Source organism: Centropristis striata, chromosome 24 (genome assembly GCF_030273125.1).
Source record: "Centropristis striata isolate RG_2023a ecotype Rhode Island chromosome 24, C.striata_1.0, whole genome shotgun sequence".
Taxonomy (NCBI): Eukaryota; Metazoa; Chordata; class Actinopteri; order Perciformes; family Serranidae; genus Centropristis; species Centropristis striata.
In genome coordinates, this window is record NC_081540.1 from 5,932,816 (window position 1) to 6,068,141 (window position 135,326).

At 38.5% G+C, this 135,326-nt stretch overlaps 6 protein-coding genes across 6 annotated transcripts; 3 read left to right on the plus strand and 3 right to left on the minus strand.

Moving 5' to 3' along the window:
• Positions 1 to 518: 518 nt before the first annotated feature.
• Positions 519 to 12,463, minus strand: stradb (STE20 related adaptor beta). Its single transcript, XM_059327870.1, has 12 exons — positions 11,872 to 12,463; positions 10,908 to 11,125; positions 9,732 to 9,812; positions 7,712 to 7,814; positions 7,482 to 7,603; positions 6,772 to 6,880; positions 6,541 to 6,664; positions 5,190 to 5,361; positions 4,997 to 5,101; positions 3,780 to 4,036; positions 3,650 to 3,692; positions 519 to 2,405 (listed from the first exon to the last, which is right to left on the minus strand). Exons 2-12 carry the CDS (start codon positions 10,917 to 10,919, stop codon positions 2,244 to 2,246), a joined length of 1,290 nt encoding a protein of 429 aa, XP_059183853.1. The 5' UTR covers positions 10,920 to 11,125; positions 11,872 to 12,463; the 3' UTR covers positions 519 to 2,243.
• trak2 (trafficking protein, kinesin binding 2) lies at positions 12,137 to 32,871 on the plus strand. Its single transcript, XM_059327869.1, is given in 18 exon segments — positions 12,137 to 12,252; positions 16,296 to 16,483; positions 17,779 to 17,964; positions 22,023 to 22,082; positions 22,987 to 23,063; positions 23,158 to 23,274; positions 24,101 to 24,319; positions 24,435 to 24,513; positions 24,602 to 24,732; positions 26,097 to 26,171; positions 26,639 to 26,776; positions 27,670 to 27,749; positions 28,437 to 28,577; positions 28,654 to 28,952; positions 30,038 to 30,547; positions 30,658 to 30,757; positions 31,593 to 31,701; positions 31,703 to 32,871. Coding segments are annotated over 17 exon segments (3,039 nt in total). The 5' UTR covers positions 12,137 to 12,252; positions 16,296 to 16,428; the 3' UTR covers positions 32,366 to 32,871.
• A 2,535-nt stretch (positions 32,872 to 35,406) lies between these two features.
• Positions 35,407 to 44,380, minus strand: trim25l (tripartite motif containing 25, like). Its single transcript, XM_059328151.1, has 16 exons — positions 43,744 to 44,380; positions 42,019 to 42,114; positions 41,696 to 41,929; positions 40,873 to 41,032; positions 40,754 to 40,786; positions 40,631 to 40,669; positions 40,508 to 40,552; positions 40,365 to 40,418; positions 40,243 to 40,290; positions 40,094 to 40,159; positions 39,008 to 39,223; positions 38,092 to 38,199; positions 37,858 to 37,893; positions 37,693 to 37,761; positions 37,481 to 37,546; positions 35,407 to 36,555 (listed from the first exon to the last, which is right to left on the minus strand). Exons 1-16 carry the CDS (start codon positions 44,371 to 44,373, stop codon positions 35,981 to 35,983), a joined length of 2,475 nt encoding a protein of 824 aa, XP_059184134.1. The 5' UTR covers positions 44,374 to 44,380; the 3' UTR covers positions 35,407 to 35,980.
• Positions 44,381 to 46,517: 2,137 nt separating this feature from the next.
• On the plus strand, positions 46,518 to 48,782 carry nudt15 (nudix (nucleoside diphosphate linked moiety X)-type motif 15). The gene is made up of 3 exons (XM_059328128.1): positions 46,518 to 46,740; positions 48,145 to 48,341; positions 48,421 to 48,782. The coding sequence occupies exons 1-3, from the start codon at positions 46,592 to 46,594 to the stop codon at positions 48,537 to 48,539; spliced, it is 465 nt and encodes a 154-aa protein (XP_059184111.1). The 5' UTR covers positions 46,518 to 46,591; the 3' UTR covers positions 48,540 to 48,782.
• Positions 48,783 to 49,532: 750 nt separating this feature from the next.
• LOC131962830 (carboxypeptidase O-like) lies at positions 49,533 to 59,457 on the minus strand. The gene is made up of 9 exons (XM_059327919.1): positions 58,185 to 59,457; positions 58,006 to 58,045; positions 57,809 to 57,910; positions 55,281 to 55,385; positions 55,018 to 55,128; positions 54,593 to 54,683; positions 52,065 to 52,267; positions 50,233 to 50,317; positions 49,533 to 50,143 (listed from the first exon to the last, which is right to left on the minus strand). Exons 1-9 carry the CDS (start codon positions 58,454 to 58,456, stop codon positions 49,881 to 49,883), a joined length of 1,272 nt encoding a protein of 423 aa, XP_059183902.1. The 5' UTR covers positions 58,457 to 59,457; the 3' UTR covers positions 49,533 to 49,880.
• An 8,623-nt stretch (positions 59,458 to 68,080) lies between these two features.
• On the plus strand, positions 68,081 to 103,121 carry cckbra (cholecystokinin B receptor a). Its single transcript, XM_059327918.1, has 6 exons — positions 68,081 to 68,468; positions 80,411 to 80,659; positions 91,681 to 91,942; positions 97,408 to 97,535; positions 98,548 to 98,610; positions 99,583 to 103,121. The coding sequence occupies exons 1-6, from the start codon at positions 68,324 to 68,326 to the stop codon at positions 100,152 to 100,154; spliced, it is 1,419 nt and encodes a 472-aa protein (XP_059183901.1). The 5' UTR covers positions 68,081 to 68,323; the 3' UTR covers positions 100,155 to 103,121.
• Positions 103,122 to 135,326: the final 32,205 nt, after the last annotated feature.

The window sequence follows — 135,326 nt, forward strand, 5'->3', positions numbered from 1 at the left end:
TGTTTTCCTGATAATTTTTCTCATAATTCAGACATGATTATCTAATTTTATAACCATGAAAATTCAGAAATAATCTTGTTAAAATAAATACATATATATTCCTTTAAAAATTATATATATATATATATATATATATATATATATATATATATATATATATATTCTGCGATAAGTATCTTGTCAATCCAGAAAAACTCAAAAAACTTAAAAAATACATATTCCCCCCAAAAAATGTATAATAATAAGTCAGACATAATGATCTCATTAATTCAGAAATAGTAGATCATAGTTTTTTTCCCCATGAAACCAGAAAAAATAGAGATAATTATATATCATCAATTACAAAAATATACTTCAGACATTCATAATAATAATAATCTTGGTAATACAGAAAAAAATAAGACATTTCTTTAAAAGATATCTTAATATGGAGAAAATAAAAAATATAAAATAAATTTTGATAAATATATTTCTACAAATTCTGAGATGATTCAGAAAAAAACAGGGCACATACTTTATAAAACTTCTATAACTTCTCAAGTTTTGCATTATACTTAAAAATCATTCTGAATTGATCATAATAAGCAAATTGTTCACACAACACATCCATAAAGAAATCAGTCACAGCTGAGAGGAGGTTTATAAATCAAATGTTGTATATTCATATATCATTTATAATATGTGTATACAGTTTATATATATAAGGCTCATACAGCTACCATGTCTGATATGTACTGTAGATCACAGTTCTCACACGCAGTACATTTAATCACAGTTACACACAGATCAACATGTTGAGAAAATCAGAACAAAGGTTGAGAAGTGGTCACAGAGCACAGGAGAAATATTCATCTGGTGAATCACTGACGGTTAGATTAGAGCAGGAGAGCTTTTTATCTACTGAACGAGATATAATCCCAAATCTGCACCTTACAGCCCTGAACAGTCACGGTCCAAACAGTTTAATTTCTAGAGATAAAATGATCCTGATATCTCGGAGAAAGAACATTGTGATAATGAGATTATTAACTTGTGATCTAGAGATTCAAATGTTTGGACCGTGACTGTTTCGAGTGTGAGAAGATGTTTTTTAATGACTGTACATATGGTGAACACTATGTGCATATATGTTCAAACATACAGCAGAAATGTATTTACATTGGTCAGTTTTTAGACAAAATCTAATAAAAATTGAGTTCTCAGAAAGGCCTGAAGACAATAAAGGAGTAAAATGTGCAAGTTTATCAAATAAACAAGATATATTTTGATTAGTTTGACTTATTTATGGCTCATTTTGCAAATTAAACACAGTCCAAGCTCATTTTTTATTTCAACTTTTGCTGCAAACTGATCCGAATCAACTGAATGTGAGTCAATAGGAAATAGGCTATTATAGTAATAGGCTTTATATTTTCTAGCCTATATTTTTTCTTGTTTGTGCAAATTGTCACTATAAAAAGTATGTAGAATTCACTAATAGCACTTCAAGTTTGCACCTTATTAGTGGTTGTACAGACGACTATCACTGGATTATTGTTATAATGACGAAAAGGTAAAATTGTGAATATTGTAAATATTCTATATTAAGTTCTGCAGCTAGGACGGTCTCAAGTGAATTTGTGACGGACATCAGAGAAAATGTTTGTGTTTTAAGTCTGAAAACCTCTGATATAGATGAATATATATGCACATGTGTTGTAAATGTCTTTTTTATGTACTTCAGTATTCCTAATAACACCATAAAAGGAAAAACTACCTTCACATAGTCACTTACACTTCTAGGGGTTTTATAAGTACCTATTTGAATTTAACTTTTTATCTATTTACTTGTATTTTGTAAAAAATGGCCATTATCCATTAGAATATGAAAATGCACCATACAAGCAGAATACTGTTTAGCCAAGTTGTTTTACAGAGTATTTCAAAGTGGATTTTTTTCCTTAATCTCAGAGGAAGTACGTGATTATCTCATTAGTGTTTTGACTCTTTTACAGTCCATTATTATTAATAGTGTTATTATTATTATCATGGATCAGAGCAGCGTCTTTGATCTTTCACAGTCTCAACCCAACTCCACATATGCATCAGACAAACACGTAAAAAAAACTAGAAAACTACGTAAAAAAGGCTCAGAGAGTCGGGTTAATAATACAAAATAAAAGCACAGTAGGATTTGGCCTCATTGCTTTGTTTTGATTGTCTTGTGTTTGGCTTTGCTAGTCAGGATTCAGGAGGATTCGGGGTTAGGAGAAGTCCCACACGGCCTCGAAGGAGTCGCTGGAGGCCGAGGTCGGGGCGTGGCAGGACGGGGCCGGGGGGCAGGACACCGGAGGGTCCTCGGGGCTGGTGAGGGGCACTGCTGGGTACATGAGGCTGAGGAAGGTGTCTCGAGTGTGCCTCTTCACCTGTCAGGGAGAAGAAGAACTCTGTTAAAACAATGCAACTACATTTATTTTAACACATCTCTTAATTAACCTCTAGAGAGACATGTTTGTCTCTTTTTAAGGGCAACAGAGGCTCTTTAAGGGGAGATAAAAGCTGAAAACTAGGCGCCACTCAGAAGTGTGTATGTATATATATATATATACTACCGGTCAAAAGTTTTAGAACACCCCAATTTTTCCATTTTTTATTGAAATTCAAGCAGTTCAAGTCAAATGAACAGCTTGAAAGGGTACAAAGGTAAGTGGTGAACTGCCAGAGGTAAATAAAAAAAGGTAAGCTTAACCAAAACTGAAAAATAATTTACATTTCAGAATTATACAAGTAGGCCTTTTTCAGGGAACAAGAAATGGGTTAACAACTTAACTCTATGGAGTCTTGGGCTATTTTAATTCTTTGTAATTTTCTAAGCCTTTGTAAGTCATTTTGTGTATTTTTGTGTATTTTTTTTTGTCATTTTGTGTCTTTAGGTGTCTTTTTTGTCATTTTGTGTCTTTTTTGGTCATTTTGTGTCTTTTTTTAGTCCTTTAGTTCAACATAAAATGTGATTTTGAATCTTTTTTTTATTTTCAAAACACTATCATGCTCAATAAAGAATTTTAAATGTTGCAAATGTGCGTTAATTTCAGAGTAGACTGAGACATTAAACTGCATCATTTTCAATTAAATTCTGGAAAAGTTGGTGTGTTCTAAAACTTTTGACCAGTGGTGTATATATATACATGGTATAGTATGCATAGTTTGCAGAAATTTTATAATAACAGATTTCTTTGCATCTGCAGAAATAACACGTATACTGCATGCAAAAACCTGCATTTTTCTGCCCCAAACTTCATGGAAATATCATGAATTGAACCCATTAAGATATGTTAAAGTTAAAAAGTCAAGGGACCCCTTTAAAAAATGTCCATGTCAATTTTTCCTTATTCAGAATGAAGCCAAACTTTGCAGAGTTACTCAGACTCAAGATATCATGATAAAGGTCTTAGGTCGTCTAGTTTCATATGATTTCTTCACTAGCTTTAAAACTGAGCCCTCTGCAGCCTTTTAAAGACATTAATGAGGGCTGAGATCACAGGCTGTCTGGCAGGTCTATGAGGGTTTTATCCAGGAGGATAAAAAAGCCTTGTGGAAGTTCACAAAGAAATGATTTTAGATCAAAACAGAGCTCCAGTGTGAGGAGGAGGCATCACGACTGATAACCCACCTGTTTGAAGAAGGCGTGGGTCAACAGTGTGGATGCTGACGGTCTGAGAAAGACAGAAACAAGACACTCATGATTCATTTATATCAGATTATTAGTGGAATAAAGCAGCCTGGTGCTTTAAGGTAGCGACCTGCGCTCAGGCTGCTGCTGCAGACACAGCTGGACCAGGTTGTGCAGAGTGGCCGAGTGGTTTTTGGGGGCGGGGCTCTGAGGTCGGTCTGTAGGAGGGGCGGTGGCGCTGTGCGTCAGGCTCCCGGTGGCCACGCTCTCCCCGATGCCCGAGTCCACGCCCGATCGGGACACCTTCAGGCCGCCCAGCTCGCCCAGCGGGAACGGAGCCACGTCCAGCAGGCAGCAGTGGGAGCCGCGCAGCTTCTGAAGCAGCATCTGAACACAAACGGCACTTTAAAGCTAAATGTGCATACAAACGGTACGTTTTACTGCAGCAGAAACACTGCATCGGTTCTGCAGCAAACAGCTTCTGATAAAGTGCATAAAGTGGGCATGTCACATCCAAAAAAAGCAAAAATATTTCATTAAGGATCATATGAAAGAGAGAAAAGCAGCCAGAGTTCCTGCACAGATTTTAGTCTTGGTGTCTCTCCCGATTTATGCAACTCAGACCGTTTAGGGACCCCAGGATGCACAAATGTACAAATCGTTAGCCTCATAGCATAATTGCCTAAGTCATATTTTGGCCAAATTGTGATATCTGCCTAACTTTACTCTCCTACCACTGCTGCATCTTTCTGCCTTATTGCCTATGTTCTCCCTATCAGAACACTTGTTAGAGTCCAAAATCACTTTCTGCCTTAGTCATCTCTTTGACTTAGGCATTTTTGCCGCTACATACAAACCAAACTACATTATTTATATGTAAGAGAAAAATTGCCTTAGTCAGGGCATATTCTGCCTAAGTGACTTTTATCTGTTATGAAATCAATGCGTTTAATTTTTTATGCAAACTTACTGTTACACCATCAATTAAAAATACCAATGGGCTTACTAAAAATTGTGTTTTTTCTTGTTTTCCGAAAACGTTCAAATATGACTTAGGCAAATATGCTATGAGGCTAATGATATACAGCAGGCGGAAATAACAGAAACATTTATACTGCACGCAAAATCTGCATTTTTCTGCCCCAAACGTCATGGAAATATCAGTAATTGAACCCATTACGATATGTTAAAGTTAAATAAATAAATGTAAATAAACCGAGGAAAGCTGCACATCCTCTGAATGCTCTCGGTCTCTAGTTTGTGGCTGTAAAGCTTCATGTGGCTGTGATTATCCCAGAGGTCACAAACGGCCTTTTTAAGGTGTTTAAATGGATGTTTGGGTGTTACCTGAGTGGGGGCCATGTCCTGGAAAGGCACCCTGCCGCTGACCAGCTCACAGGCCACAATACCCAAACTGTAGATATCAGACTTCACTCCATAACCGTGCAGGTCCTACTAGAGCAGAGACAGCATCCATTAGAACAAAGCTAAAGGCTGTAGTACTGCAGCTGTTAGAATCATTTAATCTGGGAGTCCCGACCTGTCGCAGGAGCTCGGGGCTGAGCCAGGGCAGCAGGGCGGGGCTGTGGTGGGGCATGTCGAACACCACCCGCATCCTCTTCCCCTCACGCATCATACTGTAAACACTGTGCAGCCCTGAGAGGTAGACACGGCCCTCCTCCGACAGCAGGATATGACTGGCCTTCACCCCGCTGACAGGAGACACACAGACGGTCATTTCTCAAGAATATTATGCATGTTATCATGTTGCTACATACATGAAACTAGACGCCACACATCATCTGAAAGCTGGGAACATGATGATTAAGCTTTGATTCAATGTAATGATTGTGTTTTTATATTTCAGACGGCTCAAAAATTGATCAAAATTGACAAAAAATCCCTCTAAAATATCACATTTAGAAACATAAACCTTGAGGAACACCACAGAAATATCCATTTTTTCTGGAAACCACTGAGAAACCCTCTTATTGTGAATAAACCCAGGAAAGCTGCACATCCTCTGAATGTCTCTAGTTTACAGAAAATAATTAATGTTTTTGTCTTTCTAATAGAAAAACAACAGTGGCAATACAAAAAGGGTTAAAATTCTGGAAATGAATGAATATTTGGTAGTTTAGTTAAGGACAGTAGTTGGTTAAAACACTTAATAATACATGTTTGTCCTTTAAGGTAACAAGTGGGAGTTTTTCTTTTAATTTGATGCTGCACAAAAAATAAAAATGCATGAAAATCCATGTTATTGTTAATTAATGGTATCATCTAGGCTGTGGAACAATTAAAAATGAGGTATTTTAGTAATGCACAAGGTTTAAGGAGCAGAAAAGCATGACACATTTATTTTTTTATCAGTATTAGTACCAGGCTCACTTTAGTGTCATAGAAGTGCAATACATCCTCTGAATGCTCCAGGTCTCTAGTTTTGTGGTTGTAAAGTTCCATGAGGCTGTGATTATCCTAGAGGTCACAGCAGATCATTTTATACACTGAGCTCAAGATTCACTCACTAACATCATAACACATGAAGGACATTGGGCTCATTGAATCCACAAGAGTCTCAGCTTCTAAGTCCAGTATGCAGAAATTTTAAAATAACATATTTCTTTGCATCTGCAGAAATTACACATATAATGCATGCGAAAACCTGCATTTTCTGTCCCAAACTTCATTGAAATATCATGAATTGAACCCATTAAGATATATTAAAGTCAGAAGTCAAGGGAACCCTTTCAAAAAATCAATTCTGACAGACAGCTGGATCATTTCTCAAGGTTATTATGCATGTTATAGTGTTGCAACATACATAAAAATACACTATTTTCCCCCTGTAATACAGACATTTCTTCTAACATCTCGTGTCCTCCACTGACCGGTGAACGTAGCCCATCCGGTGCAGGTACTCCAACGCTTTCAGCACGCCGTACAGCAGGTACGCTATCAGGGATTCACTCATTCCATCTGGGAAATATGTTCTGAGTAAGGTGTCTGCAGAGCCTGCAGGCAAGAAGAGGAGCAGGTCAGTGGGATGTGAAATCAGCAGCGATTTATCTCAACATCCACTTCTTTTCTACAGTGTGTGTGTGTGTGCAGCTGCGGCTGACCGTAAGCCATGAGCGGAGTGAGGACCCAGAGCTGGCAGCAGGAGCTGAACACCAGGCGAGAGGTCAGCAGGTTGGGGTGACGGAACAGCCTGGACAGCAGGACCTCGTTCTGGGGTTTGAGACAATCAATCAGTCAATCAATCAGACTTTATTTGTATAGCAAATATGCAAAGCAGTTTTTTCCAAGCATTCTGTATATCTCCTCTAAATGTCCCTTTTTATTTTATTTATTTATTTAGTATTATTATTATTTGTTTGGTTTTATGTGTATGTGTATGTATGTATGTATGTATGTATGTATATTGTGATTTTTCGTTTTTTATTATTGTTTATTTGGCTACTGTTCACCCCTCCTGTTTTTCTTTGAGGGGGAGAGAGTTGTATTTTCTCATTATCATTACTATTTATTGTTTTTTGCTTATTTTATGTGAATGTAACTCTCTGGTTCGGGGGGCGGGGGGTTGTTCTAAAAGGGGGGGAAATGGGTGAATTGTACCTTTTCTGATTGAATATGTATTATGTCCTGACAACCCAATAAAGATATATATGAGAAAAAAAAATATGCAAAGCAGAAAGTTGCATCTGTAAAGGATGCAGAGCGGCACATATGTTGAAAATGTCAAGCAATTTTATGAAAGTTGACCTATATTAATGGTGTGATGAAAATGATTTGGGGTAAAATAAATGTCAGTTTCTGCACAGCAGCTCACCATCAGCTGCAGCAGCTCCTCCTCGGTGCACTCGTCCAGGTTGGTTTGTTTGACGGCGACCAGCTGGCCGGTCGGGATGTGGCGTCCCATGTTCACCTGGCTCAGGTTATTGAAGCCCCTCCCTGTGACACACAGACACCATTTAAAGTGTGTTTTCAGTTGTTTTATTATTTAAAAAATGGGTATAAATGAGTTCTTAATGACTCTAGTGTGTGCTGTGGCGTTCTCACCCAGCTCAGAGAGGAGCTGGTAGTGGGCCGGCTCAGCTGACAGCCCTGTGATGTCATCGCCACCTGCTGGGCCTTGCAGAGTGTATTCAGAACCGTCACAGCTCTGTGCGCACACACACACACACACACACACACACACACACACACACACACACACACAGACACACAGACACAAACACACACACACACACACACACACACACACACACACACACACACACCTTTATAAACAGTCTCAAGACTCAGTGGATCATACTAGTAACTCTCAATTTAAATGTGGTTTACGTTTTCTATGCCCTTCATTAACTAATGACCAGTAAAAACTGAATCCATATAAACTGGTGCACGTCTCCTTCCTTTACAACATAATAATGAATGGAAAAATATCTAAAAGAGGGGAAAAAAACTGAAAACTTAAGTACAGTCATGGAAAAAAATATTAGACTACCCTTGTTTTCTTCAATTTCTTGTTTATTTTAATGCCTGGTACAACTAAAGGTACATTTGTTTGGACAAATATAATGATAACAACAAAAATAGCTGATAAGAGTTTAATTTAAGAGCTGATATCTAGACATTTTTCATGGTTTTCTTGATAAAAACCAATTATTTTTTCCATGACTGTAGTTACAGGTGAAGAACTACCGTGCAAAGACTTTTTCAATTACATTCTAATACTTTTGTGCTAAGATCCAGTGATAAAGTTCACGTACTGCCTCTTTATTATTCTGACATAACGGTACTGTGGTGGTGAGGTAATGTGTGAAGAGTCGATGTCCACCAGCGGGTGGCGCTGTGACTCTGAGCAGAACAAAGGGGTTGGAGGGGGGTGGGGGGAGTTGGTGATGCTTGCAGTTTTAGTGATGCAGGCAGATTTTGGGGCATCAGACAGTTGCAGGAGTTTCTGATGCAGCTTTGTTTAAAACACACCAGCTGAGTGTGTTTTATACATTCAGACCCAGCGTTTAGTCTGTACCATCAGGAGGGAAATGTGACAAGCAGTACTTTTTAAATAGTTAGTAGTAATTACTAAATATTGAGTACTGCGTTATGAATTATTGTAGTAGAAGAATATTATTATTCTGGTGAAAATCTAATCAATAATGACGATTATCTGACAGTTACAATGATATTTTACTTGTAAACCAGCTGTACAGTCATGGAAAAAATGATTAGACCACCTTGTTTTCCTTAATTCCTTGTTAATTTTAATGCCTGGTACAACTAAATATGCATTTGTTTGGACAAATATAATGATGACAACAAAAATAGCTGATAAGAGTTGAATTTCAGAGCTCATATCAAGCCATATTCCATGGTTTTCTTCATACTGATTTTGGTTGTTATCAAGAAAACCATGGAAAATGTCGAGATATCAGCTCTTAAATTAAACTCTTATCAGCTATTTTTGTTGTTATCATTATATTTGTCCAAACAAATGTACCTTTAGTTGTATCAGGCATTAAAATGAACAAGAAACTGAAGAAAAGGGGTGGTCTAATGATTTTTTCCATGACTATATCATGGCTCTGTTTCACTAAAATACTATTCATAATAATAAAAGTATTAGTATGTAGTGGATTCCATGCCAGGAACTTTATTTTGGTATGATAAAGTAAACATTATGTAAATTTTGTGATTGTAATAAATTCTAGGATGGATACTAGATAAAGTAGCAATCCATCCAGCCACAAAGGCTCTGAAGAAGAATATAAATACTGAGTTGCATTATGGGAATTGTAGTATCCACTGATTATGAAGCTTGAAATGAGGATATTTCAGCCTCTATTGCACCAATTTTGACTGCTCATGTTTAGTATTTCTTGTGAGTCGTGCTACAAAATTGATGGAGTGTCCTTTTAAGTGTTTCCAGCAGCTTTACTGGCTGCAGTGTTATTCAAATAGTTGCTTCCTTTCAGGGCTGAGCAGCTCCAGATACATGACAAATGAACAGTGATGATACAATGAAGAGCATCAGTGTGACGCCTGTCTCCATGCTGACAGCGTCTTGGCTACTGACCAGGAACTGGTGGCTGATGTCCTCATAGGGCTCCTCTATGTCCAAGGGCTGGACCTGAGTGTGGGAGATGCAGGAACAGTCCTAGTGAAGGGAGGGGGGAGGGGGGAGGGGGAGCACAGGTGAGACATGCCCTGCAGGACAAGGAGGAGGAGTGGAGAGGAGACATGGAGCCTGGGAGTGGAAGGTGATACACTGGGAGGGTCAGAGATGAGGCAGAGAAGCAAGCATCTGGGAATACGGGCTGTGAGGGCACTTACAGGGCATTTTATCGGAAGAGGTGAGTGGAAGAGAGAATTAGAGTGACGATAACAGGCAGCAAAGAGGCAGCTGAGTGAATGAAGTGTCCCAACAGAGCAAGATAAGAGCTGCATACATAATTAGACGCCCATTAGATGTGAGCAGATAAATATGAGGTTTTCTAATCTATATTAGCCCATCATAAATATAAACAATCATGGGGAAAATAATTAGACCATTGTTTTCTTCAATTTATTGTTCATTTTAATGCTTGGTACAACTAAACGTACATTTGTTTGGACAAATACAATGATAACAAAAAAAAATAGCTGATAAGAGTGTAATTTTAGAGCTCATATCAAGCCATATTCCATGGTTTTCTTCATACTGATTTTGGTTATTATCAAGAAAACCATATAAAATGTCTCGATTTTTCATGGTTTTCTTGATAATAACCAAAATCATTATCAAAAAAAACATGGAAAACAGCTAGATATCAGCTTTTAAATTAAACTCTTATGAGCTATTTTTGTATTTATCATTATATTTGTAAAAAATAAATGTACCTTTAGTTGCACCAGGCATTAAAATGAACAAGAAACTGAAGAAAAGGGGTGGTCTAATGATTTTTTCCCATGAAGAAAACAAGGGTGGACTAATATTTTTTTTCCATGACAGTCTATATGCAGATGCAATTAGGTTTTCAAGCAAGCTATCCAAAAGTAGATTTAAAAAGCTCATATATATGTATATATATATAGCTCATAAAAATGCAAATTTGATAATCTGACAAACAGATTGGTGCATCGCCCTCCGGAAGCTCCTGAGTGAGAGAGTTGCCATATCCCACCAGCAGCAGACTCGTGACTATAAGTCTACCAGGTCACAACTCGGCAAAAAAATAAAAAAAAATAAATCCATGCAGCGTGAAATTCTTACCAAGAAAGACATGGAGTCCTTTTGGCGACGGTAAAATCACAGACTCTGGCATTCATCCGCTCACAGGCCGAAGGAGACCGACCGCGGTGGAGGAGGGAGACAGGAGGAGGATGGAGAGCAGCGGAGTAACTGGAGACGAGCGTTGAATCCCCCGATAGACTAGAGAGCAGCCAGCATCCAACCAGCCATTCATCCATCCGTCTGCAGCTTCTCCAGATCTGAGATATGAGACAACCGCGTCCAGTCGAGGCGTAAGAAAAATTATGAATGAACCTACACCTCCCCGATGGGAAGATAATATTCTCACTTAGTTATTTTTATTCATGATGTGCTGTGAAGACGTAACGCGAGGCTGCAGTCGTTGGTTGCACTTTAAAAAAAAATGTTTGTGATCATTTTTTTATTGGTTTTTCCATTTAGTTTTAAACAAACAAACAAGCAGATGTGGGAAGCAATAATAGCAACAAAGAAGATAAAATGGCAGTGTAGCATAACAGACAAACAATAAATAAATAAATAACAATGGCAATACTACCAACCAAACATATCAACAATATTGAGCGTTGAAAAATAAGAAAAAGGAAGAAAAAAAGTATTTAGATTTAATAAAATCTCAATGGGATTCAATTACACTTCAAGGTTAAGATTAACTGCAGCCATTTTAGCTTAACCAAACACAACTATTATTACTCAAACACACGATTTAATATCATTAGTTAGTAGCATATATAAGTAGGTAGTAGTAGTAGCATTTTGGGTGATATTGGATTTTTTTTTAAAGTCGAAAATATGACATAAACAACAAAAACATGACACATAATACGCACATTTTGTTCTCCGGTGGCTAGCTTACTAAAGTAGCCATGGTTATAAGTCTTTTAACTTATTTCAGCTCAGTTAAAAACCTAATCTTATACTTATTGTGTTTATTTGAAGTGGGTTGAAATAAAAATAAGCTGTTTACCTTCTTTTCTTGGCAGCAACTCGAAGTAAAAAAACAAGTTAAAAATACAAAGGAAAGCTTGATGTTCTAAGCGCCGTTTTTGTTTATAAAGTTCATTCTCTTCCACCCGAGTCAAAATTACTTTTCTTTGTGCTCAAAAACTATCATTTTATTGCTGTTAAAGTCGAGCCGCACGACGCGAAAATCTCGTTTTTTTTGTTGTTGACAGGACTTTTAATTTGACACAGATAATTGACGCGGGGTAAAAACGTCACAGTCGCACGCTGGTGACGTACAGCTCCCTCCCTTCCGCCCCATTGTTTCAGGTTTTGGTCAAAAGATCGACAACACGCCACATGTAACACTCGGATTACACATGCTGCGGAATAACACTGACATAGGGTGAGTTTTATAACAATCAAACATATTTATTTAATGTATTTATTTCTGTAATGGAGCTCCTCGGGTGAAGGATGCTGCCTGTTGGAGCTCAAGCTGTCATCATCGCCCAGCATAGAAAAACATTTAAATCGCTGCGTTGGCTAATATTTAACACTTTATAAATAATACGCGTAGATTATAATCAATTAAATATTCATAAATGACTTAAAACTACCAGCTGGTTTATCGGATTAGCTCTTGTTTCATTAAATGTTAGCATCTGTTTGTCTTCAGGTATTACGGTAACTGTGATAGCTTCATGTCATACAAATAAACTTGTACCGTAATACATGGAATATATGTGCGTTAAAAGTTGTACATGAAGAGGGATTTAACGAAAATATGGAAATAAGACACCCAAATCAATAATTTTGAAAAGTGAGCAAAATATATTGCATACAGTGGGATCTTTTTGGTTAGTTCGGCATGTAAACAACCCACATCATTTTTATAAATATAGCCTCAATTTCTTGTTTTTCCACATCCCAGCAAGACAGATGACACCAAAAACATTCTGTAAATATAGGCTACATATTATCCATATAAATATGTATATGTATATTTAAATCACGCCGTGTTGGAGAGTAGCTATTGAGTATTAATTACACATGTATATGTTTATCCAAACTACTATCTATATGTATAAAATATGTTTAAAAGCTCATATCTCATAAAAATGAGAATTTGATGATGTCAATGTTAGCAATAGAATATAAGGTCATTGTAAATTGTACATGAAGCTTACTCCGTCTATTTAAAGAGGGATTAAACGAGAATATATATAAATAAAAAACCTAAATCATTAATTTTGACAAGTAACCACAATATATTATAAACATTGAGATCTTTTGGTTAATTTCGCTTGTAAATAACCCACAAAACTTGATAAGTACAGCCTCAATTTCTATTTTTTTCCACATCCCAGCAAGGCAAATAACACTGAAAAACATTCTGTAAATGTACATATTTCTCCAAATAACTATTTATATGTATATTTAAATCACGCCATATTGGAGAGTAGCTGTTGAGTATTAATTACATGGGTGTCAATTGTGTTTTACTCTATTTACTTATATATGTTTACTAACTAGCATTGCATCTTTAAAATGTAGCATTTTTAAATGGAGTTTTGTCTGATCAGTTTCTCCACAGTTAAGGGTGGCACACATACAGTTATTGACATTATCATAGAGTTCTACGTATGCATTGTTTTCTTCTTTGGTTAGGGATGTCAGCTGATGTTTTAGTCAGAGGTTTTTGGATATGCAGTTATATTTTCCCATGCACTCACATGCTGCTTCCATTTGTCCTATTTCTTTCAAAGGGAGCCCTCAGGCCATGTCCAGTTCATAAGATGTAAGATAGGTAGATGCTGGGAAACGACACAAGTGAAGCTGAAAACAAATAGAAGCCAAGAAGGACATTATATTTCCACAACAGGTTAGAGTGTCTGGTGTGGAAGTATGATTGTATTATTCATTGTGACCTCAGCTCAGACCGGAGTATGATAGTCAGATAGTGACATTCCTGCTGCTGCACTCGCTGTAGGTCACTGTGGATAAGAGCATAAGCTGAATAAAAAGATTAGACATGAAGGGAAATATAAAAGCTGATGTGAGCAGACAGCTGTGACAGACCAGTGTTGTGCATAATGCTGCAGAGTTACTGCTATCTTGCAGCTGGGCTAACATTTTACACATTTAACAGTGTGCAAATGATCTGTTAGCACCATTAAGTGGCGGTTTCTCCAGCAAAAGGAAAATCCCACATCTCCATTTACCTCTATTAGCTATTCATAATGGACAACAAAACAGTTTTTTGTTTAACCTTGTCAGTAGATGCATCTTTTTGTTATTTAATCTGCAGACGAGTCCAGGCTGTATCACAAACACGAAGCTGTCTGGCTGTGACACCGTTACTCGTGGGATGACTCAGAGGCACTTGGTCAGGATCAGCAGTGGCATTTTAAATGAGGACAAAGACAAATCTTGATTTAAAAGATGTTCCTGTGGTGAATATGAATATAACTGGTGCAGACTTTCTTTGTCCAGCTCATCTTGATGTCTGTAGCGACTGAAAATGATGTTGTTTTTTTGCACGTATTGGAGAGAGACATTTATAATTCCAATAGCAGTGTCATTAATGGGTCAGTACAGTATATCTGCCAGGCCTCTGCAGCCAAACAGCACTCTCTATAAGGCTGTAGCATTATGTGCATCACATTAATCTTCTCTATGGAACAAACAGCTTCAGCCTCAGTGTTATGTAAGCAGAGGGTGAATGTTGCCCAAGGACTCAGTCTTTCCACAGGCATGCCTACTGATACACACACACACACTCGCACACAGATACAAGCAGAGAGGTCAGTGGTGCAGATGGTACTGGGGCTGTAATGGATGGTTGGATGTCTGAACCTGCACAGTGTCCTTTTAGTGTTTAATCATAACTGTTTCTTTAACTCACTGTGAGTCAAACCACAGACAACACCCTTAACAAGCTATTTAAATGTGAAGTGTTCCATGAATATGTTTTGTTCCACCTCTATCCTGATTAACAAGTCACAGTGGTAGCCACACCCTAAGCAAGATCTGCTTAACTCTAAATGTGACCATCATTTACTAAATGAATATCATGCTGTGGTCATTTTACATTATTTTTGGGTATTTTTGTGTCTCTTTTGGCCATTTTACATCTTTTTTTGGTCATTTTGCATCTATTTTTTTGGTCATTTTTTGCCATTAAAAAATGTTTTGGTCATTTTTTTTTTTTTAACACCCTTAAAAAGCTATTTTATAAGTGTGCCATGAATATACCTTGTTCCACCTCTATCCTGATTAACAAGTTAACACACATGGGACCATCATTTTCTAAATGAACATCATGGTGTATTGAAGAAGACTTGAAACCATCATCTGAGATCATAAACTCATGAGGAAAGTCTTTAGTGAGGTGATAAATCCAAGTGAGAGTAGGGTCAGTGAATCGAACTAATGACGTGTCCACAGCTGGTTTCTCATTTTCCTAATTCTCTGCTGGGATCCCTTTAAGAGGAGCATCCTGTCTCACTCCTCCAGTCATCCCTTTAAGTCCTGGAGCAGAGAGTCAACAGGATGTGGGAGGACTCTGTCTCACCCCTCAGCCCTCCCTTAAAACTCCATGTGGCACAAAGAGGGAAAGTGAAAGAAAATAGCTGGTCTGTACATGTCCGACATCGAATTCTTAATAATTAAAAAAAATAAATCCATCTCAGTAAAAGTAAAAGTCTTGTAGCTCAAATATTATTATTATTATTTTTTAAATTTAAATAATCTCTTTTGTGGGTTTTTTTTGGTAATTTTGTGTAATTTTTTGGTAATTTTGTGTCTTGTTTGGTCATTTTCCTTTTTTGTCATTTTGTGTCTTTTTTGGGGGGGTCATTTAATTAGAGTTTTTCTCACACTCTCTTTTTATACTTAAATTAACTCTTATTATAAATATTATTATTTCTCATTTTGCTGCCATTTCCTTGATTCGTCCTTTATTCATCCACATTTTTAAAAAAAATCTCTTTCTCTCCATACACCATATAACTGGCCTGTATTATTGTTCCTGTCCTTTTCCTGTTTGTTATTGTTTGTCTTTTTATACAATAATAAAAAAAATGGCAAGTTAATAAACCACAAAATGTTGCATTATGTTAGACCCAGAGCCAGATCAATCCAATAAACTGGAACCAAAGAAGAAAAAAAAGCCTTGTAGCTTATTGAACTCTTAAGGCATGACTGATGTAATCTAAATCGTTAAATCAATCCAACAAAGCCTAAATGAAACATAAAAAGTCCTGCAGCGAGCACTGTGGGAGGAATGGTTTTATCATCAGCAGCCGAGTGGGACGAGTCGAATGAATGTTGTCAGCAGCCTGGAGTCAGATCTGCTCTATAAACTCACAGATCGACCAGCACACTGAACATCTTTCACCACTTCACTGGTTTTAATTCCTCTCCTCTAAACTCCTCTCTCCTCAGGTAAAGGTGTGTGTGGGCACCACCCTCAGTGCTGCAGCAGGATGGGGATGTCACAGCAGTAGCAGTAGCGTTTTCTGTCCAGCTGTGTGTGTGTGAGCGGGGACCCTCCCCCCTCCTGCTCCAAGGACAGGACATGTTTGAAGTGAAACCCCGGGCGGTGGAGAAGAAAGAGTCCAGCACTGAGACAGGTACGGTGTTATCTGTAGAATGGGTAGGTTAGTGTCATTATGTGTCTTTTTCGTTCATATTACACAATTTTTGTTCATATTACACAATTTTTGTTCATCTTGTGTATTTTTTTAGTCATTTTATGTATTTTTTTTGGTCATTTTGTGTCTTTTTTTGGTGGGGTATTTTTGGTAATTGTATGTTTTTTGGTTATTTCACATTTGTTTGGTCATTTTGTGTCTTTTTTTGGTAATTTTGTGTCATTTTACATTGTTTTTTTTGGGTATTTTTGTGCCTTTTTTGGTCATTTCACATATTTTCTATGATCATTATGTGTCTTTTTTGGTCATTTCACATATTTCTTTGGTCATTTTGTGTCTTTTTTTGGTCATTTCACATATTTTTTTGGTCATTTTCTGGTCTTTTTACATCTTATTTGATCATTTTGTGTCTTTTTTTAAATGCTACCCTGCCATTGTCCTGCTGCCCTGCAGTACAGTATGCTTGGTGCTATAGTTAGCCCCTTCTGTCCCAGTAAACCACATACTTGCTCAAGTGGAAGGACATTGGCTCTAACTGTTCCTGAGCCAAGAACACACACACACACACAATCACACATATTGAAATGCTTCATCAGCCCACACTCTCCCTCAAAACACATTCACTGCAGTCTGATTTCATCTTTTTACAAAATAAAAGCATCTCTGATCATTAACTGATATTATCATTGATGCATGATAAATCCTTGATTTGTTTTCAATGCAATGCATCGACAGTATTACAATATAACAGCTGGTAGTGTCCTCCAACAACAGAATATAAAAAAATGCACTCCCTTAAATCTGTTGATATAATATTATTATTATTTATTATTATTTTAAAAAATAATGATCATTTAGTCGTTATAATCAGGACTGAAGTTGGTTCAAAGACGTCATTAATATTAATATATGTTTTATTGCGGTTGATGCAAAGGGAGATTTCTGTCATCTTAAGTCTTCAGAGCAAGTTTATAAAATGATTAATTAATTAAACATGCACAAAAAATGTCTTTTTTGGCTATTTTGTATCTTATTTGGTCATTTTGTGTAATTTTCTGTCATTTTACGGCTTTTTTGGTCATTTTGTGTAATTTTTTGGTCATATTACTTAATTTTTTGGGCACTTTGTGTCTTTTTTTGGTCATTTTATGTCATTTTTTGGGTCATTTTATGTCTATTTTATGGGAGATTTCTGTCCTCTCAGGTCATCAGAGCAAGTTTATAAAAGGATTAATCTTAAACACACACAAAAAACTTGATGTTCTGACCCACAGATGAGGGTCTGGGCAGCAGCGGGAAGCGTTTCGGCTCGCTGGGCTCGGGTTCGGCCGACTCCGGCTCCGTCTACCTGTCGGACAGCCAGGACTGGGTGGTGTCCCCCAGCTGCTCGCCGGATGAAGGCCCCGGCCAGCACAGCGCCATCTCCCCCCTGCTGGCCGAGGAGACTTTCCGCTACATGAGTAAGTTTGATTTCAGGCCAAAACTTATTAGTTATTAGTTGTAGTTTCTGTTGATCGGTGGAGCCTCAGAGAGCAGATGGTGTGTTTGTTATCAGACACGTGAGGGAGCACATCCTCTTCAATCACAATCACAGGGATTTAGAGTGGATATTGTTTTGTGCAGGGTTGTCATGTGTCAGTTTCTCTTTGCCCAGACAGCTCTGACTGACTGACTGTGTGTGTGTGTGTGTGTGTGTGTGTGAGGGAGGGGGAGAGGAATCCAGTGATCATGCCAGAGTTAAGTGTAGTTCAAAGCCAGAGTCAGAGTCACGGGACAGACAGTGATGAGACGGGAGGAGGGAGGAGGGATTTAGAGAGGATGAAGACAGGACGCTAGAGAGACGGCTCGGACCATGCCGGTTCTAAACGTCCACAATGAGGAGGTTTATGACAGCTTCGCTATGGAAGGTGAGTGTGTGTGCAGGCATGATTATGGAGCTCAGTGTGTGTGTGTGTGAGACAGAATGAGAGAGAGACATGTGAGCCGGTGTGTCTGCAGAAACGGCACCAGTAGTGTCTGCAAGGTCAGGCAGAACGTGACACGCTAGAGGGGAAAGTGTGTGTGTGTGTGTGTGTGTGTGTGTGTGTGTGTGTGTGTGTGTGTGTGTGTGTGTGTGTGTGTGTGTGTGTGTGTGTGTGTGTGTGTGTGTGTGTGTGTGTGTGTGTGTGTGTGTGTGTGTGTGTGTGTGTGTGTGTGTGTGTGTGTGTTCCTTGACAGACAGGAAGAGGGTAAATCTGATGCTTGTGTGTTTACATTCAAACAAGTTGTGGTATGCAGTTAGATAGACGCGACTTCCTGTCTCTGTTTTTCTCACGCATGAACGATCTGCAACACAAACTGTACTTGCTATCTGTGTTTGAGTCATTTTGTGGCACATTTAAAGTATTATTTAATATGATTTGGTTACTGTTCAGTAGGCAAATTAGGCAGCAGTTAATAATACAAAAGCATATTCAGAATTTAACTGATACACTTATTTGGTCATTTTACTTTTGTCTTTTTTGTTATTTTTGGGTCTTTTGGGTCATTTTACATCTTTTTTTTGTTATTCTTGTGTCTTTTTTTTATGATTTTGTGCCCTTTTTTTGGTCATTTCACACACACTCAACTTTACTTTCACATTTGATTGAGCAAAACTGATCCTGGTTGTTTAAATAAGCATTTTTATCAAGTTAAATTCCTACTTATTTGTGTTTGTAAATATTATTTTGGTTATTTTTGTGTCTTTATTGGTGATTTGACATCTTTTTTGGGCCTTTTACGTCATAATAGGGTGGTTAGGTGATGCATGCATGAAGCTACTGTCCTACAGAAGAGCAGAGCAGAGAGGAATTCAAGTATAACATGTGAGATTGTTATCGGTTTTGTGTTTATGAGCTGCACGTGAGAGCGAGGGGGTACAGTAAGGGAGTCTCGGTTTCATGTTTCAACACTTGCCCCACTTCTGCCTTTTAAAATCAAACACGTCCTATTCATAGAGCCTGATGCACTCCAACAGGCAGAGCATGATAATGTTCAAGTTCCTCCGGGTCGTCGGGGGGAAGTGAAGCAGTGTGTGTGTGTGTTTGTGTGGTTTTGATGTATTTAGACTCTTGCTGATAATGGGATAAATATTTCATTATTCCTATATGATGATACAAGCATCTCAAGGATCAAGTGGCCTGATTTTGTGTCGTGTTGTGAAATTAGAAGCTTTCTGACTTGGCAAAATGCTGTTTGAGCTGCAGAAACTTTACACAATTACTCTATTTTAATGCAAAGTGATGAGTCAGAGTGGTGACACATGGACCGAATTTATCCCCAGGATAAGACTCCCTGTGATACACTTTTGTGGTCATTTTACTTCTTTTTTGGGTAATTTTTTTGTCTTTTTGGTCATTTTACTTCTTTATTTGGTCTTTTCACTTCTTTTTGGGGGTCATTTTGTGTCATTTTTGGTCATTTTTCATATATTTTTGGTATTTTGTGTCTTTTTTTGGTCATTTTAGTCCCTTTTTTTTGCCATTTTACATCTTTTTTTGGTCATTTTACTTCTTTTTTTGGTCTTTTTTTTTGTATTTTTGTGTCTTTTTTGGTCATCAACTTTACTTTCACATTTTATTGACCAAAACTGATCCTGGTTGTTTAAATAAGCATTTACCAAGTAAAATTCATACTTGTTTGTGTTTGTAAGTATTTTTTCTTACACTACACTTTTAAATCTGGTGTTAAAGTTGTTAAAAATTGTTTCTGCAGCTGGTGTAGCTGGCGTTTGTTAGTGCCAAAGGTCCAACCGAGCATAAATAAAAATTTCCAGAGTGTTTCTTAACAAGTCATCTATTGACCGTTGCCCTGTGTGCCAGCAGTCCAAGAATCAATATGAAAATAAAAGCAGCAATTATGTTACACATTGGACTCAGTTATGTATTTTACAGTGACCAGAGTTCAGTCACTTCAGTCTTCACTATGTGTCTGCAGTGTGTGACTACATTTAGAGTTAAATCTGTAGTTTTAATACAGTTTTTGGTAGATTATAATCAAACCGGACTCTGGATGTAGTTTCTGCAGTGACAGCAGGTAAAAGGATCTGTGTGTGTGTGTGTGTGTATGTACAGTAACATGAGAGATAATGTGCATTGTGTGTGTACAGTGTGTGTCTTTCTGCGTGAAACAAAGATAGCTCTGTAATGCAGAGGTTATTTTTAACCGGAGCAGAGAGCAGCGTCCCGGTCCAGAGGTCACCGTGGGCCTCAGATTACTGGACCACAGCTCTCAGCCATGTCAGCAGCTGCTGCACTCCAGGCTTTCTAGCACGGCTTGTTGCATTTAATTCCTGATTGTTTTAATAACAGCGAGGAGAGACATTGAGCTGCAAAGTGCTGAAATCAAATACAGGGTCGCAAAGTTTATCTTTTACTGCAAATCTGACGAAAGTGTAGTCTCTGTCTGTATGTCTGTCCTTCAATTTTCCCGACAAATGTTCAGATGATTGACTCATTTTGTGTTTTGTTTTGGTCATTTTACGTATTTTTGGGGTAATTTTGTGTCTTTTTTTGGCTATTTTACGTCTTTTTCTGGTATTTTTGTGTCTTTTTTGGTATTTTTTTGGTAATTTTACGTCTTTTTTTGTAATTTTACATATTTTTAGGTATTTTTGTGTCTTTTTTTGGTCATTTTACGTCTTTTTGGTCATTTTACGTCTTTTTTTGGTCATTTTGTGACCTTTTTTTGGTCATTTCACACACACTCATCATCAACTTTACTTTCACATTTGATTGAGCAAAACTGATCCTGGTTGTTAAATGGGCATTTTTATCAAGTTAAATATAGTAAATATAGTTAAATTTTTATCAAGTTTAGTTAGTTAACTGCTGCACTCCTCATGCAGGTCCTGCAAAAATAAGTGATATAAGGGGTACTGAATTGACTGTATGTCAGACCATAAACGAGACAAGAACTGACTTGCACAGCAGACAGGGCAGCAGTTAAGTTAAACGTGCTACAGGCTATTTTCTGCTACTTTCCAGCTTGCAGTAGTTGTCATATTTTTTGTCATGGGAACGCAGCAGTTAAGGATTTGTGTGGGCTTGTTTTTAATCTACAGAAGGTAGGAAAACTGATAGACGAATGGGCACTAATATAACAAAAAAGCAAATAAAATGTAAAAACTATAGTTTTGTCCGTCCAGTGGAGCTACATTAAGGTCCAGAGTCTGTCTGTTTTTAGTAAAAGGCAATGTTTCAATGATTAGAGTTGCCACTTTTCTTTGAACAGGTGGAAGGGCGAGCGGCTCAGCGCTGGTGAAACACACTCAGGTGCTAAAAGTGGACGGGAACTAATTGATGTGTAGATTCTCAACAAACTAATGTCCTAAATGAAGTTGATTTATTGAAACTTCAGCTTTTACTCTCAGCTTCTTCCTTCCTTTCCTCCCTTTTCATTCCTGTCTTTTTGTCCCGTTCATCTTAAAACAAGCCGGTTTCTGCTTGTTCACCTTTTTGAACTTTCCCTTCTTCTTCTCTCTCCTGTCTCTCTCTAGCGTATCTTGCTTTGGAGCCCTCTTCTTATTCCCACCCCGGCTCTCAGAGCCTCTCCAAAGGTATCTTTCTCTTACTATCTGCCTGTTCTGCTCTGCGACTTCTTCGTGTAGTGGCAGTGTGAGAGAGGGGCTTCAGTCCACACACCTGGAGCCCCTCTCTGCTTTCTGCATGTACAGTCATGGAAAAAATGATTGGACCACCCTTGTTTTCTTTAATTTCTTGTTAATTTAAAGCCTGGTACAACTAAATGTACAGTTGTTTGGACAAATATAATGATAACAACAAAAATAGCTGATAAGAGTTTAATTTAAGAGCTGATATCTAGACATTTTCCATGGATTTATTGATAATAACCAAATTCATGATCAAGAAAATCATGGAAAATGTCTAGATATCAGCTCTTAAATTAAACTCTTATCAGCTATTTTTGTTGTTATTATTATATTTGTTCAAACAAATGTACCTTTAGTTGTACCAGGCATTAAAATGAACAAAAAATTGAAGAAAACAACGGTGGTCTAATCATTTTTTCCATGACTGTAGATGACAGCAGACAAGAAAATTGCCTAGTATGAATCTGCTGTCTGCAACAGTAGACTGCTTTTAGTAGTGTTGCACTGTATTGTGTGTGTGTGTGTAGAGTACTATTGTGGCTTCTTGACAGTCAGACCACCAGCAACCACATTACCATTTAATCAAACAGCCTCAGTAGAGTTTCAGCAATATGCATGACATATATTACAGCCACATTAGTTCCTGATCGGCTGCAGAGGAAGTGGCTGCTCTCGTTGCTTGTGGTCTAAACATTTTATTAGCTAGAAATTAAACACGGCATGCTGCAGAAGTGTGTCCATTAGTTTGGAGTGATATGGTGGTTTTATTGACTGTACAGTGTGGCATGTGCATGCTGACTGAATGTGTTTGTTTGTGCGGCTACTGAAGTAAAATGCTCTCTCTGGTCAGTCCTCAGCGGGGATCGTGTGGAGCAGATGGCCAAGACGTACAATGACATCGAAGTGGTCTCACACCTTTTGGCCGAGGTAGGTGTCCCAGCACTTCTCACAGTTTGTTTCATATTAAAAAGCAGCGTCTAATTGGTTTAATTGTCTTTGTGCATGTGCTTCTGTTGGACAGCGGGACAGGGATTTGGAGCTGGCAGCTCGGATTGGTCAGTCTCTCCTGCAGAGGAACCACCTGCTGCAGGAACGCAACGAGGCGATAGAGGAGCAGCTCGCTCAGGCCCTGGACCAGGTAGCTCTTCTTTCATTTAAAACTAAGGTTTTTTATTCTGATTTCTGGAGCATAATCATGCTGTACACTTGGCAAAGAGTGAGTTCATGGTGAAATTGGAAGACGGAGCTGTCTGACTTGGCAAAATGCTGCAGAAACTTTATACAATTACCCTATTTTAATGAAAAAGTGATGAGTCACTATATCTTTTTTGGTAATTTCACATATTTTTTTGGTAATTTTGTGTCTTTTTGTCTTTTTTTGCTCATTTCACATCTCTTTTTGTGGTAATTTTATGTCTTTTGTGTCTTTTTGGTCATTTTGGTCATTTTACATCTTATGGTCATTTTGTGTCTTTTTTTTGGTCATTTTACATATTTTTTGGTAATTTCACATAATTTTTTGGTCATTTCTGTGTCAATTTTTGATCACTTTACATATTTTTTTGGTCATTTTATGTCGTTTTTGGATATTTTATGTCTTTTTTTGTCATTTTATGTCTTTTTTGGTCATTTCACATATTTTTCGTTATTTTGTGTCTTTTTGGTCATTTTACGTCTTATTTTGGACATTTTGTGTCTTTTTTTGGTCATTTTACGTCTTTTTTGTGTATTTTTGTGTCTTCTAGTGAGGGGCGAAAGTGTATCGCTGTTAAAGGAAAGGTGTATCTTGATTATATAGTTTATTATAGTAATTTGAAACAACATCGTATTCACTCCAAATTTAGTGAGCTGTTCCTTGACTCATGCTAGACCTTTTCAACAGGTTTCATGAAAATGGGGCCCATATTTTTCCCATTATCCTTCTTTCCAGTAATAACTCACCTCACGACCTCTCTGTCGTCCAGGTTCACCAGCTGCAGCATGAGCTCGGTAAGAAGGACGAGCTGCTGCGGATGGTGGCGAGCGCCTCGGAGGAGAGCGAGACCGACTCCAGCGTGTCCACGCCGCAGCGGCACCCTCAGCCGCTGGGGGGGACCACCGCCGCCGCAGCACTCAGCCAGCTGGAGTCTCTGCAGAGCAAGCTGCAGGATCTGGAGGAGGAGAACCTGGCGCTGAGGTCTGAGGTACGAGACAGTAAGAGGAAGGGGAAGCTTTGAGTTATCACATTTTGAGAAGTTAGTAACAGCCAATTATTGTAAATATGATGAGGAAGTTCTTACCTCTTCCTCTCGGCTCCAGGCCTGCCAGCTGAAGACCGACACCATCACCTACGAGGAGAAGGAGCAGCAGCTCGTGAGCGACTGTGTGAAGGAGCTCCGTGAGTGAGACGCACAAACATTCACACCGGAGAGACGATGGCTGGAAGGTTAGAACCTTTCTAACTTGTGTGCTTGTTCTGGTTTCAGGTGAGTCCAACAGCCAGATGGTGTCTCTGACGGACGAACTGTCGCAGAAGAACGAGGAGCTGCTCCGACACCAGGAGGAGATCGCTCAGCTGCTCTCACAGATCGTTGAGCTGCAGCACAGAGTGAAGGAGGTGAGAACACGATATTTATTTAAGACTTGAACGACAGGCAGAGTTTAGGAGCTGGACTTGCCCTGGGTTGACTTGTCTTGGGACTTGATATTGGAGGTTGGGGGACTTGATTGTGACTTGACATTGGAGCTTGGTGGTCTTGACTTGGGTATTGGAGAAATTGTCTTTGGACTTGATGGGGGACTTGGTGGTCTTGATTGGGACCTGACGTTAGAGCTTGGGGGTCTTGACTTTGAACTTTGATCTTGACTTAGAACTGGATGGGGGACTTGGTGGTCGGGACTTTGGTCTTGACGGGGGATTTAGTGGTCTTGATGTTGGACTTGATGGGGGACTTGATGTTCTTGACTTGGGACTTGGTTTTGCTGTGTAACTTGGTGATCTTGACTTGTTATTTGGAGGTCTTGACTTTGGACTAACTTGGTGTGGGCTTTAGTGGCCTTGATTGGGACCTGTCATAGGACTTGGTGGTCTTGATTGAGACTTTATGTTAGAGCTTGGTGGTCTTGACTTTAGACTTTGTGATCTTGACTTAGAACTGGATGGGGGACTTGGTGGTCGTGACTTGGGTCTTGACAGGGGACTTGGTAGTCGTGACTTGGATTTTGATGGGGGATTTAGTGGTCTTGATGGGAGACTTGATGTTCTTGACTTGGGACTTGGTTTTGGTGTGTAACTTGGTGAACTTGACTTGTGATTTGGCGGTCTTGACTTTGAACATAGTGGTATTGATTGGGACTTGATGGGGGGGCTTGGTAGTCATGACTTGGGTCTCACAGGGGATTTAACTTGGTGGTCTTGATGGGGGACTTCACTTGGTGGTCTTGACTTGGGACTGGATGTAGGACTTGATGCCGATGATTCAAGACAATACATTGGAAGGAAGTCTTGGCTACAGTGCTTTTTCACTGATTCCAAGACTTGTGTATTGGAGGACTTGACTTTGACTTGATGGGGGACTTAGTGGCCTTGATTGGGACCTGAAGTTAGAGCTTGGTGGTCTTGACTTTGGACTTTGTGATCTTGACTTAGAACTCGATGGGGGACTTGGTGGTTGTGACTTGGGACTTGGTCTTGCTGTGTAACTTGGTGATCTTGACTTGTGAATTGGAGGACTTGACTTTGGACTTCGTGGTCTTGATGGGGGACTTGACTTGGTAGTCTTAACTTGGGACTGGACGTGGGACTTGGTGCTGTTGATTTGAGACTATATATCCGGAGAAAGTCTGGCTGCAGTGCTGTTTCAGTGATTCCAAGACTTGGTGGTCTTGACTTGGGACTTGACACCTGACCTGCAGAACAATGACTTTCTTGCTGTGTGTTTAAACTTGTGTGTATGTGTGTGTGTGTGTGTGTGTGTGTAGCTGGCTCTGGAGAAGGAGGAGCTGAGGATCCACCTGCAGGCGTCTAAAGAGGCTCAGAGGCAGCTCACTGCAGAGGTAAAACCTCAGATCATCAACACGTCTCGCTTCATGTCTGAGAGTTTATTTAATCTAAACTTGTCCAGAATCACATTAAACTGATGTTTATGTTTGAAGCTTTAACATAAAGTGGCAACTCACACTTTGCAGGAGCAACAGTGAATTAATTAAACAAGTAATTTAATTCAATTTTTATAATTTAAGTGCCTCATTTAAATAGTGGTTAAAATGATGTATTAAATTAATCTTTTAATTACTAATTATGTTAATTTTGTGAATCTGTTAATAAGTTTAGCAATTTAAAACACTCTGGTTGACAAATTAAATAAAAACATTTACAGCCTGAATGCCTGATTCAAATATCTATTAATGACTTTCCTTTGCTTAATCGATTCCTGCGTACAGAAACAAATTAATTGAAATAACTGCTGCTCCTTTGTGTGTGTGTTTTTGTGCATTTCTGTGTGTGTGTGTTTGTGTTGCAGCTGGATGAGTTGGCCGACAGGAATGCGGAGTGTGTGGAGATGCTCCATGAATCTCAGGAGGAGATCAGAGAGCTGCGCAGTAAAAACACTCCCTCTGCTGGGATGAGGAGGCACCTCTCCTACGGCCTCTACCCCATGGTGAGACACACTCAGCTTTTACAGCAGCACAAGAAGGAAATACACCAAGTCACAATTTTGTATAAGGTTAAATTTCATATGTTATCCCTCAGGGTGCCAGCACATTTCATTCTTCATGTGTTAATAGTTTTGGCTGTGTTCATGCATTTGGCATGAATTTTGTCCAGATTGTGTATTTTTATTTGCTCTTGATATTTCCAGTTCAGCTCCTGCAGTAAGGCTGAAATACACTGAGGACAAACAATAGTTTGTTTTCAGGTTGATACACTGAAACACATTCAAAATGCTGTTTTTGATCTCACTAATGTGAAAGCATAATACATGCATTTTATTAAATCTGGGTGTCAATCTGGGCTTTGGCCTTGGAATTGATCATTTTTACTACTTTCCACCAGATTACATCATTTTGACCATATTCAGTATAGAGAAAAAACATGTGATTTATACACACAATCCATGCACACAAGCATGAACTGCTTCAAATAAATAAAACATGGGACATCTAGAATCACATCAACGATGAGACATGACACACTCGGAACAAAAAAAGAACAGGTCTATAAAAATGGAGGCGTCATGACATAAACCTGGCATATAAAGGGTTAAAATATTCAAAAATTAATCAGTGTTTCATATAAATAATTAGGTCAGATGTAGGGGAAAAATCAGTCCAATGAAAGTAGAATATCATAATGTAGAATATTTTTTATAGCTTGCTTTTATAGAGTGCATTTTATGCACTAAGCAGTACAAGTGTTTGTATTTGACAATGCAGAAAAAATTATAATGCAACAAAATCAGTGTTGCTACTAATCATTGACAAGGTCTAGGCTTTGCATAAAATTGAAACCGGCCCTGAGCCTTTAAAACTGTGTGTGTGTGTGTGTGTTCAGGACTCTCTGGCAGCGGAGATCGAGGGCACCATGAGGAGAGAGCTGAGTGTCGAGGAGGAGACCGCCGTCCAGGACCAAAGGTCAGAAACTCAAACTTAACAACCAAAAATAAAAAGGATTGAATTGATTTATACACATTTAAGTGTGGAATTTCATTCATGTACGTGGAGATTTACATGTCTAATTACAACAAGAAAGGAACTTTGATGGGAGAAAGCATTAAGAACACTCAGACGCCTCACTATCAGCCTTAAAAAAAGTATTTTTTGTATTTTCACTGTACTGTATTTTATTGTGAAGGACGGAAGTAAAAATCCAATTTAAATAATGAGTTTGGTTGTTATCAAGAAAACCATGGAAAATGTCTAGATATCAGCTCTTAAATTAAACTTTCATCAGCTATTTTTGTTGTTATCATTATATTTGTGCAAACAAATGTACCTTTAGTTGAACCAGGCATTAAAATGAACAAGAAATTGCAGAAAACAATGGTCTAATAATTTTTTCCATGACTATATATCCATTATCTCTTTGTCGGATTCTAATTATCTGCATGAACATTACTAAAGTTTGATTGATTGATAAATTTGATTAATTAACTGGAAACATAACATGAAAATTTATATTAGTAGTTAATGTGATACAATGACGTTCGGTCCTATAATCCACATGTATTAATGTTACCTGTCTCTTTGTCTGATTCTAATTATCTTCATAAACATAACTACAGTATGATGTCTTTGATCTCTGACCGTTCGTCCCTGCAGAGTTTCCCAGAAGCGAGTTTTCCAAACAGTCCGCTCCATCAACTCGTCGTCGCCGCGGCCGGCCTCAGCCATCCCTCCCATCCCCGGCTCAGGCCAGAGCTCTCTGGTGATGACCGCTCAGCCCTTCCAGTCCACTCAGGGGTACGTTTAAAATGCTCCCGTGTTGGATTTGAACCTGAAGAAGACGTCTGAGCTCATTAAACGTGTGTTTCTGCAGGGAGGAGGTGCGGATCGGCCAGCCCGGCTGTCCAGGAGGAAACGACCTGACCAAAGCGCTCCACCGGCTGTCGCTGCGCCGGCAGAACTTCCTGTGCGAGCGACAGTTCTTCCAGGCGGAGCGGGAGAAGAAGCTGCAGGCGCTGTCGGGGGCGGAGGGAGACGGGGAGGGCAGCGGCTGCAGCACGCCGATGGGCAGCGTGCTCTCCTCCTACTCCAACCTGTCAGAGCTCTCCTTCGGCTCCAGCGTCTTCAAGACCTTCCTGCCCGAGAAGCTGCAGATCGTCAAACCCATGGAAGGTAGAGAAAACCAGCAAATACTCACAGTTTACAAACTGAACAGATTTTATTCTGACAGTTATTTTTTCTTACTATTGTACCCTCAGGGCAGGTTGCATTTTACCAGCTTTTCATTCTTCATCTGTTAAAAGTTAGTAGTTTATAGTAGTTAACAGTTAATAGTTGTTGCTCTTGTTATTTCCAGTCCAGCTCCTGCAGTAAGGCTTAAATAAACTGTGGACAAACAATAGTTACTCTTCAGGTTGAGCCATTGAAACACGTTCAAACTGATATTTTTGGTCTCACTTAAAGCATAATACGTGCATTTTATTTAATCTTGGAGTCAATCTGGGCTTTGGCCTTGGAATTGATAAGTTTTACTACTTTCCACCAGATTGCCTCATTTTGACCATATTCAGCATAAAGAGAAAATAAACATGTGATTTATATGCATAAACAAGCATGTACTGCTTCAAATAAATCAAAACATGGTGTTTTAACATTAGTGTTTGATATAAAAAATATGTAGGTGAAAAAAAAGTAGGTTATCATAAATAATGTATAATTTTTTTTATAGTTTGCTTTTTAGGAGTGCATTTTATTTGCTAAGCAGTAGAAATGTGAGTATTTGACACTGCACAAAAAATAATAAAAATCAGTGTTGCTGCTAATCATTGACAAGTTCCAGGCTGCAAAAATTTTACTTTTTTTTTTTTACTTTGCATGTAGTATATTGAAAATAATTCATATTTTCTGTTTTTTTTCCCCAACTAAAAACATGGTGGTATTATGACAAAAGCATGGCATTTAAAGGGTTAAAATGTTTTTAAATCAATTAGCGTTTAATATCAATAATTAGGTCAGATGTAGGGGAAAGAAAATCAGTCCAATGAAAGTAGAATATAATAATGTATACTTTTTTATAGCATATTTTATGTGCTAAGCAGTATAGGTGTTCATAAAATTTGAACCAGCCCTGAGGGTTAAGTTATCTTAGGTACTTGGAATTTATTCTTTTTTTTCCCCTATTTCCTTATTTTTAATTCATTTTAGTTAATTTTTTTATAATTGCACTGCATTAAAACATTGTGAAATGTCTCTGTCAGGCTCGCTGACGCTGCATCACTGGCAGCAGCTGGCCAAACCTCACCTGGCCACCATCCTGGACCCCCACCCCGGGGTGGTGACCAAAGGTTTCCGCTCCCTGCCCCAGGACGCCATCGACCAGGACGCCACGTACCGCCTGTCTGACATGGAGGAGGACGAGGAGGACGAAGAGCACAGAGGAGTGCAGGAGAAAGGAGCGGCGGAGCGAGGAAAGGAAGAGGAGGACGAGGAAGAGGAGGAAGGAGGTATCACCTTCAAGGTTCGCTACTCGTCTACACCGGAGGAGAGGAGAGACAGGAAGCATTCGGTGTCCCCTCTCCCGGTCCCGCCCCTCTCTCCCGCCCTGTCGGCATCACCAGCAACCCCCGCCACCTCCTCCTCCGTCAGATCAGACCCCCGACTCCTCCCTGAGAAATCCATCCTCACATCTCAGCCCATTCCAGGAGCGTCAACAACTGTCGTCCAAACGAGTCAGATGTGCATCTCCACATCAACGACATCATCGTCTGGTAAATCCTCCTTCAACTGCTGCACTACAGATCTCTATCATAGCTTTAAGATGTGCATCTTACTGCTCCTTGTTGAGTTTTTCTCATTACCTGATTTGTTTTGTGTTCAGTCCAAAATCCAGGGAAGTGTCAGAGCTCCACCTTCTCCACCTACACCTTCACCACCTGCTGCATCCTGCACCCCAGTGACATCACACAGGTCACCCCCAGGTCAGTCCTGTTCACAGGAGAACGACAACATTTATCATTTTGTCACAAAAATAGGAATAGGACAAGGGCACTTAAAAAAAAAATGAGATAAATAAGGTGATAATGATACTGATGATATGATGGTAGTGTTATTGTTACTGAATAGTGTAAACAGTATATTATGATAATAATAATAATAATAGTAATAATGTGTGTGTGTGTGTGTGTGTGTGTGTATGTATATGTATATATATACACACACACACACACACACACACACACGCACTCACACACACTATTACTATTATTACATTATTACTATTATAAATGATATCAACATTATCAATCATTATCATTATTAATAAATTAGTAATAATAATATACACATAGGTGTACTTACATACATAACTGCAATATATAATATGTACCGTACACACAAGATATGATATATAGTATTGGTATAATATGCATATAAAAAAATGTAAATTCTTGACTGTACAACATATACATACAATAGATAATATACTATGAGTATAAGAATAGAATAGAATAGAATGTGCAAAAAGACAGAATATTGTATAAATTTGATGTATAATATCAATACGGTTAATATTGGCACATATGATATGAAGTAAGTAGCTGTTCCAGTATTTGGAGCGGAGTGTTGTAAAGGTACACAGTGCAAAGGTGATAAAAGTATCAAATTATAAGATTAAAAAAAACAACAAACATAATAAAAAGACAGAATCCTACAGTAAGACGCGTATCTGCTCCAACAGGCCACTGTTAGTACATGAAAGCTGAAAGAATAAAATAATAATATGTCTCACTCACCCTGTGTGTTCCTGTTCTTCAGTTCTCAGTCGTCCCTCATGGCCAACACTCCCAGCTCCATGAGGACCGGTCCCAGCACCCCCGTGACTCCCTGCAGACTGAGTCTGGGGGACTCCTTCCCCCCTCGCCGCCCCCCCCGTGCACGCCAGCGGCCTGGCCAAGCTGGTCCTGGAGAGGGGCATCTCTGCACAAGTCTCCACCGACACGCCTCCTCCGTCCCCGAAGCCCACTCCCCGCCAGCCCCTCTTCTGCCTCCTCCCCAGCACCCCCCCTAACTCCCCCTCCCACTCCCCCTCCCCGTCCCCGATCCCCGTGGAGTCCCGCCACCACCCTGCTGACAATTTCCTAGCCTCGCGCCCGGCAGAGCTTTTTCTCCAGGACGTTTACGGGTTGAATCTGGGCCGCGCCCCTCATCCCGACCTCCCCAGCCCCTCGCAGGGGACCCCCAACCGCGTCCCGTCCCCTAAGCTGGGCCGAGCCAGGCCCGACCTGGGCCTGCTGGAGCGGCTCCGGCGGCTGGGCTTCACCAAGGTGCTGCAGGGGGCGGAGTCGGAGGCGCCAGCGCCGCGCCAGGATTCTGCTACGTTTGTGTCAACAGGTGGAGGGAGCCTGCTGGACGGCCTGAGGAGGAACCAGAGCCTCCCGGCCATGATCGGAGCCCGGGCGGGGAAGTCAGCACCTCCTCCTCACCCCACCACCCTGGCCCTCCCCCCTACTCCCTGGGGAAACCCCAAAGAGCGGCGCCGGCAGCTCGCCTCTGTCTCCCATTTCCCGTCGAGTTCAACCAAACGTTGAGGTGGAACAATTCTCCGTCACACCTCCATCCTCCTCTTCCTCCTGGGGGAGAGGAGTCAGGGCAGAACTATCCCTCCTTTCTATGACTTAATTTTAAAGCACAATTTACCTAAACTGACTGTTTTTAGCTATACCGCAGTGTCTATGTGTAGATGTTTGCCATGATGCTAGTAACGAGGCCTCCGACTGAGATCTCCGCTCGCTTTCTCAGTCATTAATTAGGCTCCGTAGTTTGACTGGATGTTCGGGTTAGAAAAGGTAACAAGAAAGTGGTCGAAGGTTTGTGGAAGTGGATGAGAAAAGAGAGTTAAGACGAAGGTAGAAAAAGAAGGAGAATATGGTTTTTAGTTATGTTGGAAGGGAAAGAAAGTGAAAAAGGAGCATCCAGTGTTGCTACTCCAAGGGCTTGTTTTGTCGTGGGTTGGAAAAGCTTTAGTCTCTAGTAAACCATGCTACAGTGAATAGTTTAAGGTCATCTCCAAATAATCATGAAGGGATTTTATTACTTGAGGACTTTAAAGTGCTTGCTGGCCTAATAGCATACTGCCAGGCAGACCACGCCATTAACATGCCAGTATTAGTATTATTCTGATTTTAGTCCATTGTTGCTCTTATTCCCGCCTCTCGCAAGCGTCTGCATGACTCATATACTTTGGTTGAGGTCCCAGCATGCACCGGTGGGCTAAAGGAGGTCAGAAATCAGATGCCATGCAAAAAAAAAAAGAGGATAAAATGTTTTAAAAGTCTGCCTTTTCCCTTCAGGTCCTTGTGTTGTGTGTGTTTTTACGGTATGAGGCCTTAAGTAGAAGCCAGAACTGTTTCATGCTCCTGTTAAGCCATGTTTGTATATATTAGTTGCACTCTGATCACTGATTGGTTGAAAACATTTCACCACGGCCTTGATTGGGTCTCTAAAAACATTTCCAGCCACCAACCTGATCTCAGGCCTGTGAAAATGTTACTTTATATCACAGCGAGGTTTATCATTATTATTTTTATTATTATGAGATGTGGTGGATTTCTGTTTAAAACACGTGTGGTTCACAAACTGGCCAGCAGGTGGGAGTATAACCACAGGAAAGTTCAGTCATGGAAAAAATGATTAGACCAGTCTTATTTTCTTCTATTTCTTGTTCATTTTAATGCCTGGTACAACTAAAGGTACATTTGTTTGGACAAATATAATGATAAGAACAAAAATAGCTGATAAGAGTTTAATTTAAATTGTTAAATTACACCCTTTTTCTTCAATTTCTTGTTCATTCGTTTTCCTCATTTTGTATCTTTTCTGGTCATTTTGTGTCATCTTTGATCTTTTTTGGTCATTTGGTCATATGTATAACATTTACAATATGTGGAGACACAATTTTTTCCCCAATATTTGTGACACTTGATACACTAAATTATATTTTATTCCAACTTGGGTTTTTTTTTTCTTTTTTTCTGATTATGTAACCATTTTCCATGGTTTTATTGATAATGATTTTGGTTATTACCAAGAAAACCATGGAAAATGTCTAGATATCAGCTCTTAAATTAAACTCTTATCAGCTATTTTTGTTGTTATCATTATATTTGTCCAAACAAATGTATCTTTAGTTGTAACAGGCATTAAAACAAACAAGAAATTGAAGAAAACAAGGGTGGTCTAATATTTTTTTTCCCTGACTGTAATGGAAGTTCATCCTTATTAATACTTTATATTCTATAATATCTATAACATGTCAGTCCAACTTGTCCCTCCACTCAGAAACTGCACTTTTATTTCTTTATTTAACCTGTTTTACTGACGCCACTATCTGAAGTATAGATTCTAACATTTAGTATAATTTGTGCCTGTTGTAGCGATGTTGGCTAACATTTTGAAGATTTTAATATATGTAACAGTTTGGTTTTTTGCCCACAGAAGGGAATCCAAAAGTGATGCTTTCATGTACTGTATTTGATGCATTATAACATATTTAACAAAGGAAGCTTCTGTTTAATGTTCTGAGTGTTTGTAGGAGTGGAGCGAGGGGGGAAGAAGGGACACGCAGACTGTTCATATCTTTAGGTTTGTTCTCATATTCACAGTGAAGCTGGAGGTTCAGGTTTTTCTGGCTGAAATAAAATAAAAAGTCACTTGTTGAAGCCTCCCCTCTGAGATCATGATCCTCTATAAACTACTCATAGCTGTTATTCAGTTGCCTCTTTTTCTTTTTTTAAAATAAAGTGATGAAAACAAGGCAGACTGGTTCATTATTACTCATGATAACATTTTGATTATCTAGCTAATAATTGTTAAGATGTTACTGCACTCTAAAGGCCAATTACTTATTATTTGTGTAGTATTTTACTGAGATAACACCAGAGGAAAACAGTTTGTTTTTCAAACTTTCCTTCTCTCAACATTTAGCTGCTGATAAATGCAGATCAGTACACTGAAATGCTTCTTTATTTCTTTCTTTTACAGTTTGTTGATTATCTGTAGATATTAATTTAGTTGATATATTTTTTAAATAACTAATAATAATAATAAATAAGAGTGAACATCTACTCAATCAAACAGGGACACAGTAGACAATAATAGTGTTTAAGTTCAGTGATTTTGTCTCATTTTTGATGTATTTTATTTGATGCAAAAAACAAAAACAAACATGATATTTTGTTTTATATATCTTTTGTACTTTGCACATTCCTGAGAAGTCTGCAGGTTCTGAGGGCTGTCCAAATCTTCAATTCATCCAAATCTACTTTCTGCAGACTTTTAGAGAGTTAACAAGAGTTTAATTTCCCCAATTTATTGAAATATGGATGTGACGTTGTAGTTGTTTTAAAGCATTACTTGATTCATGTAGGCCAGAAATAAAAATCACATCTTGATACAGAAAAATATAGGAGTAAAGGTGTATCTCAACAAATTAGAATATCCTAGGGAAAGTTTCTTTATGTTGGTAATTCAATTAAAAAAGTGGAAATAACACATTGTATAGATCCATTTCACACAGAATGAAACATTTCATGTCTTAATTTATTCTAATTATGATGATTGTGGCTTACATTTAATGAAGACCTAAAATTCAGTGTCTCAAAAAATGTGAATATCACAAAAGACCAATTTTAAAAAGTATGTTTAATATGGAAATGTTGGCCTCTGAAAAGTATGTCCATCTATATGACTCAATACTTGGTTGGGGCTGTTTGACTTGAACTACTGGAAATTTACTTTTACATCATATTCTAATGTATTGAGATGCACCTGTATAAACAACTTTTTTGCAGTGTTGTGCCAAATATAGGCTAAGAAAAGGTCTGTTATACCCAATTTATTTAGTCAATGTCATGTCCTCATTTAGAATAATTTCTGTGTTGGACTGGGTGAAAAGAAATGTATGAATATAATTTGTTCACTCACATAAAAGCCTATAAATGTAGTTATCTTTTGAGATGAACAGACGAATGAAACAGACTCGAGGCCTGTCTTTACGGCTGAAATTTCAGCTCCTAAGTCCAGAGGCTGGACATTTATATTCAGCCATCCAACTTCCACTAAGTGCACTTTAAATAAGAAAAAGGTTTCAGGTGCAACCAGAACCCTTTCAGTCAGTTTGTACTTTGAGTGTTCTGGGTGCAGCCTCACATGGGACAGATCTTGATGCTGTCAGAGCTGGAGCTGAACTGTCCCAGAGCGAAGTCCAGCCCGACCCCGACCCCGCTGCCCACCCCGAAGGCGGCGTACAGCGGCTGGGTGAAGTTGGTGCGGAAGGTGTGCAGGTGGGTCATGGTCTCGGCCACGCTGTAGAAGGCCAGCGAGCCCACCGACAGGTCCAGGTAGAGGCCCAGCCGGGGCGAGTAGGTGACCGGGATGTCCTTCTTCTCGTTGTCGTGCATGGCGGAGCAGCAGGTGTCCGACAGCTCCAGGCTCCAGGACCGGGCGTTGTAGCCGAGCCCCGCCCGGGCGTCCGAGCCCTTCCTGCTCAGCGCCCCGTAGACCACGCCCATCGAGGAGCCCCGCCCCCTCCACTCCACCTCCCAGTAGCAGCGCTGGCCGTACAGCGGGGCGGTGCACATCACCTGGGTCCAGCCATCGAAGCGCTGGGGGGAGTCGGGGTAGGGCTGGGCCGCCCCCTGCAGGGTGGCCTTAGTGTTGCCCTCAGAGAGAGCCAGCCGCCGGTGGGCCGTGTTCGGGTCAAGAGTCAAGATCACAGCGTCTGGAGGGATCAATGGACAATTATTCACATATTCTAAAAAAGTCTTTAATAATAAATCAAATTTAAACTCGCTGTTTTATAATTCTGGGAAATGGAAATACTCAAGTAAAGTATTTTTTACTTTTTATTATTTTATTTCCTTTCTTAACTCTAAATCTGTTTTTAAATTGTGTTTTTATTACTATTTTATTGTTTTAGTATTATTTTAGTGTTTTTATTATTATTTTTGTAGTTTTTTTTATTTATTACTATATTTGTGTATGATTTTATTGTATTTTAATAACTGTGCAGCACTTTGATCAACTGAGGTTGTTTTTAAATGTGCTCTATAAATAAACTTAGTTACATTCCACCTATGGTTATTATATTTTATTATTATATATATATATTATTTTATTAAAACGTCTCTTTTTCATCTATTTTTATGATTTATATCTCTTTTTAGTTGTTTTATCTCACTGAATAGACATTTTGCATATGTTTGTGTGTGAGTTTGTTTGTTTGTCTGTTTGTCATCAAGATTATGTAAAAACTACCAGCACGATTTTCATGAAACTTAGAGGAAATATGGAGCATATTTGGGGGCCTTTTTACTTTTATTTTGATAGTAGGACCACTGGAGATAAACAAAAAGGAGGAGGGGTGGAACATTCACCACAGGGCTGCTCAGGACTCAGCCATTGAGGTTTAAAGCTGTATTCAAGTGTTGTTGGAATAATAATTAGAAAAATCTGTTCCTGACTGTGAAAACTGAGTCATTTAACCCAGGGCTAGTGGAAGTGTAAAGGAGTAAACATGAACAGAAAAATGCCCCGTGGCTGCCTGTTTTTATCAATCATGAGTGTCAAAGTGTCAGTGAGTGCCTCAGTACTGGTGTAAAATAATAATAATAACATGTCAAATGTAATAAAATATTGAGACTCACACTGTAGGAACTCCTCTCTGGTCCTCGGCTCGGGCGCCTGGATGCTGTCGAGGTTGATTTCTCTCACTGGAAAACAAAAAACAATAAATCAGCTCATGCACAAAGAGGCACATTGTGCAAATAATAAGAATGCACAAGTTCTTATTTGCACTTTTAATTTATGTTTCTTTCCCAAAATAAAGATGCAATGAAGATAAGCTGCATGAACTCACATGCAGGGAAAGCAGGAGCGTGATTCATGGTGGTCGGAGTGGGCAGGTCCAAGAAGAGACCGGGGTTAACTGTGCAGGGAGGAAATAATGTAAGACACATTATTACTAACAAAGATAAAATGATTCAACTGATTAATTTGACATATATAAATGCTGTAGTCTTACTTTCTGTGGGTGTTTCAGGCACCGCATTCATCCCCCCTGTTAGTGAACACAAATAACACTCAAAATTTTAAAATATAGACACAATTCTACTTCATTTACTGGCATTAAAGCTGAGTTAAGATATAATATAAAGCTTCATTAGACGCCTAAACAGAAAGTCTGAAGAAACTCCTAAATGTCTTTAATGACAGATAATTGGAGAGGGGGATTATGGGAGTTGGAGTCCGGTCTTACATGGGTTTCCTGTAGGAGCAGCAGGAGTAGCCGGGGTGGTGCCACGCCGATGGGAGCGGAAGATGCTGCTGATGCTGCCGATGGACGCCATCCGACTGAACCCTGAACCTGAACCAGCAGAGAGATGGAAAATAAAATGTGTTATACCCTGGCTAGATTAGATTAGGTAAGATTCAACTATATTGTTATTGCACAGTAGTACTTAGGAGTACTTAGACAATCAAATGCAGTTTAGCATCTAACCAGAAGTGCAAATAGGCAGTAAAGTGCATGTGTACAGTAATATATATATAAATGTAATATAAATAAATACAATAGGTTTTAGCAGCAGATAGACAAAAATGTCTGCATCAAAAAATTGAATTTTAATAAATCATATATATATTTTTAATTTATACACATTATAATTTAATTTAAATTTTGATAATTTAATTTCAATATAATTTTTATTCAATTACATTTTTAATTTAATTGTATTTAATTTTGTATAATTTAATTTAATATTTTAAATGATCATTTAAAATAATTAAATTATATATATGGGTTTATAGTTATATTTTAATATAATTTTTATTCAAATACATTTTTAATATGTTTGTATTTAATTTTGTATAATTTAATTAAATAATATAAATATAATAATAAATATACATATGAGTGTATTAGAATAAAAATATAAATATTAGCATCTAACCAGAAGTGCAAAAAGGCAGTAAAGTGCATGTGTACTGTAATATATATAAATGTAATAAAAATAAATACAATAGCAGCAGATAGCAGCAGGTAGTGCAAATAAATTAGTATAAATAAAGTGCAGTTGACAGTAAATTAATATGCTATAAGGGATTAATACAGTGACGCTAAACAGAAGTAAGATGTAGATGTAAAAGCTGAAGATTTCTTTTGTTTGTTGTACCTCCACTTGATGCAGGAGCAGGAGCTGGAGCAGGAGCAGGAGCCGGGGCTGGAGCAGGAGCTGGAGCAGGAGCTGGAGCAGGAGCTGGGCTGACGGGGACCGGGGACGGGGCTGCAGCAGCCTGGCTCTGACTGGACCGGCTCCACAGAGACTGGGACTCTCTGCGGCTGGGAGTGGGGCTGGGTCTGGGGCTGGGTCTGTGGGTGCTCTCCCTCACTGTTTGAGGGACAAGTTAGATGTAAAATCAACATGAACACCATAAATATTTTCCCCTGATGCTCTGAATAAGTATAAAGAATAATAATTCTGACAGCTCGTCTAAAGAGATAAGATAAGACGAGATGTTCCTTCATTGATCCCCCATGGGGGAAATTCAGGTGTCGGAGCAGCACAAGTACAGAGTAAAACAGATTAGGTAATAAAAATAGAATAATAAAATTGATTAGAATAAAGATTTAAAAAAATAAAATAACAATACAAAACTACAAAATTATAAAATGAAAATATTTTACCAATTTATATATATATATATATATATATATATATATATACACATAATATTTTTTATAAAATATATTATAACATATGAAGACACATTTTCTATGTGTTTGATACTTTCACAGTAATTATAGAGCACCTACACATATTAGGGGACATATTATACTTATTATATGTATTTAGGGTCTCTACTTGAACTCTAACATGTTTACATGCTTCAGTGTTCAAAAAACACATTGTTTTTCTCAGACTGACTGAATATCTCAGCTTCTCTGCACCATCATGGTTACTTTAACATCACTGTAGTGGCACTTTTTTACCTTTCCTGACCTTTTAGAAGTCCTGACAGCTCGATTAAATTCACAGTTTATCAAAACATACCATGCATTCTTCTGTAAATTGGGAGTTTTGATGCTTTGCACAGTATTTATATAGCAAAACAGACATGGATATCTCCCTTTTTACAATATGGGATCTTTAAGAAACAGCATTTTCTAAAATATGAGGAATTAACATTCAAGCGGAAACAATTTTTTGCAGAAAGCAACAGCCACATTCTCATCAGGAAGTCTTGAAGAATAAATCTACCTGTCTCTCTGTCCTCTCTCCGGTTTCTGTCCCGCAGTCTGGGTGAGCTCGTGTTTCCTCGATCTGCTACGAGGAAGAAGAATATTTTAAAACATGCACACACACATTTTACTGCTCACACTGCAGGATTTCCACACATGAAGCCTCACCTCTTGGTGTGTCTCTGCTCCTCACGTCTTGACTTTTAAGGCCTATACCTGAAGAATAAAATGTGATGATTAAATTGTGAATTTTGAAGTGAATTACTGTTATTATTATCAGTTTATATTACCAATCCCTCGTCTGTCTGTGCTGCGTGATCCCACTGAGATGCTGGGTGTGGGAGCTGTGAGACAAGATAGAAATGCATGAATTATAATCATTTATTTAAAAGATGATGAGGATAAAATGTAGACTTTTAAACACTGGACACACCTGGTGAACGGCTGTTTGTGCTGCGAGAACCCAGACCAGAAAACACTGTAAAAAATCAGACATTAGTTTTTTGATATAAAGACTTTTAGGAGTTTTATATTATATTCTGATAAAAAAACTCACATTTAAAAATCCCTCCTTTCTGTCCCGAGTTCCGGTTAGCTAGACAAGATAAGAGGAAATCACAAGACTTAACACAACTGCAGCTTTTTTCATGTTAAAAAGAAAAACATGTTTGGAACTTACCGTCTCCCAGAGTGAACAGAGTCGTGTCGCTGACTGGAAGAGAACAGACGATAAGATGAAGATAAGACATGAGAAGAGAAGAAGGCAGGACAAGACAAGATAAGAGTCTTGTGACTGACCTTGTTTATTGATCTTGCTCAGCTCTTGGTTGCACAGGTCCTCCACTTTGTCCCTGAGGTCCAGGACGGCGTCTCGTACCGGTTCGAAGGAAGCTTCTGCATTCACCGTCACAGCCGGCAGGTCTCCGGACTCCAGAGGGCTGCTAAGGGACTCATACGTCTAAAGGGGACAGATTATACTTATTTTATACCTTATAAAAGTCATGACAGCTCCATTAAATACACAGTTTATAAATACATAATGTGCATTCCTCTGTAAACTGTTGAGTTTTGATACTTTCACAGTATTTATGAAGCACTTAGACCTGCTTCATCATCAAAAAAACTTACGTATTACACAATATAATTTTATCATATATATGGGCTTTATAATTATACTTTTTAATTAAATTACATTTTTGATATAATTGTATTTAATTTCAGTAGTCATTTTGGTTTCACCTTTAATTTGTATAATGTTAATTAAAATAATTTATGTTATAATTAAATAATAAATAAAATAATGTATATGATTAATAAATAATATAAATATAATAATTACTATACATATTAGTCTATTAGAATAAAAATATAAATATTATCAGACTTTTAACTCTTTAAATTCCAGTTTGTTTACAAAATACCACAGTTGTTACAAACTTACCTTATAAAAGTCCTGACAGCTCCATTAAATACACAGTTTATGAATACATAATGTGCATTCCTCTGTAAACTGAGAGTTATGATACTTTCACAGTATTTATGAAGCACTTAGACCGGCTTTATCATCAAAAAAAACTTGGAAATCTCCCTTTTTACACTATGAAAACTGATTCCAGCCTACCTCCAGGTAGTGGATGTGGTCCTCACAGCGAGCCAGGTCCTTCATCTCCGTCTCCCTCTTCTTCAGCTCCCTGATCTCGGCCTCCAGGCTGTCGACCACCTCCTGAGCCTGGCCCATCTTCTCCTGGCTGGCCTGGTCCAGCGCCTCCTCCAGCAGCTCCTGCAGACGCTCCACGGAGCGCTGCAGCTCCGACAGCACCTGCTCCATGTCGTCGTGCACCCTGTCTGAAGAGCGCTGGCAGAGGAGAGGAGATAATGTCTCAAAGTCTGAAATAACTGACCTTATTGCAGTGTTTATGGGGGAAAAAGGTCCAAGCAACCAACCTTCACCACCTCCATCATCTTCTTCATGTCCTTCAGCTCCTGCTCTCTGTCCTTCAGCCTCTGAGTGTTCTCTGTATGCAGCTCCCCCATCACTTTCTGTAACAGGACACATGAAAATGGCAGGATTAAGAGATATTTAGGCAAACTATCCATCTTAGAGAGAATTTAGCTGAAATAATGGAATTATTTGTTATTTCTGTACTCCTGTGAGTGTTGGAGATCCTGCAGGAACAAAGTTGCAAATCACTTTCATATATTTTGAATGGGAGATTATTGCATGATTGTATTTTAATGTTAATAAAGTATTGTTGTATGTGAGCACATGAATATGTTTAGATGTTCATATGTGTGCTAGCATATTCAGGTATGTGTGTTGGAAAAATTATGTGTTGAAGTGTTTATAAATGTTTTTCACCGGGACTTGAAAGATCCATATAACAATTAAGACATGACATCAACATAAGCCCCATCTGTCTGTCTCACACAGACACGAGGAAGCAGCTGAGTGTTTGTGTGTGTGTGTGTGTGTGTGTGTGTGTGTGTGTGTGTGTGCCACTGAAGACAGCATGGAGAGGGTGGAGCGTTATGAACAGTCAGGAATGTAGTTAGGAATGTCCTCAACCGGGATGAAGCCGCAGCCAGAGACAAAAGGAGAGAGGACGACTCCCTCTACTCACTCACACACACATAGAAACTCATCACACAGAACAATTGACAGTTAGCAGGCTGGACAATAGACACACACAGTATTGATTGTTACCTATTTTAACTCTTGGGCCTCATTTAAAAAAAAAGTTGGTCTGATATCCTGAGAGGTCATGTATATATATATATATATATATATATATATATATATATATATATATATATATATATATATATATTTACTTAATTCATATCATTTTGTATAATGTAATTGAATATTTTAAATGATATTTTGATATAATTTTATGATATATATGGGGTTTATAATTATATTCTAATATCATTTTTTATTGAATTTGATGTATAATATAATTGTATGCAATTTTGTATAATTTTATTTCATTTTTTAAATGATATTTTAATTATTAATTAATTAATAATTAATTATTATTTTAATTATAAGTATTAATTCAATGATATATATCGGGTTTGTAAATATATTTTTTTATTAAATTACATCTTTAATATAATTGTATTTAATTTGTATTTAGGATACTCTAGTATAATTTTGGTTTCACCTTTAATTTGAATGATGTTCATAATTTATATTATTACTAAATAATATAAATATAATAATATACATGAGTGTATTAGAATAAATAATATAGTAAATAAATAATAAATATCAGAACTTTAATTCTATAAATTCCAGTTTGTTTCTATAATACCACTGTTGTTACAAAAACTGAATGATTGTATTATCATTATTATTATTATGTATTGGATATATTCATATAAGATAAGATAGAATTTAGTAATCCAAGTTACAAAAACAATCACAATATAGGATAATATAAGAAAGGCGATGAACAAAATATGAAACAATAACAATATATGATATAAATATGACTATAAATATAACATTAGATAAAAAATAAAGTGTCAGAGGAGTAAAGTGGGTAAACTAATGACCAGCCATAACATTGACTGACACCTTGCCTATCACACATGAATGTTATCAGAGCATACAGTGCTGCCCTCCTCTCTGCAGCCTCTCCTCTCCTCTCCTCTGGGTCTCACCTGTTTCTCGAGGCGCTCGGCCTTGGTGGACACACACTCGTGGCCTTTGTGCATGTCGCTGCTGGTGCACAGCCAGCAGACGAACACCTTACAGTGGCGACAGTAGAACTCCTGCAGGTACTTGTGCTGGGTGCAGATCTTCTCGGCCAGGTTGCTGGTGGGTGCGATGAGCTCGTGCTGCTTCAGGGCCTTCTTGGTCTGGTGGGGCTTCAGGTGGGCTTCACAGTACGAGCTCATGCACACCAGGCAGCTCTTCACCGCCGCCCGCTGCTCTCCTTTGCACATGTCGCAGGGCACAGCAGAGGAGGAGAGCCTCCCTTTGGATTTGGACGAGGGGGCTCCTCCACGGGCGATCCGCATGGACTCACGTACTGCGGCTTTGCTGGCCCCTTTGCGGAGCTGCTCCACGGCCTCGGCCAGCATGGTGTTCCTGGATAAGATGGGCTTGGGGCAGAAGGTCTGGCGGCATTGGGGGCAGCTGTAGATCCCCTTGGGGTCGTCCTTGCTCCAGTAGTCCTTGATGCAGGACATGCAGTAGCTGTGGCCACAGGGGATGGTGACGGGGTCATTGGGGAGATCCAGACACACGGGGCAGTTAAACTGCTCCTCCGTCCACAGCTTCGCACTCATGATGGAAAGAAGAGAGGAAAGAGCAGTGGGAGAGAAAGATGTGGAGGTGATAGACAGAGGAAGGTTCTGCCAGGACTGACAGGAGGAAAAGTCTCAGGTGAGAGCAGGGAGAGGTGAGGAGGGCGGGGCCGGAGCCGCCAGGCAGGTCGAGCGGGGAGAACGGGTGTCGGTGGAAAACTGCTAAATGCCAGCAGAGGAAAGGTGTGAATGGATCACTTCATCAAGAACACTTTATCCATTACAAGTTAAAGTCCAGAATTTAAAATCAATCTTTAAGTTTACTCTATTTTATTGTATTGGTGTTGTGCTGCTACTGGAAGTGCAATTTACTGAGGGAACCTTCAAAAAGAATTAATAAAGTACATCTATCTATCTATCTATCTATCTATCTATCTATCTATCTATCTATCTATCTATCTAACAGACTTCCACACAGGAGGAAAACATGATTAAAATTACCAAAAAAAGACATAAAATGACCAAAAAAAGGTGTAAAATTACCATAAAAATACATAAAATGACCAAAAAAGATGTAAAATGACCAAAAAAAGACTATTTCTCTATCTCTCTATCTATCTGTCTATATATCTACTAACAGACTAACAGACTTTGACACACTGATCCATCTATCAGCAAAATGTGCTTAAAAAGTCCTTCATGTGACATTATTAGATTGTTGTTGCAGTTAGTTCTGACTACTTTATATTCAGTTAATATAAACAAACAGTGGTTCCCACTCTGCAGATTTATCTTGTAAAACTGTAAGGGGTGGTGAGATTAATTAACAGAATATAAAATATAATTTGTGCAACACAAATTTGAATTCATTTCTGATAATGTCAGTCAGTCATAATCTCTCTGCCCTGTGAGGAGGAACAGTGTCAGCAGATTTCGCTCTCCGCTTTCTTTCTCTTTAGATAGATGACAGAATTGCTTATTTAAATGTGTTTAATTGAACTTGTGTCCCCAATGATTCAAGTCTGGTTTATCTCCAACACTTCATTGTGAAATTAGTTTTATTTTAAAGATTATTTATAATGAGGAAATCTCTATCAAAGGCCTATAATATATCTCAAAGTAGTTACAGTGGTGGAATGTAACAAAGACATTTGCTCAAGTACTTCAGTTCAAATTTGAGATACTTGTTCTTTAATTATTTTAATTACATATGTGTACAATATTCTAAAATATTGTACTTTTTACTCCAATTCATGAGTCTGACAGCTTTAGTTACTTTTCAGGTCGAGATTTAACATGAAAAACATGCCATCAGTTTAAACAGATTATGTATTCTGATCAAAATGAGCCCCACCTTAACATTAAAATACTACTAAAATAATTACATATATAATTATACTCAAAAATATAAAGAGAATATAAAAAACACTCCAAGTTTGATGCTGGTACTTTTGTATTTTTACTTAAGTAAGGTTGTAAAATACTGAATAAATAAATGAATGAATGAATGAATGAATGAATGAATGAATGAATGGACTTTATTTCAAACCTAAAAAAAACATATTAAAACAAACAAAACAAGAAGTTTAAGTATAATTTATATTTCCCTACACCTTTCTTACACATAGAATGAAACATTGCATATCTTCATTTATTTAGTTTATTCTAATTATAATGCTTATGGCTTACATTTAATGAAGACCTAAAATTCAGTGTCTCAAAAAATGTGAAAAAAAGACCAATTTTAAAAAGTATGTTTAATATGGAAAACTATGTCCATCTATATGCACTCTGTACTTGGTTGGGGCTATTTGACTTGAACTACTGGAAATTGACTTTTCTGTGATATTAATAATATACCGTAATTTATTGAAATGCACCTCAATATAGTGTAACCAGAACATATACTGAGCTCAGCTGGTCACTAGGTGGCAGTGTTACACCTTTGTTTAAGTGTAACCCAGAGTATATATATATTTATTTCAATATAAGCGGCTAAAAAGAACAACTATGGCGATATTATATGAGCTATGTATTAGTTATAAATATTGCCTGAGTATTTGGCAGAACCAAACACCAAGTTATTGTGCTGTAATAGTAATCACAAAGTAAATAAATAGAGAGGAACTAGTTGTTTTAAAACGGAAGTGCACACACGGGAGTCCTCTTGTACCTCCTGAATAGCTTCTCTTCAGTGTGGAGTTAGCTCTGTTTAGCTACTTTTGCTTCATTAAAGCGCGTTTTTTCTAAGTTTGGCCAGATGTCTGATAAAGCCGTGAAGCGGCCAGGAGTGGGGGTCGGAGTGCTGGTGACGGACCCAGCCCACCCCGGCTGTGTGCTCCTGGGGAGGCGGAGGAGCGCGGTGGGCAGAGGGAAGTACCAGCTGCCCGGGGGGCACCTGGAGTTCGGGTAGGGAACTTATTGAGATACAGTCTATGGTAGGGAACCGATCCATTCATAAATCTGACGCTGCTGCATAGGGACGTAAATCTGTGACGCAAGGCTGTTTATAAATAACCAGCACCGACGTTCATTCATATAACTGAGCAAACATTTTCCTGTTGTAATAAAAACAAACTGCATTTCATCAAAGTGTTCAGTCAACACTAGACATGATAATAATTTGCATTGTTACACAAAACAGTGCACAAATAATAATTGGCTGTTTTTTTTAATGCAATTTGGTGCAGCGATGGAAGAATTATTCAGAAAAGTACTGCATTGAAAACCGTACTTAAGGAAAAGTACAAAAGTATCAAAATGTAGTTTAAGTATCAAAAGTAAAAGTACTCGTTATGCAGAATGGTCCCACTCAGATCTATATTATAAGCTTATTACTCCATTATTATTATTGTTGATTAAATTATGTTTGCAGCATTTTATGGCTATATAGGGTTGATTTTAACTACTTAAAGCTACCTGTTATTATGCCGAATTCTTCCAAAGTATTCAGTTAACATTAAGATATGATAATAATTTACATTGTTACAGGTGTGAGACGAAAGCAGCGTGCACAAATAGTAATTGGCTGTTTTTTTAATGCAATTTGGTGCAGCGGTGGAAGAATTATTCAGAAAAGTACAAACGTATCAAAATGTAGTTTAATTATCAAAAGTAAAAGTACTCGTTATGCAGAATGGTCCCACTCAGATCTGTATTTCAAATATGTTATTGCATTATTATTGATTAAATTATGTTTGCAGCATTTTATGGCTATATGGTGTTGATTTTAACTACTTAAAGCTACCTATTATTATGCCGAATTCTTCCAAAGTATTCAGTTAACATTAGGACGTGATAATAATTTGCATTGTTACAGGTGTGAGACAAAAACAACGTGCACAAATAATAACTGCTGTTTTTTTAATGCAATTTGGTGCTGTGCTGTAACAAGTCTTCAGATCCCTTACTGCAGTAAAGTACTAATACCACATTGTGAAGTTACTCCATTAAGCTAAAATCCTGCGTTCAATACTTAAGTACCAAATATATTATTGGATCATTATTATTATTGATGAATTTATATAAGCATCATTTAACAGTTAGGTAGGGTTCATTTTAACTACGGTATATACTGTGATGTGGTTGAATTTATAAAAATGTGCATTTTATTCCCATTTTGATCACGTTTTTTGTGTTAAATCTTGACCTGAAGAGTAACTCAAAGTGGCAGAGAAAACACAGTGTAAAAGTATAAAGTTACATAAATGGAAATACTCAAGTAAAGTTCAAAACTGTGCTTAAGTACAGTTGACTAAATGTGTTCCTTAATGTATATAAGAGATGCATATTCTTCTTCTGTGTCCCCGACAGAGAGACGTGGGAGGAGTGTGCTCACAGAGAAGTGTCGGAGGAGGCAGGTGTGTGTTTGGTGAACGTGTGCTTTGCGTCAGTGGTGAACTCCATCCGACTGGAGGAGCAGTACCACTACGTCACCATCATCATGCGAGGAGAGCTGGACAGGACGCAGTCAGCAGAGCCGCAGAACCTGGAGCCGGACAAGAACGAGGGTATGTGTCGCAGGAAATAATAAAAGGGAAAAGATTCCTGCCTACCTGAGCAGCTGATGTTTGATTCTCTCCCTCCCAGGCTGGACGTGGACGCCCTGGGACCAGTTTCCTCCAGAGGAGCAGCTCTTCTTGCCACTGGCCGGTCTGAGAAAACAAGACTTCCAGCCGTTCAGAAACACAGAAACAAGCAGAATATGAAGCTGCATGTTACACTGGGAAACTTTTATCCTTCCCCAAAGAGAAGAAACAGACGTACCTCTTTAAAACTCATGTTTACATCTGCCTTTTTCTGTTTTACTGCCATGTATTTACTAATTAAAAATTCTCACTACATACATGCATTAATTCACATTTTAAGCAAATGATACACAAATAAAATGCAAGTAAATAAAAACACAGACATCAACACGAGAAAAAGAGACATGTCAAGATTTTATTGTTTTTATATATATATATATAAATTACTCTTTAGCGCCAGATAATAAAAAACATAGCTACTACCTGCAATAGATTAACAAATATAAACATTTCAGATCATTCAAATACACTTTAAAACAGTTTTATGATAGGTTGAACCACAGTTGCATTATTATTTATCAACAGATACATTTCCATACCAAAAACCATAATTCATCAACAAAAAAATCAGCTTAAAATGCAGACAGAAAAACAGGAACAGTTTCTGGAACTCACTTAAACCCTGAAGTACTTATTAGTGACATGTATATATACACAGGTGCATCTCAATACATTAGAATGATGAAAAAGTCCATTTCCAGTAGTTCAAATAGTAGTAAATACTTAAATAGTAAGTCAAATATTACCAAGTATTGAGTGCATATACAGTCATGGGAAAAAATATTAGACCACCCTTTTTCTTCACTTTATTTTTTATTTTGATGCCTGGTACAACTAAAAGGTACATTTGTTTGGACAAATATGATAACAACAAAGCTAGCTGATAATAGCCGATACGAGTTTAATTTAAGAGCTGATATCTAGACATTTTCATGGTTTTCTTGATAATAACCAAAATCATCTTCAAGAGAACCATGAAAATGTCTAGATATCAGCTCTTAAATTAAACTCTTATTGGCTATTTTTTGTTGTTGTCATTATATTTGTCCAAACAAATGTACCTTTAGTTGTACCAGGCATTAAAATGAACAAGAAATTGAAGAAAACAAGGGTGGTCTAATCATTTTTTCCATGACTGTAGATGGACATACTTTTAAGAGGCCAACATTTCCATATTAAGCATACTTTTTAAAATTAATATTTGTAATATTCAAATTTTTGAATTCACTGAATTTTCAATAAATGTAAGCCATAATCATTATAATTAAAATAAATTAAGACATGAAATGTTTCATTCTGTGTCTAATGGATCTATATAATGTGTTATTTCCACTTTTTGAATTGAAGTAGACATAAATAAACTTTTCTATGATATTCTAATTTATTGAGATGCAGCTGTATATTTACATACAGGATGATTGTAAGTGAAAGCGGGGCAGCTCAGGTGCAGTTTTCTCCTCCTCACATGACGCTGCTGCCGGTGACACACACCGCCAACAGCACGGTCAGCAGGGTGGCCGAGGCGGCCGCGGCGCCGTTGAAGGTCTTGTCGTGGGCGTAGCTGATGATGTGCAGGGCGCCGCTGTAGGCCTCCTCACAGGTCGGCTGGATCTGATCCTCAGGGAGCTTAAAGCCATACGTCCCATTGTCTCTCAGCTCAAAGGTGTAGGTCAGGGGGATCCCCAACATGTGGGCCCAGTCTCTGGAGGAGCCGGAGTTGGCGTCTGTAGAGAGAGGGTGCATGTCTAGCTGTTTGATTCTTTGAGCACGACGAACAATGAAGCTGGGACTAGCAGGGATGAATCTGACTTACACAACACGTCCGGCGAGGTTCCTACGGTGTAGTGCTTCCCGTGGACTTTCTTAATGGCGTCTGATGCAGCCCGACCCACATCCATCTGAGGAACCAGACATTATGTCATGCAGTCATTTATTATATGCGATTTAATGAAATTATAGACAGTTTACAGAAGAGCTGTTTATGAGCAGAAATCAAAAATATTTCTTTAGGAGTCATACAAAGTCAAAAGTTATGACCTCTTACCATTCAAAGACCTTTTTTTTTTTTTTTTTTTTTTTTAGAATTGGTGGTTGTTGGCAGTGGATGTTTAGGGGGAGATAGCAGGTCAACAATAAATGCCACATAGAAGTGGTGACATCATCTGAAAGCTGAGAACCTGAAGATTAATTAATTTGAGATGCAGCTTAAGTTGTTCTGGTCAAAAAAATCTTTAAAAAATGACTTAATGAACTAATTATTTAGTTGTTATTGTAACCTATTATGGTGTATAAAGGGTCATAACATTAGGGTACGCTTTCTGAAGTCCATTTCCATGTATAACTAAAATAAGTTGTTGCAGAATTTTTTTTTAGACTTAGTAGGCTGTTTTATTCTCATTCTAAAGCTAAAAAATAAGGTTTGAGGCTCCATTACAACTGTTTTTCTCTTATTTTGGTCGACAGTGGCTGTTTTGTTAGTAAAGGTTGCCAACCCCTGCTCTAGTGGTACGTAAAGGAATGTCTATTTTAAAGTAAATTAAATAGATATAATGCTATCAAAATGATTTAAAAAATTAATGAAATACTCAATTAAAATACTTAAACTATGATAGCCCATAAATGCACTTTCCTGTAATATGATTTCACGCTAATGAATGAACACGCACATACGTCCATGACTAATTAGGAGTTCAAACAGTAAAAATAGTGGCAACAAATGAGAACTATTAGGAAAAGAAGTATATTTCGAGCAGCCCTGTTGAAACTGAACGTGACGACACTTTTAACGAAGAACCACTGAGGCTCCTGGAAGCAGATTTCCAAGGCAGGAGATTTTATTTTCAGCAGTATTAATGACAGGAGTTCACACATGACTGTGTGCTTTGGCCTGTAAAATGAGCAGAGATTTCTGCTCAGCTTTCACAGACATGTGAAAGTGACGTTATCTCTGAAAAGCAGCACCAGCACGGCGTTGGGGGAGTGTGAGTCAGAACGGTGGAATATGTCGAGAGAACAAGTGCAATTTACAGTTTCTTTCCAGGATTACCACCATGAGGATTTCACCGTTTAATGTGTTTTTTTGTCCTTGAAATGTAATCACTCAGAAGGTGCATTTTGTTTTTGCCAAATGACTAAAATTCAATTTATTCCCTTTTATTCTTTATTCAATTTTAGGCTACAACAACTCTACACACAGAGTAGGAAAGCACATTGTTTGGCTCTGTGGCTAAATCTTATTTGAGTGTCCAAAGCGTTTGAACCAAGGTGCAACCACTGGAAGTGTGTTTTTTGCAAATCTTGCAGGCACCAGTCAATCGTGCTTCAGTCACACTGAAGCCGGAGAGACGAGTGGACATAATCCTGTTTTGCATAATTCTCTGTGGATTGTGGCTCCGGTGGGTTATTACCTGCACCAGCCTCCCTCCTATCAGCATCCAGCCGTCCGTCTCTCACTCTCAATGCTGCACAGTGTCCTCAGTTAATGACATGTCATGTGTGTGGTTTGTATATACTGTGTGAAGTCCTAATGCATTCAAATGCAATGTAATAACAACACATGCACTGATAATCAGGCTATAAATGTACACATACACTTTTTTTTATGTGTTTGCATGCTCATACTCATAAGTGTGTAGGTGTACAGACCAGCTCTTTGTAGTTGCTGGCGGTGAAGTTGGGGTGTCCATAGGGAACCAGGAGCAGCTGGCCGTAGGAGTGGATGGTGAGGAAACACAGGAACTCGTCCTTCCTGCTTCCCACGAAATAAGTTACGGCTTGGGCCTCAGGCTCGGACACAGGTTGGGCTCCCGGGTAGATTTGGGAGCTGCAGTTGTTTGACACCCCGAGCGCTGAGGAAGCAGCAAAGAAATGGAATAACTTTAATCAAATGTAGTCGACAGCTTCACATAACAAGAGTTCACCATTTTACATGTTCAAAGCTTCGAAATAGGGGCTTTTTTTCAACATATTAGCTCAGAAACAACTTGTGCAGGCTACTTTCTAAAGTGTTTTGGACTACAGTGATGTTGTCTACTTGCATGCCTTTCTGCCTCTGGTCATGCCTTTCTTGTGATTTTATTGTATTACACGGATCACAAGTTGGCCGAAATAACTACATCATGATGTAGAAATGCTTGTTTTTCTGAATGCAAAAAGAGCAGATCTTGCATTACAGCATAGTATCGATATATTTTGCGTGGTAATATTATATCGATTCATGACCGGCAAGTATTGATATTTAGCGTTCCGTCAGTATTTTTTCCAGAGCCCGTAGCGGTATCACTGTTATGAATATGCTGGAGATCATGTGACTAGGGTTGCAAAATTCCCGGAATTTTCAAAGATGGAAACTTTCCATGGGAATTTAAGGGAATTAACGGGAATTAATGGGAATTAACGGGAATTAATGGGAATTAACGGGAATAAACTGGGAATTTTCAAAATTGAAGGTTGGCTCTTCTTAGGGAACTTAAATATAGTTGAGGAAAGTATATTTTAGCATAATCTTGACTAAAACAAACAGATGCCATTCAAATACACTTGAATATCCATGCTATTCCTCAATCACATGCACAGAGCACACTGCTTACTGCATGGCTATTGAGACCACACACCCTACTGGCACTGTGCATGCCTCCATCACATGTACAGAAGACATATCTGCAGCCACGTGGTGGAAGGGACTATGTGAATCTGAGGCCCTTGCACCTGTAGCCTCCATCATCCTCCAAATCCCACCATCATCAGCTGCCTCCGAGCGCAACTGGTCACTGTTTGGCAACACCCACACAAAGGTTTGCAACAGGCTCACAAATGTGAGAGTGGAAAAGCTGGTTGGCATTCGCGCAAACCTAAGGCTCTTTGAGCCTGACACAGAGCCATCCTCAACAAGGCTGGAAAGTGACACTGAAGAGGAAGACTCAGAGTTGGATGTTGAGGAAGGGGACATGTTGTTGGATGTTGATGAGGAGCAGGAAGAGTCTATTGACTGAGCAAAAATGCAGAGGATTGCTTGAAGGAAGATTTGCATGTTTAATGGAACGTTTTGGAGGAAGAGTGGCATTTTTCATTTAACATTTTGAATGGGACTTTGTGGAGATTTTTGGATGGGGGGGGGGGGTGCATTTTTGAATGAGTGGGGTTAGGGGATGGGTGATATTGAACCCAACACTCCTGTTTTTGTTCATCCATGAAACAAGTAATTAGAACGTGTTCTACTCTACTTACAAATAAATCTGTTGAAATATCTGTTGAAAACATTTTGTATGGGTGTTTTCTTATGACTTCTGCTTATATTTATGCTTGTATATAATATATTCCCAATTAGTTCTCCTAAATTCCCATTAATTCCCATTATTCCCATGGAAAGCTTCCAATATGGAATATTTCCAAAATTCCCAAGCTTAACTTCCCATGGAAATTTACCGGAAATTTACCGGAAATTTTCCGCCCCTTTGCAACCCTACATGTGACCATGTGCGTCAAGATATCGTGTAGGGAAGTTGTCAATACTTCTGAAATAATGCCGCAAAAGTCAAAATTATCTTTAAAAAAACGAAAAATTACAAAAAAAGTCTAAACTATCAGAAAAAAGTCAAAATTACAAGAAAAAAAGTCAAAATTACCAGAAAAAAGTCAAAATCACAAGAGAAAATGTCAAAATTACAAGAAAAAAGTGAAAGTAACAAGAAAAGTCAAAATAACAAGAAAAAAAGTCAAAATTAAAAGAAATAAAGCCAACATTACAAGAAAAAAAAGGAAAAAAACAAGATAAAATGTAGAAATTGTGCGTCACGATATCGTGTCGGGAAGTTGTTGAAATAACACTGCAAACTTTCAAAGGTCTGGACAAGAATTAACCAATAAAACCATTAATTTAAAGATCACCAAGGGACACTGAGTCCAGCAAAATCAAAGATGTGTTCAAATTCAACACAACAGATTGATTGGGTGTCATTCGTGTGTTTTCTGTGGCTCTGGACGACTTTTATCAATCTAAGAAATCACTTTGACATCATCAGGATTAATCTCGACTTCAAATATATCACAGAAAACCTGTGTTACAAACTGGGGGTCTAATGACGGATGGTACGGTCATCGTGGGAATTGTAGGATGGCCATCAAAGCTACAGGCTGTGTTAATAAGGAGATGGAGAACCATAAACAAGACTCACTGCCCCAGTTGGCGTCAAAGTTGCGGTTGAGGTCGGTGCCGTAGCAGCCGGCTGAAGGACCCGGTGACCTGTTCTTCCTCCACAGTCGATCCTACAGGACAAAATGTTCAGTCACAGTTTAATCAGCTTTTTGTTCCAATAATAAAACGGGCACTTGTACATACTTCAACGCAGCCTTGGATTGCTCTTTAATGTCAATGTTCCACTCATTGTCTTGGAAATGAGATAATTTTGTACTTGGGTCATATTGAGCACCAGGATTCAATTTATTCACTGATTGAATTGGAGGTCATCCTAACCCAACCATCATCGCTTTAATGGATGCATTCTCTCATACGCTACTCATCTGTGGCCCGAGAGGCTCAGACAGGCAGAAACCCTAGAGATGTAATAAAAAATAAAATCTATCAAACATCAGCACTGACGTCGCTCCAGGAGAAGAGGTAGCCATCCACGTTGAGCACAGGCGTGACGTAGAAGTCCATGTTTTTCATCATTTGTTGCATCTTCGGGTCTGTTTTGTAGGCTTGCAGAATCTGAATTGACAAAACATTGATATAATGGAAGATATGGGGGACATGTGGTCCACTTCAGACATGATTCAATCACCAAAGCTAAATAAAAAAGGTTTGGAAACTCAATAAAATAAAACAATCTTTGTTAGTTTGTTGTTTTAAATGACTCTTACTTCTTTGACAAAGTACTGGCAGAAGGCCGGGGCGATCCACTCCCTGGCGTGGATCCCACAGTCCATCCAGATCGCCTTCTTCTTCGCTCCAGTATTCACACCAATCTGGAAGACAAAATCACATAGATTGTTATCACAAAAACACACTAAACATCAAAATACTCAAATACAAAAATACACATTTTCTGTCTTACCTGTAGGTCTGTAGCAATAAAACATTTTTTAGGACGATATATTTTCCCAGAAACTATCACGATAAACGATAGTATCGTTGTATCAATGTTTTAGTTTTATAACAATATTAGAGCATAATAAATTCATCCTTTTCTACAGCAATGGATTTTTAAATCTCTAGAATATTAAACATTGGAATTGAAATGTGGAAAAGAAATATTAAAATATCCTAGATAAATAAAACATAAATAAATACATTACAACCAAAACAACTTAAATAGACTTTCAGGCTCTGTTAACAAAACATTGCAATGAGATAAACCTTATTTATTATATTATTTTATTATTAAAATAACATAAACAGCTGGAATGATAAGCTTGGGAAATATAGTTTTTTTTGCCAATTAGTGCTGCCTGTCAAACATTTGCAGCATTACTTTAAACACAACACAAAAAAGCACAAAAAGTCAATATATTGAGTCCAGAAAAAACTATTGTGTCCATTTTTATATATCAAACGATAAGTCGATATAGTTATTATCGTGACAGGCATACTTACCTGTAGTGTTATTTATTACATATTATCTAACTGGACGGTATTCCGCTTTTGCTGATTGACGAGCCATAAAAAACAGATTTTAAACTCAACAGCAATGTCTCTTTCCAGAAATCATTAACCGGTTTATCAAGATAATCACCACTCCTTGTTGAAGGCAGTTTCATGTACGAATTATTAACATCGTTTATATTTCATGATTAACTCCATTACTAACCATTTCAATCAATATTTTGTGCAACTGTGTTCTTCACCTCAGATCAGGTTCAATGAGGAGAATTCTCTCGTTTTTCATAATAAATGCACATCAAAACTTTTTTTAAAAGTACATTGGAAAGACCTACATATAATATATCATAGTTTTACATCACATTGAGTTATTGAAAAAAATATTTTACTTTTTTAATTTTTTTCTTATGTTGAGTAAGTTTATAAATTAACACAAGTCACCTCTTCAGTATCTATGTAATATAAACATAACACATAAATATGTGAAATGAACAATTTTCATTTTATATGATGATTACACTTATTAAGCCAAGGGGAAGAAGTTTCATCCTGAAAAAATATTTTAAACTATTTTTTTCGGATTTTTGAATCTCTGAAAATGGGTCAATGTGACCAAGCAAGTTACAAAAACACATGTTTAATACACAGAATTACATAAACTTTATCAATGTAAGTTACTCTATTATAGAGACATACTGGTGCATTTCAATAAATTAGAATATCCTAGAAAAGTTTATATATGTCAGTAATTCCATTCAAAAAGTGGAAATAACACATTATACAGATCCATTACACACAGAATGAAACATTTCATGTCTTAATTTATTTAATTTCTTCTAATTATAATTAGTATGGCTTACATTTAATGAAGATCTAAAAGTCAGTGTCTCAAAATAAATTAAGTATTACAAAGACCATTTTTTAAAAAGTATGTTTAATATGGAAATGTTGGCCTCTGAAAAGTTTGTCCATCTATATGACTCAATACTTGGTTTGGGTTAATTGACTTGAACTACTGGAAATGGACTTTTCATCATAATCTAATTTATTGAGATGCTACTGTATATTTCTTATCGTTTTAATCACAGTGTTATTTGATTTAATTACATAAATGGCACTTTTTTGGTTTATGTTAGAATTACTACATTTTGTAAGTAATTGAAATGGGTAAACCTGACAAAATAAACCATCATTTTCTTTTATCTTATTTCTATTAATGCCGTTAATGTTTAACTATTGTACTGTCACAACAGAAAATAGTGCCGACATGAAACTGCTCATCACAAATTCTCTGGATTATCTTAAGTAAGCGGGTCATAATAACTGGAAAGAGACACCTCTGTTTAGTTTTTCACAGATATTTTTTGGGGCGTTGAGCAAACAAGCGGAGTACCATCTATTTCTATTTTATCACAAAGACAGATGATCACAGATGATCTTCAGAGAGAAAATACAGTCAAGGAAAAAATTATTAGACCCTTGTTTTCTTCAATTCTTGTTCATTTTAATGCCTGGTAATCTAGACATTTTCCATGGTTTTCTTGATCGTGATTTTGGTTTTTATCAAGAAAAAACATGGAAAATGTCCAGATGTCAGCTCTTAAATTAAACTCTTCTGAGCTTTAATTGTTGTTATTATTATATTTATCCAAACAAATGTACCTTTAGTTGTACCAGGCATTAAAATGAACAAGATGTTGAAGAAAACAAGGGTTGTCTGATCATTTTTTCCATGACTGTATGTATTTTGGATTCTGGACGTGAACTCTCCCTGCAAAAATCAGATTACCTTGAGCAAGCTAATAACCCTCTTCTCATAGGTCTGTCCGTATTCCACGATAGTCACAATATCAGGGTATTCTTTCTCCATCTGAGCCATCCAGCCGCTGATCTGCAGGTTGTAAAACAAACATTATGCATCACAGTGTCTGTGTGCACTGATCCGTTAAAGTAAAACGTGTGAGATCAGTATGAGGGCCTTCTCACCTCCTCCATCTGATGGTATTTGTTGTAGTCATACCCCACTCTGTTGCACACATCAAAACACATGAGACACATGAGCTTATATATACAATAAAAATGCTGATCAATCATTCTGTTTCTTCACAACATTCCCAGCCTTGTTTTTTCCTTCTGTCAGTTGTAATTTTATGAATGAAACCCACCTCTCCTTTGCAGCAGCTACCGTGGCTGACAGCAGCACCACAAAGCTCAGTCCCACAGAGAAAAGCATTGTCACTTTGCAGAAAATAAACTCCTCGCTTGCAACTGTTTTCCACTCTGTTCTAAGGATGCTACAAGTATTTATAGCAGCCATCCGTGTGATAAAGACACACCTTTGCCTCAGACAGAACACCGACAGCTGGTTAATGATTAATCCAAGAGTTTTTTTTATATCCTTTAAATTATATTCACATATTGGTAAAAACATAGCCATAAAAACATACCGGAGTCACTCTGAGTTCAGCTAAATTGCTGTGTCAGCGTCTTTATTAGCTGCTGTTATCTGCCTTTTTCAGTTCCTCTTCAGTGTGACCTTTTGTGTTTCTCAACTTTAAAGCCAGCCAATGTGTGCAGGGTGTGAGTGCTGCGTCAGATCATGAGCATAAATCAAACAGGAAGTTGTGACAATTGCAGAAAAGATGCAAATATTGCATGCAAAACACTGCACAAACAAAGCTTGTTCCAGTAAGGACCGAGGTCGGATGGCGAGCACTTCTCTGGTTGTTAAACTGGGGGGGAGAGAAGTTAAATGTAGTGTTCACTAACCGCATCAGAGAAATTCTACTTATTGTAGAATATGCCTTTAACTTTTTTCTCCCAGGTGTAGATTCAACGTATTACCCAGTTCAAACCTTACCTCAGAAACACAAAATAAACTCACATAGTTTTGTGTATTTCAAAACTATTCATCATTGCTGCAGTGGTTTCCTCCTACAGTCAGCGCTATTTACCCCAGTTCTCAAATTTTGTGCGTAACCTTTCTGTTCCTTTTTCTCCAGCTGCACCGGAGAATATGTTTTGATAATATGAATATGAGAGGGAGAAGATTAGATAAGGAACATCACGTCAAAGACATGAAAGGTAAAAATATAACAAGATTAGACTAATGAAGGAGAACAAAGGTTCAAACATTCTGGGTCATAAATGCAGGTGCTGCACGTGTTATTCTGCGTAACAAAAGGCACATGAGTTTAGAGTCTCTGTCAATAAAAGGCTGATATGTAAAGTTAAATAAAGTTTAAATTAAAGGGGTGAATCATCAGAGGCTCCCCATACGATTTTATCCCAATACTTGAGTCACAAAACGGTATTATTGTGATTTTAAGCATTTTGTGATGTGGTGAGTATTGCGATACAATATATTGTGATTTAAATGTTGAAATGCATATTGTGTCCAAAAAATTCAATTCAGTCAAGAATTGTTTTGTCAAATAAGATAATAATTTTATAATTTATTATTTTATAATTTAAAAAAAAAATCGTAATTTAGACTTTTTCTTATAATTTAGACTTTTTTCTGGTAATTTTGGCTTTTTTTCTTGTAATTTTGGCTTTTTTTTTCAGGTAATTTTTACTTTTTTTTTAGGTAATTTGGACATTTTTTCTTGTAATTTTGATTTTTTTTCTTGTATTTTTTTTTCTGGTAATTTAGACTTTTTTTCTGGTAATTTAGACTTTTTTTCCTGATAATTTAGACTCTTTTTCTTGTAATATATTCCCAAAAGTGAGAAGTGGAACACTAAATATCGATACTTGGCAGCCATGGATTGATATATAATTTCCATGCAAAAAAAAAAAATATATCGATACTATGCTGTATCGATTTTATCCCCAACCTCTAGTTTAAACTAACCCTGGATTCATTTTTCAAACTACTCCAGTGCAGAAAGTACTTTGCTGGGTGTGTCTTGTGTGCTAAAGATAATTTAATTTGAATTTCATGACTTGACTTTGGAGGGGAAAAAAATGTTTATAGCTTCTGGTCACATCAAATCTATTTATCTAGTTAAATATTTATTCCCTGAATTCTCTGTTTGTTCCATTACATCACTGATAAATAATAAATCATATGGCACAGCTGATATAAGAGATTGTTATCTGGAAATTATACAATCTCACTGTTCATAGTGCCCTCATAATCAGTTGGCAAGCTTTGATATATCAGTAATACAATGAACAGTGTTTTATTTATTGCTGGAGCAGCTCCTCGTCTGTACTCAGGTGGACTGCATGACATTACAGACTCAGTCAAATTTAGCTTTTCATTTTTAGAATAACAAGCCCTAATGGCATCCCTGCAATGCCATGTCAAAAAGTCCTCATTGTGGGTTTTCAGTTCCTGCTTTTGGGTTATTTTGGTCCTAAATTGCTGTAATGTCTCTGCATCTGTGACGCAGTCTTTCTTATTTGGCTTTGATGCTCTTTTAATGGTTTTTCCAGCTGTGGTTGCTGTTGTTGTTCAGGTAGACTCTCTGCTGGTTGTAGAAAAGCTTTTGTGGCTGATTATAAAATCTTTAAAAAACACATTTTACCCAGGAAACACATCTGTGAATGTAAAAGCTGTCAACAATTGAAGTAAAAACCACTTTTGTGAGAAGAGATCAATGATGCAAGACTTGCAAACTTTCCTTAAGATATTACATTATTGCTGCGTTCACAGCAGAGGTTTAATTTTTAAAACTCTACAGCAAAATGTCCTAATTATGTCCTCAAAATATCACACACAATATATCAAATTAGCTGCAGTAATACATCACACAGTAAGTTTATTAGAGCATCACAGCGAGTAAGTAAGTTCTCAGCAGCAGTCATTTCTGCAAGATTATAGGATGAGAAATAATGCAATTTACATAGAAATCCATATTTGAAATGATGAAGCTAAAGAAAGAATTACTTTTGTGAATTTTGTTATTGCACGCTGTGTTGCTGTAGATAAAATGTGCTCTAGACTGTGACTTCACACTACAGTAATTCCTACATTCATAAAAGTCACAATGATGATGATAATGTTTTTTCTGCTCTGTTTGTTTTTATTTAAAACCGTACATATTTAAATCACTTTCTTATGCTGCAATAGAACTGCAATGCTGCGGAGAATACAACATTAAATCTCAACCAGCCCTGCTGTAACACAATGGAACATTTCAAGAGTAATCAGAAAAATATATTTATAGGATTTTTTTGCTGCAGTGCAGTATAAGTTTAGTAATAAGCCTTGAAACTTGTGCTGAGGTAGCAATATTCTGCACTCTTAGCTTGTGATTTATTCTTTTGCATTATTGTTTTCCACATTGAAATTCTGTGGGGAAAATTGAACCGTCGTTCTGAAATAAGTGACATTGTTCTCGGTGACATCTTTGCTTTAGTGGGAGCGCTTCTTTTTTACTTTTGTAAAGCAAAGTCTGCTTTTATGTACAGGTGTAACATCTGACCAGCAGATGTCAGTGTAGTGCTGAGTTTTAATCAAATCTGAAGCACACAGAGAGAAAGTGTTTGCAAACACCTGTACACTTATTGAAGAGGAAAACAATGACAGTTTTGCTCTAAAGTGGAAGTAAATCATCATTTAGAAGTGGACAATGTCTCGATAAAAAGCATGTGTATGTTGTCACCTACTAATTTATGTTACCTGTTAATCTTAGGAAGTCTTAACAACGTCCGCAATGAGCTTTTAAATCCACGTTTGAACCCCTGTGAGATTAATTAGTGCAGGAGCGCAGTCTTTTCTTCATTCAGAGCTCTATCTGTCTCAGTCTGGCTGCTCTGTGGTTATACCCTGACAGTAAAAAACGCTTGCATGTTAACTATGCCTCAGCAGCTCAAGCCTTTGTTCCCACTCCTTTGCTGACATGTGCATCATGTCTTTTCATAAGCAGCTCATAAGATACAGAGACAAGACCTGTCTCAGTTTTGGCTCTGTGTGCACAAACCGGGGCTGTGCGCGTCCTGAGCAGAGAATCAAAGCGCACATCGCGGTCTGTTTCTTCATAATGATGGATGAAAGCACTAATGCCTTTGGATGAGAGAGGCAGCCCGCTCTGTTGCACTCAGACACAAGCTTACAACATGCCTGTCTGTACGTATGTGTGGCTGTGCTGTCATTGTGTTACCTAAACCCTGCAGAGATTTGATAAGTTAGGTGTAGGGAACAAGCAGCGCTCAGATAATACATTATTCCTGGGGATTAGAGCTGAATTTAGTTATCTGTTGCTACTTTATGTGCTCAAACATTCTCTTTTTTGTCTAGTTTGGGACTCATTTAACCAAACATTGCATCACCTCACAGTTTTCATCCAACATTTTATGATCACTTCAGCAGTTTATTTCAGCTCTGGACTCGTTATTTTATGAGGTGCAGTTAACTTGGAGAGTGCATGTGGTGAGGAAAAGCTGTGTCAACATCTGGACAGGCTACAAAGCTCGGGGTTACTAGCAACTTTTTGGTGCAGACATTCCTGAGGGGCCTGAGGGTTCCTGTGGGTCGTTGGGTTTTCAGTCAAGTGTCTGCTGGTTCTGCATTGAAATGTGAGCGATTATGTGCTTATAATTAAATGTGTTTTAGCTTCACAGCTTCATTACACTGGAACTGTGCCGGATATTAGTATTATAATTGTCTGATGTCAAATTTACTTTTGAGAGAACAGTACAAGACAGGTTCAGTAGGTTATAATTAATTGTTTGACATTTTCGTCAATATCATCAAAGTGGGGATGTAAAGAATAAACAAAACAAAAGCATTTGTTGAAGATTTCTGCATTAAATTCTGAGAAATCAAATTAGTGTATTTCCCCAAATGTACAACTTTTCCTTTAAATGTAAAGGTACTGCCAGGAGGCAGAGAGGAAAACAGTCTGACTCCTGGGAAAAACACAGAAATGTAAAGATGACATTTTGAGTTCATTAATGAGCTTTAGAGGTTCAGGTATGCAATTATATTCAACCTTTGGACAGACTCCGGGCAGCTTTTTTCACATCACAGGATTAGCAGAATATCCTTGGGTGAACAAAGAAGTTGTCAAACATTTTCACGTCAAAGACAAACACACACACCTAAGGCCAAGGGACTCCTATTAAGGTCTATTTTCTCTCTTCTGGGAGAATTCCCCTTGTTCATTTACGAGTCAACTACCTGTCTGTCTGCTCCGAACACCAGGAGATAATAATCATAGCAAGACAAGTGTTGACAGTGGTCATTATAGCGCCCACATAACCTGGGACAGCTTTAAATAATCATCTAGTTAAATTACCGGAACAATGAGTTAGAGTTGTCAACATTCAACATCAGCTCCTCCTTCCCGTTTCAGAGACATCTAATTAGCCAGCGAGTTTACAGATCTTCAGTCCTGCTAGCTACAACTGAATAGTTTTGTGTCCAGACAGGAGATTTCAGCAGACAACTCCGATCACATCATCAGCCAGGCAAAATACATAATGCATAGTCTCTGCAGATACAGACACTGCAACACACTTCTAGTGGGTCGTAAGTGATGATTGAGATGGATTTTTCAAGGAAAATCCTCATAATTGTGCCTTGAAATGGATCCCTACTTTGCCGGGGAACCTGAAACCCTTTAAGTATACTGGAACGTTCTCTTACTAATAATTTAAAAACAGAATATATTTTTAAAAAGCCCCGTAGGTTGATGGTATAGGCAGCAAAATACGACCCATATTTACGTTTGAGACCGTCCTCCACTGCCCTCTAGTGGGTGTAATAACTGAGTGACAGCGAGGCGGGGAATAAAACAAAGGAGTTTCACTGAGACAGGACAGTCAGGAAGACAGGAAGAGTAAGGGTCCTAGGATTGATCCCTGTGGAACCTCTATAGTGTGCCCACTATTGAATCTTAAAAGGTACCTTTAATATCTAGATATGAGTTAATCCAACCCAGTAATGGGTGGATATGGTGGTTTTATGTTCTTTTGGGACTGTAAATAGTGAGTGAACCATCATTTGACACATATTGTGCCTCCTAAGTACAATTCAGCTCATATTAAAAGTCCATGCATGTTATTGCTGTGTTTTACCCTTTGTAAATGCAGTAAGCAAAACCTTCAAGTCAAGTTTCGGTTCTCATGTTTCTAGCTTTAGGAAAGATTCTTGTCTGAGTATTGACTTGAGTGTTCCTGAGGCTGTTTTTCAGCAAATTGTTAGTGTTTCACCTGAGCTGCCTTTGCTTAAGTAGACTTTCACATTAGGAATTTCAGTTTTAGTAAAGCAGTAAAAGTGAAATACCTGCAGAATGCCTTTGCTGCAGCAGGATGTTCTGACACTCTGGAGTATTGGGGGGTGAAAAGTTCCTCATCTCATCAGACAGTCCGGTCATGACCTGTGTGAAGACACAGTGAAAATCAATGTGGAGCTGCTGCCAAATTTGCCAAACAACATCCGAGGTTTGAGAGCAAGCAGAAGGAGCGACTTTTGGCAGCCCTTTAATAAGCTTTTATCTTAAAAAATGTGGAAGAAACACCACATGTTGGCCAAGCTGGAGCATCACACATACATGCACACACACACACACACACACACACCTCCCACACAAGCGCAGCATAAAAGCAGCAACAACAGCGGCAGCAGCACTTGTTAAACCATCAGCAGGACTGACAGAAACCATCAAACAATTTCACCAACACAAATAGAGAAGCCCTCCTCCCCCACAGTGCAAACCAACTCCCCCTCCTCCCCCGCAGCCTCTAGACATTTTTCAAAGCATCCGAATCATTTCTCAAGCGGTAACATAGGAACTCAGCCCTGCGGAGATCGTTTCCCATAAACAAAGCCATCACGCTGCACATCAGGGGTCCCAGAACCTCTCACCTTACTCCTGCAAGTCGGCCAAATGGCCAAACGGAAAGTTTTACTGTTGTTCCACAGGCTACAGTGAATATCCAACACATACTCCAGGTTAAAACAAATCACTTGAACAGCTAAAGTATAACAAGACAGCTGCATTCACAAACACAGTGCAAAACTCTCATCAAAAACAGGATTTTGGGAAATCTAATAATGTGCCAAAAAACAATTTGCAGCCATGGCACCGAAGTGACCTTTAAATCACTAGACCATTTACGAAAAAGCTGTCTGCTACTCTCCTCTAAACTGTGCACAATTGCAGCTCTTTGTCCGGCTGATGAGCACCCTCAGCAGACATCCTGCAAGACCCGAGAGTTGTTCACTAGAGCAGAGAAATCAACAGCATCCATTCTGAGAGAAAGAGATTGTTCCGCTATTGATCCACCGAAATGGTACGTGAAATTAAAACAATTTATTGGAAGAGGAGTTCTGACAACACAGCTGTAATTAACCAACCTGGAGAACTGGTCTAACTTGTCTTTTATACGTCCTCGGCTGAGATTTTTGCTTTGGGAGCTCCTCGTTTCCATATTGAGAGCTTGGCTTTTAGATTTTTGGGTATAACAATCACACATTAGCATTCCAAGTGTCTCTGGCTCAGGCTCAGCTTCTCTCTCTTGTGCTAAAATGCTGTTTTTTGTCTTTCATCTTCACACTCTGAACCATCCATCAATGGTAATATGTGTCACCAAAATACAGATGTTTTTTTGGTTGATGTTTTTTTATTTTCGTCTGGCTCTTTGGAGTCTTAAGTGGTTTGAATTTGCATCTACATCCCTATCCATCTAAGCCCAAACACCCACCTTTGACAAATGTATTTCCACTCACTTACTCTTAATTTAAACCTCAGCAGCACAATCAATAAATCTATGAAAAGAGGAGCAAGAAAACCTCTGCAGGCGGTTTTTAGGGCCTTTAAGGATTGGACACTGATGGTTATCTCAAAAATTAAACAGCCTGGGTGCAGTGGAGGAAGGGACATGTTTATTCAAGCACTGTTCCTAGTTAGTTAGGAATAGTTTGGATGTGTTAAGGTGTGTATGTGTCAGGTACAGTGCTGCCAGCAGCAGAATGAATTTACATAATCCAAAATAAATAAATAGATAACAGTTTAAGTGTACGTTAGTAAATGTTCTCTGCTTTACCTTGTTGTCAGTCAGCCCTGTTTAACTGAAGCCGTAATCTATGCCCTTGTTAACTAAAAGACTCCATTGACAAAACAACCATTTTAGCATAAATAACTGTTTCAGTTCCCCCTTGTTCACCTAAACATGGTTAAGTATAAGGTGCACTTAAACACTTAATCTAGAATATTTTCACTGTTTTCCTTTCTTTTAGAGTTTCCAATCTGTTCTGTGCATATACAGTCATGGGAAAAAAAATTTTAGACCATGTTTTGACCCTTGTTTTCTCTATTTATTTTTCATGTTAATGCCTGGTACAACTAAAGGTACATTTTCTTTGGACAAATATAAAATAGCTGATAAGAGTTTAACTGAAGAGCTGATATCTAGTCATTTTCCATGGTTTTCCTGATAATGATTTTGGTTATTATCAAGAAAACCATGGAAAATGTATAGATATCAGCTCTTAAATTAAACTCCTATCATTTTTGTTGTTATCATTTTTGTTGTTATCATTATATTTGTCCAAACAAATGTACCTTTAGTTGTACCAGTCATAAAAATGAACAAAAAAATAAAAAAACAAGGGTGGCAAGGCAAAAGCAGTAAATATTTTCTAAGTATACTTAAACTGATATTGCCGCTATGTTTAGAATATTTTCTCTGCTTTCCTTTTCTTCGACAGATCTACAGATATATGTGTCCACTGCATAAGACGCCCAATCCCCCTTGGTTGTTTTAGCTCAGCCTGTGAAGCTTTTACACCCAGCATGTCAATGATTTCAATATTTTAAACTTATTTTAAACGTTTAGTTATAAACTGCTGTAGTATCAGAAACGATTAGCCATGTGCAACATGTGATGAGTTCAGGCTTGTGATTACACGGGCACTGGCTCCCCCTTAGTACCGTCAGTACCGCTCCCTGCTGCTTTCACGCCTCCTTTAGGCTTCCATCAGACCTGCAGGTTCAATATGCACGTCGTTTATCAGCTTTTTTAGCAGCGTCAGGCCATTAAGCTCCCATCTAAATGCTAAAATGCCTCCTGTGCCTGGTTATGGTTGCAGGATTGGACGGTCGTCGATTTAAGAAAAGGGGCTTAGCGATGAGTCAAAAGTGTTGATCTGGTGATGATTAGATTCTGCCTGATATTATATTTTTGAGACCGATGCCGCTACTGAGTTTAGAAGGGAAAATTCATCAATAACTGATATGCTGGCTGATATAGAAAGTTTTTGAGCTGGAATGAAAATAAACCTTTTTTTGTGTGGATTGTGCAGCGATGTTTTAATACCACTCTGCAAATGAACCCAGAGAGCTACTTTCTCAAGCATAAAACTTTATTAAATAACATTTAACATCAATATGCAAGATATATTCCATGGTCGGCTAATTCTATATAACGATAGTTATAAAGATAACTAAGAGTGAACAGCTAAATAAACAACATTGCTGTTCAGTTTAAGTCAAGTGCTGACTAATTAAAAATGAAAATAGAATACATAATAGTAACACCATTTCTAAATCACACCAAGCAACAATTTCGGCAATATATATTGTGCAAAAATAATCAAATATCACCATTATCCCTTTGATAGGCCGATATTGACAATATCTGTCAACTGATTTATCTGTCGGGCTCTAGAGATGGTTTGTTGTTGGATTTATAGGAGAAGTTGGATGTATATATTGTGACGTATGCCTACACTACTTGGGAATAAATGCTAAAAATATAAAAGATGTAGGTTTGTCACTCATAGCAACACTTGTTCCACCATTGCTTCCAACATAGATACTGTTGTTGTTTTTTTACCTCCATGTGTGAAAAATTGCAGTTTAAAGTAATTTTGTGCAGAAGATCCTGAAGTCACCGGGTCACCCCGCCTTGCTCTCTTGCAGGCCCACGGCTTTGACTGAAGCGTACAGTGACAGTCGTGAGCTGAATGGAGAGAGGGAGAAAGAGAGGGAGGGAGTGTGTGTGAAAGAGAGATAGGAGAGAAAGAGAGCTCCTCAGTTGCCTTAGCAGCGCAGCTTCATTCCTCCACATTCCGGTGCTGGGAGCTGCGCTGCTCTTCACGGGGGCTTCCCTCACGACCGCACGTTAATTAACCTCTCACGCTCCGGTTTTTATCCCGTTATTTCCACGGTGTTCAATTTTTTAAAAATCAGAAAAGTCCCGTTTGGGGGGTTTCTCCAAGTTTTCACAACGCCCCCTCACCGGCTGTTATGAAGAAAAACGCGACGGTGGCAAGTTGATTCCAGCGCGGCTCCAGTTTGAAACAGGTGTACTAACACTGTGATACTCGTCCCTGTGGCCGGACAGGATGGCTCTGCAGGCGGTCAATCTGAGCGTGGCGGAGGTGTCCGCGGGCTGTGCGGAGCAGGGGAACCTCAGCATGGAAGTTAGCGACTATAATATCAGCTGCAAGAACGGCTCCGTCCTCCCGAGACCGGCCAGAGGAGTCAAAGGTACATTTATCTTCTTCTTGTCTTGTTCTGCACACCACGCTGCCTCTCATGAATCACCCAGTCTGAGGTGTTGAAACTGTATTTATGCTTCAGATGGTTGCATGAGGCAAAAGACAACATCTGGTATCAAACAGACCCAAACAAACAAGGCGTTACACCTTATTGTTTTTGGATGATCATGATTGGGAATGCCTGCATCCTTTCATTCTTGTTTTCATTAAAACAAGTTCATACCTGACTGATTATTTCCAACTAAATAAAAGACAACCTCTTGGTAATAAAGATGCATGTTTCTGATGGATAATGTTGTTGGCTTCCAATTACAGACTGCCACCTATGACTGATTACCTGCTTAAAAATGTAATCAGTAGAACCTAATGCAATTTCTTCACAGATATTGAATCTGCAACACAAACAAAAAGCTCTTTTCTACCTTCTAACCATCACAGAAGTCTCCAGCCTCCGCTCTCCCTGATCACTGTTTTACCAGAAAATGATTTGCAATCAGGAGTTTTGTTTAAATCAAGTTCCTCATTCTCATGTATGCAATCAATCACCAGGCAGTCCAATTTACTGCCGCTTGCTCTCTGCATCAACAATGTCACAATCAGAAGGCGCAGCAGTGCAGTGTGAGAACTGTTTTAATTCTGAGTGTTGATTTTTCTTGGGTATAATTCACGAAACGCTGACTTTCCGTTGAGGAGATTAAACCCCCACACCAGAGCAGATAAGGCCTCGGAGCTGCGTCTCCGGGACACCAGTGGAAAATAAGTGATGATTAGGTAATGAGGTCTGAACGTGGGCGAGAGTTCCCTTTTTAAAAAAAAACCTCCCCCTGCTGCTTCTGCAGTATTGAGAAAATTTCAAATCTTCCCCCACTAAATAATTCACAGCCATTCCTCCTTCTTTGCTGCATTACTTTTATTGACCTTAAACAGGAGGCAGACTGAACATCAGCAGCAGTGTGGGCTCATCTACCCGGAGAGCAATCAGACGCTGTGGGGTGTGTTCAGTGTTTGACCAAGAGAAATGTCCTGCTGACAGATTGCTGCCTCCATCTCATTCCCTCTGTGACACACACAAACACTCTTCTTTTATTTACCTTAATCCATATGGACCTATTCGTTCTCCGCTGTCTCCATTTAGGCCAAGGGAGAGCCATAGAGCCTGATTATGCAGCTGTATTGCTGCTCTCAGATGTGATACTTCAGTGCTGGTACAGGAAATTAAAGCCACACCTCCGCTTTCCACTTGTAGATTCATAGTACTACTGTACGACTGATTGAATTGTAGATTTTTATCCTTCACTTCGCGAAAATAGCTGGGCAAGAATAACAACAACAGGTTGATCAAATTGAATATGGAGTAAATATAGATATTTATGTATATGTTGGACCAGCATAAAAAAAGTGTTTTAATTAAAAAAGTCTGTTGAGAAAATTAACTTTGCGATTGTGTCCGAGCTTCTGATGCATGCCTTTAATGTTTATTTTGTCTCAGAAAAAGGGCATAATTCTCAACTTTCCCTATAAAATTGACACTATTTGAGAGTTTACTATAAATAGAAAGTTATGCGTTTTCATAGAAGCACAAGCAAGTTGACTGAAATTACTCTAATGAGTGTTATTATAGTATCAGTATGACATATTTCCTCATGTTGAACCACCGAGCATAAAAAGCAAAGATAGCTGAAGTGAAAAATGAAGCTCAGAGATTTCACTTTAAAAGTTGGTTTCTTTGTTTCTCATTTGTTCTATAAAATGTCAGAAAATTGTGAAAAGATGTCCATCAGAGTTTCCCACAGCCCGAGGTGACATCTTCAAATTGCTTGTTTTTCCAGCCAACGCTCCAAAGCCCAAAGGTTGTTACAGGAGAAGCTGGAACCAGTTATCTTTTGGCATTTTAGTTTAAAAATAACTCTAATTCGAATGCATCATAATCAAGCCAGACTACTTAAAATCCACCCAGGGACGGAGGACTACTGAGACAGATGCTTTCTCTTCTTGGCTAGTTTGAATTCTGCTCCAAAGATTAAAGACACAGACAGAGGATTAGTTATTCCGGTAACTCTCAAATTTAAAAGGCTTCAAAGAGACACAACTCTTATCTGTGACGGACCTGAGACTGATCAGATTTCACAACAATTACTGTCTACTGTAGGCGGCTCCATTACCCTACTGTGTCTCCTTTCTTCTTTATATTCTATAGATTCTATATGCTTTTACATTGTTAGGTGTCTTTTCAGGGAGGTGTGGGAGAGTTGAAGGGGAGATACTGTGTGAAGTTACAGGAATAGGTGCATGCAGGTTAACGTATCTTCTGTAGCGAGTTCATATGATGATCATCACAAGAATCATCATGTTTCTTATTTTTCCTCAGTATCAAAATAACCCAGTGGTAGTTGTCTGCACACCCATGGTTGCATTGAAAACAGGACGTGGTAATAGTTAATTCTGCAAACTTTAACCCTCCTGTTATGTCGCTGTGGATCAAATTGACCCATTTCAAAGTTTAAAAACTTCTTCTGCTTTGCTCAATAAGTGTAATCATCAAATAAAATTAAAATGGTTCATTTCACATATTTGTATTCTTATATTACATAAATACTGTTCAATGGTGAATCTGACCCTGAACAGTAGACGTGACTCGTGTTAATTTATCAACTCACTAGATAAAAGAAAAAATGTAGAAATGTAAAATAACATTTTCAAAAACTCAATGTCATGTAAAACTATATGATATAATTATAATTATATGTAGGTCTTTCCAATGTAAATAAAACATTTTTTAACGTGCATCTTTTATGAAAAACGTGCGAATTATCCTCATTGAACCTGATCTATAAGAGGTAAAGAACTATTGCTCTAAATATTGATTGAGATGGTTAGTAATGGAGTCAATCATGAAATATAAACAATATTTATTGTGATTTTTGGTTTCTGACACTTTTGGATAATTAAACATGCCCGGGTCAAATTGACCCATGAACATTATTGCTGTTCCTGAGAAATGAACATAACAGGAGGCTTAAATGGCACCAATTTGCCAATGTAAACAAAAGCACAAATGTAGAAGCAAGAGGGTCGGGGAATATATGACATATTTAAAGCACAAAATTAGTAACTGTATTTCATTACAGTTAGAGTTTAAATTGTTGCCATTCTTAACACAGTTACTGTTTTTAAAAATAGATGACATGAAGGGATTTAATATGACATAGGACAGTAATGGAGGAGACTAACAGCCACAGTAATGTGTTTTTGGCATTGAAATATAAACCCCAGACAAATGAGACGATTTTGATGTATTCCAAAGTAATCTAACAAAGTATTTTGAAAACATTACTCAATCTGAGTAATCTAATGTTACAAATGACATATCGGGCATGTATTCAGTAATCACTAGTGGAATAGGTTTTAAAAGAAACCTTCCAAGCACTGAGAAGCAAAAATAAAAGGTGATTTAAGATGTTCTTGGTGGTCTGTCTGTAGTGTTTGCTGCTACAACTGAAAAAGCAGCTGTAAAACTCGTGCAGCGCCACAAGGAAACAACCTCTGACATGCATCACATTATAGTAACCATTCAGGGCTCTGGAGAGCAGTTCAGACAGGGCCATGCTGATGTGGAACAACATCTGTAGCTGCACCTTGGCTCGGCCCGGGCACTCTGCGTTCCCCTGTGATTCAAAGTGGCACTTTGCTGAGCTCACCCTGTCCTCTTGAGCGCATGTGAGATAAGTTATCATGAAGTGGATCTCATAAGCATTAAATGAACACCGTTTCATTTTTTTCAGAGAGAAACCAAACAGTCGCCCTGGGCTCTGGGTGAGAAATAAAAAACACTGGAAGACTTGTTACTGCAGAGAAACTGTGCTAATATTGGAGGGGGGAAGGGGCTCAGGAGCTTCTAATATCTAACCAATTTCTACGACGAGGTGTCTCGTAGAGGAAATTAGCGTCTCGTTCCCTTTGGGTACGTACGCGCTGATGTAGACTGTCATAACATGATCACTGTAATCAGATTGGAAAAATTTGAAGCGACCTGGTGAGACAGAACAAACAGCACGCAGGCACTGAGTGTACAAAATACTCCCTCCTTCCTGATTATGAGCTGCTGCCTCTTGTGCACAATACACATCCTGCTGTGTTAGTATACATTTGATAAGAAAATTCAATACCTGATTATAGCTTTGATATGCATTCGTCTAATCAGTTCACGGCATGAAAACAGCACATTTATCACAGATTATGAGGGTGTGTGGATAGACAGCACATATAAAGCTCCCCTCGGCCGTGCAGGAGTTGTGTTGAGCTGTAATGTCGTCTGTCTGCGCTGTCTCGGCTTTATTAACTTGTGATAGTGGAGGACTGGAGGGAGACGGAGCTGGAGTTTTATCTGCTATCAGTCAGACTCTGCATGCATATGATGGAGGACTAATTTCACTGTTGGTTAATCCGTAGTCACATGACGAGGGATTAACAAAGTGACAATACAACCCTACTTTAACAGGCTGTCCACCCGTGTGCAGCCACACATGATGAGCAGGTTTAATGATCCCAACATATATGAGGTTTTAATATCTCCTTTTTTCTCTGTGGAGTCTGAGGTCTCCATAAAAAGTCCAATTGGTAATTGCACTGCACGCTGTGGCCTTTGGAAACACCATTGCCCCACAGACAGCTTTGTTTACACAGTGATTTATGGGAATCAGGTAGCAAACACCTAGGCCGAATGTTTAATTCGATAAGGAAATCCCTCAAGATGCATCTCCACTAATAGCTACAAGATGCAATAAGTCCATATAGGAGATGAGGAAACTCCTATTTAATTAATTGCAACAGGTTAGGGTCAGAATAGTTAATTTCATTTCCTTTAATGGGGTATCTCAGTGACATCTACAGTAATTAAAAACATACTGCTCCATTCATGATATTATCTATTATGATAACATACATGTCTATTTGCCATTGAGGAGCTACAGTACAGCCAGACCTTTTACTAATGGTTGGAAAAAATAATTATACCACACGGTACTTCACTACAAGTAGAAGTCAGTCATTCAAAACCTACTAATGCTTCTGTTTTGTTAGTAAAGTAATAGAAGACAAGGATCAGCATCAAAATGTTCTTAAAGTATCAAAAGTAAAGGTACTCCTTATGCAAAATAACCCCACTCAAAGTGTTTTATATTGGAGTATTATTAATTCATCTTTGTAAGCAGCATTTATATGTTGTCAGGTAGGGCTAAATTTAACTGCTTCATTAACTAATTTAGAAGAATGCACAATTATTTTAAATTAAACATGTTTTTTTAGTCACATCTTGTGCTGAAACTAAAGATGTCAGACAAATAGGGGAGTAAAAAATACAATATTTGCCTTTAAATAAAGTTACATTAAATAAAAAAATACTCAAGTAAATTAAAAGAACTTCAATTTTGTACTTCAGCAAGGCCTCAGACAAACTGCTCAGAGATTCTTGATGCAAAATAAACGTGTTGTGCAGCCGTTACTGGTGGACACTGAGGCATCAACATAGTAATTAGTATGCACACTCATTGGGAACATGGACTCCATGATTTACAGGCTAACATTGGCAGGCGTGTGACTGTCATTGTGCTTGCGGACCCAGCTCAGTGGACAGAGATTCAGTGAGTGTGTCACCCTCAGGAGAGGCTGCAGTGCAGTAATTCTGCTAAATGCTTTACTTTAAATAGACATGAGTTCACACCTTTTGTACATGTGCTATCTGTCATCCTCAAGTCTCCTTTCTTTAAACGCTTTCAAGTTAACATATTCATCTTAGTATTTTACATGTTAATGAGGCAGCGATTGGATGAATTAACTGTGTATGTCTGGCGAGGCCTCATGGGTAATTGAATATGTGCTGAGGTTGTTCATACGCTGCAAACAAGCTTTCTCCAACATTCAAAAATTTCAAGGTAATTAGGGATCAATATTGTCCTCTCGTGGGACGGCATGGTGGAAGGCCTAATTGAGTTTAATTGTGCTGACTGTAACAGTAACTCGCATCATTACGGTGATAAAACGCGACCCAGAGATGGAGCACTATACTAAATTGCGGTCATAGGATTTGTTTGCCGCCACTTTTTTAAAGACCCAGTGATGCATGTGTGGAGCTACAAACAAGGCCTACAGGTCAAATACGCTGGAGTCAGAGTCATTTATCTCAAAATATATTAAAAACAAACTGGAATTTTGCAATAAAGCCCACAGATCCACACACCTGACTAATCAGTGTTGGTATGCAGAGCTTGTGCTCTGTGATTTAAAGGGTCAAAAGCTCTCCCCATCTTCTGATTGGATCTTTTAGGGTACAGGACATGTTGTCCGCCCTCTGCACTTACTATTACAATCTAGAAAGAGGCAGCATCTGATTAGCCGTGACAACCAGTGAAAGAATGACTGCGATTAAAGCCAGAACCATTAAGTGCTCTGTGATGCAAGATAGTGATTTATTGGCAGTGTGGACACTAATCTGGCTTTCGAAAGCAAACTTCCACTCTGAGGAAACATTCATACCGAGCATGTTTGTATTCAAATTTGGAGTGTTTACTAGTTCGAATGAAATGACTCCAAAACACAGCCATTAATGGTTATAAGGAAACAGATGTTTATATGTAATAACCTCCAGGCCAGAAAAAAAAGCCTATATTACAAAACACAGTTGATTTCAGTATTTTTTTTTCATGTGCTGGGAAGTGTTGAACACCATAGAAGGTAAATTACAGCACATACAAGCAGTGGTGGAAGAAGTAATCAGATCCCTTACTGCAGTAAAAGTACTAATACCACACTGTGAAATTACTCCACTACAAGTTAAAGCCCTGCATTCAAAACTTCATAAAGTAAAAGTACAAAAGTATCAGCATCAAAATGTACTTAAAGTATTAAAAGTAAAAGTGTTCATTATGCAGAATGGACCCACTCAGATTGTTTTATATATTCTAAATATATGATAAGATTATTTGTATAGATGCATTCATTTAGGCAGTGTTTAATTTTGTAAAGCCAGGGGTCATTTAATTACTTAATATGTTGTTATAATATTTAATAATAAAATGTCTAATCACTTTAAATTAATCATACATTTCATGTTTAATCTCGACCTGAAAAGTAACTAAATCTGGCAGCTAAATGTAGTGGAGTAAAAAGTACAATATTTGCCTAAAAATGTAATGGAGTTGAAGTAAAAAGTTACATAAATGGAAATAGTCAAGTAAAGTACAACTTCATCAAAATTGTACTTAAGTACAGTACTCGAGTAAATGTACTTAGTTACTTTCCACCACTGTATACAAGTTCTTCTTGGCTTAAGTTACAAGGTTGATTTGTTTTATTCACCTTCCAGCCAGGATCATCACATCAGGGAGTGTAAAAGTTACTTTACTGTGAGTTTTTAAGGATTATCTTATCTTCCCTTCTACCATTTCTCTGCTGTCTCTGAGAGTCCTCGATAAAAGACTAAAAATGTTTCATGAGGCTGCAGAAAAGTCAACCAGTGATAGATTTGTTTGTCTCTTGGCTTGAGGGCACTTCCCCTTTCCCTAGTTCAGAAAAAACATGTTTTCCATCTGACTTTTCAAGAGTCTCTCTTTCTCTAATAAGAATGAAAATGTCATTTAAGGATGTTTTCCCTCAACAGAACAGTATACTGGAAAATCTGATCATATAAGATTGATTTCTTTAATATTACAGCTGTCAGAGAGAATTCATTCAGTGATGATGGATTTGTGCACATCAGCGTTATAGCAGGTTACATGTATGATTAAAAGTTACCCTCTGGTGTTTTCTTGGAAACAAACTACCTGACTAAGGGCTGTTACACTTCTACAAAAAACGGCATGGGTCAGGAAGGCGTTATCACCATATGAGAGCATGCAGAGCTGCGTGAGTGGGACACACACTGACAACAGAGAAGCTACAATTTAAAACGCATACAGGGAATTCATTGTGTTGTCATGACGCCATTACTCCTCTATATGTTCACATAAATACTTGTTTACTGCTATAGTTTCTCACCGTCTCCCACTCACTGAGAAGGAATAGGTGCGAGCATGGATGTAGAAAGCAGTAAAAAAAAAAAGAAAAAGGATGCGTCACTAGCATGCCAGATGACAACATATGGTGTAGTTGTATTGTTGTACAGGTAGAAACAACAGGTTGTTATAACGAAAGGCAGAAACTGTCTGAAAATCTGGAAAAATGTAGGAGATTTGTAGCCGGGAGAGGGCATTTAAAAACGTGAGTCGGACATTATGCTCATGCACAACACAAATAAAACACTGCTTTGTAGCACCACTAATGCTAAAAGGAAAAAAATAATACAGTAAGGCATGCGTGTGGAGAAAATGTTAACTCCAGCTTACAAGCAGTTTATAGAAATACTGGATATTTGTGTTTGTGTGAATTAGAGACAAATTTATCAATGGTAAATTAATACTGTTTGTGATTAAAATGGGGGAAATAATTCATGGAAAGCTCAATCAGGACCCTGGAATACAAGTTTGAAAAAAAGAGAAATGGGAATTAGTTGCTGACTCCCACAAGTTCAGGACTCATTTCCTGACTCATGTCTCCTGCTTCACAGGTTCCCTTCCAAAGGGCTTTCTGCTCACTTGTAATTAGGAGTAACATCAGATCTGGACAGAGCTGACAGTCATCTCCAACATTTCACTGTGGAATAATGCCTCATGGCGGGGTTGTGATTAAAAGGACAGTTCATAATCCTGGCATTTCTGTCCTACAAGATTACCGCTGCTCATTATTAATGATTGTTTCATTATCAGGAAGAGATCTGTCTCCAATCAGTCAATCCATTATAATATTCCTCTTACTCCACACCCGCGATAAATGCCTTTCAAATGACTCTCTGTCCCTATGAAGTCATGCTAATCCTCTCCTAAAGATAAGACAAGTGATGAGACTTTAATGATCCTTGCGGGGCAACATAATTACAGTTTGCACTGCAGCAGCTATAAGGATGCACAGTACAAACAGAGAGAACGGAGGTTAAATAAACAGAGACGACTCCAACATAAGCCGCGGTGCTCTCAGCTCTGGGTCATGGCTAAAATGTTCCATGTCAACAACTCCTGCTGCGTGTGAGCATCTCAGACGCCATCTTTTTTATCTGTGATGTATTTATAGGTGCTTTTGGATTTGAGCACAGCTGTCACGCTTCAGGGAGTCAAAGGCACCGAAGTGAATTGTCCTGCAGTCGTTAGGCTCGGGGGAGCCAACGTACCGCTGGTGCTCAATGAATAGATAATTCTATTTCTACTCAGCTGGATCACTCGCAGTCTAACACAATAGAAGCTGCTATAAGCCAGTGGGTATTCCTTTCATAGTGTTTGTGTAGGAAGTCTCTAAAGTGCTGATTATGTATTTCTGACATAATGCTGTTGTGTGAATCAAAACTCTTGTCAAACTTGTCACCCACGCTTCAAGTGACTGGAACAAAGTGGATGTTGCTTATTTTGACCGTGATGTCAATCTCCAGGTGATGAAACCGCTCTCAAAGCCATCAGAGGATTTGTTTTTTATCAAAAGAATAATTCATAGTTGTAGCTGAGAGGGACTGGGTCGCTCAGATTGCAGAGGTGATTAAAATGCATACTGCGGTGTCCTGGGTTCAAATCCCTCAGGTACTTTTATCACTGCCATCGAGTTCCTCTGCAGATTGCTCAATAAATGCAAAGCTAGAACCTCATATTGGCTACAGATGCCTAGATTTCATTCAAAATATTTATATTTATTTCAAACTGACTAAAATAGTTCATAATGTTTGGTGCAGCACAGAGGGAAGAACCCCTCAAAGGTATTTAAAACAGCAAATATTTTATTTATAAGGACAATGTACATGAATCAACATTTCAGTGAAGCAGTCATTGATAGCCAGCTGGCAAATTTTCAACTGCAGTGGCTAAGCAACAGAGCACATATGAGCAAACTGTTTATAATCAAATGTAGCCATACAAAGCAGCATTAAACAAAAGATAAAGAACAACATGAATAACTAATTGTATTAATCTCAAGGTTGCTTTGCCCCAATATAGGGGTGCAGGAGTTCAACATAAGGATCTTGAGGATGAGGATAATCCCTTTATTGCAATTAAATTACTGCAAAATCTGTTTTAAAATCTGTGGAAGGCATTCAAATTCACCCCAGAATGATAATATCAATCCAGACATGATGATGACTTCCACAACAGCTATAAATCACTAGCAGTGGTTATTTTGGCCACAATCAAGGAGAGAAAGTGATCTACTTTTAATACCTTTAATGGCGGCGTTAACTGGCACATCTTGCTTGAGTAAAATAAATAAGCGCAAATGTCCCCTTATGGGAAAACTGACAAAGTGCAAGATGTTCTTCAATGCACATGCACTGAGAAGGCCACAATCAGGCCTGATTTTAGCCAAGCTGAATGCCAAAAATGCCTTTGCTATGTAACTGAAACAGTTATTGATCACTCGCCAGCAACACCTGCAAGAGTGAGCAGTGAATGACAATACAAAACAATCAATAAAACAGGTATTTAAAACATTGTGCATCACCACAACCATGAGCCATCTTCAAGCGTTCAGTCATAAATGTGCACAAAAAGTTTTATGCTGTTCCAGCAGTATGACAGATTAGCTGCAACAGACACACATGCACGTATACAAGCAACCAATGCACGACCCCTCCAGGGTAATGCCGGACGGAGATATTAAAAAACTGTCGTTTTAATGTACTGTATTAGTACGATGTTGTGGTTCTGAACATGCAGTTCTGTTTCCTCATGAGGAGTGTGTGTGCCTTCAAGGTGATGTGTGGCGCTCTGTCTGCAGGCTCTGCAGCAGACCTTTAGACTTCTCCCATGTCGCTGTCTTTAATCAGAGGCTCAGTCAGCGCAGCACATGGCCGGCCCCGACCTTGTCCTGTTAGATCCGCTCATTCTAACACAGACTCGCTGTGACAGGCCGGTGTGAGTGAAGGGAGCATCCCAAAAACCCTCTGGCAGGGCCGTCCTGCTCTCAATGATGCTCAGCTGTATGGCAGCGCTGGAGCAAGGAACCCATGTGAAACACACTTATTTTATTTCATTCTTAGCCTTACTTGTTGGATCATATTCTTGCTCAGGAGTTGTTGATTTCATATAGAAATAATTTAAAGTTTTATTTAAGTTACGCAAATCAAGGAAAACATGTTTACAATGCAAACATTGTTTAATTTCAATCTTGTTTTTCCAGTTAGAGTTAGCACCTGACACAGTCTGTTCGGGGTTTCTTTGTCTTCATATTTTTCTTTCGGTGTTATTATTTTAATTATAATTTGGCTTACAGAGCGAGCAAAAGAAATATTGTCACTAACACAATGAAAAATGTTGATTATGTCTCGTAATAGACTTTATTTCCCAGGTGAACAGGCTGTCGTCTTCATGTATTGATGCTATTTTGTCCCTTTCTGTTTTATTATTTCACGTGCCATTTAATATGTTTGTTGCTTGAATGACTACAAGCAAAAGCACTTACAGTTGCATATGGATAAGGAAAGTGTTGTTCTTTTTCCCTTTATGAAGTTTAGTGTTGTTAATCTAGTGGGAGTGTTGTCAACCGGCAGTTAATTTAATCTATTAGTCTTCCTTTTCTGCCTCTTTTTATTTGTTCTTCTACTTCTCCTTTGTTTATTACCGTTCTCGGTTACATTAATAATTTTGTTGTCTCTCATGACTACAAGAAAAACTGGCACACTAAGTGGTTTGGATGAAACAAGTAAATATTTTCTATTTCAGCAGACTGACAACATTCATTCATTATTTTGTATCTGTGTACTTGATAATTCACTTGCACAAATGTGCTTCCTTCCTTCAATTGATCAGCTATTTGTAACAGAAACAGATGTTATAAACGATGTCCTCTCCCTTCCTCTGTCAGAGATGGACTCGTTCCGCATCCTGCTCTACTCTCTCATCTTCCTGCTCAGCGTCTTCGGCAACCTGCTGATCATCGTGGTCCTGATGCTGAACAAGCGCATGCGGACCGTCACCAACTCCTTCCTGCTGTCGCTGGCGGTCAGCGACCTCATGATGGCCATCTTCTGCATGCCTTTCACCCTCATCCCCAACATCCTGGAGGACTTCATCTTCGGAGCCGCCATGTGCAAGACCGTCTCATACTTTATGGGTGAGAATGAGTTCTTCCAATTTAAACCTGGTTTGATATGCTGCCAAGAGCTACATGAGCAGATGAAGTGAAAAATGGGCCCAATTATATACTTTGGTGACTCTGGGGGGAAAGAATTGGTCATAATTTGTACTCATGTTCATTTCTCCCATTGATGTTAATAGACTCAGGATTGTTGCAAGGGCATGGCCACTTGAAGTGACATGTGAGTGGCCTTACAGGTATCTACAGTCATTATTAGACCACCCGTGTTTTCTCCTTGCTTACTTGTTCATTTAATGCCTGGTACAACTAAAGGTACATTTGTTTGGACGAAAATAATGATAACAACAAATATAGCTGATAAGAGTTTAATTTAAGAGCTGATATCTAGACATTTTCCATGGTTTTCTTGATACTGATGTTGGTTATTATCAAGAAAACCATAGAAAATGTCTAGATATCAGCTATTAATTAATATTATACCAGGAATTAAAATTAACAAGAAATTGAAGAGAACAATAGTCTAATAACTTTTTTCATGACTGTAGTTGGATTCCTCCCGCTCCACCTTTTTTGGATTAGATGAGAGTGAGCTTTGAGCTTCATTTTCATTTTCATCAAAGAGACTCCATCCATGTCTATGCAGGTGCCTAATTTTCTACATTATTGGTTAATACATTTTTGATTGGCAAATTACCTGATAATTTTTGAAATAAAAGCCCTGCAACAAGACATAACGTTGATTAATGAGTTTTAGAGGAGGTGGCCAGTGGATTTTTTTTTTACCTTTGGGCTGAGCGAGAATAGAGGTTATTTATTAGCCATTTATATTTAAATGAAATGGTAATATGAGTCACATGAAAATGGCCCATTTATTTCCAAATTGTTCACAATGAGCCAGAGTCACGCTCAAATAGAGATGTCAGGAACAAGGGAGAGATCCAATGAATCTGATCATTTTATATAAGAACTAGCAGGTCATTCAGTGGCTGGGTTAACAGGCGTTTTTCTTATAATAGAAAAGAAATATAACCCTTTTTGTGACTGGCAGCAGGTGTGATCCAGCTTTTGAATCCTGACTGGAAATTGCTCGATATCTAACAAGAGCTTTCAGAGAGTCTTTTCTCTGGGCTTCATTGTGCTTGTCAGAGGGTAACCATCATACTCAAACTGCTCGAACAGTCACACGTCTTCAGGATTGTGACTTAGCGATGAGCTGGCTCCCATCAGGCCAGAGTCAAGGTACCACGTGAGCACTGAGTCACACCAAAGCACAAGACACAGAAATGAAACTAAGATCCGGTGCAATACTTTGTGTCTTTGCTTGGCTTTGAGCTTTGAATGGTTGAGAAGAGCTATTGAATGGTGAGGTCCACAATCCTATTACTGTCTCAGAAATGCGATGCACCATCTGTGAGAACAGGCTTGCTGAATCTCCTTTTCAATTACTGAGTTCTCTGAGCTGTGATAAGGACGAGGAAGGCTGGATGGGCAGTTGCCTTGGTCTTTAAATACAAACCTTTTGTTATATTGCTTTGTCGTTTATGTCAAGGTGTGGTCCTCAGAGTAGTTAATAGTAACTGTGAGCTGAGGAATCATCAAACATAAAGGCATTTAATTATCTTACTTTTATTAATTAATTAATGTCTGAAAGATGATCATAAAGCTGAATTAGGGGGAAGATCAGCAGCAGCACTACAGTGATGCTAGATGAGGGTTTAGCCCCACCAGGATTTAAGGCCTAGTTATGCATAATGTGCAGAATATGTGGTTTGAGAAGCTTGGTGATGCAGGAACTACTCACAAGTCATGTAGCTAGTGAGATAACTGCTAACAGCCTGTCAGTCATTGTAACCCTTAGGGCTGACCTTGATGCTTCCAAGCTTCCACCATTGCCATGGAAAAAAATCACTATTGGATTGCTGCAAGTGAAAAAAAAAGGGTATTCAGTAAAGATCAAACATGGAGTTCCTCCTGCCCATAGATGACAATGGAAAAGCACTGAAGGAAAGAAGGGACTGGCACAGCAAGGAAGAAAATGGGGGACTTTAAAAGACAGGTTGAAACCTGATCCTGGTCTTCTTTTGCAGTGGAAAAGACCGGGGTATGTTCTGGCCACTTCATACCACACCAGGAGTTTCAGAGCATTTGATTCAGCCAGTTTCATTGATATTTCTGCCTAAACCGTAAGTAGAAAGGTAGGCTACATAGGCCACAATATGCTGAGGTGACTGCTTGAAAGAGGAGCAGCTTCACTGGTGAAATCAATCCGGCTAATTACTTAAAAAAAAGCCCTAAAAATGGTATTTGAGACAACCCCAGTAGTTCGCAGAGCTTCTACAGTATGTTAAGTGAACTGGGCTGCTTCCTTCCCTCTGGCATTTTGTTGTTAGATTCAGTTGAGAGTTACTGAAGGGGGAAACTTCTCAGAGCTAGTGAACTTGATAGCTGTCAGTTAGATCAAGAGAGACACGATGTTAGCCGGCCGGCAGTCAGAGAGAGAACTCAGACGGACAGCCTTGAAATGTGCCCCCTGCAAGATCCCACAAGTTGTACAGGAGTTTCATTTGAGCTGGAATTTCAAATAGAAAAGCCTCACTAATGATACAACTTTTTGTAGACATTTTCTTTGGTCCCTCTGTGTGTTGCTTGTTTCTCCCTGTAATTTAGCCTATTGTTCAGTCAGCGTTTTGAAAGACTTTTCCAAAGTTTACTATTTCTTCTTCTGTCTGCACTCAGGTCCTCTCTACCCGGGCTATCAGAGTGCTGAAAATCATAATGATAACAGGACTACTTCTGTTCTGTAAACTGCTGAGCAACCTCCTTATTATCAGTGTACCTGGGGAAACCATCCATCTTCTAAATGCTCTCGGTCCCTAGTTCGTGGTAGTAAAGTTTCATGAGGATTTTAATTATCTGAGAAGTCATAACAGGTCATTTTATACAGTGAGGTCAAGTTTAAAAACGACAATAGCCTCAAGAGCCTCAGCTTTCCAGTTATATCCAATTTATGTAATTCCTATTCAGAGACCCCAGTATGCAGAAATATTCAAATTCAAATAAAAGACTTGTAACACATAGGAGAAACTGCATAGTTTTGGTCCCACACTGCAAGGGATCCACAAAATGTGTGTTCATGTTTGGAAAGAGACAGATAGAACCCATTTTCATTCAGATATCTTGAGGTCAAGAGACCCCTTTTAACAATGGCCATGTCAGTCTTTTAGTCTTCTAGTTTCAAATGATATCTTTTATAGTCTCTTCACTGTAGCTGTAAACTAAAACTGAGTCCACTACACCCTCGGAAAGCAAAAAGCCAGTGTAACACTCCAAAGTGTTAGAAACCAGTGACTGTAAGTGTGTAGTACTTTTCAATCAGCAGTGTTTGTAGCCAAGTGCTTACAGCACAGCAACAATTGCGACCATTGGGACCTTTATTGAACCTCATGCCCTCTCTCTCTCTTCGCCATTTTTACACTGTCCTCTGTTGTAGAAAGGCAAAAACAGACATTTAAATAAAGAGACTATAGCATCTCCAATAAGATATTAAGCTGCCAACGAGCTCCAGCAAAACATGTCTTCTACTGCCTATGAAATAAACATAAATAAATAAACATTGTGCTTCTTGATGTGCATATAGTATCATATGAAGGATCATCTCGGAACGTCATCATGTGCAAATCATGTAAAAACCTATATCAATCCCTCTACTTGTAGCCTCCCATGAGCAAGGCTTTCTATCAACCAAACTAATCAATACAAGTGATCATTGTGACCGTCCTCACCTATTGATTGTGTGGCAACCCTGCTCGGCAAACTCATCTACCCTTTGCAAACTCATCTGTTAGCACATGCCCATTAGACATATAATACACCATCCATCCTTCGACTCTCCCGCTCCGCTCTGCATCCATCTATCTGTCTCCCCTCGCTCCATAATCATGTGAATCATGGGCCCTGTGCTGTTTCGTTGGCAGTTATGAGATCGATGTTGCAATATTCTGGGTGTGTGTGTTTGTCTATGTGTGCTGTCTTCAATCACATTTATATATCCATGTTATTTTTTGTTGTTGTTGCTGGACATATGATGAAATTACTAAACTACTTACCAGCTCAGTGTGTCAGCACTCCCCGAGGTGCAGTTTAAATTATGTATTCGAGTTTGGGTTTTCGTGGCTTCCAGCGAATTTTTACAGAACTGGCTGCAAGCAGATCTGGCACCTTAACACATTAATTCCATTTGTAAAGTTTTAGTGCCTTTAGGATTGTTTAGGGCAACTTTTAAGTGGGAGAATTAGGTGTGAGCTAAGAATTACCAGGCGCAGTTTCAGCTGAGGAATGCAAATCTTTCCCCGCAGGTTGAGGTGTGCTGAAAGACCCCCGACTCCAGACTTCACAGTTTTGTTTAAAAGCTGTTATCAAGCAGCCTACTGTGAGTGTTCGCCAGGCTCGCGTTTAATGAACAAGAAAAAGGATTAGAGCTTCTTCATCCTGAGAAGAGAAGAAACAGCACAGGGGCAGAAATGTGAGCATTTAGTAATTAACTCAACTGCACCTTGTCCAGAATCAAAGCACAATCTCCTCTGCTAACACATTAGCCTATCAATACTGCCTAGTGTCAGGGGGTGAAGCTTTGATCTGCACAGCTGTCTGAAAACTCTACTAGAACGCAGCAATAACTGAGACACTGGAGACAGGCATCTAATGGGAAAGTGTCCGCTCTGTTTAATATAGGCATAGAAACCATGGCAGCAGCAAGTATACTGAGGAGCTGACTCTATTTTATTTCTCTGCATTTGAATATCATGTAAAATGAAAGGGATGTTATGAGTTTCACTGGTCTCCTTAATTCACTGGTGCATAGTGCACATACAGTATTAATATGAGGGAGACAGTGATTTGTATACAGTTTCTGCAGTCTATAGATGTTCCATTACTCTTCTTTACAAGCCAAACAATTTGCTCTATCAGTACTGCTGATCTGGGATCAGTGTTTGCTTCCCCTGCCACCAATAAAACAGATGGTCAAGTGCACCAGGATTGAATTGTTGAAGGGGTTGATGAATTTGGGCCTTGTGCTCCTGGACAAGAATCAAATCTCTCAGATAAGAAAGCACAGTAGTCTTTGAGCTGTCTGTGTACCTGCAATTGTGCCATCAATTCCAAACACTGGAGTATCAGCACTATTCATCACCTGGAAGTGCACTTCCTTTCAGTATGAATTTGCACAACCTCCCAGCTATCAGTCTTTATAAGTGCAGGGTTTTAAAGGATCAGTCATCTGAAGTCCTGTGGCTCTATTTCACAAAGGCTTCACTGTGTCACGGAGCTCCTGGGCTTAGCTGCACATCCTCATGCATCCATTCTCTGAAAAATATGTTCTGCCAAAAATAATGAGGTTGTATTACCTTGTGGTGTATGGGCCTCATAAGAAGGCAATATAGCGCGAGTTTAATGTTGATCGTTGGTGAAATTTACTGTTAAGCATTAAATAGTGAACTTTATGTTACTGTGCATTGGGGATGGGCATGTCAAGTATTTAAAGGATGCATATTGTGTTATAAATCTGCATAGTTACTGTCCTCTACTGGTTGAAATCTGGCTATTGCAATTAAATTATGCTGTTGGCTGATTTGGAGGAAGGTGACGGATATGGAGCCAGCTTTTGTCACAATTTAAAAAATTTTAAAGACAAATTAAAGTGAAAAAACTGTGGTAAAATCGTCCCATCCCTACTTTGGACTGAGTCAGGCTAGCTGCTTCTCCCTGCTTTCAGTCTTTAAGCTAAACTAAGCTACAGGTTTTGTTGCTTTAGGGCAACTCCACACGTAAACACGTCCAATGACAACATAAAAACACAATCTGCGCGCTGTTAACAGCATGCCAAACCAACACCTCCACTGAGCATTCTGACACCTCTGTTCCTCAATATAGTGGAAGAGTTACTGTATATTTATGTGTAAATATGGGAAAAAATGACAGAAAGCAAGGTTATAACCAGCAGTATTCTGGCCACATCTGCCACTGGAGATAACAGTGCATACTCTAAAGTTGCAAGCCAAAAGTCTCCCTGTTTATACATCTGAAAATTTAGTTCCTGAGCATCTTCACCCTGGGAGGAGATTTACAAAAAGTCAATTTTCAGTGTCTGAAAACAAAGTTTCTGTATGGAAGAAAGGCCAAAACCCATAGAAAATGTTACCTTTCTAAAAACAAAAAGTACTTGTTTAAGTGTGGACTTTTATATACTGGAGAGACATAAAAGTAATATTGATCTTGGTCCAACGCTCTGCAGTAAAGGATTTAAACAGAAAAAAAAAATCCTTTAAAACGTCTTACTACGCAAAAGCTTTGAATACTGTTTCTTTCATATTATCTGCATATTCTGTCGTTGTTTTTTCCACTCTCTTTGGTTCCTGTTGTCTCTTAATCCTGCAGTTTGTCCGTTTTCTTTGCAAAGCACTTTACAAAAGTGCTACATTAATCATTGTTCTTCTTCTTCATCTTCTAGTCATTATTTTTATTGTTTCGTTTGAGAAAAAGACGAAAAATCCTACCTCTCTGTGTTCCACATTTCAACAATCAGTGTCAGACGGTGCTGCGGCTGTGCATGACCGCCTTCAAGCGTCAACAAAAGAAAACCCCCCGTGTGTGATTTGGTCTTTCTGTGTCTGTGCTTAGCACTTGAAAGAGATGTGTGGGTGTGAGAGACTAACTGTGCGAGACTCTTGCGGTGCCGGTACACTGTTCAGATCTGTATGTGTTGACTGTGCCACCCACCTCCTTCTGCTAAGCCGGAGCTGAAGGTGGCTATTTCAGTTGACCGGTAGTTTACAGTGGTGGACAGTCAATCAGGATTGTGTCATGGAACATGCGGGGTGAATTCACAACCCATGCCTAGAGACAGTGAAAGCTCTTTGACTAAAATAGAATTTTTTTAACTAGTTCTATGATCACAGGTGGAGGGTGCTGTAATGAGCCATCCTGCTCTTCCTCATTTTCTAAGCATAAATACATCTCACATACATAACTTCTGTTTGGCAGATAATCATGGCCTAGTTTGGGGCATATGAACCAGTGTAATGTTGCTATGAATTCAGTGAGTAATGGTGTGGGCTACAACTTGTCTATATTTGCATTTGAATTCCCTATTAGCAGTTATTTTTTGCAGTATACCCATACCACAACCATCACTGGATCACTTTGACACTGAAGAAAAGTTAAAAACATGATGATTCTTAGACAAGTTCTGGAGTTATAAGGAGTTTTTTTTATGACTGGATTCAAAGACATATCATTGCTATTTTCTGACTGCAGATGTACTTGTGCTTATCTATGCACCCATGTGTGGGTTAGTCTTAATATGTAGTGTGGAGGATAGTTTATGCATACTCACAGACTCAGATAATGTCCTAGCCTATCTAAATATTTCTATTACACACACAAGAATGTGCAGCAGCACTCCTTCTATTCAGGTAAAGATGTGCAGTTGCTCATATGAAGTTAAATGGAGTTGTTGATGGGACAGCAAAAGTAAGTTGGACACGCCCTGAATGCATATGCCCTCTATACACTTGAGACCATGCACTGACTGTCTAAATAGCGCCATAAGAAATTAGAAATGTAAACGTTTCAAGGTTTGAAGTAATCAGTCATTGTCAGGATTTTTCTTGTCCTGCGACCTAAAATCAAAAATGTTTGGTGGGGTGTTAAACTTCCTGTAAAAATAATCCAATGGAAATTATTTTAAGAAGCAGACATAGTCACAGTTGGCATTCCAGCTTTAGCGGCAGCTGGTGTGACCCAAGCAGCCAAACAACTGGGGCTGAAAAGTGAAATCAATGTGGAAGACTGCACTTCATAGACTATTCACTTGAGGCTGGCTCCAAAAGGGACTCAATCCTTCTTGAAATTCATGTTAAAATGCCCAACTTTACTACAACAGGAATACACATTTACAGCCTGATACAAAAATTAAAAAAATGTTGGACCTCTAAAGTTAATTTCTCATTTTAGTGACAACTGTGGGAGGTATAACTCACATGGCAAGGCAAGGCAAGTTTATTTGTATAGCACAATTGAACACAAGGTAATTCAAAGTGCTTTACATACACATTAAAAACAGCAAGACACAATTGAAAACAGTAAAAACAGTCAATTAAAACAGGGAAGATACAGCAGGATAAAAAAAGAGATAAAATAATAAAAAGCACAAGTCAAACATTGTGTAGTTAAAAAGTAAGGGCAGTAGAGTAGAGCAGATAAGTGTTAAAGTTAAGAGTATGCTTCAGTAAACAATAGTGTTTTTAGTCCTGATTTAAAGGAGCTGACCGTTTGGGCTGACCTCAGATCTGCAGGTAGTTTGGTGAGGAGCAGAATAACTGAAAGCTGCCTCACCCCCGATTTTTTGTTAAGACCTGTGAAGATGCCATTGCAGTAATCCAACCTACTAAAAATAAATGCATGGATAAGTTTTTCCATGTCTTGTTTGGACAGAAGACCCTTAATTCTAGCTATGTTTTTCAGGTGGTAATAGGCAGATTTAGTGATAAGCTTTAGATGGCTGTTGAAGTTCAGGTCTGAGTCAATAATTACACCAAGATTTCTGGCTTGATTTGTAGCTGTCAATGACATAGAGCCAAGGTGAGCGCTGATCTTAGATCTTTCCAGCCTTTAATCACACGCTTAATATATACTAAAGGTTAACATTATGCATAATTAAGGGCATGGCCTCTCTGAGTGACAGGAGGCTGCCCTCACAGGTGGCTCGCCGCAGCATTCAGACCTCCTCTGCTCCACCTCTTTGCTCCTGTTTTGGATTAACCAGGAGTTGTGTGACTTCATGGACACTACATGTTTTTCAGTTAATGGTTTGACCTTGGAGATATGAGTCTAAGTGTAAGTCACACAATCTAAAATACTTGAGTCAAATCTTTGTCAATTAGGAGTTAAGACTATTTATTTTCAAGCACCTGTATGCAACCAAAGCGCTCAAACGTGATTGGTCAATGCTACTCAGACGACAAACAGAAACCAGAATGCCTCCAAAACCAGAATCTCGTCTCATTTCCTTAAAAAAATCCTTATTCAGATGCAGATATCTGTTGGTGTTGGTGAATGGGACAAATCAGCAAACTGAACTCAAATATCCAACTCTTTTTAGAGCATGACATGCACCTGTCTCTTTCAACTGATGTAGTCTTCCTCTGGAGAAGTGTTCCTCACAGTTTGAAAACCCCTGTTTGCAGCCAATAAACCCAGTAATTTTGGTTTGATGTTGTATCCTGTCAGGTTTTATGTCTCTGTAGCTGCAATCAAAAAAATTACCCTTTTCACAAAGAGCTGAAATGCTTTTAATAATGTACGGCAAAGTCTCTCCGACTACTCACAGAGAATAAAAGGCAGACGTCTTTTTGTGACAATGATGTTTCCTTTGTTCTGGAGTATCCCTACCAGTCAGCTCCTTTTGTTCTGTTACAGCAGCAATATGATGAAGCCATTCTGCTGCCTCTATCAGCCTGCACATCAGTTCCCACAAATATCCTCACAGTTCTCTTTTTTCTCAGAGTTAAAAACTTTGCTGTCGACAATATACACTAAATCCTTAATCCTTTAGCTTCTGATAACAAAGCTTTTCACTATAGAAAGATTGTTATCACTGAATTGCAGGAGAGACCGTCACCAAAGGCTGGTTCTGGAAAGGATACATAGTTCTCAGCCTTGCCACAGAGCAGTCCACCACTCAAATACTTGCTATGGTTCCTGTGGATTGAGTTGCACCATGCTCATCAAAGTATACATAATGACTTCCTCCCTTGAATGATAACGCAGCGCTTTTGTTTAGACGGGATATGTTCTTCCGTCGTGAAGGAACAACCGATGGGGATTAATATGTTGTTGCTTCTCGTAGCGACAGAGGATCAGTGTGGTGAATTTATTCCTGGGGGGCTGCTGGTGACACGCAGGTATTGGATTATTAATGCTATTTGTCTCACCCCGTCTCACCCTCTGAATGTAGGCACTGCGCCAACTTCAAGTACTCCCCCTCTGCAGATTATGCATATTCATACATGCAAATACAGCTCGGCCTTGGATTGTCTGTGGAGGAATTTAACCTGTGTCAAACCCTACAGAGAAAGTGTTTTTGGATACTCAGAGGTGCTGGCACTATTTTAGAAATGGATTTTATCCTAAAAATGTTTTGACTCTAGTCATATAGCCTTTGACAGAGCAAAAGCAATGGAGTTGTTGAGGCTTTATTTGACAAATAGGTATCTTTCACCAGGATGAACCGAAAGGTTATTGTTTTGTAAGGGTGTGTTCATGCTTGTTATTGTCTTTGTAGGTAATTGCGTCTGCTGTATTTGCTGCAAACAGGTGACTCAATTTGTACTCTTTTGAAAGGTGCTACTGTGTACATGTCTGAGCAGCTAATCAGCCATTTGGCAAACAGTTCACCTCATGCCGTTTTCATGCGGGTTACTGCTGAGGTTAATTTCTATAAACAGATAAATGCAAATAGATGCAGACTCTGGAGGCAGGGGGGCGAGATTTTGGTAATGGAAGTGTTTTTGGTTTTTTTATTTGTTGCCAAAGTAGTTTTACCAATCATGCTGGAGTACATTGAAAGCATTGGCCAAAGTGCAATCTCAGAACCCATGGGTTATCGTCTGATGACTGTTTAGCTTTTCATTAGCTTTTTTATAATTTATCTGCAATTATGTGTAGATATCCGTTTATAATGATAAGCCGAAAACTTCTAAAACACCTACGAAAAGTCTCGGCCTGGAGAGCCAATATCTGGATACCCACGCGACAGAGGTGTACCGATGCACTGTGTCAATGCGTACGTTTTTAAAAACAGATTTTGTTCCGTTTTGGCAGAGCCAGGCTAGCTGCTCCCTCTGCTTGTAATGCTAAGCTATGATAATCACCTCATGGCTGTAGCTTTATATATCATAATACGGCAAGACACAATAAGCATATTTCCCAATAGTCAATGGAGCTCTCTAAATCTTTTTGTCTTTTCTTTCCTGCAGGGATCTCCGTCAGCATCTCCACCTTCAGCCTCGTGGCGATAGCGATCGAGAGATACAGCGCTATCTGCAACCCGCTGAAGTCACGTGCGTGGCAGACCCGATCCCACGCCTACCGCGTCATCGCTGCCACCTGGGTGGTCTCACTGCTAATCATGGTGCCCTACCCGGTGTTCAGCGTCATCAGGACTTTCCCCAAGGCCAACAGTACTGTGGGCCACATGTGCCGCCTGGACTGGCCCAGCGGGGAAGCTGAACAGACCTGGTAAGTACTGATGAAACTACGTGGATGATCTGATTTCACTGATAGAAGGAAAAAAACATCCGTCTGCCTTGCTGCCCTTCTGAAGGGTCAAACTTTGCACAAAGTCTGAAAACTTCACAAGAATGACAATAATTTGGTGGACGTGCCTCCATCCCCTCAACATGGATGAGTGAGTTAGAGATGAATAGGTGGAGTTCTTAAGTGAATTGAATACAATCTGTTTGACTTTGGTTTCAGATGTGTGGAGACTCCCTGATGTAAATGCAGCGAAGTTGTTTAATTTATGCATTACTGGGCAGAAAGGAGAAGAAAGTAGCTTCATTTTTCCAGCCGTGTGATTGCAGGCTGATTTGGTCATTTTGGAAACCGTCAGTGCTTCCACTGTCATTGTTTTAAATTGGTTTTAATATCTATGACAGTAGAGACATTTTGTCAGTGTGAATGGTTTGCTTCCCTATGTAGCAATAAAATGGATCTACTGCATTCAAGACACTCAGCATACATCATACAGCACTGAAATAATCGTTGCCTAAACTGCTGAAAAGGCAGTAAGCCCAAATACATGTGCATTCACTGAATTGTCCTGGTTTGGTTTGAAAATATGGTCACCATATACAAAAGACATACTTGCAGCATTTACCATTTTGGACTCTCAAAGGTCTGCACTGTAAAGAAGGCTTGCAGTCAAACTTTACAGAAATTAAAGTCAACGCAATAGATATATACAGATTATCTTATTACCTGTGAGCAAATCCACTTATTGTGGCAATTCAATTACAGTACATGGCCGTGTGAATGGGCCCATAGTGTATTTTCCTCTACCTATCCAAGTAGAAATTCAAGTGGAAATAAAGAGTCTAGCTAATGACGGAGAGAAGGCTCTTAAAATTCCTGTCATTTTAGGCTTGAACTCCCTGGGTGAAGCTTTAAAGGTGGTTTCAGAGGCGCTGTCTGAAAAATGATTGAACTCATTAGGTGGGAGACTGTTTTTTTAAGATGATAAAGGTGAGCAGCCAGCTCCTGTTGAGGGATAATTAGGGACCGTATGAAACAGATCCATTTTCTAGCATAGCAGGGATTGTGCAAAAAGAATGGTGAAGCTGGGGCAGAAAGTAGAGACATCATTACTGTAGTTAATGTCTGCCCTCAGTGTTTGTGCTGCAGGGATACATGTTACCATTTTGCAGTCATTTTAAATGATTTAAATGATGTTATTATTTCCCTACTTCTGACTGTACACTGAAATGGATGTAAACCCATGCAAAATGTCAGGAGAGAAACGATTATTGCTGCTACAGTCTGGAACGGTCGGCGTTAGGAAAGTCCTCCATCCATCTTCATGGCCTCCGAGGACCAATACATGCTGCTTTGTTTGCTGCAAAGCACCCCAAGTCGATGGATACACAGTCAAGGACCAGATAGATGCTAGATGCTAGAGCATCTTGGGATATACTCAGGAATTTTCCTAGATCTGTCGATAAACAACACAAGGCCCTGCAGGATGGCGCAATTAAAATAAAGAAGAAGCTGAACTTGGAAAAACGTTGTACATCTCCCTACTTGACAGCCTTTTGTGCTCGAACGCTCTCTTTCCTCTGACTGTCTATCAAAGTGTAAAGCTTCTCTGGGAAAGACGAGGCAGTGGGAGACCAGTTAATTAGTCTGCCGGGTGAGGAGGAGGAGAAAGAAAGTCGAGGCTCAGATGTCAAAAGTCCAGATGTGTCACTAAGTATGTGGACCTTTCAAGTTCTAATTCACAGTTTCATCTTTACACATCATGACCATCTTTTAAATTACTCTGGGGTTAGGGGTTAAAATGAGACTGAGAGGCGATAACACCTTTTTACATCTCTATGAAAATGGCAACTTTTCTTGCACCTAATGAAGCAGTGCAGTGAGTCACTGAAGCATCCATTTTTAGCCTGAGATGATGAGCAAATGATTTCAAGACACGTATACGAGACATAAATCGGCTAATGAAGCAAGTTTCCCAGTCAAAGACAAATTTAATGATTTTATTATGCATGGTGTGCATTGATATTTTTACGCAGACTGGAGTTTACATTTTTATAAAAACCTGAGCAGAAAGGTACTCCAGAGGGATGAATATTCTTGGTCACTGAGCCAAATCAACCTACGAGATAATCTTGTTTTAATATGATCCCACAAGATAATGTTATTTTAATATGATGAGAGAACGTCTTTTATCGTTACAGAGGGATGAATCTGTATGATTCTATCAAAAAAGGTGCAGGTATTTGGTTAATGAAGAGTGGGAGTGGAAGGCATTAAGCTACTTTATGATACTGGATAGCTTTAACATAAGGAGGACTGAGAACTTAGCACTGATTTCATTGATGCTAAATTATTGTTTCTTTTAAGGTGAATATTACCATGAATAAAAATAATACAATACAGCCCCAATAATCCCTAGCCAAAGAGGTGGACCATTAGTTTGTGGACTAGCCTTTTGAAACCTCAAGTTTGGCATTTTGGCCATCGCCATCCTGTTTTTTTGGAGAAATGACCATAATCAGCCCTGCAGGGCCAGGTACTGTTAGCACAGCAAACACTAAGATACCTAGGGCTACTTGGCTAGCAAAACAAAATGTGCTTTGGGGAAAACATTTACAATGTTTGAGTACAACAGAATGCTGAATGAAACACTTTTGGGCAAAACCAAATGTTCCATGAGATGACCGGGTCACAGTTCAAAGATGAAAACACCCAAAAATAAGTTCACAGCTATGTAAATGTACACAGTGCAACGTGGTAGCAACAAACTAGCGATTTAGACAATCAACTCATCAGGAAATTGTTTCCTGAGGTAATAAATCAAGTGAGAAGTGGGGTCATTCTCACATAGACTTCTATACAATCAGACTTCAACAAGTGGAGTCCCCCCTACTGACCATTAGACAGAACAATTGGCTTCACTGAGCTGTTAGTATGTAGTCCAGAACACAAAGACTCCCAAAACAAAAGTATTCAACAACCAGAACTTTTGACATTATGATATAAAACCAGGGATCACAAAAGTTATAACAATTTCTCCTGAGGGGAAACATAAATGGCTTTGCAAAATGTCAAGGCACTCAATATAATAATTGTCCATAGAGCTCAAACAAAGCTCTGCAAAGGAAGACAATGATCCAATATCCGCATCACCCATCCCTGAATGAGTTCATTTCCAGTAGTGTTTATAGTGCAGAAATGAGTAAAACGTGCATTTCCTTTGATGATTAATAGAAAAAAACACACCTTTCCTGTCATGAGAAGGAGCTTCTTATGTATATTCATCATGCCGTCCATCTGGGTTTCCCCCTTGAGGCAGAACAAGCACAGATATCCACCAGATTTTTTTGGTGTTCCGCGTTGCTACATGCTCACTTCCTGACAGCTTTTGTCTGGCAGATTTTCCACAGTATCAAACAGCCAGCTGATGAGAGGCTTCGACTAAAGCCTTTTTTTCTTTATAAAGTGAGAAGCGAAAGAGGAGGGCTGTGCAGGGTTCAGAGGGTTGCCCGGCTAGATATTAGAATATCAGAGAACGAATGAAACTTCCTCTCTGCTGTGGCTTTCATGTGCTGACTGATGTGCACCGCGGATACGGTGTTTGAGAAGAGCTTTCTGTGATTACCACCAATTAAAAGGGAGATTTATTACGATCAAAGTGACACCTCTTTGCTTTCTTTATCTTATTTATGAATGGGTTACTCTTCTCTTTTACTATAACAGCGCTTCCCCTTTCAGTTCACTTAATTTACAGATTTTATGAAGTTGATTCTTGGTTAAAAAGTTTATAGTTTTATATAACTCATTCATTGTACAATACTTTATTCAAGCAAAGCTAGTTGCAGGTCTTTTATAGAATATATGCAGAGTGGTATCTGCCGTCTGTTTCTGACAAAGGCTCGGAGTCCTTTGAATTTTGTGCACTTTTGAAAAATTCCCCTCTGTCAAAGCTTTCTTCAGTTTCTTTGCATTTCTCTCAGTTCACTACTTTTTCTTTGAGGTCCCATCATCATCAGACACTCGAGAGAGCCATGATCATTATTCTCACTGTGCCAGAAAAAATGGAACATTTACGATCAGAAAACAGCCGAGTACACAGCCCGGAGCAGCATGAAATGTCTCGTAATTGTCATATTACAGCATATTTAACAGTGTTTATCGGGAAAAATGTAATTTCAGAACTGCTGTCTCTGTTGTGTTACATAAAGCTGTATATTGTATATAGTATGATGGGATGTATCCGTGTGAGGTTCTCCTGCGTGTCAGTTTGCACTGTTTTAATGTGTGAACTGTAATATGTCAGCAGTTTGAAAAGGTTGTGTTGAAAACATTCCCTGTTTTGAACAGGATGGCTGCGACCTTCTTAAAGAATGTACTGTTAGACCTGCAGCAGCTAACTGGTCCAACTGGTCCAACTGGCCCGCCTCACTCTCCAAACTTTGGTGACCTTATAAGTCCTCATGTTGGGAAGACATGACTTGCACATCCTGTTTGGGTGCAGCGTATGAAGCCAATCATTTTTAATTAATTTAAGCATTTTCTTCTTAAAGGTAAAGGTTTTGATAAGGCAGCATAATGCATGGAAGTAAAAAAGACGGCATTTCTGGTTCTGCTGCATCAATTTTGATCCTTTGAGAGTATTTGTCGAAAGTATTTGCATATAAAAATAGGATAGACTATCAAAAAATGATCACAATGCTTAAAAAACAGCCATTTCATGCTGCATTGTAAGAAACAACACCGGCCCTCACAGACACTAACTGATCTGAATAAGTCTTGAAATTACAAGCAAGTCGATCGAGTCATCATGTCTCAAGTCAAGTCAAAAGTTTTTAACTCCAAGTCCAAGTCCAGTGTCTGTCAAGTCAAGTTGTCATTTATTTGAATATGACGCTGCTGAAATAAAAAAAACAAAACTGACTGTCATGAAGTGAAAAGTAAACAAAAACAGCAATAAATCATGATATACAATTGTATGCTTAGAAAACCAGTGTGCATATCGAATTGGCAAGTATGAAAGTATTGAATGGGGAGATACGCCCATTGTCCCAGCCCAATATGCAAACATGGCATAAGCAAAGGGTCGTGAGTGGCAAATAAAACCAGTCCAAAAGGAGTCACGGCAGTTTGGAGAAGGTTAAACCACACGGTGCTGGCAAGCTGGGTAGCCTGCAGGGAGACCCTGCAGAACAGGCCTGGGATGCTGCTGTATCTTCTGCCAGACAGCATGAGAGGGAAGAGGTCTGTAGGGAGGGGTCAACCATCTGCAGGGCCCCCAGCACAGCTCCAACACACCAACAAGGTGTATGAGGACAGAAAAACACTGTTCGAACTTCACATGAAACTTTTTCGGCCACTAGCGAGAGAATCTGATGTGTTTGGTTGGTTTTGAGAGTTGATTCAACATGTTTTTCCTCTCTGTGTGCTGCTTTTCTCTCTACGTTTTCCAGGTACGTGCTGCTGCTGTTCGTTCTGTTCTTCATCCCGGGAGTGGTGATGATTGTAGCCTACGGCCTGATCTCCAGAGAGCTATACCGAGGCATGCAGTTTGAGCTGGGCCAGAACAGAGAGACCACCGGTGAGATCCATCATAAATTCAATCCAAACTGCAACAAGCTATTTGTTCACATTGATTTTACTCCTTACTGTGGGTGAAAACATGAATTTCACTTTTTATAAAGCTGTATAAAGCTGCAGTGTGTTAAAGGTTACAGCAGGATTTCTCAGAAGCCTAGTAAAACATGTCACCTGCCACTAGTGACACAACTAAACTCCAATTAAATGTTAAATTGAAGCTATTTGAATGTATTTTAGGGTGTTTTAGTTTTAATGGTATGCACTTTCTAATAGCAACACACCATTCTCAGGCAAATAGATGCAGCATGCCTGTGAAGGGAGATTTGTTTGTTTTGCCTCAAGCAGAGACTGACATATTTTGTCACTACCTACAGGTTCTGCACCTGTTACATACAAAAATAGATTTTTTTTCTCACTTGTCCCAATACCTGCTGGACTAGTTTTCATGCCTGTTTGGAATTTCTGTGGCCTCACAGCTGGTATTTCCCCAAGTATAAGGGAAATTCTGTCGTGTGTAGAAGAAATATGGTCCCTTTAGGTGAATTCTAACAGTTGTTACTGTGTGCAGCAGGAGCACCCGTTTCCATGGAGTCTTGTGTGTGATTCATCAAGGTTGAGAGGATCTGAAATAGCCTTCGGTAGCAACTGTTAATCTATTGCTAAACATAGTGGTTTATTCCTTTTGGATGCAGAGAAATCATGAACTTTCATCCATTAGCTGTTGTTTTGTTTCCTGTAACTCCATAACAAAAGGTAGCAGGTGCAGAGTTAGCATGACCCATACGCTGAGAGAATGTACGGAGCCCCCAAGGGGACATGCAATTGCTTTTGCCATTCTCCAAAAACAATATTTTCTGTGGTGAAATGAGCCAATGGTGGCCAGTCGCTGTCTGAATAGTGCTATTATACTAAGTATGGCCTTTGGGATGAATGGTGTGGACAAAATGGATAAATTAGGAAACATGGCTTAAGTCCCACAATGTGATTAAGTTTTACTTCATGCTTGGGTTTAGACATGGCGAGATTCTGCTGTTACTTAGCACGGTGTGTGGAAGAAGACCATAACTCTGTACCAGGTTGGTTTAATTTCATTAATAGTCCACTTGTGTTTTCATATTTATCTATATATCAGTGTATCCATTACACCCTTACGCCGTTCAAACAGGAGTTTTATGTTCTAAGTAAATGCTGAGTTATCACGCTATAAACTGACAAAAATAGACACTTTGCTTAGAGGCCATCTTTACCATTATAACACTACATTACCACATGCACAGTGTCTGGCCATGGTTATACAATTGGCAGCTTGTTAATGCAGTATATATTTAATGGAATACGAAAAAAGTTTTGCGAGAGAATGCAAAAGTAATTTTTCACATCCATTTATTTTTCCTCACCCATTCACCCTTGGCTCCGTAACAGTGCGTGCCAGTATCAGTAATATGCAGATGTCTTTATAAGTAAGTTGAGTCTGATATATACAGTCATGAATAAATTATTAGACCGCCCTTTTTCTTCAATTACTTGTTCATTTTAATGCCTGGTACAACCAAAGTTACATTTCTTTGGACAAATATAATGATAACAACAAAAACAGCTCATAAAGAGTTTAATTGAAGAGCTGATATCTAGACATTTTCCATGGTTTTCTTAATAAAAAACAAAATCATTATCAAGAAAACCATGGAAAATGGCTAGATATCAGCTTTAAAATTAAACTTTTATGAGCCATTTCTGTTGTTATCATTATATTTGTCCAAAGAAATGTACCTTTAGTTGTACCAGACTTAAAATGAACAAGAAGTTGAAGAAAACAAGGGTGGTCTAATAATTGTTTTCATGACTGTATGTAAGACATAACAAAAAAAAAAACAAATTCCCATGAAAAATATTCATAATGATGATTAATTCATTTAGTCAGGTCTGCCAAAATGTGGGCATGTACAGGCACTGAGTCAATGTTATGTGCCTGTTGTAATCATCAATATTTAACGACCCCCTTTAGTCAACTAAAGCTCTACAAATGTAAACTTTCTGACCCTCCACAGGCCAGAAGAACGGTGTAGGAAGGGCTTTACCAGGGTCCAATGATGATGACGATGGTTGCTACATCCAGGTGTCTAAAAAGCCCTCCTCGGCTGTGGAGCTCCCCACCCTCTCTGCCTCATCTGGAGCGGTGCAGGCCAAAACTGAGCGCGCCCGCAGCAATACCTCGGAGGCCAAGCTGCAGGCCAAGAGGAGAGTGATCCGCATGCTGATGGTGATCGTGGCGCTCTTCTTCATCTGTTGGATGCCCCTGTACTCAGCCAACACCTGGAAGGCCTTCGACCTGAAATCGGCCTCCAAAGCCCTCTCAGGAGCCCCCATCTCCTTCATCCACCTGCTGTCCTACACCTCGGCCTGCGTCAACCCCATCATTTACTGCTTCATGAACACGCGCTTCCGCAAGGCCCTGCTGTCCACCTTCGCCTGCTGCTGCCGCAACCGGCTCTGTCGCTGGTGGTGCAAGAGGAAGGAGGGCGGAGAAGACGGCATCACCGCCACTTCCATGGCGACGTCCATGGCCACCTCCATGTCCAAGTTCAGCTACACCACCGTCAGCACCGCCGGCACCTGCTGAGCCCGGAGGAGAGCCGGGTGACCACGTCGGTGGCTGTCGGTGCAGCGGTTACTGTGTGCAACATCTGTTTTTTCACCCTTCTGTTTTCCATGGTAATATGCTATGAGTCATGCGCTGAGTAACATCCCTGCCCTCGTTTATGGGGCCTTTTTAAAAGGTCTCCTTCAAATTCTGTGTGCATGGTTGCAGAATGGGGAGCGGGGAAAAACGGCGTTTCGGTTTGGTGACATTCTTTTTCTTCTGTGTAATTGGCAGCATCCGCTTTGTTGCATCCTGAAGAGAACATCAAGTGCCTGTGCTCTTTATGTGGCTTTGTTTGTCATGATAGTTTGTTCACTGGCAGAGAGACATTTTAGTGATAAACTACGTTGAAAACATTAATTCTGTGTTCTTGTAAATACTGTCTCTATGTTCTTACTGTGCCAAAGGTAATGTTTTGAGTCATACTGCTGAACAACGAGGGCTCATTACCTCAGTAATGAATCAGTATGGATTTCCTTTTGTGTTTAATGTGGTTTCATTCATTCAGGGCATCTCTCTCTCAGTTATCAGAATTATTCTACTGAAGGCTTCACAGGGACTTTGGGTATTATAATTTCAAAAATATTTGAACATTAAGAAATTATTCTTATTACACCAAGAGATATCAAAGGGAACAGAGCTGGTACAGCCTTTTCTGGACCAGCTTCTTGCTTATTTCTGAGTTAGTGTTTCACTCCTATTGAGTTATGTTTCATCATTTCCTGTATGTACAGCAAATTTTCTGCACAATCCAAACACCAAAATTGATTAATTCAGGTATTTTCGTCTTCTTTTTATTAAAAACAGAATGTTGTGACCGTTTCGAAGGACCACTTTATGAATGAGGCTGATAAGGAAAGTGCATCTTTACATAAACATCTTAAAGATAAACATTTAAGGACTGTGACTTGCTGTTATATCTTGGTATGTGTAAATGAAAAAGTCTGGTGTTCAGGATAAGGCAATTCTCTCGTGTAGATCCAGCGAGCAGCATAACAAACTGGGATCAATCAGGCTTGGTCATGGAACTTAAGTCTCTTGCTACCACTTCTCCCAGTGTATGTTGAATACTGATGCAGACATTAAAAGCAGGATGTGAATTATAAGAGAAAGTGCAAATTGTTCACCCATGAAAAAGCTTCACCTGTTGCTAGCTCCTGACTGCCCTCTCTTACAAATGGCACAGAAAAGAGCTTTAGTCAAACTCACCTTTTTTGCTCAATTATCTCTGTGGTTTCTTTTATGCACTTTCTCTGCCTTCCGCTGCAGTGCTGCCAATTACTCTGAGCATTACCTAAGTACATGGACTCCGTTTCCAGGTTGAGACTAACGAGGTGTTTCTCAGGGACCCTCTCCTCTCCTGCAGAGCAAATCTCGTGGCTTTGCCTTTATAAAACCGACGACAAGTGGCTCGGCTGACGTGCCACATTTAAACCCTTCAATTCATTATTAATATAGACAAGAAACTTCATTTAAAATTGCCTCTTTCATTCAAATTATTGAGTTCAAAAGGAAAAACAAATACAAAGGAATGTTAATAGACGCGAGGGGAATAAGAATAAAGAACAGTATTGGGAAATGAGAGACTGTGTTTGGAAAAATAATATTTACACTTTGGGGGCAAATAAGGGTAGTCATTTTCTTGCTGGGAGCTAAAAGAGAAGATTGATACCGTTCTTTACTGTTTCTTAATCATGGTGTGTGCACAATCATCTGTCAACGTGAAAATTAATTGCTAATTGCATACTGAGAGTTGTGAATGTGTACAAGAATCTGCAAATGTGCAACAAACAATTTAATCTTCAAGAAGAGAAAGATGCTTTGGCCTTACATGAAGTTGTGGTGATGTTATACTGTAAGTTTCAGCTGCTCGTGCTGCTGATGGAACCCTGCTAATTTATAGTCTGCCAGACAGAAACCTCTCTGTGACTCCACGCTACTGACATGATGGAGCAACAACATTCTCAGCTAATTGTTAATTAAAAGTTAATTGTTCCATTTAGCTTGATGAATAACGTTGCTTAGTGAAGCATATAAGCTTGGCTATACAACTGCTGCAAAGAAAATCAGGGTTTCATCGTACTGTTACTTGCATCGTCCCCATTAACAGCCACCATCTCTACCCGTTTACAGATTAATGCCACGGTAGAAATGTAGCAAAAATAATGCGTAAAGACATCCTCTTGAGATGCTGGCCTGAGCTGTAATTAATGACACATTTGGCTACACATTTACAAAACTCACTACCCTACCAAATCTGAATAGAGATTATGAATACACATTTGCTGATTCCTTTACACATTCACAAAAGATAATTATCTTTATAGTCAATATAAAGATATATACACCCCTGCAAAATGATCAGTTTTGCTGGTTTTACTAGTTATAGCTATGTGTTTGAGTAAAATGAACATTTTTGTTTCAGACAACATTTCTCTCAAATTTAAAATTAAAATATTGCCATTTAGAGCATTTATTGGCAGGAAATGATAACTGGTCAAAATAACAACAAAAAAAAGATGCAGTGTTTTCAGACCTCAAATAATGCAAAGAAAACATGTTCATATTCATTTTTAAACAACACAACACTAATATTTTAACTTAGGAAGAGTTAAGAAACCATTATTGGTGGGATAATCTCAATCTTTAATCACAGCAGTGGTTTTTATAATCTTCCTCATAAAATCAGATTTGGTTCAGGTGATCAGCTGATCAGTGTCTCATTCAGTAGAATGAGGAGCTTGTGTTGGATTTGGACAAACACTGGAATGGACTGGCTGCCATAGATGTATAGATGCTGATTTAAGAAACATTTGTGAGAGTGGTCTCTTAATTTTTTCCAGAGCTGTATATGTCTTTAGTTCTGCTACAATAGTGTATGCTAAATATAAAGCAATTGCCATCTGCTGGTTTGTTATATTTGCATAAAGACTTATTACCTATTGTTTTATTAGTTAAGTTAAGGCAAGTGCAAAGCTAGAAAAATACACAGATTTACATTTAAATACCCACTGAATCAAACATCCATCAAGTCCAATGTTATGGCTGACTTCTTTGAGTCATGAGCTACTGACTGATGCATATGACATGATGTTCATTAACAAAAATTAACATCAAATGGATTCAATTCTTCCTCCATTAATTCAGTCAATTCTGCCAAAATATGTACATGATAGTAGTGTAGTGAATATTTTAACACCCATTGAGATGTAAAGTAGAATCAGAGTAGTTTTATTAGTTGGCGTCTGCAACCAAAATATCCTGATTTGTGTTAAACACTGTGATGTAATACTTTTGTCCTACATACGCTGTAAGTTGACAGCTTAGTGCTGTCATTTCCTATCACTTTCAAGTTTGGTCCCCTTTTTCATGTCCTCCCGTCGCCTAGCACTCCCTGTCCCCGCAGCCCCACAACCCCCCCTTTCTTTTCATCCTTTCCAGTGCAGAGGCGTATGAATACATGAATGGCAATGGCGTGTGGGTGACAGCTGAGATTTGCAGGCACAAGCGCTGTCCGAGAGCAGTTTACAGGCAGTGGCAGAGGTGGCAGAGAGTTTGGCACGTAGACAGACAATTGGCACACAAATATCCCCCAGCAGAGCCTCACTTGTAAACACTTCGTCTGGCAACCTACACTGTTTGTGTGCTTTTGTAATTAGGCAGGAGAAAATAAGTGATTGCCACATCTGTGCCAGCACCTTACAGGTTTAGTCAGGATTTATTTCACTGCCTGTGCACGCTTTTACCTTCACTTTATTCTTTATTTACATGTTTTGTTACAAATTGGCGACTAAAATGTATTTAATGCCTTACTATTAAGTGTGTTAAATAACCATAGCTGAGTGGGGATAACAAAGTTAGACCTCTTAATCCAAAGGTTGTATTATTTCTTATTCATAGCCTGTAGTTTACAACTTCACAAATTCTCCTGTCATGTCATTAGACATGTTTGGGTTACCTTGCTTACTAAAGTTATGGTGAAAAGCCAAAAGAAAGGCAGATGTTTGCTCTTGAAAGTGAAATGTTTTTTTATTGAATTCTTGTTTTTCTATTCACCTCAGCGGCCCAGTGAATTTATGGTATGAATAATTAAAATGAGCAAACCTCAAGGTCTTAGAGCTGCTACTTTCTTATTTTCTTAGTTTTAAATTCAAGCTAGTTTATCTCGGCACACTTACGTACTACAAGTGCAATTGATTTTCACACTGCAGAATATGTTCCTGCAGTCATTTTTAATTAAGATCGCTCACTAAAGTGTGAAATGTTTTATTTCTTTTAATATTTTCTTTCATTAATTTTTAGTTGAACCAAACTTTCAAAATATTGGTGCAATATGAAGCGACAGCCATGAGGCATTTAACTTCGCACAGAATAGAAATACTGGGGAGAAAAGCTCTAACTGGGTCTATTTACCAATATTTTTTAAAACTGTTGAGCAGTCATGATAGCGGTTTGAAATTTGTCAACTTGTTATTGATAATGAACTTGTATAAGTCCCTCCATGAGTCCTTCTAAACATCATTCAGTAGTTTCAGACCAAAGTTGTTGTTGTTGTTGTTGTTGTTGTTTTAAACTAAACTCCTTTTATGACCTTAACTGAAGTGGATTGGTGTCTAAACTTCACCAAGCAGTTCCATTTCAAAATGTATTTAAAAGAGCGACTGTGCAACTCTACAACAATAACTGTTGCTGGCTTCAGGCTCGTATTTGGCAGTTTAGTGGTATCAACATTCTCGTCTAATTCTTGGCAAGAAAGCAAAAGTGTATTTTCCAATTGTCGGTTTTTCCTTCAAGGCCAGATGGAGCACTTCTACCAGTGCAAACTTCTGCTCAGAAACTGTGAATGTCTCCTGAAACAGTCAGCTCCTGAAATAATTGATTTTTACCATAACGCTGGAAGTTTACAGACTCCTAAAAAACAAGGTAAAAATGCCCCTGCAGGGGTGAGAAATCTAATTCTTAGCCCGTCCCCAGAACAATGCCTGATGCAAATTGAAACTGAAATGAGACCGAGGCATGGGACCGTGCACACAAGCCGTTTCTCTCTTATCTCTTCTTCCCCCAACAAGAATCCCATTAGGTGCTCCAGGCGGCACACAAAGGGAGGAGAAAACAGCAAACCTCTTCAGTTCCGCACAAAATACGTGGAACAATTTCTGACCATCTTGGGACACAAAAGAGTGAATGCACAAAATGTGAAACTGCAGAGTCATGTTTTATAAATGCCAGCTTTCTGGCAGTGAAACAGTCACCTCCTCATATTCGGGATGAGTCCTGGGGCTTGTCATTTGTGCTTTTTAAGCTGCTCATTATCATTTTGCTCTTCATTAACCTCTAATTTAGAAGATTTTCATAGTTTAAGGATTAAACTCTGCTCACCTTGAGCTTAGAAAGTCCTTAAAAATTCGACAAACAAAACTGCTTTTCTTAGCTCATGATGAGTTGACTGCTGGGAGTTGGGAGATTTCAGCCAGCAGCACACACTGACAAAGCTCTTATAAGTAAATTACAAGAAGTTGCGTCTCAATTATTTATAATGGCTTCCTGGGGGACGGCTGCGAGTAAAATGCGCCTCTGCTGGATTTTTTATTTTGTTCTTCTGCAGAATAATTCATAATTGCAAAGAGTGATTTTTTTGCAGTTTCCACCTCAAGCACAGAATGAAATATTCAGTACGGGCTACAGGTTCTGCACCTGTGAAACATGGCTCATATGATTTAAAAAAAATCCTGCTTCCATCTGTTTGTTTTCGTGTTCATTTTTACTCAGCCTTACAAAGTACCTCCGTGTAGAAAGGGAAAATGTGTCTTTGGTAGCTTTCTCTTCTACCCTCCCTTTTCAAACTCTGAGTAGAGTTGTTGTTTTTGCTTCTTAACACCTTTTGAGGGAGCGTGTTAACATGTAAGTTTCAGCTTCGAGGGAAACTAGTACAAGTAAACAAACTGAGAAAGGCTGAGGTGAAGAGCAGGCGTGGAGATGAGGTGATGAAATCATATATTTAGCTCTTATTAGCATTGGAAATCCTTTCCTGATGGTGAAGCTGTTTGTGTTTGTATGTCTAAATGCGCTAAATGTTTACCAAAGCAGTCTCCGGGTCTGCTCGATTCTTTTTACATTTTGCCACATCTGGTGCCTGCTCGTGCTACATTGTATAAACTGTGTAAATGTCTGTTAGGACTCTCATGTCTGTGAGAGGTTTTAAATGTGAAGTTATCGATGTTTGTGATGTTTTGCTTTCACTGTATCTCCGGTATGATATAGTTATTATAATGCAGACTTGTTTGGTTCATGGTTACTGGCTACACGTACAGTGTTTTTCATGCCAAATGTCAAATATTTAACAATAAAATAAATATTGGGAAGAACCTGGCTATGACTCATTGTTATGTGTGTGCGACAATGTGGGACTTCTTAAATAAAAAATAAGCTTACGGCATAAAATCTGCTAGATGATAAACAGTATCTGCCTCCGGACTTTCTGCACTGAAGTTTGAAACACCTTCACATCTCAAGCAGAGGAGAGCCGGACTATGGATAAGTATTCAGCAGTAACATGAAAAAGGCAGATGAATAATAAAATAGCTACAAACAATGGCAAGTCAGCTTCCCCAGCGAGTACATGAATCAAAGTCCTCGGGGGCTTGGAGGCCTTCAGGAAGTTCAAAACTCGCATTTCACGGACCGGGATGAATGCTAAGGAGTCATAGCTATAGCAACGCGCCCGGCCACAACTTTAATCTGTGTTCTTGGACCAGAAAACAGAGAAAATATGTTGTTTTTTTCCCCCGACTTATCCTTCAGAGACGCTGATCTTGCCTTGTGTGAAAGCTGCAACACATTTGTTTTTTCTCCGGCGGTGCAGAAGCCCATGAGGCTTTTTAAATATTTTACACAGTCAGAGCGCGCAGAGAAATATACCATGTTCCCTGAATATTAATGATAGCCATGCTGTTTACTGTTGTAATGGACAACAGTTAAAGGCTGCTCTCTGCTCTTAATGGGTATAAGAAATTATAAAATATGATATATTTATAATTTATTTTAATACATTTTTAAAATCATATTAATGCAAGGACACTCGAGGAAAAACATTTTTTTTTTAAATTTGGCCATTTTGCTTCCATACCGTGTAAGTGATGTGCAGGAAATCTCCATATTCAACAGGCTAAAAAGTAGCATTACTACATCTACTCCTTCCACCTCATTAAAAATTCTAGATAGGCAATTATTGTTCATTCCCAAAGTTTTCCTGCAAGACACAATGTGTCTCCTTCATTTTAATGCAACCCCAGTCTCAGTGTATGTGCACTGGAGACTTCAAGTTTCTATATTGTGCTTCTTTGAGCTGGAAACCTGGCCAGGGTGGCCTTCCAAACTAATTGGCTTGCATCTGATTTTCAATGAGCAAAAAGAAACTTTGCACTTTCAGTAGATAGATATGAAAACAGTCTTCTTGTGTCCAACACTAAATTATTCTGCACAGAATAAACAAGAAGAAAAACATACTTTGGGTGGCGAGGGGGACTTCAATGCAATTACATTTCTGCAGATTATATTAATTGATCAGTAAACTAATCATGCAGATCAATCCTTGCTTTCCCCTTTAGCATAATTGTCCTGTAACTTGTAAAACATCCTAGGACAAAGAAGGACAAGCTATCTGATTTGTCCTTTTTAATACAGGTTTCTGCCCCCCCCCCAAAAAAAAAAACGTTCTCTGACTACAAAGTGGGATTCACAATCTCATTGATCACGAGCAAGTGACAATACACTTGTGGGGCTTTCTAAAATGTTTCAGATGTTAATCAGCCATTCAGCACCTGTAAGGGTTCCTGAGCTCCACACTGTTGTTAAGTCATTTGTAATTCCAGCCAACAACGCGTTTCATCTGTCCTGAATGCTGCAGGTATGCCATTACCCTGCTGATTCCTACACCATTTGTCATGGCTGCCTTCCGCCACAGGGTTCAGTAATGGAAGTCAACAGTGGAGCATCTAGGAAATGGACACGGCTTCTCTGCTGCACCCCGCCCCCCAACAGAGCAACACAGACAGCTCATTTATCTGCTTTCCAACACTCTACCAGGTATTCTTAATGGCCTATCCACACCTCTGGCAATTTCTCCTCATCCCCTAATCTTCCTCTTCCTTCTTCCCAACACAAAAGGGTTATACAATTGGGAATACAGTGTTTTTCCCATTATATAGGCTGGACCAGCATGTTCAAGCTATGATATGCCTTATTGATTTTATCTACAAAGGGAAGTGTTTTTGCATTTGGGCGCCAACGGAAAATAAAGCTTTCCACAGAGCAGCAGGGTGTCTGTGTCCAAACAGCCTAAAGGAACAAAGACTTTGACATTTCCATTTGTATTTCACACAAAAACCTTATGTTGCTATAGATGTTGCTTCATGCGGATTCAACGCAGCATTTATGTAATCTTTCCTATTTCCAAAAGCCTGGGCATATACAGGTATTTTCAGCTCAAAACATAAAGAGCTTCTGTTGGGAAAAAACAGTGCAAGCTACAAAAGCCTTCAGGCCTGATTTTATTTCTATACAATTCACACACCTGTGAGCAGAACATGGTGTTGCACTGGTGTAAGGTGCTATCAGGCTTCAAGTATAATAGGAGGTTTTCAATTTACCTTTAGACTGATATGGATCCAAAGGGTGAAGGGTGCTTTGTGAAAGGTGACCTTTCAGAGAGGGAGAGTTAAACCTCAGACTGGCTGGTGAAAGACTGAATGCCTGTTATACAAAACTGGCTTTTTTACTGGAGCTTATTGTGTCTAATCCTTGATGAAAGAACTGAAGTGAAGCTTGATTTTTTACCAAAATCAGCCTGTTTCACTGCTGTCATTCTTTAACCAGGTACTATTGATTGTCCTCAAATAATAATTTGTAGTAAATGTTAAAAAATATTTTAGAAAAGCATTGTTTTCTAATGTTTTTCTCTAAAAGCAATGTACAAGGTCTCTTGAGAATCGAGGGATGTGAGTGTTATATTTTTTTATTCCTGGTATGCCAAATGCAAGAGATAGTCTCCCTATAACTATAAATAAATGCCGACATGATGGTAAAAAAAAAAGTGTGTTTGTATTAGCTCACTGTCACAGTTACATGATGCTGCAGGTTTAGCGCTGAGCAGTGTTTCCTTTGATATTCGAGGAGTTTTGAATTAGATCATTTAAAGGCAGAGCTGGAGCAGGAGAATGATGAAGGTCGCTGAGCCAACATATAACTATAAAGTAAGGAATCCCCATCTGTGTGTGTGTGTGTGTGTGTGTGTGAGTGTGTGTGTCTGTGTGTGTCCTTAGCATATCTCGAGAACCTTTCATCCAATCTGCTTCACACTTGGTGGGTGTAGTGCTGGTGACTTAAGGATGTGAATATTTGAATACTTTATAAGCGTGGTGGTTATGTCAAACCAAGAGAATAACAGGCCTGAGCCTATTTGAGAATTAATAACCCTACTAAATAGATTTCTCCACTGTTTTGGACCACTTATCACTGGCAAAATACCTCCGCTGATTATATCCATGCTCTGTTTTATAATGTCGTTATGTTGAAGCAAGTGACTTGGAAAATGATGCCTTGGCTAAGTGTCAGGGGGGGTTTATTGACTTAGGGAAATTGCATCTTGCTTCATTTTTCATCCCTTCGCTAAGTGGTAATGTTGGTATTTGCAGTGGAACTATTAATAGTTAAATAATAAATAAAGCTAAGTAAAAGACTTGGATTGAAGACTGAAAGAGGTATTATCAGCAGAATGTACTTAAATTTACTAAACATATGTTCAAGGAGGAGCTTAGAGAAGTCATAAAAAAATGTCAATATTTTGAAAACGTCAAATTTAGACCGGAGTTGCATCTACCTGTGATAGATGCAAGCAAGCTCATGCAACTCTATTACACACGTTTTGGGCATGTCCAAAACTACATCACTTCTGGCAATCAATTTTCAATACTAAAATATTAATGGAGCAGATAGATTCTTCTCCTCTTACGGCTTTATTTGGTGTCACTCCACCTTTAGTGGATTAGTTACTGTCTGTATTGTTTGATTTTTGTATTTTGCATATAGTGAAAATCTCAAATAAAAAGACCTTGTTCAAAAACGTTTTGAAAACTTGATGTTTCATGTTTTTCTAAAGCACCAAAGTAACCGATACGCACATATGGAAATCCTCCTGCTCAAACATACACATGCACATGGCCAGAAATTACAGAAAAACACCATATTTTGGGATGCATCAGAGGTAAAAATGGCTGAATTGCCTTTTACCCCCGACAGAACAGCACGGTTGAATGTCAGCCGGTCGAGCCGTCTCTACATCTCTCTCTCCTTTCACCTTTCCCTGCACCGGGAGTGTGTGTGCAAAGCCCTGATCCAGGTGACACACTCAGATCAAAGGAGAGAAACTGACAGCTAAATGAGAGTTAAAGATGTAACTAAGGTTCTATGATTTATGGATGACCGCCATAGTTCATTGTCACCAAGGTATTTCATACGGTCTCTGACAGGCTGGAAGAATAAAATGAGATTTATTGCTTTGTTTTTGTTTTTCACCGTGGAATTAAACTGTATCAAGAAACCTTTACATTTCACTGTTCATGGTTTTGACTACTAAATTTCTGGTATGATGACATCCCTACCGGACACTTTAATACATAATAATGCTTGATTTTTTAATCGTTTATGTAAAATCTGAATATGCAACTTAACCATTAATATGACCCAGCCAGATTCTGTGTTTTACCTCTCAAGTTAAAGTATAAAGTAAGTCGATAGAATACAGTTACATATTTTTCAAGTACTTTGGGGGCCTTTTGCAAGTTTTTTCGGAGTACAATGAGTTAAAAGTCTAACATAAATCAACATTTTTCATATCTAAAAATTATAATAAATCTATAGGTGAATAGTCATGTTTTAAACAGGCACTGTAGTGAGCTCTGAACGGGACAAAGATCAAGAGACTGTCCACATCCAGCAAAGTTTGACTGATGAAGAAACCTCATATAAAGTAGGTACCTCAACGACCTTGATCCCCCTTCTAAAAATGTGCAAGTACTGCAAATTTCCTGGCTTAATTTCCATCTTGGGATTCTCATAAGCCTTGCACTTTAGCAGAAAACCTTGAAAAAAGTTAACAAGGTATATATTTGAATATACGTCCTTATCTGCATTATATACATATTTGGTCATAAAAGTTATGAAGGAATGTTTGAAAGAAAATACACATTCGTTTCAGGATTCAAATAAATAGTGAGCAAAATATTTACCACTGCTTTCTGGTTATCACTGCAAGAGATCTAAACATAGCCCAAAGGAGTTTGTTGCAAAACAAAAGAATCTTGTCAAACAACCTTCCTTCACTGAAGTAAAGTCAGTTGACCCTCCTGACTGACACGGCAAGTAAAGCTGTCTGTAACATGGCACGCAGTCTGATGAATGTCATTCGAAGATGCCAAAAGTAAGCTATGACAACCCAGATGTCATCAGCATCCTTCAACTCTGATGGCTTTAATGACTCCCATTACCAAAGAAGGATCTGCTAACAGCACTAATGGCCCATCGTGGGAGGAAAACCTTCAGATTGACACTCCCACCTTGAACATGCTGGCCAAAAGTAAATTTATCCCAACAATCACTGTGATGTCCTTCTGTTTTTCAAAGTTTTCTCACCACTGACGGCTCAGGTTTTTATTTGCAAGATATGTCATTTAGTTGCTAAGTAACTGAACTGAAAAGAACAGTTTTAACAGAAAGAAATCTGACATATTCCTTATAAAAACAAATGGGTTGACTGGCTTGAGAAGAGCTGAGGGGAAATGGGGGGTTTCTTTAAGAGTTGCAATTTAAAACATATGGCTGGGAGTGCATGGGAATGAAAACCTGCATGGCATGTATGGGTACATATAGAAAAATATATATAGCACTCTAATTCCCAATGTCAATACCCCAGGACAAGACATAGGGCAATTTGTGGGAAACTCCTCTCCCAGCAATTTTCTGTTTGCTGATGGGATTGGCACAGGGTCACATTTTACTGCAGAGAGTAATCACTCAGCCTGTGATATGGGAATAGTAATGAGTTTGGACTTTACCTACTTCATTTGGCGCTCATGTGTTGTTGGTTCCAGCCATCTCCAGGTCGGGATCAACAGCTTGCTGTGTTTGGCAAATGTTGTGAATTAATTTCCTGCAACAGAACGGAGTATGAAGTGTAAGTGTAACAGGTTTATACTCTTATCTTTGACACAGCACACTTCTTCTCCTTTCTGTGTTCGTTTAAGAGCCGACCAGCAAAAGACAGTTCAGTCTTACACTGTTCCTTTGAGGATCACACTTAAACCACTATTGTCCTGAGACTTGGTCTAACAGATGGAGGATGTCCTCTGGTGTAGAGACCTAATCTTGAAGCATCAATTATAGAAATAGATTTCCTCCAGGGACAGACATGGGAACCCAATAAACGTCTAAATTGACTTGAGTGAAATTTACTGTCATTACTTGTATGTTATTTAAGCATGGAGGATTTTTTTTCCTCACATGAACATTTTGCCGTTTCATGTAGCCTCAAAAGGACTTTGAAGTTTTCTCGGAAGGAAAATGGAGCGGCACTGTGGGGCAGCAGAGGGGGAGAAGATAAAAAAAATACTCAAAGTCAGGAGCTCTTAGGGTTTCTAATATCCTCCACTGTCAGCCTGACTTTGCTGTTAGAAATATTATTCTGCTGCATAATTAGAACTGCACATTATATAATAAAGCTGAAAAGCTCTTGACTGATTTCAGCATGTTTCTGATCTATGAGCAAGTATAGTTTCCTATGATAATGTGGCAACAATGGATCCAAAGAGGAGACTTGGCTGAGTTAACATGTAGACAAACATAGAATCTAAAACAACAATAACAACAACAAAGCTCACTTTTATGACACTGGTATCATATGAAACCCGAAGACCTAAGGAATCAATTGCCTGTGAAGTGATATCTCTATTAGGAAGAGCTGGAATAATGCTCCTAAGTTTGAGCAAGGGAATGACAAAGGAGTCCCCTGACCTCTGGCCTCAAGATATCTGAAATAAGATGGGTTCTATGGGTTCCCATGAGTCGTGTGTGACGATCTTAGTCCCAACAGTAGCCATTTCATTGCAGTGAGAGCATTTTTTTAAACCTGACCTCACTGTATAAAATGAGCTGCTTTGACCCAAACAAAAAAAACTATCAATGTTTTACAATAAGAGGATTTCTCAGCAATTTCCAGGACAGAAATAATTGCCATCCAATGTAAAAATATGCAATTCATGATGGAATGATCTTGAGAGAACAATGGGAAATCAAAAACACAATACAGAGGAAATAGAGAGAAAATAGAATCTGATTGTCTACCCTGAGCATGTTTACAACTGTCTGTCATTTAATTTGCACAATGAAGAGAAATAAGTATTCTATATATACTTTTTTATGTTATATAATATAGGAAGCACTGAGCGAATACAAGAGAGGGAGTTCAGACACAACCTTCTTCCATATCTCCGTAGGGATCTAATGAGATCAGTATACGATCTATATGTACTAAATCTCAGACAGAGTTCACACTGGGTCACGGGAACTTTGTCTGGTGGGCTTGATGCCTTTTACTTTTAATGTAAACCACAGTCACTGGGGTGTAGAGATGAAGCAACAGTGAGAAGCTTCTCGCATGAACAACCCTCAAGAAAAAATCCTCGGGCTATAGCAAATAAATCAATACTCATGAAGGCCTGTTAGCTCATGGTATCTAAAAGAAGCTGCACCACATTAAGGGACTATTTGTTCAATAACTGATAATGTGCGTCATATTCTGGGCCTTCATTAACATGATCATTACAGAACCAGTTATCATTATAGTGACATCAGGGGGCTCATTTGAAAAAAAGTCTCCGGTTTAATTTGTTAGCATGAATATTCCATGTGTTAGTGTCATGTATGTGGCTCACAAAACAAATGACAGCTTTCCAGAGTAATGCATGAAACAAAATTGAATTTCATCTCCTTCCTGACATCGGGATGATTTTCTAATTAGGAATACCCAACTGGATAAAATAATTACTGAACACAGCTGCATAGCCAACTCTATTAAAAGTCTGCCTGAGAAACTGAGTGCACATCAAACAGCACCAGTTTCTGCACAGTTCACACTGGGAACACCTCCAGTTTACATGCACACTGATAATTGGTTTGTAATTTCATTAAGTCTGGCCTCATTCTGATTATCGTAATGAAAGTAAGGTCATTATTAGTGTAGGGAGCATAGCAGGATTCAAACTCTCCATTTATCTGGACGTGTAAACATTGCCATCTAAGTTACATTTGTTTTAATGATGTTATGTGTTGACCCACACATAGACATGGTGTAGCGATATCTGATTATCTGCAAGGGTGTTTTGGTTTCCCAGAGGCCCCCTACCCATTAAAAATTGATCTAAAATATTTATTTTACAGTCCATAATTAGATCAATAGAGTTTTAATGACTTATAGTCTGTTGATCAGTCCACCACTTTGGCCCGGACTGAAAAATTTAAGCCATTTGGTTGGTGGCCATGACCGTTTTGTAGTGATATTCATAATGAGCATAAGATGAATCCTTGTGAGTTTGGTAGGAAGAAACAGAAGAAGAGAAGAACAGAAGTGATCCCACTTAAATCAAGATAGCAGGATGGTCAGAGCTAGGGCCTATCTGTATCAGTGTATATGCTGTATGATATGTACCGTTTTGAAAACTTTTTTTACACCATATTTAATGCAGAAAATGTTGCTCAGCGAGATTTATAAATGGTACTGAACAGTAATGTTTACGTAGCTATTTATTTTATTCCTATTTTCTGTATTTTCTCAGTTATCATCAAATTTAATAACTCTATGCTTCATCCACACTCTTTGTCACAGCCCAGGAAAGCACACTGAGACTGCCAGATGAGTGACAACTTTGTTCAGCTCTGCAGAGAGAAGAGAGGAAAAGAAGGGTAGACTGAAGAACCCGTAAAACCACTAAACCACTAAATAGAACAAGAGTTGTTAGTGAGTTCAGAGTTTGGTCAGGACAAGGTCTATTGAAAGCTAATGTCTGTCCAGTAAGTAAATTGGCTGTTTAGAGCATAGACACCACAGCCCAGTGGTCAAATAAGAATGATAAAAACTATAATAAAAAAAGGTTTTATGTGCATGTTTTCACTCTAAAAAAGCTTCATGTCTTCATGGTGAATCCCAAGCTCCAAGTTAAGACAGTTCTTAGCTTGTTTCATAAACAGAGCTCTGTATATGCAACATGCATCTGTAGCTTAAACATACAGGAAACCATGGTGACATTTAGAGACAATGTAGTGACGCAAAGACAGCCAGGGGAGGAGGCAGCGACGACACAACCGGGTGCAATCTGCAGTTAAAGTGGCTCAGAATATGATTTTACTGGCCGACAGCACAAAATAACCATAATAAGATTTCAGGATGTTGATCAAAGCTGGTGACTCAGTGGGAATCACATTATTAAGACCCAAGATATCAGCAGATCAGACTGATCCAGGCAGTTATATCTAAGACTGTGGCACTTCTCCGCGCTTGCGTCATGGGTGATGTCTCTGTTATTGGGAGAGATGGAAAAACATGCGACACAGTCACGCTGCCCACATCTCCTACATTTCCTGTGCTCGGATTTTTCTTCTGGCCCCCAGTTTGCCAAGTCTCTGAGCCTTGGAGTGCAAAGTGAGGAGGAGAGGAGAGACATCATCCGTCATCCTTGTTGACACCTCATTATGAAAATGGTGATCTCCCAGGCCACACCACATGGCACGGTGGCACGAGGCCGCCTGCTGCTGGCACCGCTCTCTGAGAGAGTGTGTAAGCCAACAGGGGCATTCGGGGGATGCTGCTTTGGCCTCAGTAATGTGAGAGAACATGTGTGTGATGACAAGAAGAAAAATGGAGGAGAATTAGAAAAGGTGAACATACTTTTTGACCATAAATCAAGACTGATATGACATGTGTTTTGGCTGTTACCTACAAATACATACAGACAGCACTTAAACACAGAGGCTGAAAATATCACACATGCCTCACAGCTTCCAAAGGATTTCTCAGATCCAGTCTAATGCAGCCCCTTGGGTTGGGGCTGCTCCCTGTTCCCAGAGATGATCGTGCCCTTCAGTGTGACATCAAAGCAGCAGGATTAGGTGTTGATTAAACTCGACATAAAGAGAAAGAAGCTTCACGCTGAGAACAGACTTCAATGATGAAGACGAAGATGAAAACAACTTCACAGATTTTGCTTTGCATGCAATCAATATTGTTTAGAAAAGCAGTTTTCCTTAAAGTTAGACTACAACTTTTAAAGAAGAAATAACAACGAAAAGCTGACTTTGTGAGTAATAAAACACAATCTTCTTCACACTCTTCACACACTCTTCTTCAGCATGACTTGGCCTGAAATGACTCGTAGCCTTTGGCGACTAATGTAAGCAAATGTTAGACAGATATTTTTGTGAACACTATAACTCATTTAACTGAATAAATTTGCCGCCTTAATTACTCATTAGTCTGAGTTGCTTGTGCTACAGTTACACTATGGTTTATCATACATTTAAATGATATAGATGAGCCTCATTAATCTACTCGGTTACAGAGTCACAGACTTATAATAAATGTAAAATATTTGAAAAATGAATGAGGAAATGGATGTTGGTGAATTTTGAAAGACCTGTGTGTGTGTGTGTGTGTGTGTGTGTGTGTGTGTGTGTGCATTTTTACAAAACCACTTAAATTGTGTATTTTGTGTAACATGAAAAAGTTCTGACTTTGTCATGTTTGCAGATATTTAACCAAACTAACTATAATTTTTCATAAAGGAGTGGCTTCCTCTTATTTGGCATAATAGTTGTTCTGCAGTGTGAGATCCAATGTCTCACATCCAAAGTTTGAGTTGGCAACCTGATAAAATACAAAAAAAATCGATGTAAAGTTTGCTAAGATTAAGGTGTGGCCACACTGCAGGGTAATTTGGCGTTTCAATACGTACTGTAAAAATATAAGCCATGCTGATTCTGTTTCATCAGCCTTGGCTTCACCCACAGTTTTATTAATCTCTCTTTTTTGTTTTTATGGTGTAAAGAAGAAAACACACAAGGCATGTTTGATCACGCAAATTTGTGTTTTGGATCCAACAAAGGTAACCAGCCAAAGAACGTCTCTTCTGTGTGATTAAAGTACTGTGATTGTTAAATAAACTGCTCAATCAGTGGAACAGATGAAGTGAAAATATTGTTACCTGTTACAGAAAAGCTCGACTCATGAATGATATGCTAATATGCTGAAAATGTGACATTTTTATGTTTTAAGCTGAACTAGACAAGATTAAATTCAGTTATAACAGATTTTAACAGATATTTTTTTGGTGGAAAAGTCACAGAACTTGTGTATGTCTTTTTTAAATAAAACCTACTGTAGTTTGGATTCTCGTCTTGTGCTTTGCATTGGAAAGATGACATAACACCTTTTCAATAAGTATTTTTACCCAGCTTTGTTGCTCACTGCTTATGATTTTGACACTTTTCCTGGAGTGGCACATGAAATATGAAACGTAATTTAACTCCCCTGGGAGAAACATCATTCTGTGACTGATCCAACAGAGAGGTGTTGACTTGAGTTGCCTGGCTGGAAGCTGTCAGTCATCCTGACAAGCACAGGGCCCGAGGGACTTAAAGAGAGGAGTGACATGTGAAAAAAGTAGAGTACGTGCTGGGTTCATGGCATCTGAAATATCCGAATCGAGAAGAAGCTGAAAATACAGCAAGGTAAAGCACACTGTTATATAATCCCAAAACTTCATGTACAGTATCCCCCTGTCCCATTTGTTCTTATTAAAATAATCGCTCAATGTCCACCCACACTGAGACAGTAGGTGACAAATGTCAGAGTTTATTTTCTGCAGTCAGTCAGCTAAAATCTCAAAATATAAACAAACTGCAGTTCATAAAAGGCCAATAATTAACCTGTAAGATTCATTTTTCAGGTTTGTTTTGACATGTAACCAATATAAACCTGGTCCTGAGAAGTATTGTCTACAATATTTGGACACCACTGCTACAAAAGGCTGCAGCTAGCAGAGGCTTAGCTTAGCATAAAGATAACTAAGGCTATTTATATAATTATTAATCAACATGGCTGGTTTCCTGACGACATCAATCGTCGCTGCACCACACCACACTTTGTAGGGATTACACTAACAAGACACAGTGTAATTAGTGCGTTTAAGAGGAGGTGGCATGCAGATTTAGTTACCTTTGGAAAGAAACAGACTAGCTTTCTTCTTGTTTCTAGTCTGTATGCTAATCTAAGATAAGTGGCTGCTGGCTGTAGCTTCATATGTAGTGACCAAACCTATTATTAAACACAAAAATCTCAAAGTACTCCTTTAGAAACTCTGTTTTGGTTTCTCTGAACTGGTGATCAACATCTCCCACAGCACCTGAGGAGTCACATGGAGCTCTTATTTCACTGTGCAAATGTTTTTGTGCCTTTTACCTTCAAGGAGTATCACGCTAAAGGTGAGGTGAAGCTACAAACATGTGACTTACTTTATTATTTAACAAGTCAGTATGTATATGCCTAAAGTCAATAACCTGGTTTACTTAAAATATTTGTTCCACAGTTAGTGTTTGTTGTGCCAATTTTCTTAATGTCTTAAACAAGCATGGCAAGTTACAATGTGTTAAACTCAGCTTTTAACTCAGCCGATGAGATACACATGCCGTCCATACTGATTAATCTGTCAGACGATCTGTCAGTGTCTATCAGCATTGGCATATGTTTTTATGGACCAATGTAAAAGCATTTTTTACAGAACATACAATGCAGTAAATGATGCTTTGTGTGATTTATATGGTGTTATATAGGTATCTTTATGTTTTATTTCATTGGTAAACAACTGGCTGACACCAAACAAACACTGATTTGGCTATTTATTATTATTATTATTTTTAAATTGTTTTATTTGAATAGTCAGCTGTTGACTAAAACCGAGCATACACTGATGTATATTAAGCTATCTATTTTATTTATATTTTTTCTTTATTTAAATTGTCAGCAAATGACAGATACTGTTTTATAACAAATGTATCTGTTCAGCAAAGAAGACTTCTGAGTATCTTTGCATCCTCATATTGATGAACAATTCACATTGAAATGATCCATTTTCATGCTCAAAAATTGGTATCCATCTCCTGTACAATTTGGGCTCTCTTATACACATGCAGCTCATGCTTGACCAAAAATAGTTTTTGCAAGAGGCCTAACTTTTGAGTTCTAGTTACTGCTTACTTTTAATTCTAGTGTACTTGAAGATGAAGCCACTTCATGCAAATATTGACCCTTGATCTGCTCTTTTTTTATTCCTGCCCAATTTGCAAAGTCCAAACAAGCTGCGGTACGTCTCTAGACTTGATGAGCCAAAAAATGGTTTGCTATCATTTCTTTAAAACATTTGGGCTCAAGCAAAGGTCTGCAGTCAGTGAAGGTCAGAGTAAAAATGTGCTCATGCTTTATAATTAGCTTTTTAGTAGATATGGATGAATTGTGGTCTCATAGCTTCTTAGATGCAGGCTGTACTCCTGCAGAGGGAGATCAGTCAGGTGATAACAAAGCATGAAATAAGGGTTAAGATTCCTTTTGTGAAATAATCTGGGCCTCTCATGCATGCAACATTATGCCCCAAAAATTGATCAGTACAAGAAAGACTCAATGTTCCTTGTGCGGTAATTGGGTTTTCAGTGATAGAATATGGCAAAAAGGATAGAAGATGATGAAGAAAAGAAAGGACAGGGGTATTAAAAATGTATAATGGAAAATAAGAATGCATTTGCAGGCTGTGCACAATAACAACACTGTCACTGAAGAAAATAATGAGAATTGTTTAGATTCATGCAAGATGCAAAATAATAAATGAGAAATTATGTTTTGTAATCTACATTTTCAGCATGCAAAAGCAGACGTCTACAGGCTATACGCAGCATAGCCTCTATTTAGCCACATATACATCATGTTCAGATCTGCATTCTGTATGTGCATTAGCTGTTCACAAGATCAAATCTCCAGATGGAAGCACCATATGTGCAAGAACTACTGTATGTGTGACGTCTCTTCAGTCAAACTCAGAACACACGCTGCATTCCAATTTCACTGCCGAAGTAAAATGCCCTACAATGATTCAGTCCTTTCAAAGAAGTTCAAAGAAAAAGAATAATTTCCTGAAATTTCAAAGAGAAGATAATGGCTCTATTTGAAATGTTTACACAGTTTTCTTGAAAACTTGAAGACAGACTGATAAACAGGATGTATGGGCCTTTTCACTGCCTCATAAATAAGCATCCACAAATAGTCTCTTGAACTGAGTAGCCTCACAGTGGTTTAAAACTCCTGAATTCTGCAGCTTTCCTTTTACTTTTTTGTCTGAAACAAAGCAGAAACTGGCACAGTGAGAAGCCTTGTTTTACTGTCAACTGGTCTCCAAGCAAAGCCACCCTCGAAGAATTCCCATTTGAAGAAAAAACACATTTTTTTATAACTTAGTGTTAAACTTAATGCCTTTTGGCTGATTATTTTAACATCCTTTAGGAAACTTCCTCCTGGCAGGTTTTATCACTTTTAGGCTTTGTAACCTAAAGCATTTTACTCTAAATGGAACCATAATTTGCAAAGTAAACATCATGCTGTACTAAAGAAGACTTTAAACTAGAGATTAAGAGCAGAAACTCATTAGGAAACTGTTTACTGAGGAAATAAATCTAGAGAGAAGTAGGGTCATTTTCATTTTCTTCTATAGAATGCAGGTTTCAGTTCATAGCGAAAAATCACAAATCTGCCTCAGAGGGCTTTACAATCTGTAGAGCACCTTTGACCCTCGCATCAGATAAGGAAAACAGACATGCAATAGATGTCAGATCTACATTATAATAAAGTTTTAGGTACTTCCACATTTGCTGCCCCTGATTCTACCAATATACCCTTCAACACATCCACATGATATGCAAAATCTAAATAAATCTGTAGAACTTTAAGACAATATATAAGACAAAAGACTGTTGGACAACATGTCGTACCAACCAACAAACTTTTCTGTTATTACCCGACCCTCGTTAGGTCCACATGGGTCAGGCTGCTCATCTGTAGGAAATACATTCCTGACAAATAAAAACAAGTTACAATAGTCTTTGTTTGCAGAACAGACCATGGACTGAATATCTGACAGACCAATAAGAAATACTGCCGTCACTGAATTGTGAATAGCTCAAAGGGGACAAGTAGACAGTCTGAACAACGTCACCAGCCAGAGAAAATTAATCTGACCGCTACAAAGAGTCTGACAGCAGAGAGCGAGTATGTGACTGATAGTCAAGCTACCAGAATGAATGTGTTCTGCTCAAGTGTTTCACTTCTACGAGAGCAAAGGCTTCAGAGATAAGGACTCGTCTCCACTTCTCTTTTGACAAGTACTTTGGGGAACTTCTTACCAACACTTGTCAAAAACGTCTTCCATATCTTGGAAAAGTAATTTCCACAGCAACAGCTGTCCGAAAAGGGTATCCTTTAATCAGACTCATATTCACACAGATACGATATTACCATCGAGCTCATTTTTCACCTCATTGCTCAACCAACACTAGATATGCTATCATATAATCCCACAAGTGACTTATGATGTTGACCTTTCTCTGTGCACAAATAAAATGTAATATTATTGCCACGCTTTCATGCTCTGAAATATAAATCCTTCTGATATAGGTTGCCAGACCGCACACAGCCTTTGGCCAATTATTACATTAACTTCCCCATGAATGCTTCAGATCAGAAACAAACATGGTTGTATACTCTTACTCACAATCTGTGACATTTTTTTCCTTTTATATATTTATTACACACAATTTTTAACACCTAATTCTAACCATTTCTAACCATCTGGCTGTGTTTTTTGTGACAAAGACATAAAAACAAAACATAAGGTTAATTTGCAGTAAATGCTGAGCCATTTGTTCCATGTGTGACTATTGCTACTGGCAGTCCTGCATTATTTGTAGCTGTCCCATATGTTTTCTGAGAAATTTCCACATGTTTATATTTATTCAGATATGTCAGTTCTATACTATTGCTATCTTGTGTGTGTGGGATGTGTTTTTTGGACACTTGGAGGCAGCATAGAGGGGGGCAGCAGAAACACAACTAGGTCTGTAACAGTTTGTTTTTTTGTACAGAATTGTCAAGGTTAAGGTGTAACAGTCGGTTGCACACAGCTGCAAACAGAATACCCAGTATGTAGATTGATACAAATAATGCAGAACTAAGTTTGCAAGTTCCTTTACTTTTCTCCCTATGTTAATGTCAAAAGTAAACCAACATTAATGCTTTTTAGATGAAACCAGCAGGTTTATAGCTCTGCCCATGACATTTTTCCAACAGTTTTCACCCTCAGAGCCTGTAACTTCGTATGGAGGACCAGCTTGTTGATGCATTTCTAGATGCAGTGAATTCAAATTTGTGCTTGTTTGATGAAAACAGCTGCCGGCTGCAGCCTAAAACTACATTGATCTCATCTAAAACAATGCTGCGTAGAGTTTAGGGGAAAGAAAGTTTGGAGAGAGTTCCAAGTGTTTCACCAAGTAGTATAAGAAGTGATTTGATCAAAAGTTGATACATATATATATAAAAAATTATATATAATTTTTGTCAAACATTACGTCTCTACCTCAATTCCTGTAAGACTTAGTGCTTTTTGGAATGCCTTTATTGTATTTTATTTATAGATTTTTTTTTAGGTGAAATTCCCTTTTGGCAAGAGCAGCCGCAATAAAGTAAAGAAAGAGAACGGGGTAGGGAGGGAGTTATATTTTCTTAAATGCTAGCATCTATTAACTTCATATCCCTGTTTGCAAAGGGCCGCCAGTTTATCATGAAGCTAAGTCTCTTCAAGCAGTATCACCATCATGGGTAATAACAGCAATGTAAGGCACCATTTCACCTGCAATTTCATCTCTATTAGTGTTAGTTCTGTCCTTGAGATGCAGGATTTTTCCAAAGTGATGAATCAAGCTGACGTTCTCACCGTCGGATCTCTTGCCTTCTTGGCTTTAAAGCCAATAATGGCTGTTTATTTTCATGCGAGTTGCTGTGGAATATCTTTGGCCTTTAGCAGGTGTTGTGGAAATCATTGCTGCTACAACACTGACACAACAAAGCTCCTATCCTTCAAAAAGGAATTGGCTTTTCTAATAGAGCTTTTTTCCAAAATGTATTCACACTGCGTGGCTCTAAAGAATAGCCCATTTATGGAAATGAGGCAGAGCAGAGTTTTTTTTCCTCCATCACTCCACCTAACCGTGAAAGATTCTGGTCTGAGAGTCAAGTGGGAATGAATTATAGTCCACTCAGAGGAAATACTTTTAACTCAAAGTTTCTTAAGCCTCATGACTCCATCAACTCTGTTTGCCTGTTTAACTGTCTGTCTGCCAGGATGCTTACATTATTCATATTTTTTTTAAAGGAACACAGAATTCAGACATCTCACTAACAAAGTTTGTTTTCCAGCGAAAATTTACCTCAAACAAGGAAACTAATTACGATTCATTCATCCTGTAAATTGACTTTTCGCATACTTGTTAATCTGTTTTTATTGCCTTTGCTTCTTGATTATTCTCTGTATGCCAGAAATAAAGGTGCTTTATTATCAAAGGATTTCCATTCAGTTATTCATAGAGGGCTTCAGAAAAACATTCACTTTCAATGGGGGGCTTTTGAGTGATGATTTAATCTTATTCTTTTTGTGTCTTTAAAGACTGATTTATTTATGAGAGCTCTTCTGGAAAGAATCATGCTTCAGATGACAAAGACAGCAGCTTTCAGAGGCGGCATGCCTGCAGAACTGCCAACAGCTGATCACTGTGCTGGAAATAAAGTCATTCTTAAGGCACTTGTGAAATAAATTAATCTAAATGAAGCAAGTGTGCTGTATGTACTCATAATGAAGAGGTGTTAGCAAATATCAAATAGGCGTTTTATCTTCAGTTACCTGCCTTTCTTCCAACCTCTTAAGCTGTGCAAAAGTACTTCAAACCAACCAGACTGTGAAGGGACATCCTGAGCTCTAAGACCTGAGCAAGCCACTTTGCTACTTTTTTTGCACCTGAAATTCACTGGAAGTTCCACCAGAGATGATTTATACAAAACATTAGTGAAGGCAGGCTAATACTTGACCATAAACTGTCTTGAAAAGCCAGTCAGTCAAGTCTTTTTTTCTTGAAGGAATTTTTCAACATTTTTTGGAAATACGCATTAGATGGAAGAGATAATCGTTACCACTTACGTCTACTTACAACACATATAAAGATATATTAATATTAAAAAGCTCCAAGGTTTTATTTTTATATCAAGGGCATCAAATGGAGCTCCTCCTGTCCCTGGACAACAATAGAGAAGGATTCAAAAGACGGGCCTCTCCTGTGTTCTACAAGGTAAAATTACTGCTTTTGTATGTGGTATCTGGCAGCTTTGACAAAAGCATAGAAATGTTTTCGGTTCCCCATCATAAAAGGCTGTCTGACGGCAAGGTGAAACGATAAAAATATTCTTAATCTAGCATTACAGCATTACAACTAATACTGATTTCTTTTTAGGGAACGAAAATATGTTTTGCTGTGGCCACCGTGTAAAGCAGTACATATGGTTATCTTCAAAGCCACCAGACTCCTTGTTGTTGGTCTACCGCTGTCAGTTAGTGTTATTGTGTCACTTTTAGTCTCAAATCTGAATTTACGTGACGTCTACAGCGGTATATTGCTTGGCTTCCATGCCAGTACTTTGCTTCTCCAAACAAGAAACATAATGGCCACTGTCCATTATACACACTGCCTATGGATAAAGATAAACATGTAACAACGTCATAATCCAGAAATCTATCATCAGTTCACAGGGGAAAAGTTTTCATAAGGGCCTGGGAAAGTAGCATTTCCAAACTAAAACATACACACTTCCACCAATCTGTTAATGTTTGGATTTATATACATAAGAAACATTACTGGGAAGCTACAGAATGACACAAGAAACCTTAAAGAAAATAAACATAATGGGCAAATCCTTAAACACACAGACACAAGAGTGTTATCGGTCTCTTCAAATATAGCAAGAAAGTTGATAAGCTTTTGTCAATCTATTCATAGAAACTTCTGTTGTTCAGAGTCATTAATATCAGATTTCCTTTTTACCCCAGAGTTATGACTGAATTACTTCAGTTATAAAATACCCCTAATGTATTCTCTGCTGCAATAATGTTATAAAAGAGAAGCTATGAACCGTTGCAGCACCACAACACTGTGCAGTGAATTGTTTTTTTGTTTTTTGTAATTTAAGACCATCTCCTCCATCTGCCCCGAGGCCAAAGAGCTCAGTGATTGATTTGCAGTCAAATTAATTTTAGCACCAGAAGGAAACTCAAATCATTTCAAGTTTAATGGGTAATTTACTACTAGCAGTCATCTGGAGAAGATGATTGTCGAAAGGGGAGGTGGAGAATTTAAGTAAACATGCATCCTCAAATTTAAACTCACATAGCACTGAATTTTAACAGCAGAAACAGCAGCGAGGCACAAGAGCTACTTGACTCACAGACATAGAGGGGAGCTTTGCTTTTACAGACCAGAGCTTTGTTGTTCTCGTCTCTCCACACCAAACGTTCCTCACTCTTTAGTCCTCCCCTGATTTTAATCAATGTGTGTGGGTGCTGTGCTTTTTTAAAGTGTTCTCACCCCCTTATTTCTCAGTCCCCTCCAGGTGATCAGCTCCGGCTCTCCTCTGGTTCCACACACATGCCAGCTCGATTGCCGTGTGGGAAGATGAACACATTGATTTGAAATGGCCTATGTGTGTGTTTTTGTGGTGCCGGTGGGTATGTATGGTAATCACAGAAACATTTCAATCACGTATTTGAAGCACATCCATTAACTTTTTCACCATTTTTTTCTAACTAGTTTTTCTTCTCACGCTCCCTCTCAGAAACCTGCATGAATATGGCAGCTGCCCTGGGGTAAAAGCCAACTTGCCTGAAGCCTGAGGTCATTATCCTCCAATTCAACTCGATAGGTTTCATGTAAAAAATCAATGCGGGTAATCAGAACTACTTCAAGTGCTCATGCTGACTTTAAACCAGAGTTAAGGAAAGTTACTGAGTGTAGGTCTTTTCTTGAATTTGTGAGAAGTTGTGTGTATGTGTACGGAGATATGATGATGTATGATTATGATGTATTTTTATTGAAAGACATTCATTTTAATGCTGTATTCTTTGTTCTAGCACTGCCAAAACACAGAGTGAAGTGAAATAAGAGAATTAGATAGCTTCACAATGCTTTCATGCTACACTGGTCACAGAAAACGGCGATAGCAACGTGCTTTCTTATGCTGTATCACGAGTCAATGGATGAAGTATTAAGTTGTTAAATTTTACTTATAGAGCAGCTGGCTCTCCATGCTTGGCACTACTGCACTGCTAGTTGGGTTGTTACTGCAAACGCTCACCTCAATGACTCCATGACTTGCCAGAATTGGGTTTATACGAAATTAGTCCACTACATTGATTGCAATTATTGCCTCTCTGTCTGTGGTCTGGTCTTATTCTACTTCTATGACAGTGATGGTTCTGCATAATCAGTTGTTAAAAATGTATGCACACAAGTTCTGACCAGAAAAACCTCTAGTTCACGTTCCAGAGCACAAAAAAGATCGGACACCTGTTAAGTTAGCTCCAAACTAATAATATTAATAGCTTATTATTGCTACATGAATGTAAAAAATGTTCTGTGTAGACCATTTGGGACATTGCTGGTAGAACAACAGTAAGTATTTATGCTACATTCATGTTGTGTCTGAATAATCTGAAAAATGTTTTCACAACTCACAGTCACATTAACGGCCCTGAAGTCAGAACAACCACTGAAATGTCTGTAAAGTTTTGGTAGAGAAGGTGCTGAGTTGACGTCATATTTGATTAATTGTAAAAAAAAAAATGTGCACAAATAAGTAAGTTGTTATATTGTTAGGATATAACCCTTCATTGCTATTAAGGTAGATTAGAAGTCATTTATAATAATTACAAGTCAGATAAAGCAGGGGTTTCATGGTTTTAGGGTATTAATGTGTTGTTTAGACACTTACAATACAATATTGGGTATAATATGACATGTCCAACCTGTAGTTGCAGCAGTTTGGACCAGGGTTTATAACACATGCAAAAATGAAACAACTCGCAATAGATGAATAAATATGTGAGTGTAAGTGTTGGTAAGAAAAAATGAAGCTCCATTTGTCAAGAATTCTGAACAAACGGTGGATTAGTGGGCTTTAACTGCCTCACACAACATCCTGCATGCTGAAAATTAAATTAAATGTCAGTGCAAAATCAACAGCAGAACAAATGAAGTACACGCTGTCATTTCTGTCTGCCAGGCGATCTAACTCCTTGTGACTGACCTTTATAATGCGTTTCTCGCTGAGTGTCTTGATTGTGATTATGCTGCTCTATTTCTTAATGCTGAGACTTGCTTTCCTCAAGTAGGAGCAAGATGATAAGATCAACTTTAATCAGACAAAATGGCAAAGGGGCTTCATTAATTGTCCTCAGCAGTATATTTAAGTGTAAAGAACGTCACCCTGAACTGTAGATCAGACTGATTAACAGCCACCGATGTGTGTTGGTGTGTGCTGTCCGTGCTTCTAGTGAAGTAGAAGAATGCTTGTCTCGTTGTCTCTAAGGCAACCCGTGTTGACCTTAGAAACATTTTCAAAGGGATAAAATAGAAGAGATTGATAGCAAAGAAGAAGGCTTACTTATGAATGGTGAGTGTGTATTGGAGGACATCTTTTCTGTGGCATTTCATTGCCAGCGCTCGCTTAAAGCTCAGATATATGGCATACTGTTATGACTGATTCATGCAGTGAAACAATTTAAAAATAATACAGATGCACAAAAAAAGTGTATAAAGAAGCTACAGGGGGAGATTTGCAAAGAGTGATATCTGTTAAATGTCTGGTGCAGCCCGGAGCATCTCACACGCCATCTGGCAATTGTGAATTTTGACAGATTCTTGGATGGAGAGAGGGAAAAAAAAGAGTTTATGTCATTGCATTGCTCACATCGTATAGTGTCACTTTACTGCATGGAGATTCAGATAAAGCAGTCTGGGCCAACAATAGACAAATTAATATTTACAAATGCCAGTTCATATATTGTGCATTATATATCCATGTCTCCCTCTATAACTGCTGTGAAATTAAAAAACATCCAGGAGTTCTGACAAAGCCCAGCATAGATTTCCAATAATAAAGCCCTTGCTGTCAACTGCAAAACTGAGTCACCTGTGAACAAACACTGGAAAAAACATCACCTTTTGTGTGTTTTTATCAACAACTGCTACATCCTGTAAGACTACTGATAACTGCATTGCAACAAACAGGGACAGCAGAAGCCCGAGGCTAATGCATCACATGTAGCTCAGGGATGTGAACAGCGTGTTGACACGTGATCATGTTGCATTTATTTTTCTGAACCAACTAAAATCATGATTTAAAAGGGGAAATATTATGGAAAAGTTCACCTTTTCAGTGCTTATGCACATACATTTGGGTATCTGGAGCACCAACCAACCAAAAACCTGTGAAATAAGACAACTAGGTCAGATTTTCAGCTTTCTCAAGAAAAAAAATAAATTCGGATTTAACGGACCATTCAGATATGGCTTCCCTTCCTATGTCACATTCAGGCCACCCTGTGAGTATCTCAACACACAGCTTGAGAGCTGCCTTTGCAAAGAAATGCCATATTTTTCTTGCAAGCCAATCATAGCAGACTGGACTTATTTGGGAGGGTGAATACAGGTGTATTCAGATAGACTGTATGAAAAAGTAGGTCTTTCTAACCATTGAAGCATGTAAATATGTGCCAGAAATAAAGCATGAACCTGAAAATGAGCATAATATTTCTACTTTTAGAAAAATAAACAAATAATTACTTACATTATCAACATGAATCTATTAAATGTACTTATCTATTTCAAATTATTGGGTTACAGGTATTTTAAACAGGACTTAAACCTGAAATTATGGAAGCAAAAGCAAAGTATTTCAGTATTATAAACATGGCAGTATGTAGATTTTGACATTTAGTGTTCAGTAGTGGTTACATTCAGTTATGTAAGTTATGTATTTTATTTGCTTCCATACAATTTCTCCCAGTAAGAACATACACAAAGCTATGTTTCCAAATGCAACATGACACACATGAAGAAACACATTCTAGCATTAAAATGTAATGTTATTCTCCGTTTCTAGATCAAAAACACAATGGCTCCAGGAGCTTGTTCGACAGAGTGCACAAGACAGATGGGAAGTGACATGCGTGTCCAGAGGGCACGATGGGAGACTGCAGAGTCACTGGACTTCTGTATTGTTGTGTGTGTTAGTTTGTGCAGCACCTTGCTTCTGCACCTCCCTCAGACAAAAGGGATCATGTACACACATTATTCTCCCTCATTGTGTTGTCAAAATGCCTAACTCCTCAAAGCTGCACATACAGTAGTAACCCCAGCTGTTCTCCCTCTGGCAGCAGCAGCTACAAATGCACCCAGCCAGGATTTTTTGTCAGCCCTCCAACTCGCTGCTGCAGCGGGGCCTTTGATGCAGACGCGCCCAGGCGTTGGATGGATGGTGTGTTGGCCGATGCTAGCAAAGGTGTCAAGTCACTGAAGCGTTGCGGGCGAGTTAGATGCCAGTTTGTTCAATAAATAAACTCCGACTAGAGAGGGAAGTGGGCAGCAAGAGGACGACATGTGGGTGGGATGCTGGCATCTTCGATTCATTTAGAGCGTGTGACAACAAGAACACAGACTGAGCTTTTTGGTGTTTGTTGGTGGTGGGCTGTTTGATTTAATCAAAAGTGCTGTACAGTATGTTCATGTCTCTATATGGGATTTCGCTCTGTATGATCACTGGATAGGATTAGAAAATGGTGAAACGTTCCAGCAGCAAAGAATATTTTTCGGAAAAAAAATACACTACATAGCAACAATCATGGTTTTGCTCCAAACATGCGTTTTTAACAGCATCAAAGTGTTTTAGGGTGATTTCTGGCACGTCCAAATGGCATCAGAGGACATGGTCTCACCCAGAAAGCCTCGTGAAAAAAGGCCTTTTCACACTCAAGACACACGAGGAATTTCTTGACTTCTTGGTATAACAAGATCATAAAGTTCAAGAAGTCTCTCCTCTCTTTCCAACTCCTGTACAAAGCTCTGCCAGCCTGCTAGTAAAATAAAAGGCCCATGAGATGGGGAAATGTCAGGTCAGTTGACATGTGGTTTAGAAAGAGATAAAAAAAATGAAAATGAGTGGGAAATGTATGAGCTCTGCTCTGGGAAACTGCATGAAATACCACAAAGAGGATATTGCAGTTAAACCACTTTAACAGTCAGAGTAGCCACTGGATGTGTCCATATTTCATCCGATGCTCATCAAAATGCCACATCCCAGTATTAAAAATTAGGAAATAATGGTTGCCTACAATAATATTTTAGTGAATGTATTGAATGTGAATGTATTTGGCTGTATTTGCCAGTGGAGTATTGTTGCATATAGATGCATCAAGTAGACACATTCTGCCGTCTGTAGATACATAATGTATGCATATACTCTTATTTTCATGTGCTATTTGATTTTACATTCTCACATTCACCACTGGGATATTCAGGTATACTTTCAGCCTCTTAGATGCTATGCAGTCTTGTGAAGGCCATCTATACAATGAAAATCAAACTCCTCTCATTCAAATTATTACTATCAAAGCATTTGTAGGATTTTTATTTCTGTGTATTTGGCTTTAAAGAAGGGAAACCCTGTGTGTCAGTGCACAGCATCAAAGATGGTCCTATTGTGCCACCTTGTGGCAAAAAATTGATTAGTTCCTGTCTCCTTCTGGGAAGATGGCAGCTCACTTACCGGAAATCTTGCATTAGTAATAATGATAAAAATAATATCCTTTATTAATATTGCACCTTTTAAAGGGCTCAGTGAAGTTGTTTGCCTGATTCCCAATGGAAGGCTATTCTAGTAAATGAGCAGAGGTGTGTGCATTAGACAGTACAGGAAGGGGCCTATCACTACCTTTAAGAGTGCCTTTAAGACATGCAGTTACCGCAGGTAGGTAACCAGCACAGAGAGGCCAGAATGCAAGAAACGTCTTGATTCAGATCTCGTAAGGATCCTAGCTGACATATTTTAACAGTCATGTTGGTACCATCATGGTGCCTGCTTGTTACGATAAGAAAGAAGTTTTAAATTTGTTTGCCAGTCCCCATTTTTACCATGATTTCATCTATCAGGACTAGGGGTGGCCCCGACATCCAATATATCACGATAAGTCACAATATATTACAACAATTTTATTGCGACATGGTGAGTATTACGATATTGTGATTTATTAACAGTTGTCAACTGCATAGTTTGTCCCCAAAGGAAAACTTTCTTGTCAAAATCTCTTTTATCAAATAAGATAAAGTTTTTAATGTGTTTATTGTACTTTAATCATTGCAGCAGCAGACAGACTGGCCAACACTGTCATGTTGCTTGACTGTTTGTATTACACTGAAAATAGACCAACTTTCCTCAATGCAAACATGTGTGGGCTACTGTGCAGGTATTTTGAACAATGCAAGAACGAAAAGGTTATGCAGCCCTTTCTGCAACTGGGGACTTAGAAAGTTAATTGGTTAAATGGAAAATACATAAACAGCACCATCTAGTGGACTGAAAAAGCAACAGATTTTATTGTTCTAGTACCAGACCGTTAAATGTGTATTTGCAATGGTAACCATTAATGAGCACGAACACCGGGCCAAACACTCCAAGCTGCTTAGATGACATTGTGGCAGCCATTTTTATTTAATGTAAATTATATTAATCACAACACACACTAGTGGAACAACATCACACCAGCCCTCATGCCTAAACCATCAGCAAGTTTCACTTCAATAAAAGGCACTTTGCAGCCTGTACATACAACTAATTATCCAATGCAAATATACCGCCACCTTCCTAAGCCTTCCTTTTAGAATTAACCAGAAATGAGTCAAAACTCAGTAAATTAAACACAAATGAACAACATTAGATAAAAGAAGCAATGGACATTAATCATTCAGCTTAACTGAATGCAAACGTGTGATATTTTGAACAATTCAACATACAAAAAAAGTTATGCAGCCCCTTCAACAACTGGGAAATGTGAAGGTAAATTACTGTTAAATGGAAAAAGAAAAAAACATCTCCAATCAGCACCAACTAGTGGACTGAAAAGGCATCTGCTTTTAATATTCTAGTACCAAAAAGTTACATTGGTAGTTGCAATATTAATATTTATTAACAGGAGCATCATTCCATAGCCAAAACACTCCACACTGCATACATGCCATTCTGGCAGCCACTTTACATTTCATATGAATTATTTTTTATCACATCACACACTAGTGAAGCAATACCACATCACAGAGCCCTTATACCCAAACCATCAATAAGTTCTATTTCTATAGAAAGGCACTTTGGTGCCTGTGCACTAATTATTAATTATAACCACCTTCCTCAGCATAGCCTCATTAGAATTAACCAAAAAGGAGACAAAACTCAGTCAATTAAATAACAATGAAGGACAATAAATACTAATAAATTACATTAAATAGCCTGACGCTTCTTATAGACATGTACCAATAATATGGAGTAGTCAAAAACCTACATATTACAATTCTGGGGCAGCTGTACTTTACTTGAGTATTTCCATTTCTGCAATGTTATACTTCTACTCCACTACATTTTGAGACAAATACTGCACTTTTTATTCCACTAAACTTAGCTGCCTTTAGTTATTATTCAGGTCAAGATGTAAGACTTAGACTTTTTTAACAGTATGTTAAATATAAATGAGCCCTTACTTTACTAAATTGAATCGCTGCAAACATAAATGCATCAATACAAATAATCAAACAATATATTTAGAATATATCAACAGTCTGAGTAGCATAACGAGTACCTTTACTTTGTACATTTTGATGCTGATACCTTGAATGCAGGACTTTTACTTGTAGTGTAATTTCAGTGTGGTATTAGTAATTTTACTTAAGTAAGGGATCTGAACACTTGTTCCACCACTGCTAACAGCAAATGAGAAACTGCACACCATGTAAACAACAACAATAACAACAACAACCACAGCGTCTCAGTACTCACCTGTCTGGACGTCATGACGTCAGTCGTATGCCCGGGAAATCCTCCACAATGTCCTCCGTTTGTTTGAATGGGAAAGTCCTCACATACTGTTAACTCACTGAAGTTAAGTCCCTCAGAAGACGCAGAAGTCACAGCCCTGCGTGGTCCAGCTTGGAAAAACTGCCCCGCATAGCTCAGTACCGTTACTTTACTGGCAAATATCTGGAAGTTAACTCCGCTAACTAACCAATTAGCGCAGCACCTAGCTATCAAAGTTAATACTAGTCGCTACTTTTTAAAAGCAAAAACCCGCTAAAAACCTTATTCTCGACACAAAGTTTCCCCAATACGTCCGACTCGGTCTTCGACGATATATTGTCCACAATTTGGTGTTCACTACCGGCTATTTTTACCTTATGTTGTCCATTTTGACGTACTAGCTAGCAGCTAGCCTATAATTGCTGTCAGCTGTCAATTACAATCGTTCTGATCGGCTGTCATGGTTACGACGTAAATGACGCATGACGTCACACTGAAGTTGGCCGGATGATTGCGATTTAAGTTTTCACAATAAAAGCCTCGCAGCTGATTATAATAATTGATTGACAATCGTCACACTGTTAAAATAATCGCCTAAGTCATTTTTTGTCAAAATTGTTGTTGACGTAATTTTACCTTAATAAATTAAAAATATTGCCCACATTTTTTTCATGTCTGATTTCCACCACAAAAATATTTTATTTCATTTGCGCCCGTATTTTTTATGTAACAAAGTATAATACAAAAATAAAAAGTACTTAAGTTAATGTAAGTAGGCCGATTTCTTTAAAAAATATATACTAAAAATTAAGTACAAAAAATGACTTTGTTATTGTAATGTCAGTAAATTTATTTAGCTACTTTCACCCCTGCATTTTTCTTGCAGAACTGGGCAAAAGTTCACATTTAACATTCACTTACAAGCCAAATATAAACATGAAAGATTATTATTATTTGTAGTAGTAGTATTGTCATTTAAAAAAGCCTACCAGAGATTTGAGATAATTTAGTGGAGAATACTCTTTGTGGAGGAATGAAAATGACTTGGCTTTAGGTGGAGTGAAAAGGTGAAAACAGGTCATACAATAACTTACTGTTCATAAAATCTGCTCCATGAACTCTGAATATGAAGCCATACCGCCCTCTGCTGGTGAAAACGTGGAACATGATGAAACTGAGTGTTCAATTGTAAAAAAAAAACCAACAAACTATAATATAGAATAATCACATAAATACATTGTTTAAAATGCACAATACTTTGTGAAATATTTTTTTCAAATGATTAAAACTCATTTTATATCACTCATCATCTATTTATCATTTCATATAGGGTGATTAGAACAAATGTCATTATGAAATAAAAACATAAAACATTAATATAAAAAAATATCTTAAAACATTATAATTAGATCTGTTGTAAAATATATTATAAAATATAAAAATTATATCCAATAAAATTATTTTAAAAATAAATGAAAAAGTAACATTTTATAAGAGTTGAGTTTCAATAACCTCTGCAATTATTTATTAATTATCATTATTATCAATGTCAAAAACAGTGAAAAAAGCACAAACACCAGTAATGTTTAACATAATTTATATTTATTTTCTTTTGAACAAAATGTTAATAAATGTATTTGTTTTACGTCCAAAAAAGATCATGACTCGTGGGACGCATTTTATAAATAATTTCATCCAAGTCTTTTGTAGAAAAAAAAGAAAGTAAATTAGCAAACTAAAGCATCTCTAGTATGACAATATGACAACTTTATCATAATTTTTTCTCTATATTT

Excerpts from the sequence above, each read along its gene's own strand:
- stradb (XM_059327870.1), bottom strand. Across the intron at positions 6,881-7,481 it reads AGGAGCTGCTGCAGCTGATG|AACGAGGTCCTGCTGTCCAG; the intron begins GTGAGCTGCTGT and ends CTCAAACCCCAG. Across the intron at positions 4,037-4,996 it reads AGGACATGGCCCCCACTCAG|ATGCTGCTTCAGAAGCTGCG; the intron begins GTAACACCCAAA and ends GTTTGTGTTCAG.
- trim25l (XM_059328151.1), bottom strand. The coding sequence starts at position 44,373 with ATGAGTGCGAAGCTGTGGACGGAGGAGCAGTTTAACTGCCCCGTGTGT. Across the intron at positions 42,115-43,743 it reads CCGAGCGCCTCGAGAAACAG|AAAGTGATGGGGGAGCTGCA; the intron begins GTGAGACCCAGA and ends GTCCTGTTACAG. Across the intron at positions 41,930-42,018 it reads AGATGATGGAGGTGGTGAAG|CGCTCTTCAGACAGGGTGCA; the intron begins GTTGGTTGCTTG and ends CTCCTCTGCCAG.
- nudt15 (XM_059328128.1), top strand. The coding sequence starts at position 46,592 with ATGTCTGATAAAGCCGTGAAGCGGCCAGGAGTGGGGGTCGGAGTGCTG. Across the intron at positions 46,741-48,144 it reads GGGGGGCACCTGGAGTTCGG|AGAGACGTGGGAGGAGTGTG; the intron begins GTAGGGAACTTA and ends TGTCCCCGACAG. Across the intron at positions 48,342-48,420 it reads GGAGCCGGACAAGAACGAGG|GCTGGACGTGGACGCCCTGG; the intron begins GTATGTGTCGCA and ends TCTCCCTCCCAG.
- LOC131962830 (XM_059327919.1), bottom strand. The coding sequence starts at position 58,456 with ATGGCTATGTTTTTACCAATATGTGAATATAATTTAAAGGATATAAAA. Across the intron at positions 58,046-58,184 it reads GTAGCTGCTGCAAAGGAGAG|AGTGGGGTATGACTACAACA; the intron begins GTGGGTTTCATT and ends TGTGTGCAACAG. Across the intron at positions 50,318-52,064 it reads CCAGCAACTACAAAGAGCTG|ATGGATGTGGGTCGGGCTGC; the intron begins GTCTGTACACCT and ends CTGGTTCCTCAG.
- cckbra (XM_059327918.1), top strand. The coding sequence starts at position 68,324 with ATGGCTCTGCAGGCGGTCAATCTGAGCGTGGCGGAGGTGTCCGCGGGC. Across the intron at positions 80,660-91,680 it reads GACCGTCTCATACTTTATGG|GGATCTCCGTCAGCATCTCC; the intron begins GTGAGAATGAGT and ends TCTTTCCTGCAG. Across the intron at positions 91,943-97,407 it reads GGGGAAGCTGAACAGACCTG|GTACGTGCTGCTGCTGTTCG; the intron begins GTAAGTACTGAT and ends TACGTTTTCCAG.